Here is a 144,179-nt window from a genome sequence, read left to right on the forward strand (position 1 = left end):
CCCCCCTCGGCCATCTTTTTTCCAAGCTGAGGAGCCCTAACCTGCATAGTCTTTCATCATAGAAGAGATGTTCCATCCCCTTTATCATTTTTGTTCCATCCTCTACACCTTTTCTAGTTAGGTTATATCTTTCTTGAGATGCTAGGAACATGGAGGGATACAGAGGTATTATAATATTCTCCATTTTATTCTCCATTCTTTTCGTAATATTTCTAACATTGTTTGCTCTATTGGCCACCTCACACCAAGCCGAGGATTGCAAAGTACTGTCCACAATGATGCCTAGATCCTAGATCTATTATGGAATCTAACATCATGTAATCAGAGCTTGGATTACCTTTCCCTATGTGCATCACTGTGCACTTGTTCACATTAAATTTCATCTGCCATTTGAATGCCCACTCTCCCCGTCTTGAAGGTCCACCTGCAATTTCTTGCAATCCATTTGTTATTTAAGAACTCAGAATAATTTTGTGTCATCTGTAAATTTGATCACCTCACAGGTCATTCCCTTTTCCAGGTCCTTTATAAACTATATTAAAAAGCTCCAGTCCCAGTAAAGATGCATGGGGCTCTCCACTATTCACTTTCCTCCACTGAAAAAATTGTCCATTTAGTTTTATTCCATTTCCTGTCCTTTAACAGTTCACAATATAGGACATTACCTCCTATCCCATGACTTTATTTAGTTTCTCAGAAGTGTCTCATGAGAGACTTTGTCAAATTCCTTCTGAAAATTCAAATACACTATATCTAAAAGCTCACCATTATCTATGTTTATTAACCCCTTCAAAAATGTAGCATATTGATGTGATAAGACTTCCCTTGGGTAAATCCATGTTGGTAGTGTCTCACTAAATCATGTTTGTCTATATTTTCTGCAATTTTATTCTTTAGAGTAGTTTCTATGATTTTTCCAAGCACAGATATCAGGCTCACTGATCTACAGTTTCCCGGATCACCCCTGGAGCCCTTTTTAAAGATTGGGGTTACATTTGCTGTCCTCCAGTCTTCAGGTACAATGGATGATTTTAATGATAAGTTACAAATTTTTACTAATAGGTCTGAAATTTCATTTTTTAGTTCCATCAGAACTCTGGGGTGCATACCATCCGGTCCAGGTGATTTACTACTCTTCAGTTTGTCAATCAGGCCTACCACATCTTCTAGGTTCACCGTGATTTGATTCAGTCCATCTGAATCATTACCCATGAAAACCTTCTCCATTACGGGTACCTCCCCAACATCCTCTTCAGTAAACACTGAAGCAAAGAAATTATTTAATCTTTCCGCGATGGCCTTATCTTCTCTAAGTGCCCCTTTAACCCCTCGATCATCTAATGATCCAACTGACTCCCTCACAGGCTTTCTGCTTCGGATATATTTAAAAAAGTTCTTACTGTGAGTTTTTGCCTCTACAGCCAATTTCTTTTCAAATTCTCTCTTAGCCTGTCTTATCAATGTCTTACATTTAACTTGCCAATGTTTATGCTTTATCCTATTTTCTTCTGTTGGATCCTTCTTCCAATTTTTGAATGAAGATCTTTTGGCCAAAATAGCTTCTTTCACCTCCCCTTTTAACCATGCCGGTAATCGTTTTGCCTTCTTTCCACCTTTCTTAACGTGTGGAATACATCTGGACTGTGCTTCTAGAATGGTATTTTTTAACAATGACCACGCCTCTTGGACATTTTTTACTTTTGTAGCTGCTCCTTTCAGTTTTTTTCTAACAATTTTTCTCATTTTATCAAAGTTTCCCTTTTGAAAGTTTAGCAAGAGAGCCTTGGATTTGCACACTGTTCCTTTTCCAGTCATTAAATCAAATTTGATCATATTATGATCACTATTGCCAAGCGGCCCCACCACGTTACCTCTCTCACCAAGTCCTGTGCTCCACTGAGAATTAGATCTAAAATTTGCTCCCTCTCTCGTCGGTTCCTGAACCAATTGCTCCATAAAGCTATCATTTATTCCATCCAGGAACGTTATCTCTCTAGCGTGACCCGATGATACATTTACCCAGTCTATAATGGGGTAATTGAAGTCTCCCATTATTACTGCGCTACCAATTTGGTTAGCTTCCCTAATTTCTCTTAGCATTTCACTGTCCATCTCACCATCTTGACCAGGTGGACGGTAGTATACCCCTATCACTGTAGTCTTCCCTGACACACAAGGGATTTCTACCCATAAAGATTCAATTTTGTATTTAGTCTCATGCAGGATGTTTATCCTGTTGGACTCTATGCCATCCCGGACATAAAGCGCCACACCTCCTCCAGACTGCTCCTCTCTGTCATTGCGATATAATTTGTACCCCGGTATAGCACTGTCCCATTGGTTATCCTCTTTCCACCATGTCTCTGAGATGCCAATTAAGTCTATGTCATCATTTACTGCTATACATTCTAATTCTCTCATCTTACTTCTTAGACTTCTGGCATTAGCATACAAACATTTCAAAGTTTGTTTTTTGTTTGTATTTTTATTCTGCTTTTTAATTGATAGGGATAAGTTAGAATTTTTTAGCTCAGGTGAGTATTTAGTTACAGGCACTTGGACTACTTTTCTAATTATTGGAACCTCACTGTTGGGATGCCCTAATTCTAATGCATCATTAGTATCCTTTAAAGATACATCTCTCCGAACCATGCGCTGCTGAGCGACTGTCGGCTTTCCCCTTTGTTCTAGTTTAAAAGCTGCTCTATCTCCTTTTTAAAAGTTAGCGCCAGCAGTCTGGTTCCACCCTGGTTAAGGTGGAGCCCATCCCTTCGGAAGAGACTCCCCCTTCCCCAAAAGGTTCCCCAGTTCCTAACAAAACTGAATCCCTCTTCCTTGCACCATCGTCTCATCCACGCATTGAGACTCCGGAGCTCTGCCTGCCTCTGGTGACCTGCGCGTGGAACAGGGAGCATTTCAGAGAATGCTACCCTGGAGGTTCTGGATTTCAGCTTTCTACCTAAGAGCCTAAATTTGGCTTCCAGAACCTCCCTCCCACATTTTCCTATGTCGTTGGTGCCCACGTGTACCACGACAGCCGGCTCCTCCCCAGCACTGTCTAAAATCCTATCTAGGTGACGCGTGAGGTCCGCCACCTTCGCACCAGGTAGGCATGTTACCAGGCGATCCTCACGCCCACCAGCCACCCAGCTATCTACATTCCTAATAATCGAATCACCAACTATGACGGCCAACCTAACCCTTCCCTCCTGGGCAGTAGGCCTTGGGGAGATATCCTCAGTGCGAAAGGACAATGCATCACCTAGAGAGCAGGTCCTTGCTACAGGATCCTTTCCTGCTACACCTGGTTGGTGCTCTCCCATTATGAGACCTTCTTCCTCCAAGGCAGCACCAGGGCTGCCAGTCTGAAGTTGGGACTTGACTACTATGTCCCTGAAGGTCTCATCTATATACCTCTCTGTCTGCCTCAGCTCCTCCAGGTCTGCCACTCTAGCCTCCAGAGATCGGACTCGTTCTCTGAGAGCTAGGAGCTCTTTGCATCGCATGCACATGTACAACTTCTCACCGGTGGGTAAAAAATCATACATGTGACACCCGATGCAAAAGACTGGGAAGCCCCCCTCTTGCTGCTGGACTGCTGCCTTCATCTCAATTTTGATCAGTTCCTAGTTAAGTTTTAGGTTGCTATGGGAGTAGGAATGTGTCTAACTTCCTTTAAATGTATTAGTGAATTCACTATGTGTCTGGTAGTGGCCTACCGGGGTCTGATCGAATTCTCAATAAAGTTTTTGTTGATTTTTTTTTTTTTTTTTGTGAAAGTGGCACCTGCCTATAAATTAAGGGATGAGCTACCATAGGGTTGGGAAATACAGTCTAACTTCAGTTAGTCAGCCTGAGTGACTCACTGTTCCCTTGATTAACAAATGTTGGTCCCTATTCAAACCCAATCACACTACCTCAACACCTTTCCAAGGTGAGTAACTGAGCTGAACTTAATCTTGTAACTTCTTTCTGCTCTCTCTTCCTCTGTGGTTCTGGAACTAGTAAGGGTCGCGGAGTTCTGCAGCTGCAGGGATGGAATCAGGCTGGAAAGTTTCCTCGTGATCAGAAAGGAACCTTTCTCGGGCTGGGGAAAAGCCGGGTGTTTGCCTCTTGCCGTTTCAGAGGGAGAAGAAAGCTGAATCAGAGGAGAGGGGAGGTGAGGCTGCGGCTCTCTAGCGGTGATTGCTAAGCGATCTAGTGCCGCTGCCACTGCTACAACGCTTCCTCTACTTCCTGGGGTTACAGGAATCCAACCGAGCCTGCACTGCACTGCACTGCTCTGCTCTGCCTCCTGAGCAGGAAGTCAGAGCAACGAGGCTCTGCCAGCTTAGGGGTGGGACTAACCTCAAGGGACGTGGCTCTCCAGTTCCAGCAGCAAGTAAGCCTGCTTGTGTTTAATTTATGTGCAGCGGGCTCCAATTCTGGGATTTTTCAAACAGTAGCTGCATGTGGTAGCAAATATCACTCTCCAATCTGCTGGCGAGGGAACTGATCCGGTGCGGGGCTGAAGGCGGAGCGCCAGGCGAGGTTTTCTGCTTGTCTCGGGGATGGTCTGGAGTATCGCGGCAGCGGCCCGGGTAGTAAAGCAGCTGCGGCTTCCCTGCTCTGCCCTCAGCTACTCCTGCTGCCCTCCAGCGGCACCGGAAGGTCGGTGGCGCACGGATCACCCCCCCCCCCCCCCCCCCTTTCTGGTTTCCCTGTGCCTTGAGCTCGTGGCAGCGGGTAGGCTGCGAGAGTTGGTCCAGCTCCAGCTTTGGAAGGGAAGCATGAATGGTTTTCATGAAATGTGATAGTTTTTTCCTTTGTCTCCTGTCCTGAAAATCTCTTAGGGTCCTCACTTTCCCCTTAGCTAATCTCACTTTGAAAAAGTTTTCACCTGTTGGTAAGTAGTAAAAACCTGTCCTCGGATTTGTTTTAGTTTCACCGTGTTTACAGCAGCTTTAAAACAAAGCCCCCCCCCCCGATGCCTGGCTTTGTGATAAGAGAAAATGTTCTGCCTTTTGGAGTTTCATAGCATTTCTGGGTAAAAAATAGAATGCATTCCTCTGTAAGGAAGGACTAGCAGAATTTATGTACAAAGGTCAATCGAGACTATACTCTTGGCTAATGCTTCATATGTGCCTTTCTGTGGTGATTTGAACTTTGCTCCCTGGCTTCAGAAGTCTGAGAGGTCAAACAATCAGGCGTTTGGTTGCATGTTTTCAACGCGCTAGCTTTACCCCTTATTCATGTAGCCGATGCAATATCAGGCCGATACAGTAAAAATCACAGGAGAGCGGGTGAGCGCAGATTCAGAAAAAAAAATTCAAATTATGGCCTGCGGTAAAAAGAGGCGCTAGGGACACTAGTGCGAACCTAGCGCCTCGTTTTGGACAGGAGTGGTGGCTATCAGCGAGCTTGACAGCCGACGCTCAATTTTGCTGGCGTATGTTCTCAAACCTGCTTACAGCCACTGGTTCGGAAACCGGATGCCGGCAGCACATTTTACTTAGTGAATCATGCGGGACTAACTAACTAGAGCCATCAACATGCATTTGCATGTTGCGGGCGCTATTAGTTTTGGGGGGGTTGGACGCGCGTTTTCAAAGCGCTATCACCCCTTACTGAATAAGGGGTAAAGCTAGCGCGTCAAACACACGTCCAAACTGTACTGTACTGTATCGGCCTGCATGTGCGCAAAAAAAGTTTACACATACCCTCTCTTGGGCACTCGATCTAATATTCTAATGAGCTGGTACACTAAAAGGGATGCAGCATGGATAATTTGCGTGTCCCTAACACGTCCATGACATTGATTACCCAGGAGAAGTGGTTGGGCGCAGGTAAGGAAAATGGACGCTCAATTTTGTGAGCGTCAGTTTTTCTAACCCATGTACCAGCTACGGGTTAGGAAAATGGATGCTCGTAAATTAAACTTCCCTTTTCCTAACCTGATCGCTGTCAAGTTGTTGTTTTTTATTGTAGCTTTCTGTAGTTCCTTCTGCTTAGTGTCGCAGCAATGTTAAGTAGTAGGAACCACAAAAAAACTGTATTTTTTGCTCTTCTTGGGGGTGCCTCAAAACCTAACGCCAGCTCTGGGCTGGCGTTAATTTTTCAGCGCTAAAATATGCGCGTTGGTGCGTGATTTTTTTATTTTTATAGATTGGAGGTACAAGCTAATAGCGTAATCAACATGGCATTTGCATGTGATGAGAGCTATCAGCTACGCCCCGGTATGGACGCATGTTTTGGACACGCTAATCCCAATATTGCATTGGGCGTATGTCTAGTGCATTCAAAACACACGTTCAACCGCATGTTTAGCAGCGTGCTGAGCTAAGCACCCGATATTGCATCCGCCCTAATGTCAAATAGACAGAGTGACTGAAAGTTTTCTGGAGTTGCAAAGAAAATTTGATTACATCATAGATATTAGCTGTTTGTATTAACCCAGAATTTGAATGCTTACCTAAAAGGAGAATGTTGATCCAGAAACCCATCGATGACTTTGTAAACCATTGTGATCTTATCTTGGAACAACGGTATATAAAACACCTAAATAAATAAATAAATCATAAGGATGCCTATGTTTATCTTCAGACAAGGCATTATGCAGTTAGTGCATTGTTTAAAAGAGAAATCAGTTTTGGATAACCAGTCTTGAACAAACTATCTTTAGATGGTTCTGACATGGAAGGAACTTGTTCTCTATTTAAAGCAGCAGTTTTCAAACTTTTTTTTCCTCCACCGTAGCAGTTTTGCCAGATTGCGAACGGAGTTAGTAGCTCAAAGTAGGACAAACTTGCACATGAAACCCTGAGAAGGGGAGGGTAAGCCCAAGCCTGAAAGTAGCCCAGTCTTCTAAATACCAAATAAAAGCTAATATTAATGGTATATTCAATAATTATTTTATTTCCGATGGTGTATTTAGAGTAAAGCTGCAAATCCAAATAAACAGATATATAAAACTGCATCAAGCACAAAACATAATTGAATTTTGTAATTTTAAAAAATTCTTAGGAAGGGTAACTTTGAAAACCTTTTCTGTGGGTAAAATAGCGCTTAAGTTGCAGAAAATAGGCTTTTACAGGATTGCCTGTGCAATATGTGAGTAAAAGTACACGCATAGTGCCTGTATGTGCACACCTTTACCAACCATCTGATTATAGGCATTTCTGGAGATGGAGCTGGGGATATTAGCTGGTGTAATTGTATGTGGGTGGTTTTGGCAGGATAATTTTCAAAGGGAAAGAATGCATGTACTTTCTCTTTTAAAACTTGTGTAAATTATTTATTTATGGATTTTATATACCGGGAGTTCCTGTATACAATACATATCACTCTGGTTCACAGTTAAACGGTAATAACTACTGCCGTGTGGCAGTTTACATGGAACAAATCAGAACTTGATCTAATAAGAATAAGCGAACCAACTAACTAGTTTCAACTTTTAAACAAATAAAAAATAAATAAAAAAGGCCATATAAATCTTAATTAAAATTATGTGCGGAAATTGATTTTTTATTTATGCAGGTAGTTGCCACATTATCCCAAAGTGTTCACAAAAATGTGTACATTTAGGACTTAATTTTCATATCAACTTGCATACATAAAACCGTGTGTAAAAAAAAAAAAAAAAAAAAAAAAAAAAATCTACAAACAACCCCATTTCACCTGTACTTTTCCCCACACTAGCTAGAGGTGTTCTGGGGCAGGGAAAGCATTCCCAAGCTTACGCACGATTTTTTAAAAGTATACGCATAAATGCACATGCAGGAAGTTACACTTGCTCCAGAACAGGTATAACTTCCTGTGCATATGTGCAGTGTACATACCGGGATAACCTGTGAATTTTCAAAGGGGATTTGTGTACACAAGTCCCCTTTGAAAATTTGGCCTAAAGTCTGCTGGTACTTTGTACCCATGGGCTTTTTAAAAATTACCCCCATACTCCAGCATCAGTATCCCCTAACCAATACCCTCTGTATTTCCCTCCTTCCCATGTGCTCAGTATCCCTCCCCCCCTCTCTCTCTCTCTACCCCATATCTTCCCCTTATCCCCTTCTCCCTCTCTTGTTCCCTCCTCTGCCCCATGGTACTACTGTCTTTTTCTTTCTTCTCTGCCCGCAGTTTTGAACAGGTGAAAAAAAAAAGAAAGAAAATCTTTCCCTAGTTCATCTATTTGCATCAGTTTCCAAACCTCCCTCTCTGTTGGGAACTGTGGGCTAGAGAGCTGCAGCAAGTTCAGGGCGGTGGCAGAGGCTCCCAGGATGGGAGGAAGCGGCTGTGACTCTAACACATGTGGAGACGGAAGCAATAGAACAGCTTCCCTCCTGCCTCTGCCTCCCACGGTCCTGCAGCAGGTGCGTTTTCTGTGCCTTCTCTGCCACAGGCAGCTCCTGCCTCTTTTGATTAGCTGCTCATTGCAGACTATTATGGCTGAGCCCATAATTTTAAAAGAAAAGGCACCAACCACAGGGGAAGAGGAATCTTGGGGTATCCCATGAGCTGTGTAGCCATAGCCCAGCCTGCGCCCCACAATTTTATTTTTCAAAGCCAGCAGGAAATAAAGTAGCCCAGTTGGGTCTGAAATAGCCAAATCTAGCAACACTGTCCTCCAGACCAAGTAGAAGCTCTGATGCTCACTAGACCAGTCATTGAATTTTGGCACCTTAAAAACCCATTTTAAATGCTTTTATAGGTCTGGTGGTACATTACTCTATAACCATGCAAGGGCCTTTAAGATTTTCCTTGCATTCTGTATTCTCCATAGGAAGGGTAATTTTCAAACAGCTTGCATAGCAGGTAAAGTCTGCATGCACATGCCAAGGTTTTTGAAAGCAAACTTATGCAGATAAGTTCACTCTGAAAATTCATGGGTAATTAGCCAGGTAGAAGCAGAGATTCTTTCACATAAAGTTGCACCTCCTCTTCGGAGGGCATACTTTGTGCACATGCACTTGTGTGCATAATTTTATAAAATTAAAAAGTATGAGTGGAAGTACCAACTTTAACCCAGGAATGCCCCTGCTCAGTTTGCTTTCAAATACATGAAAAACCAGATTTTGCATGTACTTTTACACTGACAGAGCTCTGGCCAGTTTTGTAACAGCCATCTACGTGCATAATACCAGGTTTTATATGCGTAAAATTGGTTTGAAATTATCCCCAATATGGCAGAAGCGACAGGGAATATCTGCACCTGAGGGGCAGTGCACTGAATCAAATCTGAGGAAGGTTTGGGTAGAATACAGTAGTATATACACAGTTTGTAGAAATGTCTATCATTGTTAGCTGGAGGACTTGTATGTGTTGTGTTTGAAGTCAGTTGTTAAGTTTATTGCTAATGCCCAGAGCCTATATAGGATGGATGACATATATATTTAAGTAAATAACCAGATTGGTAAATTGATCTCCTCACTCTGAATAAAAGTATGTGCAGACTTTCTCAGTGAGTGTACTTTTAGTTGGGTTAAAAAGATGTTTCCAGGTTGTGTTTAGGTTGGGGGAGAAAAACAGCAAATGTGTTTGGCATTTTCAAAAGTACGTGCACTATTTTATTCCTCAGCTGCCAATGGTGAATATCAAGAGCCGAGAAAAGTCATGTTTTGCCTATTAGGTTTTTAAATTTATATTCCACTTTTTTACACTTCAAAGCAGAGAGAGACTCTGCTTTGAAGTGTAAAAAAGTGTAGTAAAGTTGCATATTGGTCTCTCTTCTCTCTCATGGTATTTGTGATAAGAACAAGCCATACTGGGTCAGACCAAGGGTCCATCAAGCCCAGCATCCTGTTTCCAATCCAGGCTACAAGTACCTGGCAGGATCCCAAGGGGTAGACATTGCTCATTGTTCCCATCTCTAGGTCATTTATGAATGTTAAAAGTAGCAGTCCTAGTACAGATCCCTGGGGCATAAAAATATTTTTGGTCGGAAATGCATCGCTATTTTCGCTATATTTAAAGCTTTTTGATGAATCTAGGTCTAATTTTGTATCTGAGTGACTTGCCCCAGGTCACAGGAAGCAGCAGAGGGATTTGAACCCTGGTTTGTGGCCCGCTGCTTTGACCTCTAGGTCAGCGGTTCTCAACCGGTGTGTCGCAACACATCAATGTGTCGCCAAGCACCAGCTGGTGTGTCGCAGCTCCCGGCGTCCCAAAGCCCCAGTTATACTTCCCTTTTCCTGCCCCTGCGGGCCAATTGGAAGCCTCCTCCCTTCTTCCTGCCCCTGCGGGCCAATCGGAAGCCTCCTCCCTTCCTGCCGGTGGGAGGAGGAAGCCGCTGATTGGCCAGTGGGGCAGGAAGAAGGGGGGCATCTCACAGCCCAGGGGTGGGGTGGTTTATGGGGGGCTGGGAGGAGTGGCAGTGTCCAGGCCCATGGCGGTGAAGAAGCCCGACCCTGTGACCGCCACGTGGAAGTTCTGAAATTAAACAGCGGCGAGCCACAAAGAAAAGAGGCCAGCCGTGCCAGGAACTGTGATAGAGTAGGAATTCCCCAAAGCCACGTGAATTGCAAGCACGAAGAGGCCGGTTGCTCCAGGGATTCCCCCCTGATGCAACTGTGAGCGCGGAAAAGCTGCAATTAAAGTAAAAATGGCACTCAGCCATGCTGATTACAGATGGGCAATTGGAGCTCCCAGCGGCTGTAAAAGCAGGCAGATGGGGGCCGCGGGAGCCTAGGGATATCCCGACAGCCATAAGAAAGGCTTGGCATATTTTTCTAAAATAAATGTTTGCTGCTTCAGTACGGCTGAGAAGCAGTGGCAGCCCTGGGAAATCTGCCACTGCGAAATTAAAGGGGAACACAGCATTGGGGCTCTAAGCAAAGTGTGCGTGAGAGACAGAGACTGGGCAGGGAGGTGACTGGGGTGTGCGTGAGAGACAGACTCGGAAGGGAGGTGACTGGGGTGTGCGTGAGAGACAGAGACTGGGCAGGGAGGTGACTGCGCAGGGAGGTAACTGGGGTGTGTGTGAGAGAGAGAGAGACTGGGCAGGGAGGTGACGGGTGTGTGAGAGAGACTGGGCAGGGAGGTGACTGGGGTGTGAGAGAGAGAGTGACTAGGCAGGGAGGTGACTGGGGTGTGTGTGAGAGACTGGGCAGGGAGGTGACTGGGGTGTGTGTGTGAGAGAGAGAGAGACTGGGCAGGGAGGTGACTGGGGTGTGCGTGAGAGAGAGAGAGCGACTGGGCAGGGAGGTGACTGGGGTGTGCGTGAGAGAGAGAGACTGGGCAGGGAGGTGACTGGGGTGTGTGTGTGTGAGAGAGAGAGAGACTGGGCAGGGAGGTGACTGGGGGGTGTGTGTGAGAGAGAGACTTGCCAGGGAGGTGACTGGGGTGTGCATGAGAGACACACTGGGCAGGGAGGTAACTGGGGTGTGTGTGAGAGAGACTGGGCAGGGAGGTGACTGGGGTGTGTGTGAGAGAGACTGGGCAGGGAGGTGACTGGGGGGTGTGTGTGAGAGAGAGAGAGACTGGGCAGGGAGGTGACTGGGGTGTGAGAGAGAGTGACTAGGCAGGGAGGTGATTGGGGTGTGTGTGTGAGAGAGAGTGACTAGGCAGGGAGGTGATTGGGGTGTGTGTGAGAGAGACTGGGCAGGGAGGTGACTGGGGTGTGTGTGAGAGAGAGAGAGACTGGGCAGGGAGGTGACTGGGGTGTGTGTGAGAGAGAGAGAGACTGGGCAGGGAGGTGACTGGGGTGTGTGTGTGTGCGAGAGAGAGAGAGACTGGGCAGGGAGGTGACTGGGGTGTGTGTGTGTGAGAGAGAGAGAGAGACTGGGCAGGGAGGTGACTGGGGTGTGTGTGTGTGAGAGAGAGAGAGAGACTGGGCAGGGAGGTGACTGGGGTGTGTGTGTGTGAGAGAGAGAGAGAGAGACTGGGCAGGGAGGTGACTGGGGTGTGTGTGTGTGAGAGAGAGAGAGAGACTGGGCAGGGAGGTGACTGGGGTGTGTGTGTGTGAGAGAGAGAGAGAGACTGGGCAGGGAGGTGACTGGGGTGTGTGTGTGAGAGGGAGGTGACTGGGTGTGTGTGTGTGTGAGAGAGAGAGACTGGGTACGGAGGTGACTGGGGTGTGTGTGAGAGAGAGAGACTGGGCAGGGAGGTGACTGGGGTGTGTGTGTGTGAGAGAGACTGGGCAGGGAGGTGACTGGGGTGTGTGAGAGAGAGAGAGAGACTGGGCAGGGAGGTGACTGGGGTGTGTGTGTGAGAGAGAGAGATTGGGCAGGGAGGTGACTGGGGTGTGTGTGTGAGAGAGAGAGAGAGACTGGGCAGGGAGGTGACTGGGGTGTGTGTGTGTGAGAGAGAGAGAGAGACTGGGCAGGGAGGTGACTGGGGTGTGTGTGTGTGAGAGAGAGAGAGACTGGGCAGGGAGGTGACTGGGGTGTGTGTGTGTGAGAGAGAGAGAGACTGGGCAGGGAGGTGACTGGGGTGTGTGTGTGAGAGGGAGGTGACTGGGGTGTGTGTGTGTGTGAGAGAGAGAGACTGGGCAGGGAGGTGACTGGGTGTGTGTGAGAGAGAGAGAGACTGGGCAGGGAGGTGACTGGGTGTGTGTGTGTGAGAGAGAGACTGGGCAGGGAGGTGACTGGGGTGTGTGTGTGAGAGAGAGAGAGACTGGGCAGGGAGGTGACTGGGGTGTGTGTGTGAGAGAGAGACTGGGTACGGAGGTGACTGGGGTGTGTGTGAGAGAGAGAGACTGGGCAGGGAGGTGACTGGGGTGTGTGTGTGTGAGAGAGACTGGGCAGGGAGGTGACTGGGGTGTGTGTGTGAGAGAGAGAGAGAGAGAGACTGGGCAGGGAGGTGACTGGGGTGTGTGTGTGAGAGAGAGAGATTGGGCAGGGAGGTGACTGGGTGTGTGTGTGAGAGAGAGAGAGAGACTGGGCAGGGAGGTGACTGAGGTGTGTGTGTGAGAGAGAGAGAGAGAGACTGGGCAGGGAGGTGACTGGGGTGTGTGTGTGAGAGAGAGAGAGAGAGACTGGGCAGGGAGGTGACTGGGGGTGTGTGTGTGTGAGAGAGAGAGACTGGGCAGGGAGGTGACTGGGGTGTGTGTGTGAGAGAGACTGGTCGTAGGGTTTAATTGGGGAGGGGGGGGGGTGAGTGACTTGTGGGTCCTAAAGAAGAGGACCATGAGGACAGAGCTTTAGCAGCCGCTGCTTCTCCTGGTGTGTGCTTTCAAGGGAAAGGAGTAGAAGAGTTGCTGGAGAGGGTAAGTAAAGGTGGCATTTTAAGTTTATTTTTCTTGATTGACTACCATTTTAATTATTGAGTATTTATTTATTTATTTAATTCTTTTATATACCGACCTTCATGACAGGTGTCATATCAAATCGGTTTACATGTAACAAGGGGGTAAACATTCTTATCAACCATTTAACAGTAAAATTATCAGAGGAGGTAATAAAGTTACATATAACAAGGAGATCGAACTTGGGAGAAGAAGAAAGAGAAGGACAGAGGAATAACCATTGTGATAAAAGGTATCACTAAGTAAGTTGTCCAGTAGGCTTGAGATGTGGAGTTCTGAAATTGAATAGATTAAGGGAAAGCTTGGCTAAATAGCCAGGTTTTAAGTCTTTTTCGAAATGTTTGTAGGCAGGGTTCCTGTCTGAGGTCTGGCGGTAAATTGTTCCAAATAGTGGGTCCCGCTATAGAGAATGCTCTTTCTTTGGTTGCGGTGTGGCGTGAAGTTTTGTTAGGAGGTACATGGAGAGATCCTTTATATGATTCTCTGATGGGCCTGGATGAGGAATGAAGTTTGAGGGGGAATTGGAGGTCCAACGGTAGTTGCTTGTGGATCGTTTTGTGGATTATGGTAAGGGATTTGTGTAAGATTCGATAATTTATTGGCAGCCAATGTAGGTTCTTTAAGATGGGGGAGATGTGATCTCTGCGGTTTGTATTGGACAAGACTCTAGCTGCTGCATTCTGGAGCATCTGCAATGGTTTTGTGGATGAGAGTGGAAGCCCCAGAAGAAGAGTGTTGCAGTAGTCAATCTTGGCAAAGAGCGTGGCTTGGAGGACAGTCCTGAAGTCATGGAAAAACAGTAGGGGTTTAAGCCTTTTTAGGACTTGCAGTTTGTAGAAGCCATCCTTTGTTGTGTTGTTAATGTATTATGTGATGTCTGCTGTTTTGAAATATTTTATTGATATTTGGACAATTTTTAATAATTTTTTAGTTTTATTTTGACCTTATTCTGTTCATCAGCTGTTTTGAAACATTTATTAATATAGTTTTACTTTTATTTCTGTGTGGGGATCTATAGCAGTTTGGCTTGTTCTGTTTTCCTAATAGGAGGTGTATTAATGTTTAGGACCTGATTTAATATTTGTCGTGTTGCCTTTTCATACATAGGATTGTTATGTGTTCCATAATACAGGTGTAACTTTGTGCAGGTTAGTTTGTGTGCATTATTGCAGATCCTGGGACTGTATTAGGTGCTATATTTCTCTTTCCATTTCTCCAGGTTTGCACTGCATGCAGAGTGGCTTTTTTTGGTTTTCCATTCCAGTTTCTATCTCCATATTTATAATTTGTGGTTTTTCTGTACTTGGAGAAGGTCAGTTCTGATGTGTGACCGAGGTGAGGTATTTTACTAGCATGTAGGCATTTGTATCAATCTTATTTGTTGTGTTTTCTCAATAGGATATGCATTAGTGGTAAATTACTGTCTTTTCATAAGGAAGGCTATTGTGCCTGGTAGTAAAGGGAGTTTGTTTTGCTTTTACTGAGATGTCATGAGAACCACAATATCTTTTTTGTATGGCGAGTTGTACAGGGTAATGCCCTAGATCTGCTCTGCGCCCATTTTTGGGGGTCGAGGGGGTTCCTGAGGATGCAGAATGTATATTTACATTTAGCCCCATGATGGTCACATGTTCAGTGTGTCACGCATGTGAGAACCATCTGTCAGGTTTGTCCCGGCCGAAAAAAGGTTGAGAACCACTGCTCTAGGTTACTCCTCCACTTCACTTAATTTAAATCTTATGGGATTCCTGGAAGGATCCTGCACCTTGAAGGAACCAGAGCTACACTGTTAGTTCCTTTTGCTTAGAATCAGATCACAATTGGACATTGAAGCATTATTTTCAATTACAAAAAATATGATCATTCAAAATTGTGAAATTCTGAAGCAGTTAGAGGTGAGAAATGGTACCCAGATTGGAATAAGGGTAGAGCTATCCCACATAGCCAGTGCCCTGGGAATCTCTTGGTCAAGCCTGACCCAGATGCCTGCTCCCCCCTCTGCCAGCTTGTTTACCAGATCAGCGGTTGTTATTCTGCCCATTGCTCACTGTCACCTCTTTCACCAGCCCCATTTGTTGTTTGCCTGTAGTTTTAATTTCCACTAATTTAGAAGAGGGGAGAAAATGTAAAACTTTCTGTACTGTATCTATATTGTTTGTACTCTTAACTCTATTATTTTGTTTATTTTAAATCTAAAAACAAGAGTCCCAAGCAAGAATATAGCTGTCTACCTTCAAATCTGGTTTTAAAATGTCAAAACTCTCCCATTTTAAATTGGCTTTCATGTAATTTAACTCGGTCATTTATGAAGCATTTCAGTCTGGTGCAGCACTGGCCGTGCCTCCACTATTTCTTGGTCGGGGGCGTTTCCTGCGCTGCCATTTTAAGTTCCGCAAGGTGCTCTGCAGTCTGAGAAGCTTGCGGAACGTAAGCAGCAGTGATAGCAAACACCCCTGGACCAAGAAAGGGTCAAAATGCGTCCCGCGTTGGGGTCTGCGACATTAGTTGATGCGATTGACAACATTTCAGATAAGGTCCTCTGATATAGCAGTGTTGTAAAGTGTAAGATGCAGACGGTGGTCTTTTGAACATAAGAGACAGGCTTTTTAAAGCAACGGACGTGTGCTGCATTTCCCTCAAGTGATTTTAAATGCATGAAGATTCATTTTTTTAAGGCAGAGGAAAATGATTACAAAGAAGCACCATAATTGATGTGCATTAGCAGTCGGACATTCTCCCCAAATATATATTTAATTTAAAAGCTTAGAAAGTGTTGCGCCAGGTTGAAGTGATTCATAACAATTGCATTTAATTGGGTATTTCCCTTTGGGCAGTGGTTGTACATATTGGTTGCATGTAATTTTATCCTCGCCTTGCTTGAATCATTGTTCATATTGGGGACAATTTTCAAATAGCCTGCATAGTTGCAAGCTACACAGATGGTTTTAATGCATATACTTTAGGAAAGTTTTCAACGAGAAACTACTACAACTACTTATTTTTAAACTGCTACTAGACATGCACAGGACTGTACAGAAAAAAAAGATAGTCCCTGCTCCATGGTACTTAGAATCTAGTCAAGAAAAACATACATGACGACAAACAAATCTCTGGAAAGTCTGTTTATTGTAGAGAAGCGTTTAGGATTTAAAAGCAGCCTCAAAAATGAGTTTATAGACTGAGTATAGCCAGAGAGAAAATATGATGCCCCAGATTAAAGAAGTGTATTCCATGCATAGGATGCAGGGAGGTGGAAAGCATGGCATCAGGAGATGATGGAAAAGGATACAGACAAGGTACAAACTTAGGCCTGGATTTATCAAAATATGATAAGTATCGCATGCGATAGCAAAAAGGGTGAGTTTTATGCTAATACACTAATTACCTATGCGAAGAGCTACGTTAGCGCAAATTGCGATGAGAGAGAGCAAGCGAGCCTAGCCATCATGTCCTCTCCCTAGATAGGTATTTGTATCCCTATGGGAGGCCCACCTAGTAACTCGAGGTGAGGTTTAGGTATTAGTGTAGGGGGTTAGGGGCCACTTTGACATTCAACGTGAGACGTACGAACAGAACAGTGGTCTCTTGTGAAGATTTGATGACCTATGGAGAGATGAAATTCACCCAAAGATGAGATTTGTGCAGTGTTCTCTCCACCTAGCTTGATGTTACCCAGGTAGAGTGTCCATCAAGCTAGGTTGAGAGAACCTTGCACAAATATCATCTTGGAGTGAGTTTCCTCGTCATCAAATCTTCACAAGAGACCACTGTTCTGTTCATACGTCTCACATTGAATGTCAAAGTGGCCCCTAACCCCCTAAACAGATACTAAACCTCACCTCCAGTTACTAGGTGGGCCTCCCATAGGGATACAAATAATATCTAGGGAGAGGACATTATGGCTAGGCTCTCTCTCCCCCCTAGATGGCTAGGCTGGTGCTCCGGGAGCTTCAAATCTAATACAGGCCTGTCAGGAGACATCGCGAAATGCGCTAAAACCTTACTGCCCCGTAACACAAGCTATCGCACAGCTTAACGCTACTGAAAAAGGTGTAGTTAAAATCGGTGTTAAGTCTGTGCGATAGCTCTTCGCAGACAGGCAAACCCAGCCCACTCCCCGCCCCTAACTCCTCCTCTTTTTCAAATTTGCAATGCAACGATATGGTGCTATCGCATGCGTTAACAGGGCTTTTCACGTGCGATAAGTCCTTAACGCATGCGAAAACACCTTGGCCCATTTTGATAAATGACCCCCTTAGATTGTAAGCCCTTTGGGGATAGGGAAATACCTACAGTAGCTGAATGTAATCCGCTTTGAAATGCTGGAAAAAAAAAAAGTGCGAAAAGCAGAATACAGAATTCCATGTTATCTGTCCTGGAATTAAATTCTAATGAGTTTGTGGAGTACTTGTAAATGCCCTATTTGTTAAGTCCAACTCACAAAATAAGAGCAGCACCCTTAAAGCATAGCTGGCTATAGGAATCCCTTTTCTTTAGAAAAATTGGATGGAGGCCCAGGGATTGCTGGTGGGGGGACCCTTTCAAGAAAATGTTCAGTTTCCAGTGGTGCTCTGGGTAGGAATATGAAGTCCAGAATCATTCTCTTTGTACTAAAAGGCAAAATTATTTCAGCAAATCTCAAACTTTTTTTTTCCTTTTTAACAAGAAAAATATTAAAAATAAAAATATCAAGTCACTGAAGACCTCCTCCTCCCTCTCTCTCTCTCTCTGTATATATATATATATATATTTCAGTGATTTACTTACATTTTTGTTTTCATTAAATTTAGTGTGGTTTTTTTTTCTCAACAGGCAAAATGAGTGTAGTGACTGAACAACATGGAACCATCCTGACAATTGGGATTAACAGACCTGAGGCCAGGAACGCTGTGAATTTTGAAACTGCTTCCCTGCTAGTGGAGGCATTTACTACTTTTGAGAAGAATGCCTCATTGACTGCTGCAGTACTTCATGGGATAGGTGAGGAATGCTCCATGCTTCCAGCTGTTCCTGTCTCTGTATAGGTCAACTTGTGTTGTGTAGTGACTTTTATATGATTCACCCAGCTCTTCTGCACTAGAGATCAAAAGAATAATTGAAAATATTCCAATACAGGAAAGGTGACCGCAGGTTTTGATAAACGTCAGTGCATGCAGATTCTGCTGAGACTGTTGCAATCACTCCTTTGCCCTCCTGAAAAGAAACCCTGGTGGCTGTCTAGAGTTATTACATGGATAATGACCACAAGGTTCCTGTCCGTACGTACTGAAATAATGCAGAACCTACTTGAGCTTCCATTTAACCCTTGTTGTCCCATCACAGAGCATACCCTGTGCTTAACTTGAGGTTTTTTTTTTAATCCTGATACTGTTTTTGCTGCTATCACCACCTCCTATGAGAATCTGTTTCATTCAGCCATTACATTGCTCAGCTTAGTTATAGGCTAAGTCTATGAAGTATAAACAGCAGCAGCATGAGAAGTATTTTGATGTCCAGTTGTTTAAGGAAGCATTGACTGATTTTGAATATTGAAGATATTTCGGTTATGGTAATTTCTGAAGATTTGTTTTTATGCTTTTTTTTTTTTTCCCCCTTCTGTGGTCTTTTTGCTAGGCACAGTGAAGCCTGATAAATTATTTATACTTTTGGACTTCAACATTGTTCAGAAAGACTGTTCCATCGTATTTATTTTATTAAAAAATATCTATATTTTGCCTATATCTAGCCCCCCAAGTTCGATCTCCTTGTTATATGTAACTTTGCTTTTGCCTTTTTGTTATATGGTTATTTAGTTAGCCCCTAAGTTCCATGTAAACCTATTTGATATGAATCTTTTTCATGAAGGTCGGTATAGAAAAATGTTAAATAAATAAAGCAAAAAGTGCTAAATGAGTCACAGAATAGAATTTTCCAAAAACAAACAGTAAATTCAAGCAACAAAAACACTATCAACAATAAACAAATATCATACTTAAACAAATGACTGTCAAGACTCTGCCTTCTATTTCCTACTGCCACGGAGTGTCAGACTAATTGGGATATGCATCAAGCCGCGATTAAACAGCATATATCATGTGATCAAGCACTATTGTGGTGATATCTTGCAATATACATGTTGTTTTGTATGTTCCTGCCCTTCTAACCTTCCCAATTACACTCACCTTCTTATGTGATTTGCATGCATGAATAATGTAAATGCGTGCAAAGAAGGTCATGAATAGGCAGTTCAATGCAAATATTTTATCACGTCCAACCAAGAAGATTGGTCAGCTGCGATAAAATGACATTACCTATTTGAAATGCAGTAAATGTGAGGCGGGAGCCCCAGGACCCTAATATTCCCTTCACAGGAATGTGCAGCTGGATGCTGTCAACATAGATTCAAAATAGGGGAATACAGAATTCCAGAAGAAAATCGAGATCTCAAGTAAATTTTAAAAAGAACCACTGCCAAAACAGATCCTGTGGAACTTCTTTTTTTTAATTCTTTATTTATAGATTTTAAATTTACAAAGTAAATCAATACATATATATAATATTCAGTCTACATTGAAAACTGTTTTTAGGAAAACAGGTTCTTATTCACATACTTCAATATTTATACGTTTAGTAAATCAAGCCCATAATTTCCATCACCTGGTTTCCAATTACTAAACAAATTATTTGGGGAGCCTTATATAAGCAAGAATCTTAACAAAAAGGGAAAAAAATTCCTTATACTTAATAATACAGAAGTATTACAGAATTTTTAAATTAATTACTTCCAACTTATTCTTGGTTTGGGGCTCTAACCTCTTCTCTTTGGGCTCTCCGCTCTTCCAAGAACTTTTGTAAATGTTCAGGATCATAATATATATACTTTACACCTTCTACTCGCATAATGCATTTGCATGGAAATCTTATAACAACTTGGATTCCGAAAGTTCTAGCTAGGTTTTCCAATGTTATAAACTTTTTCCTTCTAAGTTGAGTTTCTTTGGCTACATTGGGATAAATCCAAATCTTTTGGCCCAGATAGAGAGAGGTTCTATGTTACGTAAAAAGTTTTAAGGCTTTATCCCTATCAGAAGAGAGGGAAAATGTTACCATAAGAGTACCCCTACTCTCTATCTGGGTACTATAAGATGTTTCTATTAATTCTGTAACATTTAATGTTTCCTGTAGTTCTCGATCTACATTCATACTTTGATTTCTCTCAATTAAAAAATAGGCATTTGTAGTTAAAGGGAGATTTTCTGGTGCTAGTGACAATATTTCAATAAAATAATTTTTAACTGTTCTCTAGGAGATACTAATTTGCATCTAGGGAAGTTGACAAATCTAAGGTTAGAATACCGAACAGAGTTTTCTAAATTTTCAACCTTCCTAGATAACATAGTTTCCCCCTTTATTATACTAGTCTGATCATTTTTTATCAAAGTTAAATCTTCCTCTACTTTCACCAGAGTTGCTCCATTATTAGTGACCAAAGGGTTTATACTCAGCAGGGCATTCTGCATTTCTTTTATATTCACATTTAAATTAGCAATGTTATTTTGCAATGATATTATAGCTTGCCACAACATTTCCAAAGAAATTTGTTTTGGATTTCCAGTCCTAGCAATAGGCGTAGAAGATAAAGTCAATAATTCTTCTAGTTCTTGTTTGGTGTTATTCCCTGAGAAAGAGGAAGACACCTTTCCTCCAAGTGCTTTTGCTCTTCCATCGGTTTCCTCCCACTTCTCTCCGACTCTTAGTTCCCCCAAGTGGGATGTAGAATCATGTCCACCAACCCTTTTTTGGCAATGCATCCCTCATACCATGATCCTCCTCAAACGGGCTCACCTCAAGAAACGTAGTCCGTATGTTGGGTGAGCCAGGTTCATTGGTGGTCGCATTGCTTTTGGGTGGAGCAGGTGTTGTTGGGGCCCCGAGACTAAGACTAACATTGCCCAACAGTAGAGATGCTTGCTCCTCATCTACTACTGTAATGGGACTCTCCGGGATCAAATTATCTGTAAGTGGGTAAAACCCTGTTAACATTGTTTGAATAGGGCTTGATCTCGCAGGGGTCGAGGCTTCCTGCCTGACTTTACCCTTTTGTTTTGTATGTGGCATTAGTAAGTCAATCAATTAGAACCAAAACAAGTTAAGGGCTTTACTCACACTTCTGTAGACAAACCAATATTTATAAATGGAAGTTGAGAAATTCTGTGAAGATTCCAATCCAGGGAGAGAATCGAATTTAGCCTTCCAGCTTTTGCCGGCCTAAGCTGGACCAAGCCGCGCGCGGATTAGGCAGTGCGCCGGCGGCGGTGCACCGTCTGCTGCTTGTTTTAAAGCAGCAGTGCTCCCTGCTGACATCACGAAGTCAACCTCCTTCCAGGACCAGTCCAACCGGATCCCTGCTGTTGTTCCAAGGGTGTCTCTCAAGATGTTTCAAATTGTTCCGATCAGGTGAGAACAGGGCTTGGGTATCCCACTCTTTTTCTCCTTCCACCGACTCCCAAAGCTCTTATGTGTCTGCTGCTCGTTTTAAAGCAACAGACGCTCCCTGCTAACATCACGAAGTCGACCTCCTTCCGGGTCCCTGCTGTTGTTCCAAGGGTCTCTCGCAAGATGTTTCAAATTGTTCCAACCAGGTGAGAACAGGGCTTGGGTATCCCACTCTTTCTCTCCTTCCACTGCCTCCCCTCCTGTGGAACGTTTAGCTTAGGAGCATACCAGTTTGAAGAGGAATATTTTAAGACATCTGTTTTCTAGCATAAAGAGTTTTCTCTGAAGAGGGGGTTGTTACTAATGATGTGCCTCAAGGTGCAGTCATTGGACTGGTTCTTTTCAATATTTTTGGGAGTGATATCAGGAATGGTTTGTCTTTTTGCCAATGATACAACAATCTGTAACAGGGTGGACAGCCAGGAAAGAATGGAAAATATAAAGACCAATGTAGTGAAGCTCAAGAAATGGTCTAAGGTCTGCAGCTAAGATTAAATTCTAAAAAATGCAAAGTAATGCATTTAGGATGCAAAGGCCCAAGGGAAAGATCCAGTATTGAAGGTGAAATTCTTCTAAGCACAAAGGAAGAGCGGGATCTGGGGGTAATTTTATCTGATGGTCTTAAGGTGGCCAAACAGGTGGATAAAGTGACGATAAAAGCCAGAAAGATGCTTAGCTGCATAGGGAGAGGACTACTGTGTACAATTCTGAAGACCGCAACTTCAAAACGATATAAACAGGATGTAGTCAGTCCAGAAGGAGGCTAGTAAAATGGTCAGTGGTCTTAAAGATCTAAACATGTATATCCTAGAAGAAAAGTAAGATGGGGAGATATGATAGAGACATTCAAATATCTCAAAGGTTTCCATGCACAGGAAGTGAGCCTTTTTGGATGGGATCTAGAACAAGAGGGTCATGAGATAAGAGTGAAAGGGGGTAGATTGAGGAGAAATGTTAGGAAATATTTCTTTATAGAGAAGGTGGTGGATATGTAGAGACAAAAACAGTATCTGAATTCAAGAAAGCATGGGATACATATAGGGAATCTTTGCAGAAGAGATGAGAATTATAATGCTAAATTGGATAAATGGGCAGACTGAATGCGCCATACGGTCTTCTTTGTGCTGTCATGTTTCTAAGATTGGGACCACACAAAAACACTTTCTCGGACACCTATTTCCCACAAGCGCTCCAAAAGATCACCATGAGAGACAGTCTCAAAGGCAGTGGACACATGAAGAAAAATTGCTATCACATCCTTACCACCATCCAATTCTCACAAAATAAAGTTGGAAACTGACAGAAGTAAGCTCTCAAACTGTTCTGTTCCTGAATCCACATTGACATAAATGTAAATTTGATGCTTTTATAGATAATCAAGTTGAGAATATACCACCTCCAATAATTTACCTAATGCGGACAGGTTGGATATGGGCCAGTAACTTGTGGGGCCATCTAAAGGCAATGACCCCCCCTCGTATACACAGGTAGTACCTGAGCTTTTTTTTATTTCTTCTGGAACTCCTGTGGTGGTAAATTAATAAAGGGCACAACCACTTCCAAGAATTAAAGCAGATACAACATGGAAAAAGGGTAGGGATATGAGGAATAAAAGGAATTCCTTAAATTTCCCATAATGGTTTCAACTTCTGTTTTCCCAACAGATTCCCAAAGTCCTTCCAGGCCAAACCGACCCCCAAGCTAAACAAATTTTTGGATACTAAACATTCCACATTGACTCTGATGCTGACAAACTAGCCTCATGTGTCTGTGCAAAAGACTGTATAGTTGTGACCAGATGTTCTGCCTTGTCACAAAGTGTTATACACTAAACGGGAACTCAAATCGAGAAGCCTTTAAATTTGTCAAGTAAGGATTTAGTAGTCAAAGACAGTGAGTAAGGGCAATTAAGTGAGGCCTGAAGGTGTTCAGAAAAGTAATTCCATTTCAAGGATTCAAAGAGTGATTTATACTACAGTCTTACAGCAAAATAAACATTATGGAATTCAACAGAAAGGCATTTATGCCAAGACTTTTCAGCTATATGTAGTAGTCTCTTTACGGTAACCAATGTAGCATTAAGCCATGGACCCTAGGGTGAACATATATATATTTTTTTTTTGTACATCTTATTGAAACAACTTCCTGCTTAACAATAGAAAGAAAATGCAAAAAAGTGGTGATCAGTTGATAAACAGATTCAAATTTCAGTTGATGTTTAGCACTTTCCTACTTACTTTTAAAAATATCAGGGTCTATTGCCCTATTCACAGTCTTATCTCTAGTGACTACTGTTGTGTAACTTTTTCTTTGCAGTGAATTTACTCCTGAAAGACAGTACATAATCAGACCAAATAACGGGCTGCAGCAAGTTATCACTCAGTACATTAACATCTGCCAGGGGATCTGAAATGAGTATCTGGTCCAACATATGCCCACCCCTGTGAGCAGATGCATGTACAATTCAGTACAAGGACAAAATCTAAAATTTCCTGATAAATCCCTTTAGGACTACAGTTTGGATGTGTATTCAAGTCACTAACAATCATAATTTTTATGGATTGCAATGACAATGTAGCTAAATCTTCCAAAAATGTAATATCACGGAGGAAATGATGTCATCTGACAACAATGGCCGCATAACCTTGCAGCTCTGGCTGGCTGACGAATAGAAATAATGAATTTGGAAGATTTTGCAGACCTCGCGCCTCAGCAGAGAGATTTGGACTGCGGGAGAATGGCGCACAGGAAAAAGCCAAATAGATCTTAAAGAATTCTGGTGCCGCAGTACTTTTCAAAAGAGACAGGCCTAGAGAGAGGTAGAGAGCACGCAGCAGATTGAGTCGCCCTTGAGCATGTGGCTGAGGTCTTGAGTGTGCAGGAGGGACCAATGAGATCTGATTTCATTACATTGCAGCGGTGAAAATGGAGATACAAGACTCAGTTGGCAAACTATGATGAGAAGCTGACAATCTGGGCAGAGGGTTCTAGATCTAAAACAAAGGGCAGATGAGCATTCTGATGAGATGGAGCATCATGGAAAAGAGCTGCAGCAACTGAAGCAAGTAAACAGCAAGATCACTGATAAAATGGAAGATTTTGGGAACAGATAGCGTAGAAACAATATACAGGTCCAGGGAGTATTGGAGAATGAAGAGTATACTGACTATGTCCAAATTGTATAAGATATGTGGGCTTGTATTAAACTATGATTCTCCTGGGAAAGAAATCCCAGCAGTGATGGTGGATCCGGCGCTGGATAGAAATAAACTGTAACAACTCCAGAGATATAATAGTATGCTTGCATAAATTTTGTCATTAAAGATAAGATAAGGCAAGAAGCATGGGTACAATTCCCTGGAAGAATAAACATCTCCAGGGATTTAATGATATCTCTGTAATTAACCTTCAGTGCCGTAAAGGCTTAAAACTGGTCACAGACACATTGAGAGCTGAAAATATAAGATAGAAGTGACTCTATCCATTTGGAATAGTATTCACCGTTAAGAGGCGCACATCACAAGCAAAATCACTGGAAGAAGCAGTGAATATTTTGCAAAAAGTAGGCTTCGTGATCAAGGAGCAAAAAGAAGAGGAGAAAGCAGTACCCAGATGGGAAACGTCACAATGGTAGAGAGTGGGCAAAGGTGGAAAGAGGCTGCAGAGAAATTTTGATGGTGATTTGCCTTCCCGTGACTCTCTAACATGAACCAGAGAATCTAAGGGCCTGGTGGATCCTGGAGAATTATATACTTGTTTCAGAGAAACATAAAATATTAGCAGTTGGGTTGACTTGCTTGATACATTGTTTATACCTTTTCCAATATTAGCAAATGTGATTTGGAACGTTCTCATAGTGTGAGTTCATATCTTTGTTATTACTGTGTGTATACTGCTGATCGTGCTATATTGTTGAATTGAGATAAAAGGGGCTAATCGGAGGGAGGGGGGAACATCCTTCCTCAAGACCCTCTGATCCTCAGATAATTTAGGAAGTTGAATATTCTGAAAAAAATTGATTGTGCCTTTAAATCCGCTAAGTCCCTTCTATATAGCTTTACTAGCCGTTAAGCCCGTAACAACGGGCTCGGTCCGTTTCCTTCCCACTCCCTCCCCCTCATTCTCCCTCCTCCTTCACTCTCACCTCCCTCTCTCTCACCTCCCTCCCCCTCTCTCACACCTCCCTCTCTCTCACCTTCCCTCCCTCTCACCTCCCTCCCTCTCTCTCACCTTTCCCTCCCTCTCCTCAGTCACTCCCCCTCTCTCAATCCCCTCCCCTCTCTGATCATCCACAACCGGCAGATCTCGGGGGGGGGGGGGGGTGTGTCCCTCCCACGCGCGCGGCGCCGCTACTTCTCCTCCCGCTCCTGCCGGCAGATATCGGGGGGGGGGGGCTGTCACTCCCGCGCGTGCGGCGCCGCTGCTTCTCCTCCCGCTCCTGCTCGTCTTCGCTACTGCTCCTCCCACTCCTGCTTTGCGGCCGCCGCCGCTCCAGCTTTTCCCCTTCGCCGCCGCTCCTGCGGCCACACCGCCATTTTTTTTTTCGGGCACGCACGGCTCTGACCGACGTGCTCGCCCGCACATGCGCGGTAGAGCTGCTCTCTACTGCGCATTTGCGAGCCGTCGGTCAGAGCCCATTTATAAGGTAGATTTTTTTGTGTCCAGCGCAATATGAAATATGTCCTCCTTAGCACTAGTTAAGCATCATTCCTAGTTAAGCATCATTAGCACTAGTTAAGCATCATCCTAGTTAAGCATCATTCCTAGTTAAGTTATGTCCTCCTTAGCACTAGTTAAGCATCACTAGTTAAGCATCATTACTTTCAATTCAAGCAACTCAACTCCGTCAGAGTAATCAACAACCTTGGACAACTCCTTAATGTATTTTTCTTTTTCTAATTTGGCAGGTTTTATTACCTGGGCTATTTCTTTTTTAGCTCATTGTTAATTTCGCTTTCACCTTCTCTTCAATCCAAGTTGCATTATGTCCCTGTTTTATTGTAACTGCTATTTTCCTATTCTATCACATGTTAATGTTAAGTGTTTTAAGTATTTATCCTTCTGTCACACCCTGTTTATTGTAAACCGGCATGATGCGACTCCCATCGCGAATGCCGGTATATAAGAAATGCAAATAAATAAAATAAATTCCAGTATGTTAGCAAATTTACCTCTGGAATTACAGGGGTAGATTTTCAAACACGGCGCGTTCGTGTACTTTTGCTGGCGCATCAGGCGCAAGCAAAAGTACGCGGGATTTTAGTAGATACGCGCGTAGCCGCTAAAATCCGGGATCGGCGCGCGCAAGGCTATCAATTCCGTATAGCCGGCGCGCGCCGAGCCGCGCAGCCTACCCCCGTTCCCTCCGAGGCCGCTCCACATTGTCTAAGCAATATTCCTAGAAAACAAAGAGGTAGGCGATCTATGATACCGTCAGGTGAACACAAAAGGAATAGATGCCGTTATCTTTTCCAAATACTTTATTGATGCAGAGACGTTCCAGATAAATTGCCCGACTCTGGCCGAGTTTCGCAGCCTTCTAGCCGCTGCCTCAGGGGCTCCAAAATTCAAATCATTAATAATGTTTGATCCACTCAAATCAGATAATGTGCCAACGATGATAAAACAACTTCACAACGATGGGTCCAAACACAGATTTGTGTGTAAACCGCAGTCTCTGCTATGCAGAGACTGCGGTTTACACACAAAGTATTTGGAAAAGATAACGGCATCTAAGCAATATTCCTTCCATTTGTCTGTTAAGAATTGTTTAAAAGTTTGTCCAGCCTGATTTTACCAATTTGTGTGTCCATAAATTCCAAGGTAAGGAACATCCCATATCATACTTGGTTCAATCTTATCAAACCATCATTCTGTGACTAAAAAATCGTCCAACCTGGAATACCCATGGTGTACATTGGAGAAAAAAGTAAAGTCTTGTTCTTCTCTGTGCAGTAGACACCAATCCCTATAACTTTTTATTTTTCCTAGGCTGTCTAGCAGGTTCTCAGTCCACCAAGGGATTATCAGTAATATTGAAATCACCCCCCATTATATAAATATAATCCTCCCAGCAGGACAATTTAACTACTAAATTAGAAAAGAAATTGCATATTTATTAGGGGCATATACATTTACCAAAAGAACCTTAATGTCGAGTAGTGTACCAAGAACAATAGTGTAGAGTCCATTCACATCTGTAAATTGATGATAAAGATTGAATGGTAGACTTTTATTGATTGATATAGCAACTCCTCCTCTGCCTAGATGAAAAGGATGACTAGAAAGTGACCTAGCCATTCTCTGCGTAACTTTGTATTCAGAGTCAGACAAGTGTGTTTCTTGGAAAAATGCTATGTCTGTTTTTCAATTTTTTTAAGTTTAACACTTTTTTACATTTTATGGGTGAGTGCAGTCCATCCACGTTAAGTGATCTGAAATGGATTAGGACCATGAATCTTTTGTCAAATTTTTTTTTGTCTTCTCTTGCCCTTTAGGGAACCAAATCAGTTGTAGTGGCCTGATCCCCCAGCTAGGTCCCCCACCATCTGACGTTCTACACTCTCAAAATCTGCAAACAATATGATAAGTATAGCGTATCGACACCTTACCTTCATCACTATTACCATTCACCAACATACACTCACAAACACACCCATTCACACCATGAAAATTCGTGTTTCATGGTCCTCAACAGAAGAATCCATCTCCCCTAGAAGATCTTGTAGCGCCGAAGTGGTTCCTTGTTCAGCGCCCATCGCTCTCTCCTGCAATGATCCTGGAAACCTCCCGGATCCCTTGAAGAGCAGTCAAAGATTATTTTGTCAAATGATATTTCTTCAGAGTAAACCAAACCTTTCTAAACCATAAGGGCAGGGAGTTACTCAATAACTGAATCAATAAATTGTCACGCTTCCTGGATTAATGACACAGTTATAAAAGCTTGGTTCCTCCAAACATTGCAAGTGTAGCGGCTATACAAAAAAAGAGCTCAGTACTTCAGGTATCAACGACAAACATAATAAAAGATTCTGCAAATGCCAGCTCAAATTTCAGCTGATTTCAACTCAAAAGATGTCTGGTGTTCCCTTGATCTTGGTCAAGTCATAGCTTGCTTTAATAAATATTCTTAGCCTGAGAAACAAAACAAATAGTGGAAGGATGTGATAGGGGTTGGCCAACTTGGCTGTTTCTTGTACACTAGGGATGTGAAGTTAAAAAAAAAATGTCTTCATTTTGTTTTGGCCAGTCTCATTCTTAAGAACATGCCATACTGGATCAGACCAAGGGTCCATCAAGCCCAGCATCCTGTTTCCAACAGTGGCCAGTTCAGGCCATAAGAACCTGGCAAGTACCCAAAAACTAAGTCTCTTCCATGTTACCGTTGCTAGTAATAGCAGTGGCTATTTTCTAAGTCAACTTAATTAATAGCAGGTAATGGACTTCTCCTCCAAGAACTTATCCAATCCTTTTTTAAACACAGCCTCTATCTGAGGCTGAAAAACAAAATTATTGTTTGATCAGTCAGTTATATAAGGTGGGATAGATGTATGTTATGTTATATATTTATATAATTTATTTATTTATTTATTTTTGGTTTTTATATACCAGAAGTTCCTGTATACAATACATATCACTCCGGTTCACATTTAACAGAGATAACTATCGCCGGGGAGGCGGTTTACATGGAATATGTAATAATATTATATCTAATTATCTAGAATGATATCCCTCGAATCTAGAAGTTGTTCTTGTAAATGCAGTGTTATGCACACCAATTTCCAAAACTGAATTGAAAAAATGCACATCCTTATTGGAAGCGTTTTCTGCTCATTGCACTCGGACAGGATTCCAGACTGGATGGATCTTTGGTCCCATCCATTTTTGGTGGCTCTTATGTTCTTTTGTTAGGTGGGTCTTCCTGTCTGAGACCATCGCTGCGTACGTTTGGCTTACCTTCCTCTGCTCATCTGCTTGGCTTCCCACACTCACCAGAAGGGTGGTGATATGCAGGTGGGTGTGTCTTCCTGGCAGAATTTTGGTCTAATTTTTCTTTCTAGGTTCCCACAGCACAGGCTGTGCTGGGGATTACTGCTCTTCTGGTGGACTGCAAGCTAACTACCAGCATGAAATCTATTTAATGTTTGGGTTCTTGCAAGGTACTTGTGACTTGGATTGGCTAGAAAGAGGGATACTGGGCTTGATGGGCCCTTGGTCTGACCCAGTATGGCATATCTTATGTTCTTATGTAACTGATCTGGAAAAATTAGGGAAACCTTAAATCAAAAGTTTTTAATCCCAGGATGGGACTGCCTGCATGTTTCTTTGCCCATTCTTCCGAAGGGAAAGTTGAGGGTGTAAGACAAGTTAGATCAGAGGACACTTTGAAACAAAATACAGAGCCTTGGAAAAGTATTAGATGCAGCTGTGTAATGTGCCCAAGCTGAGACTTCATTTTCTGGCACCCATTATTTCATACCATAGATTAGAAATTCATACCCACACTCTTGGCACTTTTATGATGTTCAAATTAGTGTGACATGCTAAATCCTTAAGAGGTAATTTTAAAAAGGTTTTATGCGAGTAAATGGGCTTTTGAAAATTGCTATGATACACACACAGCTCCTTTGAAAATTACTTCCTTACAGTTTTTTAAGAAAAGCACCAAGATGGAAGGAAAGGAAAAAAAGTTAATTTCTGTTTGCAATAGAGGCAGCAGCAGCAGCAAATCAAACAAAGTGCCTTGTAGATTAGTTCTGTAACCTAGGTGTAGTCAAGCATGGAGCCTGTCCTGCTGGGGGTTAGTAGGTGAATACTGTTCTCCATGGAAAATCTGTCAAGTTTTGTTGATGATTTTCAGTGGGACAAGTGCAGGTTTCATCAATTTTGAGGTCTTAAGCACCCCTAATCCCCTTCCCCTATCCACCCCTGTCTTTCAATTGAAAGAATGGTAGTGTTAAAGTTTGCAGTATAATATGGTTATAAACATCTTTAAGATGTCTACTGCCTGGAGAGGAGAGAGAAGTCAATCGCATTGCTCCATTGCCTGACACGCCTCCAGCTTGTGTTTCTGGTACGAGGTTGGTGTGGAACAGTAGCTTGAAAGTTTAACTGCAGGTACCGGGGGAAGGTTTGGGCAGGGGAGGGAGGGCTTTAATTTTTAAATGTATTTAAATTTTGTTTCATTCTGCCTTTCATGACACTTCAAAACGATGCATATTTAGATACTGTGTGTGTTATCTTATCCCAAGAGGGCTTTCCCTTTTCCTGCTGCAATTTAAAAAAAAAAAAAAAAAAGGTATTTATTGTAAAACACCTAGAATTATAAAACTTGTAAGTGCTTTATAATAAATGGTGGTCTGTGTTTGGGTTTGAAATTGGTTTAGAAAAGATGGATCCTTTGTAGCCTGTTTTATAACAGTCAGATCTATCACCTCAGGCTCAGTGCATCCCTAAACCTTGACTGCTGGAAACAGAAAGGGCCTGATGGTGAATGGACAACTCTGCACATACTCTGATTTTTTTAATACTCTTAACCTTAGTGCTGCTGCTGCTTACTGAACTTGATGGATCTTTAGTGCATGGCTAATTGTCTAACCCAGTTATTGCGTACTGGTTTGCCTTTCTCTGCTCCTCTTGCTCCTGCATTCAGTGGCAGCCTGGAAGCATAATGCACATTGGCATCCACAGCTATTAGTTTGAGCATTACTCATTTACAGATGGGGAAAGTGAGACACATGGCGTTACAGTAACTTGTCCAGGGTTGCCCTGGATGTCAATAGGTGAGCAGAATCTGAGTGTGCAAGCTCTTAGTACTTACTATTCCTAGCACTAGGTCACACCTTCTGCTTGTCAAGGTATCAAGATTAGCACTGAATTCTGAATTTTTTTCTTAGGCATTCTTATACAAAGTATAGCAAAGAATGCCTTGTGGGGAGATCATGCCTATATCTGTCTATCAGCAAGCAAATCAACAAACGGATTAAGCTAAACTTTGAGATATAACCGTTATGGATTTTGAATAGTTGAATGTGAAACTAGAAATTTTTGGGAGAGGTTATTGGCTTGCTTGTTGGTTTGTTTCGTTTTAAATGAGCTAGCACACAATCTACTATAGCGCGCAAAAACAGATTTTACCTGGATTACTTGTGTGGTAACCCCACATCTCCCTGCAAGAGAGATATCTTTGGTTGGAAGTGATTGGAAATTGTTGTACAGCTTCTTTGTTCCCTCATCTAAGATTCCTAATGTTCATGACTACATCATCTGTTTTTAACATGTTTCTTCAGGAGGTAATTTTTGTGCTGGTTATGACTTAAAAGAGCTGGCCCACAACACAGCCTCAATCAAACTGGAACAAGATGTCACCAAAGGCCCAGGCCCCATGGTACGTATTTAGAAATAACCGAAGAATACTTAAAGCAGCGTGAGTGAAACCGAGCTCCGTGCCATGTAAATCATACCTGAAACAGATTAGGTGTATGCCAGACAGCAACAACACTTACACAAAATTTTAAAAAGGGATAAGCCTTTTAGAGATTCCTCATCTCACCTGCTAGAATTAGGCTAAAATGAGAGAGAGGTGCTTAATTATGTACACTTTTTGTAATATCTCAAGAAAGCAATGAAGGAAAACAGACAAGACATAGATGCCATGTTGGTAGTTAAACAAATGTAATCTGTTTCATTCACTTTTGATCAGCCTGTATCAGTGCTACATGAAGATTTGAAATGCTGCTCAGATATGTCAAAAATTGCTTTGGTCAAATATCTGCAAGCAATCTAAAGTTCATCTTATGTTGTCTGCCGTGAAAGACTGCTAAAGCGACCGATACCCTGAGACTCACAGGAGCTTAAAGCTCTCTGCTTTCAACTGCTTCAACAATGTTGGAAACCATTGGACCAAAGCAATAATCAGCAATAAAGTGAGGCCCCCAAAATCTTTGTGCTTCCGGTATATAAAGCCAACCAAATAGCATTTGTGACTTTTTATCCTAAGCAGCATTTCTATTTTTATGCAGTGGTTGTTATAGGACCCAGTGGATTGTGTCCCAGGATACCAAAAGAACTCAAGGAAAGGGCTGACCGCACCATTCACGGCTCTTTTTTTTTCTTTTGAAATTGTTGTTTCAGTTATCAGGTACATCCAAAAATTGAATTTGAGAGTAAATTTTCACATGTACCAGTCATAACATCCAACAGAAAAACAAAGTCATCATCGGGAGGATCAAAAATATAGAAATTAGAATGGGGAAGGAAATAAAACCAAATTGCTATCAGCACAAAATCAACGCCCAACAAACATAGTTACAAAACACCAGGTATTTTGAAGCTCCATATCAATAAGCTAAGGACAGAGCTGGTCCTCTTATGAGGAACAATTACTGTACTAACTACTTTATCCACACGGGGGTAGATTCTCAAATAGCGCGATTTGGCGTACTTTTGTTGGCGCATCAGGCGCCAACAAAAGTACGCTGGATTTTAGTAGATACGCGCATAGCCGCTAAAATCCAGGATCGGCGCGAGCAAGGCTATCGATTCCGTATAGCCGGCGCGCGCCGAGCCGCGCAGCCTACCCCCGGAGGGAACTTTCTTTTGCCCTCCCCTCACCTTCCCCTCCCTTCCCCTACCTAACCCACCCGCCCGGCCCTGTCTAAACCCCCCCCTTACCTTTGTCGGGGGATTTACGCCTCCCGGAGGGAGACGTAAATCCCCGCACGCCAGCGGGCCTCTAGCGCGCCGGGACGCAACCTGGGGCGGGTCCAGAGGGCGCGGCCACGCCCCCGGACCGCCCCGGGCCGTAACCACGCCCCCGAAACGCTACGTCCCGCCCCGAAAACGCCGCGCGGATCGGGCCCGCCCCCTCGACATGCCCCCCTCGGAAAACCCCGGGACTTACGCGAGTCCCGGGGTCTGCGCGCGCCGGTAGGCCTATTGAACATAGGCGCACCGGTGCGCAGGGCCCTGCTCGCCTAAATCCACCCGGATTTAGGCGAGCAGGGCTCTTAAAATCCGCCCCACGGAGTTTAGATGGTCAAGAATCAAAAATACAAACTTACTCCCGTGATAGTTACCTTAGATTTCCATGTAAATATATATTTAATTCACTGCCCCAACGGGACATGTTGTTGCAATTCCATAGATGAACGAGAAAACACCTTTTTATCTTATTTACCAAGAAGCAAATCTCTATCACTGCTGAAATGTGCATTTCCCCAAGTGGGGTGAGTCTATCCATCACTCTATCTCTGGATTAACTTGATCCTTCTGCTCTAGAATATAATCTACTCTAACACTGTTAATAGTGTGTGTGGGACTTTCAGAATTTCCAAACAATACTTGAACATGCCATATGGAGAAAGTATTAGCAGAAGAAAAATTTGTATATATGTATATATATATATATATATATACACTGTGTATATAAAATGTATTTGTATGTTTCAGTAATTATAGTGGGAATATTTAAAAAAATTAATATAAGACCTTAAGAGTTACTATGCTGGGTCAGATCAAGGTCCATCAAGCTCAGCATCCTGTCTCCGGTAGCAAATCCAGGTCACAAATACCTGGCAAATCCCATAAGATAGATCTGATTCTTATTACTCATTCCCAGAGATAGCAATATCTTTCTTTAGTCTACCTGGCTTAATAATGTTTAATGGACTTTTTTCCTCCAGGAGTTTGTCCAAAAACTCTTGTAAACTCCACTATACTAGTCTCCTTGATCATGCTATCTGGCAAAAGATTCCACAGCTTGAAAGTGCACTGAGTGGGAAAAGTACTTTCTACAATACGTTTTGAATCTGCTGGTTGCAAGTTTCTGTCATGCTCTGGGGTATGTGAGCCCTTGGCTAATGCAGCCTGGCAAATGGCAGCCAACACACCACAAGGCATGGTCTAACGCCTGACCAGCCCCCTCCCCCATGGGTTGAGCCCACAGCTTCTGGTGGCCAGCAGGACTTCTCTGGTGGGGTGCAAGGACCAAGGCATCGGACCAAGGCATCAGACCAGGCCAAGGCAGGTTTGGGTCAGGGCTGACAGAGAACTAGCAAAGTCAGAGATCACGCACAGTCAGAAGATAGTCCTTATCAGAAACAGAACAACAGTCTGAGGGAAGGCAGGGCAGAAGAACAAGTCAGGATGTAGAGGCTAGGTAGGAACAGTAGCAATGGAGCACTGACGACTAGCACAGGAGGACCTGTTGCTGAGGTGTTGGCTGCTTGCAAAGGGCTTCCATTTATTTATTTATTTATTTATTTATTTATGGATTTTAATTTACAATCAAGTAAATAACAATTCAGTATTACATTATTCAATTTTACATTGAATATTCTTATAGGAAACAGGTTTGGTTTTTTTTCATTAATGTTTTAAACACATATGTCCCAAAGAAAAACAAAAACCTCTTATTATTTAACTTAGTTTCCTTATTACCAAACTAAATTGGGAGCACCTTTGAGCAATTAACAAAAAAGAAAAAATGTATACCAATTATATTACAGAAGTCTGCAGATATAATATTTATTTCCCCACCCTGGAGAACCTGTTATCACAGACAAGCTCTCTCTGCTGAAAACAATGTGCATGTTATAAAATCAGATGGCTGCGTGCATGTGCGCACACGGGAGTGCGGAATTTTAGCAAAATACATGCGGCGACGCAATCGGGCCTCCACCAGTTCCCTCCCAGTCTGCTCCAATTAAGGAGCAGATTGGAAGGGAACTTTCCTATCCCTAACCCTACCTATCCCTAATTTTTTTAATTTTAATACTCCCCGGGAGCAGAAGTAATCTCCTAATGGTGCTGTCCCAGCCCAGCACTTCAGCACGTAACAGGGGTTTCGTGCATGGCTGGGCCCGTTCTAAAATGCGTGTAGTGGGGCCAATTTTAAAATGTAAGCGCGCGGGGTACATTTGTGCGCGCTACCCGGTGCGCACAAATGTACACCCAATTTTATAACATGTTTTGATAATTATATTTTTTTAGTGTGGTTTTACTATTCTGATTGATTTATATTTCTTAATGTTATTGTTTTTGAGGAATACTGATGTTCTGTTTTTCCATTATTGCACTTCATACAGAATCTGGCTTGTTGTGGTTTCCAGTTCAGTTTTTGTCTGCATTTGTGTGTGTGTTAGTGTATGAAGGAGAAAAGAGGAAGCGTATCTCTCTCTCTCTCCCCCCATCTGTCTGTCACCATTTAGGATGACAAATATGGAGCGCAGGAAATGTTTAAAATCCTTATTAGTTTTAATTGAGTCATATTTGATGTGTCTGCTGTTTTTTGAAATATTTTATCAGTTTAGGAAATTTTAAAATTGTATTTTTGGGTTGTGGATTTTGTCAAAGGAAGTATTTGCCCCAGGTGTAAATACTTTAGGTGCGCCACTGCTCCCAAGTCTCATCCACATCCCCTTGATGGTCTTCTAATACCAGATTTAATGTAAGAATTGTGTGAAAAAGATAATATAAGCATCTAATTAACATTTTATGGCCTGGAGTCAATGCTGTGATTTTAACCCTGCTAGAGGGTTAGATATAATTGTGTTGGAGGATCTCAAAAGTCTTGTTTTTCGGTCACATCGGCAGCAAATTTTCTGGTGCACCACCAAATTCAGTAGTCACCCTGTGCCCCTGTTTGTGTCCCATTAGTTATCCTCCTTCCATCCTGTCTTTGAAATGGCTATAACGTCTATCCCCTTAGAATCACAACCACAGAACGTTGGGGCGCCATTATGAGAATCACACATCGCAAGAAGGATGTGGGTTTGTGAAGATACAATGGCGTTTTTGTGGTGATTGATTTAAAATCTATCCCCTGATAAAGGCTTGATGGCCGAAACATGGTCCATGTTGGGAAAATTTTGAACGCCGGATGATTCGAGCTAAGTATTTGGAGGTTTTATAGTGGGTTTAGGGTAGGTAGATAGATGATTTAAGTAAGAGATATAAAAAAATTTTTGTAATTGGTGAATGAATAATAAAAGTATAAATATTAGTAATAAAATAGCCTATGAGGGAGACTGTAGATGATTATAATCATAGTTTCAGTGAGGTTGATACTGCCTGAGGCCCTTTGTGGGCGAGAGACAGTGGATTAAAACAGAGGCACTTTGTCCTGATACCGTTTCTCCTCATATGGTTAGTTGGGTTGTTTTTTTTTTTTGGGGGGGGGGGTTAATTTTTTGAAAAATTTTTTATTCACTTTTGGGATAATTATAATTTCCCTCTCCATTCTTTCTAACTTTTGTTATCCCCTTATAATGCCATACGTTCCAACTCTCCAATCTTACTGTGATTTCTGGCATTTGCGTACAGATGTTTTAAAGTATGTTTTTTTAAGTGTACTTTAATATCTTTTTGTATTCATAATCTGCTTATTAACAAATGTATTTATTTTTAATTTTTATATACCGACATTCTTGTATAATATACAAAAATCATACTGTTTTACATTAAAACAGGAGATGCAGGAAAAAAGTTACCTTTGTCAAATACATTTAACATTAATAACAATGAAAATTGTTAACAAGGGATAACAACTATGAAAAAAGAGAAAGGTAAACAAAAATGGAAGAAACATAGAAGTTAAAAAGGTAGTCCATCTGGGCTATTTCAGCCTTAATCACAACTTCTCTACTGGGATATTTTAACTTCCCTGTTTTGTAAGTATCTTTGGAAGATACATCCCTCTGAACCATGTGCTTCTGAATGACTGTCTGCTTTCCCCCGTGGTCTAGTTTAAAAACTGTTCTATTTAGCCTGGTTCTACTCTGGTGAAGATGGAGACCATCCTTTCGGAATAGGCTTTTCCTTCCCTAGAATGTTCCCCAGTTCCTAACAAATCTAATACCCTCTTCCCTGCACCATTGTCTAATTCGCATATTGAGACTCTGGAGCTCAGCTTGCTTCTAGGGTGGACCGGAGAGCCTTTATGAGAATGCAACCCCATTAGAAATGGAATAGAAGTAAATTTTTATGGGGCTGGCCTAGATGATCTGGATTGAATTCCCAGGCTGTCCTGGGATGTTGTGGAGGTAGCGCTCACAGCCCCTGAAAGTAAATGAATCTCAATCATTGAACATGGCTCCTGGCCAAGGACTGTCATTACAATGACCAGACTAAGTGAGTTAGAAGAGAACATAAAAGAGGGGAAAAAAAATCTCTGAATAGTTGCGAATGAAGGCTTATGGCTTCAAATCCAAATTCTGGTTCTGACTTACCTAGAAATCCAAAGGGATCAGGAGGAAAATGCAGGCTCCCGCTCCCCTGAAAAAAAAAAAAAATACTATATTTTTGGTATGTTAAGTTATAATGCTGAGCGTTACCTGCTGTGAGTGGAGTGCCCCTATCCTGTTCCACTTATGAATTAGTTGCACTTTTTTTGTTGGTTTATGCAGGGTCCTTCCAGAATGCAGTTTTCCAAGCCAGTGATTGCTGCCGTGAGTGGATACGCCGTGGCTGGAGGACTGGAACTCTCTCTGCTGGCTGACCTGCGAGTCGTGGAGCAGAGTGCAGTTTTTGGTGTGTTTTGCAGGCGCTTTGGTATGTCATGGTAATCATCTTTTGCTCTCCTGCAGTTTGTCATTACCGCCTCCAGCTGTGGTGGCCATACAGATGTCTTGAAAGAGAAGAAAAAAATTTCAGTGTGCAGCAAGTGATCTAAAAATAAGAGTATCCAGTACTAGGTGCGTCAGATTAAGAGTCAACAAGACTTTACAAAAGGGAACTGCATATATCCAAAAATACACTTGGAAAATCCAAAAGCAGATCAAATAATATTTGTTATAGCCATAACTTTTTCGTTTCCCCAGTCCTCTGGAAAGTTCTGTGTTTGTATACTTGTACATGCTGTGTGCAAATATTTTAAATTGCTTGTGCAAAAGGTTACAGTCTTGTTAAGTGGACTAAGCTCAAAACTTACTAGTTCTACATCATAAAAAGGATGAAAATTGTAAAGCCAAAACCTCTTATTTCTCAGTTGTTTTATCACTGCAGGTGTTCCACTTATCGACGGTGGCACGGTGAGGCTGCCCAGGCTTATTGGCCTCTCAAGGGCATTGGATCTCATTTTAACGGGACGCCCCGTCAGTGCGCAGGAGGCCTTCGAGTTTGGATTAGCCAATCGTGTTGTCCCAGATGGCCAAGGTCAGTACCCCCTAACAGACCTAAGGAAAAACAGTGACCCATAAGTTCAACCTTTTCCTGCCTGCATTACTCGCATAATTAGTGGTTTGAGAGCTAAGAGAAAAATAAAATAGTAATGAGGATAAAAGAAATGGTAGCTGTCTTACTGCATGACACATCCAGTACTTGTTTATTTTCTGCACTTCAAAGTGGATTACATTTAGGTATTGTAGGTATTTTCCTATTCCTAGAGGGCTTACAATCTAAGGCCTAGATTCATCATTTTGCTATAAAATTGCGAAAAACAGCACCTGTGATTTAAAAAAAAAAAAAAAAGGGGTGGGGGGGTGTTGCCGAGAGAGACTGTGGCTCTTTATAAGGCTCTGATATAAGTAATCTATTTATACCACTGTAAGAGGGGCAACTAGTAACTCGAGGTGAGGTTTTGGTGGTAGGCTCGGTTTTGGGGGGGAAGGGCAGTTTTACATGCACAGTCAGAGGTACGAACAGCACAGTAGACATCAATGAAGATTTTATGTGATTTTGGGGTGATGAAAGGTACACAAAGATGGGATTTAGACATTGTACTCTCGATCTAGCTTGATAGCAGCTAGGAAGAGAGAGCATCAAACTAGGACGAGAGTACATTGTAAAAAAACTCATCTTTCCTAGCATGTAGCAGATGGACTCAAAACAAGTGGGTATAGTGTGCTCGTGCTAGCAGTTGGAGACGGATCTGACGTCAGCACGGGTACATATACCCCCACAGGAAGTGAAGCAATTCAGTAATTTCCGTCTCCAAAGCAGTTTGGAGCTCCTTCACGCTCGCTGAGCGTTCTTCCAAATTCTAACGACTAAATTCCTAGACGATATTTACTAACGACGAGCCCCGCACTCCTGCGGTGATACCAGTCTGTCCCTCCCCCAGTTGAGTTTCCCGAGGGGATTTCCGTGGTCCCTCGGAGGTCAGTGCCTCGGTCCAGTGGCCGACTCGCGGCAGGGACCTGCCCCCGAGTGAGAAGGGCTCGGGCGCGGCCTAGAGGCAGCCTCGGTCCTGGCGTGGACTTGGCCCCCGAGTGAGATGAGTTCGGGCGTGGCCTAGAGGCAGCGGGTGCGCCTCCTCGAGCGCGGCGGTGAAGGTACTCACCCTCTCCCCCCGCAGCCGGAGACCGCCCGGGTTGCAGCCGGGAAGCGCCGAAGACAAGGTAAGGCGTATATGTTTACTTGTTGGTCTCCGAGGATCCGAGGAGAAGCAGAGTGTGCCTCTGGGGCGGCCAGTTGAGCAGGCCGCCATTTCGACTGCCTGCTCGCCATCATCTTCTACCTGAAGTGTCCCGCCTATTGCTATGCGCACGGCGATAGGCGTCTGTGGCTACGCGCACAACCGACTAGAGGCACGGGCAGTCAGGCTAGCGTGCCTGCGATTTGCCCACAGACTGTGACACAGAGCAGTCAGAGTGATGTCAGACAACGCCACCACGGTGGCATACATCAACCGACACGGCGGAACCAGAAGCCAACAGGTATCACTGGAAATAGCTCCTCTGATGACTTGGGCAGAAGCAAATCTCCAGGACATCTCCGCCGCCCGCATTGCCGGGAAGGACAACACCGCGGCGGACTTCCTCAGCAGAGAAAGTCTACATCCCGGGGATTGGCAACTGTCACCCACGGCGTTCCAGATGATTGTGAATCGTGGGGGACCCCGGGCATGGACCTACTAGCGGACAGGTCCAATGCTCAAGTACCCAGATACTTCAGTCGCAGACAAGATCCTCTCTCCCACGGGATCGATGCTCTAGTACAGCCCTGGCCTCAGGGGATCCTGCTATATGCTTTTCCTCCATGGCCCCTGCTGGGCGCCATTATACACAAGATTCAGCGGCACAGAGGCCTAGTTCTTCTAGTGGCCCCGGACTGGCCAAGAAGATCCTGGTACGCAGACATGAGAAGACTGCTGGCAGGGAATCCACTACCCCTGCCTCCACACAGGGACCTGCTGAGACAAGGTCCCATCCTCCACGAGAATCCAGCTCAATTCTCTCTTACGGTCTGGCCATTGAAAGGGCTCGACTGAAGAAAAGGGGATACTCGGGGCCGGTAATAGACACACTCCTCCGAGCACGCAAGTTCTCCACATCACTAACTTATATAAGGATCTGGAGAGTATTTGAAGCCTGGTGCGAAACTCACAGCACCAGTCCGCATGCCGCTAAAATCCCTATCATTCTGGATTTCCTGCAAGATGGTCTTCAGAAGGGTCTGTCCCTCAATTCCATCAAGGTCCAAGTGGCAGCACTTTCCTGCTACGGTCCACGGAGTGACGGCAATAGTATCGCCACACACCCAGACGTTTCACGTTTCCTGAAAGGAGTCAAACACATTCGTCCGCCACTGAAGTGGCCCATACCTCTGTGGAACCTCAACCTAGTTTTGGACTTTCTAGTGGGACACGCCTTCCGTACACTTCGAGGCCTGTCCCTCCGTTTGTTAACCTTGAAGATGGTGTTCCTGCTGGCTGTTTGCTCCGCACGCCTTGTCTCCGAGCTACAAGCACTGTCTTGCCGTGATCCGTTTCTCCGAATCACGCCAGACGCCATCCATCTTCGCACAGTCCCTTCCTTCTTACCCAAAGTTGTCTCGCACTTCCACCTCAACCAAACCATCTCTTTACCTACCACAGAAGGTTTGAAGAAGTCAGAAGACGGTCGAATTCTACGCCATCTCGACATAGGCAGGCTACTGTCCAGATACCTGGAAGTGTCCGAAGCAATACAAAAGACGGACCATCTGTTCGTTCTACACAGCGGGAAGAAGCAAGGGGAAGCGGCCTCAAAGGCAACTATCGCCCGCTGGGTCAAAGAAGTTATCAGGGCAGCCTACGTAGACGCAGGTAAACCACCGCCTCTACAGGTCAAGGCTCACTCTACCAGAGTTCAAGCGGCCTCTTGGGCAGAAACGCGGATGCTGTCGCCTGCTGAGATCTGTAAGGCGGCGACGTGGACCTCCCTCCATACCTTCTCCAGATTCTACCGTCTGGATGTCCAGGCCAGGGAGGACACCGCATTTGCGAGGGCAATCCTGCATGGACCTCGGGCAGCCTCCCGCCCAGTCCAGGAGTAGCTTTTGTACATCCCACTTGTTTTGAGTCCATCTGCTACACGCTAGGAAATGTAGAGATTACTTACCTGATAATCTCGTTTTCCTTAGTGTATGCAGATGGACTCAGCATCCCTCCCGGCTGCCGGTATACATGGGATTTCACAGGCTCAAGGTAAGCCATGTTTTACTACGTAGGGCATCCACCCTGCCGGGTGTCGACGCCTTCCGGTTGAGAATCCTGGCGGTCTCCAGCTACTATCAACCGGTCAGGGTAATCCTGTTTCATTAATCGATCAGTCAGTACTCATATAGCTATAATAGCTTTGCAAGGAAGTGTATGTTATATTATGCACTGACTTTCTGAAGTACCTCATCTCTGCTGTATTCAAGAATGCTAGTTTGAAATTAAAGGAAACAAAGGACTCCGCTACGTGCTGGAATGCAGCCAACACTCCAGACCCATTAGCTGATTGGCCTGATACATTCTCAAATGAAATGAACTATAGTTATCTAGAAACAACATCCTGAATGTACTTTGATTGGTCAGTTAAGGAATATATAAAGTGTGGGCATATTGCTGGACGACTGAGTACCAAGGTATTCACACGATTGCTGTAAGCCTGATACTCCAGGAACAAAATAATTTGTTCCTCCCCTTCTCTTGTCTTTGTTTCTGTCTTTCTTTAAATAAAAGTCTCAAGTTACTAACTGTTGCTGTGCTTCTTTAGAATCAACAGAAGATTACTGAATTGCTTCACTTCCTGTGGGGGTATATGTACCCGTGCTGACGTCAGATCCATCTCCAACTGCTAGCACGAGCACACTATACCCACTTGTTTTGAGTCCATCTGCATACACTAAGGAAAACGAGATTATCAGGTAAGTAATCTCTACATTTTTTGACCTTTTATCACTCCAAATCACACAAAATCTTTACTGAGGGTAACTTTGCCGTTCGTACCTCTGACTGTGCATATAAAACTGCTCCTCTAAACTGAGCCCACCACCAAGAGTTAAGAATGCCCCTTTTAGAATAGTATAAAAAGTTGACTTCTCTCTCTCTCTGCTATTGCAGGCATAACGCCAGGAAAATTTTTAAAAATTTGCATATACATCCATATTTACTCTCTCTCAGGGCCATAATTACAGTTGAGCAAGAGGGGGGAAGCTGTTCAGGGTGCGAAGCCCTTATGGGGACTGAAATGCAAGCATATGCAGACTGCAAATGAAACATAGGAAGAGTGCTGCTCTCCTCCTACCATCCAGATTGGAGGGGGATGGGGAGAGTGGAAAAAAAGGATGAGAGGACTGGGGATCAAAGTAGAGTAGGAGGGGCACAAATATACTTGCCTAACTGGGGCTCTAAAATTCCTAGTTACAGCTCTACTGTGTCCTAAGCCAGTAATGGCAGAGGCTGCTGATACCAGCACATGTTATGAAAAGCCATATTCATGAAAGCCTTTCCAGATACCAGCTAAACCTACTCCCAACTCAAGCAATTAAGATCTCCCGTCAGGGTAATCAACAACCTTTGACAACTCCGTAATGTTCTTCTCATTTAAATTGGCAGGTTTTTATTTACCTTGGTTATTATCTTTTATCTCATTGTTAATCTTTCTCTCGCCTTCTCTACATTCCAAGTTTACATTTTATCCCTGTTTTATTGTAACTGCTACTTTATTCTTCTATCACATGTTAATGTTCTAAGTTTTTTAAAGTATTTATCCTTTTATCACACCCTGTTATTTGTAAACCGGCATGATGCGACTCCCATCGCGAATGCCGGTATATAAGAAATTCAAATAAATTAATAAATAATAAATGAAGAGAATCCTTTAATGCAGCGTTTCTCAACCGGTGTGTCGCGTCTCCAGGTGTCCTACTGCCCCGTTGTACTTTCCTTCTCCCTTTTTCCAACCCCTGGGGGCCAATTGGAAACCTTGTTTCTTCTTACCCCCACTACCCAGTGGGAAGCCTCCTTCATTCTTCTTGTCCCCATGCAGGCCAATGGGAAGCCTTCTCTCTTCTACCTGCCAATGGGAGTAGGAAGAAGGGAGGAAGCCATTGATTGGCCGGTGTGGCAGGCATCGCATAGCCCTGGGGTGGGGTGGGAGGAATGGCAGTGTTGAAGCCCATCGAAGCAAGGCCGCCACGGAGCCCATCCCAGTGGCAGTGAAGAGGAAAACCCGACCCTGACCAAGCAAGGCCGCTACGGGAGCCCACCCCCGTGGTGGAAAAAAAAGAAGGCCTGCCGGTGTCTGGGTGTGAATGGGTGCCTGGGTGAGAGCTTGTGGGTGTGAATCGGTGCCTGGGTGAGAGCTGGTGTGAATGGGTGCAAGAGTATTTGTGTGTGATTGAGAGCTTATATATAAGAGAGCTTGAGTATGATGGAGAGAGAGACTGGTCAGAGAGGTGATGTGTTTCTGTGTGTGAGAGAGAGAGAGACTGGTCAGGAAGATGACTGGTGTGAAAGAGACTGAGACTGGTCATGGGGTCTAATTTGAGGGTATGTGTGTGAGTGACTGGTTGTGGGCGCTAAGGAAGAGGACTGTGAGGACAGAGCTTCAGCAGCCCTTGTTGATTCTGGTGAGTGCTATTGGCCTGGAAGGGAAAGGAGTAGGAGAGTTGCTGGAGAGGGTAAGTAAAGGTGGCTTTTAAAATGTATTTTTCTTGATTGACTGCCATTTTAATTATTGGGTATTATGCGATGTCTGTTGTTTTGAAATATTTTATTGATATTTGGACATGTTTTAATAATTTTTATGAGTTTTTAATTGTTGGATATTATTCTGTTCAGCAGCTGTTTTGTAACATTTTTAGTATAGCTTTACAATTATTTCTATTTGGGCTCTATAGCAGCTTGGCTTATTCTGTTTTCCCAATAGGAAATGTATTAGTGTTTAGGGCCTGGTTTAATAGTTGTATTTCTTAGATAGGGTTGTTACTGTTGAGTGTGTTCCATAATACAGGTGTTAGTTTGTGTGCATTATTGTAAATCCTGAGAGTTTGTTAGGTGCTGTATTTCTCTTTCCATTTCTCCAGGTTCGCACTGCATGCAGAGTGGCTTTTTTGGTTTTCTATTCCAGTTTCTGTCTCCATATTTATAATTTGTGGTTTTTCTGTACTTGGTGAAGGTCAGTTCTGTGGGTGTGACCGAGGTGAGATATTTTACTAGCATGTAGGCATTTGTATCAATCTTATTTGTTGTGTTTTCTCAATAGGATATACATTAGTGGTAAATTACTGTCTTTTCATAAGGAAGGCTATTTTGGCTGGTAGTAAAAGGAGCTTGTTTTGCTTTTACTGAGATGGCATCAGAGCCAGAATATCTTTTTTGTATGGCGAGTTGTAGAGGGTAATGCCCTAGATCTGCTCTGCACTCATTGCTGGGGGTTGAGGGGATTCCTGAGGATGCACATGTGATGGTCACATGTTCAGTGTGTCACGCATGTGAGAACCATCTGTCAGGTGTTTCCCGGACAAAAAAATGTTACCACTGCTTTAATGCACATCAGTTTAGCCAAGAAGAACCTGTCAAACATCAGCGAACAAAATCCTAAATTTCATGTTAGAATACTTGGAAAAATTTCAGGTATGCAAGCATTTTTCCATATAGTTAGGCAAAGGAAAATAGTGGCAACATTGTTTTGTAAGAATTGGCATGGTATAAGAAAAGAAAAAGGAAATGGAAAGATTTACTTGTCATAGAAACAGATGTAAATGTCTTGGAAATTTTGAATTGAGGAAAATAACGAGAAGAAATTTGGAAACAATTATACTCAAGTAGCATTATACAGTGGCTATACAAAGTCTACACTCCCTTCCAAAATGTTCACCTTCTGTGGCTATAAAGACTAGAAATAAAATACATGAAAACAGTGTTTGTTGTATGTATCTGCACATCATAACGCACAAGTACCAAGCGAAAAATATTTCGGAATTTCTTAGAAAATTAAGTAGAAATAAAAACATGGAATAGCTTGGTTGGTTAAATCTTTCCTCTCTCCCCCCCCTCCCCCCCGTACTTCTGTAGCAATCCTAAATACTTAAAGCTCTGGTGTAACCAATCACCTTCAAAAGGAAACACCAAATGTGTTAAATTGTACCAATTCAAATCATCACAGGATACATTTAACAGTTCTTGTTGGTTCTTTCTGCTGGGTAGTGCATTTCAAAGCAATAACCCAACTATGAGGACCAAAGAGCTGTCCAAGAACTCTGGGATGAAGTTGTGGAAAGGCACAGATCTGGGGATGGTTGCAGAAGAATTGCAAAGTCCTTGGACTATGGTCAAAATGATTGCTAAAAAGTGGAAAGTGTATGTTGCCACCCAAAACCCTCCCTAGAGCAGGATCTCTCCAAACTGTATGACTGAGCAAGGTGACTGATCAAGGAAGCAACCAAGAGGCCAGTGGAAACTTTGAAAGAGCTGCAGGCTTCCCTAGCAAGTGAACATGTGACAATATCCCAAGCATTCCACAAATCTGTTCTGTATAGTAGGGGGGGTAGCAAGAAGAAAGCAATTACTCAACAAGGCTCACCCTGAATCCTGTTTGAAGTATGCAAAGGAACACTTGTGGATACTGTAGACATGCGGCAAAACGTTCTATGGTCTGAAGAAATTAAAATAGAACTTTTTAGCCTGAATGCAAACTATTAGGTTATGCACAAACCCAACACAGTACATCTCTCAGAGACCACCATCTTTGTTGTGAAGCATGGTAGTGACAGCCTCATGTTATGGGGATGGATTTTATCGACAGGAACGGAGTCACTTGTCAGACAATAAATGGAGAAATGTACAGAAACATACTTGAGGAAAACCTGCTCTCTGCAAAAAAACTGAAATTGAGTTAGTCTCTCAGAAATGCATGGTTCGGAATGATGTATCTTTGAAGGATACTAACAGAACAGAGAAGTTAGGGCATCCCAATAGGTTGCAGTGAATGCCAAAGTAACCTTGGTGCCTTTAAATACACAGCAGACAGAGCAAAAAGATTCCAAATTACCCCATCAACTGATAAGCAGGTTGTTAATAAAAATAAAATACTTTGAAATGTCTATATACAAATGCTAGATGTCTAAAAATAAATAAATAAATAAAATGGGAGAATTAGAATGTATAGCACTGAATGAAGAGGTAGGTTTAATTGGCATCTCAGAGACCAGATGAAAGGATAATCAGTGGGACACTGTAATTCCAAGGTACAAATTATATTGCAATAAGGTGGATCAAATTGGTAGAGGGGTAGTCTATATGGTAGAGAAAGCATAGAGTCAAACAGAATAAAAGTTCTTCAGGAAACAAAATGCACTGTAGAATCTTTATGGATAAACATTTCATGTAAGAAGGGGAATAGAACAGCAGTAGGGGTGTACTACTGTCTACCTGCCCAGAATGAACAGGCAGACAAAATGCTAAGAGAAATTAGGAAAGCAGAGAAAAAATTAACAGCATAGTTTATTTCAATTACCCTAATAATGAATGGGTAAATGTCACATCAGGACATGCCGAGGAGGCAAAGTTTCTAGAAGAAATACATGACTGCTTCATGGATCAGCTGGCACAAGAACAGACGAGTGGGGGAGCTATTTTAGACCTAATCCTTAGTTCAGGGGTTCTCAACCCATTAGTTGGGACACATCTAGCCTGTCAGGTTTCAGGATATCCACAAGGAATACGCATGAGAGAGATTTGCAAGTACTACCTCCATTATATGCAAATCTTTCATGCGTATTCATTGTTGATATCCTGAAAATCTGTCAAGTTAGGTATGCCCCAAGGATTTGGGTGAGAATCCCTACCTTAGTGGAACACGTTTTTAGTGCAAGGGGTAACTGTGTTGGAGCCACTTGGCAATAGTAAACATAACATGATCAGATTTGACTAGATAATTGGAGGGAGGACACTAAGATAATCTACTGCAATAGCATTTAACTATCAAAAGGGAAACTATGATAAAATGAGGAAAATGGTTAGGAAAAACTGAAAGAAGCAAAGATTAAGAGTTTACATCAAGCATGGACAGAGTTTAAAAACTTATCTTAGAAGCCTAGACCAGATGTATTCCATGCATTAAAAAAGGTGCAAGGCAGGCCAAATGACTGCCAGAATAGTTAAAAGATGAGATAAGAGATGCTATATAAGCCAAAAGAACATCTTTCAAAAAATAGAAAAGGGATCCAAATAAAGGAAAAGGCATAAGCACTGGCAAGTTAGATGCAAAACAAGACAGATATTGAACTTTACTATGGAAGCAAAAAACTCAAATTTTTTTTCAGGTACATTTGAAGCAAAAAGCCTGTGAGAGTCAGCTGGACCATTAGATGATCAAGGGGCACTAAGGGAGGACAAGGCCATAGCAGAGAGATTAAATTAATTTTTTGCTTCGGTCTTTACTGAAACTCAAGATATAAATCAAAATGAATAAAAAATATAAGATGTAAAGTAGATACTTCTTCCAGAAGTGATATTTAAAGGTAACAATTCAGAGGAACTGAAACAAATCTCAGTGAACCAGGAAGATGTAAAAAGGCAAACTGACAAACTAAAGGAGTAGCAAATCATCTGAACCAAATGACATACATCCTAGAGTGCAGAAAAGAACTGAAAAATGAAATTGCAGATTACTATTAGTAATATGTAAACTATCATTAAAATTACCTAAGGTATCTGAAGATTGTAGGATGGCCAACATAATACCAGTTTTTAAAATGTGTTCCGGGGTATTTCGGGAAACTATAGACTGGTGAGCCTGATGTCAATGCTAGCAAAAAATGGTTGAAACTATTATAAAGAACAAAATTACTGAAAATATAGATAATCATAGTTAATGGAACAAAGCCAATATGGATTTAGCCAAGGGAGGTCTTGCCTCAACAGTCTGCTACATTTGTTTTTGAAGACATGAATAAACATGTGAATAAAGGTGAGCCACTTGATTTAATGTATCTGGATTTTCAGAAAGTGTTTGACAAAGAACTCATAAGAGAGACTTAAGGAAATTAAAAAGTCATGGAATAGGAAGCAATGTTCTTTTGTGAATTGAGAACTGGTTAAAAGATAGAAAACAGAGAGTAGAATTAAATGGTCACATTTCTTAATGGAGAAAGATAAATAGTGTAGTACCCTAGTAATCTGTACTGGAATCACTACATTTTAACATAAATGACCTAGAGATGGGAAAGAGTGAGGTGATCAAATTTGCTGATTTGACACTAAATTATTCAATTGTTAAATCACAAGGGGATTGTGAGAAAATTGCAAGAGGACCCTGGGAGACTGGGCATCCAGATGGCAGATGACATTTAATGTGGACAAGTGCAAAAAGATTCATGTAGAGAATAGCAACCCAAATTATAAGCTACACAATGCAAGGTTCCATATTGGGAGTCACCATCCAGGAAAAGGATCTAGGCGTCATCGTGGATATGTTGATATCCTCTACTCAATGTGTGGCAATGGCCAGAAAAGCATATAGAATGCTACAAATTATTAGAAAATAAATGAAGAATAAAACAGACTATCATAATGCCTCTGTATCGCTCCATGGTGAGACCTCACCTTAATATTGTGTGCAATTCTAGTCACTGCATCTCAAAAAAAGATATAGCAGTTTTAGAAAAGGTACAGAGAAGGTTGACCAAAATGATAAAGGGGAAGGAATGACTCCCCTATGAGGAAAGGCTAAAGAGATTAGTGATCTTTAGCTTGGAGAAGAGATGGCTAATTGGAGATATGATTGAGGTCTATAAGATAATGAGTGCAGTGGAACAGATAAATGCGAATCGGTAGTCTTTCAAAAAGTACAAAGACTAGAGAACATGCAATTAAGTTTCTATGTAATAAATTTAAGACAAATAGTAGAAAATATCTTTTTACTCAATGCATAATTAAACTCTGGAAATCATTGCCGGAGGATACGGTAAAAGAGGTTAGTGTACTGGGTTTAAAAAGGTTTGCACAAGTTCCTGGAAGAAGAGACCATAAACCATTATTGAAATGGATTTGGGGAAATCCACTCCTTATCCCTGGGATAAGCAGCATGGAATCTACCTTTTGGGATCCTTCCAGGTACTTGTGACCTGGATTGTTGACTGTTGGAAACAGGATACTGGGCTTCATGAGCCTTTGGTCTATCCCAGTATGACAAATCTTATGTTAAGTTCATCTTTCAGCATGACAATGACCTGAAGCACACAAAGTTACACTGGAGTGCCTAAGGAACAAAAAAGTAAATGTTCTGGAGTGGCTTAGGTTGAACTCTGACCTCAATCCAATTGCAAATCTGTGGCATTACTTGAAAATTGCTGACCATGAATGCTCACCAAGGAACCTAACAAAGCTTGAACAGTGTTTTAAAGAAGAATGGCCTATGTGCTGTCCTCATAAACACATCCTTTCTTCATTGTGCTGATCTATTTTCAGATAACCAGATAAATTCAGTTCTTAACATCACAGCCATTTATTAGAACATTGAGTAAGCATAACACTCGATGACATGGAGTCAAGAGTAACTGCGCAGATTCTCTGGAATTGTCACAGCTGAATGAGTTTTCTCTGAATGCTTTAGCTAAATGTAACTGACAAGAAGCAATGCTTTTCCTCAGGTTTTTGTGACAGAGACAAACAGAAGGTGCTACTGGCTTAGCTGAGAGTCTTTTTCAAATTGAAGTCATCCCTCCAAAGGAACAAACTGTCCCAGGATGCTTTGGGTCAAAGGGACCAATTGGGAAGGGAGAAACATTATGTAAGGAAAGGCAAAACTGGTAATGTCCACTCAGGAAGTTCAGAACGATCAAAGAGCAATTTTAATGATCTGTTAGCACAAACGGGTCCAGCACCGGGTGTGCAAACTGTGCAATTGCACAGGGCTGTATACCCGGGGGGGGGAGGCGTCGGGAGTAGGGAGAGGTCCGTGCGGCCACCGGTGGACCTGATCTTACCGGCGATAGAAGAAGCAGTAAGCCCGTGCGGCTGCCACTGGTGGCGGAAGAAACTGGAGGCCAGAGCAGAAGACGAAGCCCTCACAATCAAAGATGCAGGAGATGAGAATACAGGAAGCCCAGCACCGCGAGTGTTGAATACTGCAGTGCCAGCATGCAAGAGGAACCACAGAATGGCAGCTCTCACCAAAGAAGAAGATGCAGGTTGGCAGCAGCAGTGGAGGAAGAATGACCGTGGACTCTGACTGCCTGGGTTGCTTCTCTGTGTATGTGTGAATGGGAGCCTGCCTGGGGTGGGTGAGTGCATGAATGGGAGCCTGTCTGGGTTCCATGTGTGTGTTTGTGAATGGGTGTCTACCTGGGTTGCACGAGTGTGTGTGTGTGTGTGTGTGTGTGTGTGTGTGTGAATGGGAGCCTGCCTAGGATTTGGGTGGGTGTGAATGGGAGTCTTCCTGGGATTTTAGTGTGTGTGTGTGATTGAGAGCTGCCTGAGTGGTGTGTGTGTGTGTGTGTGTGTGTGAGAGAGAGAGAGAGAAAATGGGGCTGCAGGGGAATCCCAACCTGCCAGCAGCAAATGAAGAGAGGGCCTGGGGCTGCTGGCAGATCCCAACAAAAGAAGAACTGGAAATGCCTGGGGATGTGTCTGAGAGGGAGCATGTGTATGTGTAAGCATATATTTGTGTGTCAGAGGAAGCATATGAGTGTATGAGCTCGAGTGTATATACATTTAAGAAAGAGAGGAGAAAGTTTGTGCATCCCATTCCCACTAATCCATAACAATCTCAGGGTGACTGGAAATCAAACGTTCCCAGGTTTGGAGAGCATGAATTTTTAAAATCCTTTTTAATTTAATTTTTCGGGTGTTATTTGATGTCTGCTGTTTTGAAATACTCGATTGGTGTTTGAGACATTTTAAAAAAAAATTATATAAGAGTGTTTAATTATTTGATATTTTATTCATCAGCTGTTTTTGAAATAATACTATAAGTATGGTTTACTGTTAAGATGATGTATTTTATTTTTTGGTGGTGTTTGATGGTAATGGTTCTCTTTCATTGCTGCGCTGTATAGAGAGTCTGGCTTTGTCTGCATGTTTGTATTTCTACTTTATGGTTGCTCTATTCTGTATTTGGTGAGGGTCTGTTTATATTCTGCATGTGTGACTGAGCTGAGGCATTCTCCTAATAGGAAGTGTATTTGGGCTTTCAGAGGGTCAAGCCCACACCCAACACACATCACAATAGGCCTAATACCATATGGGTTCCAAATGTCTTTTTTGCAGGGATTTCTGGTTGGCATCACAGCAGTGCATGTAAATACAATGTAAGTGATACTTTTACTTCAGAATACTGTACTTTGATATTTTTCAAGTAAAATGTTAAAAATGCATAACATGTAACACTGTGTGTGTGGAGCGGGCCGGGGGAGTGGGAGAGGTGGGGGATGGGGATGCATTGTGCAAGACTATAAGGATCACCTAGGGCACCTAATACCCTTGCACCAGCCATGGGTTCCGAGGTAGGTGCTGAAGAGCCGGGGATTGGGGGAGATATCTGTTTTTAAAATTTGTATCACTGGAGGGAGCGGGGCATTTTTTTGGTGGGCCTGGAACAGACAGTGATTGAACAAGGCAGGGGGGGCAGCACAATATTTGTTTGCATTGGGCAGAAAAAAAGCTAGTACTGGCCCTGAGTCAAAGGTTATATGCCTGCAGGGAAATTGAGTTAAACATTTCAACCATAGTGCACAGGCTGGCAATGTAACAAGGACAACATACAAGATAGACTGTGAATACAGAGCACTCTAATATTGACCAATCTAGGTCTGCAAAGTTGGTGGAGAGCTACCCAGCAGACTTGAAGCTATAATTGCTACCAAAGGTGCTTCCACCTACTATTGACTTAGGGAGGTGCAGACTTATCCATTTGTCGGATTTTGGATGTGCAGGGTGACAGGAGGGTGTTATATGTATATGCTTTGTCCCACAGTAAAACATTTTTTGCCATGGGAAGGTGTTGAAAAAACTAATTTAAGTGCATGGAAGTCCGTTGTACTAACACAAAAAAATGAAAAATGTTCAAGGGGGTGTTGAATTTCTATAGCCACTATACATGTATTAAATATTTTTCTTGAACTTAGCCAGATAAGTTAGGGCAGCTGAATATCAAGCCCAATGAATGACTACCACTTAACCAGCTAAATAGTTAGCCAGCTAAGTGGCGGGCGGTGTGAGGGCTTTCCAGTGAGGATCTGACTTATCCGAATAACTTTAAGATAGCCGTGCCGCTGAATATATGAGCTAAGTTGGCCGTATAAGTTTGACTAGCTACCTGTACAATTTTATCCATGTGTTCAACATGGTTAAAATTGTTGTCCAAAGTGGTTAAGATATTCCAAGCAGGATTGGGGAACTTTGCTTACCTCCAAGTAAAGGAACAGCTGGATCATTGCTCGCCATCAGTGATCCCTCCAATTTTTTTGTGGAGGTGTGCACACATGCACTGCTATTGAGCACATCATTTTGCATGTGAGCAGCAGGGAGAGTTGGACTTCTTCCTGTTGTTGCTCCCTAATGCAGTGGTTCTCAACCTTTTTTCGGCCGGGACACACCTGACAGATGGTTCTCAAGTGCGTGACACACTGAATATGTGACCGTCACGGGACAAAATGTAAATATACATTCTGCATCCTCAGAAACCACGTCAACCCCCAAAAATGGGTGCAGAGCAGAACTAGGGCATTACCCGTATAGCTCACCATACAAAAAAATATATTCTGGATCTGATGACATCTCAGTAAAAGCAAAACAAACTCTCTTTACTGACAGGCACAATACCCCTCCTTATGAAAAGACAGTAATTTACCACTACAAATATTTAACCAGGCCCTAAACAGTAATACACCTCCTATTAGGAAAACAGAGCAAGCCAAGCTGCTATAGATACCCACTTAGAAATAATTGTAAAACTATACTAATAAATGTTATAAAACAGCTGATGAACAGAATAACATCCAACAACTAAAAACTCATAAAAATTAATAAAAATTGTCTAAATATCAAAATATTTCAAAACAGCAGACACATCACATAATACCCAATAATTAAAATGGCAGTCAATCAAGAAAAATAAACTTAAAAAGCTGCCTTTACTTACCCTCTCCAGCAACTCTCCTACTCCTTTCCCTTGCAGACCAATAGCACTCACCAGAAGCAGCAGTGGCTGCTGAAGCTATGTCCTCACAGTCCTCTTCCTTAAGGCCCACAACCAGTCATAACTAGTCTCTGTCTCACACAGACTAGTAACTTCCCTAACTAGTATCTCTTCCTCACACACACACACACACCGGTCACCTCCCTGACCAGGCTCTGTCTCACACACACACACACCAGTCACCTCCCTGACCAGTCTTTGTCTCACACACAGTCACCTCCCTGACCAGTCTCTCTCAATCACACACATGCTCTGTCACTTATATACAATCTCACACATACTCTGTCACTTACAATCACACACACTGCCACTCATGCACCATTGTACCACACACACACAAGCTCTCACTCATGCACCCAGGCACCCATTCTACCACACACACACACACTGCCACTCACCACCCAGGCACCCATTCTACCACAGGCACACAAGCTCTCACTCATGCAACCAGGCATGCATTCCAACACACACACACACAAAGGTGCCACTCACGCACCCAGGCACCCATTTTAACACACACACAAAGCTGCCACTCACGCACCCAAGCACTCATTCTAACACACACACACACACAAAGCTGCCACTCACACACCCAGGCACCCATTCTACCACAGGCACACAAGCTGTCACTCACGCACCCAGGCACCCATTCTACCACAGGCACACAAGCTCTCACTCATGCACCCAGGTACCCATTCTACCACAGGCACACAAGCTGTCACTCACGCACCCAGGCACCCATTCTACCACAGGCACACAAGCTCTCACTCATGCACCCAGGTACCCATTCTACCACAGGCACACAAGCTCTCACTCACGCACCCAGGCACCCATTCTACCACAGGCACACAAGCTCTCACTCATGCACCCAGGTACCCATTCTACCACAGGCACACAAGCTCTCACTCACGCACCCAGGCACCCATTCTACCACAGGCACACAAGCTCTCACTCATGCACCCATTCTACCACACTCCCACACAAGCTCTCACTCATGCACCCATTCTACCACACAAGCTCACATGGAGCCTCTTCTCATTGTTTGGCCCAATAAGCCTGGCCTCCACTTCTCAGCCGCCTCTGGCCTGACCTCCCGCAGTGCACAACGTCTCTCCAGCCGCCTCCCGCGGTGCGCAGGGTCTCTCTGCTCTTCAGCCGCCAGCGGCACGCAAGTCTCTTCATTCTTCGGCCCCGTTGGCGTCGGCGCGCAGCGTCTCTTCATTCTTCGGCCCCGCTGGCGTCAGCGCGCAGGTCTCTCCTCTCTTCATTCTTCAGCCCTGCTGGCGTCGGCGCGCAGGTCTCTCCGCTCTTCAGCTGCTGCCGGCGGCGCGCAGTGTCTCTTCATTCTTCAGCCCTGCTGGCGTCAACGCGCAGGTCTCTCTGCTCTTCAGCTGCCGCCGGCGGCACGCAGTGTCTCTTCTTTCTTCGGCCCCGCTGGCCTGGCCTCCAGCGGTGGCGCGCAGTGTCTCTCCATTCTTCAGCCCCGCTCCTGGGGAGAAGGGAAGCAGAAGCGGGGCAGTGGAACACCGGGAGCCGCGACACACCTGCCGGTGCTTGGCGACACACTAATGTGTCGCGACACACCGGTTGAGAACCACTGCCCTAATGTGCGCTCTACTCTTTTATGGGAGTGTGTGCATTACTGTTGCACTCATAACTTTCTAACTGTGAGGGTAGGAGTCCCCACTGTGTGTTCTTTCTACTGTAGTGCTTCCACCTCCTGGGATTTGAACGACTCCTCCCTTGTTCTCACCATCGTTACCTTTTCAGCTTTCATCTCTTCCCTTCATGGCCAACTTTTTCTTTTCTTGCTTTTTAGCTCTTCTCGAATCTTTCAGCTCCATTCCAGTTTCCTCAGTCCTAAACTTCTATTCCCTTTCTTTCATCCCACCCCTTCCACCTCTTTCTCCTATTCCTTCATCTTCACATCTTTGCTTATCCCACTGTCTGCGTCTCCATTCTTCCATATTTCTTACACCTTGCCTCCATCGACTCTCCCTTTCTATCCCTTCATACAGTATCACTGCAATTTTGCTAGAGTTTTACCTGGTTACTGTGTTTCTTGGAGCCCCTCTGAGTTCCATTGCTTTCTAAAGGTGAACTTTCAAAAATTGCATGTGCAAAAGTTAGTAGTTATGTGTGCAAAATAGCATATGTGAGAGAATAGGCTATTTTAGAAACCTTATATAAACTATACAAAACATCAGAGGGAATAATACAGTCTATATAATATATGTATATTATTTTTTGTCATTGTACTTTTATTCTTATTTCATCCAAAACCAATCAACTGTTCTAAAATACATATCATGCACCCAGAGAATACATAATTATAAAATGTATTACAAACCCCCAATTATTTTCCTCTTATTACCCATATAGTAAATATTAATACAATATCCAAAATACATTTAAACACACAAAACCCATTAACAATAACATCAACTCATACATATCACTCATACCAATCAAACCCCACTCCATACATATCACACACTCATTACAATTCACCTTTCAAGTCTTTGAGAGAAGATCAATTTAATGGTGGTTAAAGAGGATTGGTAGGTATAGCTTTGGAAATTCTTTGGACTTATAAAAGTTTGGAAAAAGGTGAAATAGTGGGATATATTCTTTAGAGTTTGTGTGTGTCTGAGGTAATAAGCAAGCCAGAGATAGTTAATTCTAGTGTCTGTGTATTTCCCACCCACTCAACCCTTGATTTTTAGGTAAGAGACACTTTCTCATTAAAAATCAATCAGGCTCTTATGTAAATCATACTATTGTACCAGCCCTTATTGAAAATTTAATCATCCCCTTGTAGGACACTAGCTGATTAATTAGTAAATTCACCTGTAAATTTAAAGTACTCTAATTCCAACTCCCTTAGTATCCTAAACTTAACTAGGAACTCAATAAAATGAAGATGAAGGCAACAGTCCAGCAGCAAGGGGGGGCTTCCCAGTCTTTTGCACTGTGTCACATGTATGATTTTTTACCCACCGGTGAGAGATTGTATGTGTGCACTTGGTGCAAAGAGCTCCTGGCTCTCAGGGAATGAGTCCGATCTCTGGAGACTAGAGTAGCAGACTTGGAGGAGCTGAGGCAGACAGAGGGGTACATTGATGAGACCTTCAGGGACATAGTAGCCAAGTCTCAAATCCCGTCTGGCAGCCCCAGTGCTGCCTTGGATCAGAAAGGTCTCCCAGTTGGAGAACATCACTCTGGTGTAGCAAGAAGTGATCCTGTAGCAAGGACATGCTCTCCAGTGATGTATTGTCCTCTCACACTGTGGAGACGTCTCCCAGAGCTACTGCCCAGGGTGCACAGGTTAGGCCGGCCATCATAGTTGGTGATTCAATTATTAGAATAATAGATAGCAGGGTGGCTGGTGGACGTGAGGACCGCCTGGTAACTTGCTTGCCTGGTGCGAAGGTGGCAGACCTCACGCGTCACCTAGATAGGATTATAGACCGTGATAGGAGTATACTACCGTCCACCTGGACAAAATGATCAGATGGATGATGAAATGCTAAGAGAAATCAGGGAAGCAAACCAATTTGGCAGTTCAATAATAATTGGAGATGTCAATTACCTGTAATATCAAAGGGAACCAAAAAATTATTTAATACAAAAAGCCTAAAGGAAGGTGTCAGCAAGCCTGACGTTGTGTAACTCAAAAGAAACCAACCGGTCTTTTAATCATTCACCTTCAAAAAATTATTTCTATTTTTATTTCAATCAACCTTCTTTTTTTTTTTCTTAATTTTTATAAAAATTCAAATGTCCCCAATCCTCAGAGCGTATGACAGACTCTTTTATGTCATTTCAAAGAGTAGCCCAACACGGCCAGTGTTTCGCAAAATGCTTCATCAGGGGCATGCGAACAACATTATCCAGAGAGTCTTAACCTGAGAATAGTAATATGACATTCTTATAATGATGTGAAAATCATAGAAGGTAAAAAGAACTTATCTCAATATCAGAGGCTACCATCTCAAAATGGACACAGCGTCTCAAATGTCTCTTCACTGGAACAGAGGAACTGAAGCCGACGCTTTCGTCTCATTAAATATCTGAATCTCGTCTGATGTCACTGAAATGCAAAAACATCGATGATGCTACATCCTTCATTGTGCAATGGAAAATGTTAGTAAGTCAGAGGAATAAAAAGCAAATTATCCTAAGAACACATGTAAATCAAACTCTGTTTTCAGCCCATATGGAATGACAGTATTCAATCTGTAAATCCATCGTTGCTCAGATCTCAGCAAAAGTGATTCCCGATCGCCTCCACGCCAGTGTTCAGATACGTGGTCAATGGCACAATAGGAGAGATCATTAAGGCCATGTCCAAATTGTAAACAATGTGATACCATGGGTTCATCAATCCGGGTGTGTTTTTTGAGTGGTGTTTGATCATGCGAGTCTTCGGGAGACGTTTTGTTTTCCCGATATAAAGAAGATCACAGGGACATCGAATAAGGTAGATCACCATTGTAGAGTTACATGAAGTGGTATACTTCAAAAAGATGTTATAGCCAGTATTCAGATGGAGGGTATTTTGAACAGACATAGAGGTAACACAAACAGAGCAATTGTTACACGGGTTATGTGATCCTATAGTTGTCTCGTCTGAACTGGGTGGAATAGAACTGTCAGAACGTACCAACATATTCTTCAGATTAGTGGCTTGCAAACAGGGGATTCTTGTTGGTGTTTGAAAAATATCAAGTGTTTGCAGGACATGCCAGTTCTTCAAAATAGATTTACAAATCAAATGAGCATCAGAAGAATAAGGCAAATTGCAAGTGTATCGAGACAAATCTTCTGTAGGACGTGGGAGAAACAACCACTCCCAATGAGCGAATTTGGCATGTAAATAAGCTTTCTGAATGCTTGAACGTGGATAACCTCGAGCTGCAAAATGTTCACAAAGGGATTTCAACTGATTTTCAAATTCTGCCGTAGTGGTGTACAAATGTCTTAGTCGAATGAATTGACTGGAAGATTCAATTTGAAATTATGAGGATGTGCACTAGCAAAATGCAGGTAAGTATTGGAGCTCACTGGTTTGCGAAATAAAGATGCAATAAATCTGCCTTCAGTCATTGTAATTTTAATGTCCAAAAAGGAAATCGTGTACATTGAACATCCGCAGAAAATTTCAAATTGGAATTGCATGAATTCAACCATGCCAAAAAATTCTCATAACTGTCTTTTGTGCCTCTCCATAAGATGAAGACATTGTCGATATAGCATTTCCAGATGACTAATTGGCTCTCAAAGGGATGGTGAGTCGGCCATCGTTCTTCAAAGATGTTCATATATAAATTGGCTAAGTCGGGGGCCATAGTGGCCCTCATGGCTGTCCTGCAATAATACATCATTATAAGAATGTCATATTACTATTCTCAGGTTAAGACTCTCTGGATAATGTTGTTCGCATGCCCCTGATGAAGCATTTTACGAAACACTGGTCATGTTGGGCTACTCTTTGAAATGACATTAAAGAGTCTATCTGTCATACGCTCTGAGGATTGGGGACATTTGCATTTTTATAAAAATTAAGAAAAAAAAAAGAAGGTTGATTGAAATAAAAATAGAAATAATTTTTTGAAGGTGAATGAGTAAAAGACTGGTTGGTAGTGTAGTAAGACTAGCGATTTATGGGCGAAGTGCAAGAAGCAGATAATTATCACCCTGGGACGACGATTTTGCTCCCCGTCCATTTTCCTGCTGATGCGGTGTGCATGCTCTAGCAGGCCTTAAAATGAGAAAAGCTTGTTAAGGTGTTATACTGCTAATTATGTTATGTATGTTTTTTATGGTATCATAGCCTCAATAAAAACTACTTTCAAAAAAAAGACTGGTTGGTTTCTTTTGAGTTGAGTCAGGCTTGCTGACACCTTCATTTAGGCTTTTTGTATTAAAGTAATTTTTTGGTTCCCTTTGATATTACAGTTGACTATTTTGGGTAACTGTTTTTGACTCCTTTTATTATTAAGATTTCAATTACCCCAATATTGACTGAGTAAATGTAACATCAGGACTTGCTAGAGACATAAAGTTCCTGGATGTAATAAATGACTGCTCCATGGAGCAACTGGTTCAGGAACCAACGAGAGAGGGAGCTATTTTAGATTTAATTCTTAGTGGACTGCAGAATTTGCTGAGAGAGGTAACAGTGGTGGGGCCTCTTGGCAGTAGTGATCATAACATGATCAAATTTAAACTAATAACTGGAAGGGGGACAATAAGTAAATCTACAGCTCGAACACTAAATTTTCAAAAGGGAAACTTTGATGAAATGAGGAAAATATGTAGAAAAAATCTGAAAGGTGCAGCTGCAAAGGTTAAGTGTTCAACAGGCATGGACATAGTTTAAAAACAGAATCCTAGACGCACAGTCCAGATGTATTCCATGCATTAAGAATGGTGGAAGGAAGGCAAAACAATTACCGGCATGGTTAAAAGGTGAAGTGAAAGAGGCTATTTTAGCCAAAAAAAATCCTTCAAAAATTGGAAGAAGGATTCAGCTGAAGAAAATAGGATAAAGCATAAGCATTGTCACGTTAAGTGTAAAACATTGATAAGACAGGTGTGCAGAATTTGCACAGAATTCCCCCGCCCCCCCCCCCCCCCCCGGCGCAGAATTGCCATTTTCTACTCAGAAATTCCAAATTTTGCACAGAAAGTAGCAGATGAGACCCTGACATGCCGCGAACGGAGCATGTCCCGCTTGTGTCGTGGGACGCGCTCTGTTCGCAGCAAAGATGAAGGCCCCTGTGTACCGCGAATTGAGTGCCCCGCTCGCGGCGAAGATGGAAGGCCCCGGTGAGAGAGAGAGTGTGTGTGTGTGAGGGGGAGGGGAGGGTGAGAGAGAGCTTGGGAGGTAAGAGCGGGGGGGTGCTTGAGTATGGATTTCAGAGAGAGGGAGCCTATATGAGGGGAGGGGGTGTGGGGGAGGGGACAGAGAGCATGGGAGGTAAGAGGGGGGATGCTTGAGTGTGGGTTTCAGAGAGAGGGAGCCTATATGAGGAGATTGTGAAGGAGTGTGTATGTGTGTGAGAGGTTGGGAGCTCGTGTGTATGAAAAAGGGGTCGTGTGTATGTGAGGATGCTGGCCTGTATGAATGGATTGTGTATGTGTGAGACAGAGCCTGTGTGAAGGGGTGCATGAGCGAGAGACATGGGTAGCCTGTGTGAGGTTGTATGCATGAGAGAGAAAGGGAGCTTGTGTGGGTGTGTATGCAAGAAAGAGAGACCCTGTATGAGGGGATGTGTGTGTGTGTGTGAAAGAGTGAGGGAGCCCTGTATGAGGGTGTGCATATGTGTAATAGAGAGAGGGAGCATGTGTGTGAGAGAGGGAGGGACAGAGGGGAGCCTGTGTGAGGGGCAGTCCTGAGAACGGGGTCAAACTCTGAGACTGGCAATAGCGTGGAAGGCGTTGAGCCTAGAGATGGAGGGGAGAGATACTGGCAGGTGAAGGAGTTGGGGTCTGAGAGGGCGAAGTGGCCAGGGGAGTAGGGGAGTAGGGGAGAGCAAGTGGAAGCGACACTCTTACAGTGTATTGCTAGGGAAATTCTGTTCAAAATATTTAAAATTCTGCATCTTTAAGTAATAACTTTTTTCTGTATTAATTTAAAATGTAATTACTTAAAGACTGTCATGTAAATTATTTTGACCAATATAAAGTTTGCAGAATTTTAAGTTTTTGTGCACAAAATTTTAAATATTTTTGCGCAGAATTCCCCCAGATGTAGGATGTGCCCAGTGCTCTCCAGTCCCCATCTCAGGGTGGCCAAGATGAGCCTGAGGGTGGTATGACCCCTTGGGGGAAGATACCTCTGATGCTTCATCGGAGAATTCAGTGATCCTCCATCAGATCCTTCTTCCTCAGAGGAGCGCCGCCATTTTCTGCCAGAGGACTTAACCGGGTGGTGGCTGAAGCCATTCCTTTTCAACTTATGACGGAGGACATTGCCTCCCATAAGATGCTGGAGATCCTCCAGTTCGTGGATGCTCCGAAGAAGGTTGTAGTGGTGCCTGTTCACGAGATTTTCAGAGAAATGCTGCTTCAGTTCTGGGAACATCCCCTCTTCTGTGGCCCCGGTGCACCAGAAGGCTGATGGGGTGTAACTTGTACAGCAGACCATGGGGTTTGAGAAACGCCAACTCCCCCCACAAATTGGTGGTAGTCGAATTTGTGCTAAAGAAGGCAAAGCGGTCGAAAACCCATGCCTCAGTCCCTCCTGGCAAGGACAACAGGGCATGGGATGTTATGGGGAGGAGAGTGTTTCAAGGCTCTATGTTTGGCCCGTATCGCCTCCTACCTTTTGTATTTGACCCAATATACCGGTAATCTCTGGAAACAACTCCAGGAGGTTGCAGATAGTCTGGTGCAGCAATCTCAGGAGGTGCTTATAGCGCTTGTCCAGCAGGGCCTGGAGTGTGAGAAGTACGAAGTACAAGCTACCTATGACGTCTTTGAAACAGTGGGCCGAGTTGCAGCGGCTGGCATTTCTGTGCAGCTTCTCGCCTGGCTTTGTGCATCAGAATTGCCTTGCACCGGGGATAACCTGTTTTGTGATGAGGGCAAGGAGGAGGTCGCACAGCTGAAAGACCACCATGAGACCCTCCTGCAGTTGTTGGCCGGTGCCTCAGCTTCGCCGGCATCTTCTAAGAGATCGCAGCCCTGGCCTGGAGGGAGTCCTTTCTACAGGCCGCAGAAGTACTATCCTCCTGCCCCTCGCTCTTGGCCACAATAGGCCAGCACCAGGAATAGATCTCGGCAACAGCAAGGCCCTAGGCCTCAGCTAGCGCCCTGGGCTAGTCCCACTATGGTGTTTTGATTGGATGTGAGGGAGTATAAGCCAGTTGCCACATCAGGTACCGGAGGACCCACTGGTCGGGGGCAGACTCCAGTTCTTTCCGAAGTGTTGGCCGGCCGTGACTTCGGATCAGTGGGTTTTGTCCATCATGTCACGGGTACAGGTTGAATTTCATGGCTGTTCCGCTGGATTCTCCCCATGCCCGCAGTGGGGTCCTGTCTCACACCAAGAAGTGCTCTGAGGAGAGCTCTCAGCCCTTCTAGCGGCCAGAACGGTGGAAGCTGTCCCTTGTGAGCAGCAGGGATGGAGGTTTTACTCCCTTCATTTTCTAATTCCAAAGAAAACAGGAGTCCTCTGTCCCATTCTCGATTTGTGAGCCTTGAACAGATTTCTCAAGACAGAGAGGCTCAAGATGGTATCCTTGGGCCCCTTGATTTTCCTCTTACAAAGAGGAGACTGGCTTTGCTCCCTCGACCTAAAAGATGTGTATTCCCACATTGAGATCCTCCCCAGTCACAGGAGCTATCTTCGCTTTGTGGTAGGCCATCAACATTTTCAGTACCGCATGCTCCCATTCAGCCTGGCCTCCACGCCCTGAGTCTTCACGAAGTGTTTAGTCATGGTGGGTGCCTATCTGTGCCAGCTGAGAATCCAGGTCTTTCCATATCTGGACAACTAGCTGATCAAGAGCGGCACGCAAATGGGATTGGCGCGGTCTCTATGCTGGACTATTCGGGTGTTGGAATACCTGGGGTTTCTAATCACTACCCACAATCCAATCTCTGTCCATCATCACGGCTGGATTTCATAGGGGCCGTGTTGGACGCGACACAGGTGAAAGCCTTTTTTGCCCTATGTCCGGGCGCACGCACTGCTAAACATGGTGGAGGAGGTCCAAAATTGCCGGCAGGTCTCTGCGCGGCATACGCTGCAGCTCCTGGGGCACATGGCCGCGACAGTCCATGTCACCCCGTTTGCCCGCCTGCATATGAGTCGAGCCCAGTGGACTTTACACTCCTAATGGTGGGAGGCTACCCAGGGCCTTCAGGGCTGCATCTAGGTTTCCTCCTTTCTCAGGGCCTCCCTGGCTTGGTGGAGGTTCCCATCCAATCTGGAGCGGGGGGTGCCTTTTCAGGTGCCCCCACACCAGGTTGTGCTTACCACGGATGTATCCCACCTGGACTGGGGTGCCCATATAGATAACCTCCACACCCAAGACTGGGGACCGCTCAGGAAGCTCTGTCAGATAAACTTCTTAGAGCTGAGGGTGATCTGGAACATGCTGTGGGCCCTCCGAGATCAGCTGTCCAGCAAGGTGATCCTCATTCAGACAGACAACCAGGTGGTGATGTGGTACATAGACAAGCAGGGGAGCACCAGCTCCTTCTTCCTTTGTCAGGAAGCAGTGCAGATCTGGAGTTGGGCCCTGTCTCGGGGGATGTTACTCCGAGCAGTGTACTTGGTCGGTGCAGAAAACACCCTTGCAGACAAGCTAAGTCACACGTTCCAACCCCACGAGTGGTCCCTAAAGTAGGAGGTGGCGGACCAGGTCTTCCATCTCTGGGGAACCCTGGAAGTGGATCTGTTTGCCTCCCCCTGCAACAGGAAAGTTCCTCGGTACTGTTCCCTATCCAGGTCAGACAGCTGGCCATGGATGCCTTTGCTCTCCATTGGAGAAAGGGCCTCCTGTGTGCATACCCTCCACTTCCATTGGTGATGAATACTCTCTTGATGCGTCACCAGGACCGGAGGACCATGATCCTTGAAGCCCTTCATTGGCCGAGGCAAGTCTGGTTCCCGCTTCTGCGGGATCTCTCCCAGCGGAACCCAATCCATCTGGGAACTGCCTCAGACCTCCTCACACAGGATCAGGGCAGACTGCGCCATCCAAACCTCTGGGCCGTATCCCTCAAGGCCTGGGTGTTGAAAGGTTGATCCTGCAGCTGTTTGACCTCTCAGAGGAAGTGTCTCAGGTCCTGGTAGCCTCAAGAAGGCCTTCCACCAGGAAGTCTTATGCTTTGAAGTGGAGGAAGCTTATAATCCAAGAACTGCTAAATTACATGCTGCACCTTTTGGAGACCGGGCTTAAGACCAACTCCAGGTGCAGCTGAGTGGCATAGGTGCGTACCACCAGGTGGTGGATGGGTCGCCCATCTTGGTGCAGCCCCTTGTAGGGCAGTTCGTGCGTGGTTTGCTTCAACTGAGGCCTCCCCTAAAGGACCTTGCAGTGTCCTGAGACCGAAATGTGGTGTTTGCCAAGGTTGATGAAGCCATCTTTTGAACCACTGCGCTCCTCTGCTCTCAAGTATTTGACCTGGAAGGTCATATTCCTGATAGCGATCACGTCGGCACGCAGGGTCAGTGAACTGCATGCCCTGGTGACTTATCTGCCCTACACAAGGTTCTTCCATGACCGGGTTGTCCTGCGCACGCACCCTGAGTTCTGCCAAAGGTGCTTACTGAATTTCATCTTAACCAGTCCATTGTCCTGCCCACCTTTTGCCCTAGGCCTCATTCCAACCCAGGGGAAAGGGTGCTGCACACCCTGGATTGTAAGAGGGCCTTGGCCTTCTACCTGGACTAGTCAGCAGGCCATAGGAAAGCATCGGTAACAGAAGCAATGTTTTTGATAGCAGTCTCTTTGGCCAGGCAGATTTCAGAATTACAGGCCTTATTATGTAGAGAAACCTTTTTGCAGTTCTTAGAGTAGGCTGTGTCTATTCACATGGTTCCATCCTTTTTTCTATAGTGGTATCACAGTTTTACCTTAATCAGACAGTGTTCCTTCCCTCTTTTAGGAATGATTTGTGCCCAGAGGATAATGATCAACATCAGCGACTAGACGTGGGCAGAATTCTTCATTGGTATCTGAAGGTGACCAATGCATTTAGAAAATCAGATCACTTCTTTGTTCTTGTCAGCATTCCTATAAAAGATGAAGCAGCTTTGAAGGCTAAAATGCTGTTATTCTTAAAGTTTAGATTATCAGGCATACAGAGTGGGTTGGATCTGCAATTCAAAAGAGAATATTATCAGGTAGCTACGGTTGGTCTTGTTCTACATGATGGTTTTCCTTGGTTGGGGAGTTTTGAGTTGCTTGTTCTTGGAAGCCCCAGATTTGGGAGGATATTGGTTGAATTTTTTTTTCTTAGCTTGTTGCATTGAATACTGGCAGGCAGAGATCTGCCCAGGACCCTGTGAGGGGTGACATCAGTAAACCTGTTCTGTTTCCATCCACTAATAGAGGAGGATAAAGCCATGTATCTGGGCTAGTCTGGCCAAACTCAAGGAAATTAGCAGAGAAGGGTAACTTTCTCCTTATACATAAAGAAAATTTGGAAAAGTGGCTTTGTTTTAGTCTGTCCTGTTGCCAATTATGTATTAGAAAGCAGATAATTGACTATTTAGCCATATCACTTTAATGCCCTGCCAGTATGTTTGGGGTTTTCTTTGTTTAATTTGTCCTTTTCCTTTCACTTTCATATGCCATCAACTATAAAGTTGCTTGCAAAATTCAAGCTTTGTCCTTGGTCATGGGTCAACCACACAGCAGCATGTAGTGTCACAACAAGCCCCACTCCCTTTCCTTCCCATGCCACTCCCTAAATTTGCAAACCATTTTAAATGGAAAAAAAATGGGAGGACAATGTACATTAAGAAAGGCGAAAAATATTTTGTTATAGCAAGTAAGACTAGATGAATTCTGCCATCGCAAACAGCACTCACAATCCAGATATTGGCCTATGGGTGAAATTTATTGGGTCCTAATCACAGAATGTAATAGTGAGAACCCAGTAAACCAAAAAATAAATTCAGTCTATGCATCTGGCATTTTGTAAGTTTGGTTATCACTACCTGTGATCACAGTCAACAGACCCCCACCCATAGATAGTTTTCTGCATTATGAGTCGGGTGTGTGATTAATTAAGCTCTGGAATTCATTGCCAGAGGATGTGGATAGGATAGTTAATGTAACTGGGTTTAAAAAAGATTTGGGCAAATTCTTGGGGAAGTCCATAAATTGCTATTAGTGAGGTTGACTTAAGGAATAGCCACTACTATTACTGGCATTAATAGCATGGGATCTATATAATGTTTGGGTATTTGCTAAGTACTTGTAACTTGGATTGGCCACTGTTGGAAACAGGATGCTGGGCTCTCAGTCTGATCCAGTATGGCAACATCTTATGTTCTTATGTAAGTGTTATGGAACTTGATTTTTTTTTTTTGTTTTGTTTTGTTCATCTCTTAAAAAAAAAAAAAAAAAAAAAAGCCATTGGAATGTGCTTTGATCACATTCTCTACATACCTGGCAGGAAAAGGGGGGTTGAGACACTTGCCTGTGCCTTTTCCTTGATTTCCCCTTCTGTCCTAATTGTCTGCACTTTCTTAAAAATGCACACACCCTTTTGTCTAATTACTGGAAGCAATCGCCGCTGCCTTAGGATTCCACTCCATCTGTAAGTCAGCTGCAAAAGTTCTGGTCTAGACTGGAAACAGGTGTCCTCGATTTGGAAGCTAGACTGATTAAAGATTGCGGTCATGCCTTTAAAATAAATGTCTGTTTCCTTCTAGGAATAAGGGCTTGTGACTATTAAAAAAAAAAATGAGGAGAGACAAAAAAGGACTGATAACTTCTTCTGTAGGGTTACCCATGTAAATAGCTTAGTATGGTCCCTGCATATTTCCTGCTGGAGGTAGGGAGGATTCCAGGTGGAATCACCTCCTCTGGCAAGGGAATGCAGCTGCTTCACGGACGTTTTAAGTTGATCGGCCTGCTGCTCACTTTTTAAGTCTGTTTTTGCCCCGACTAGTTCATAATTCTTATAGAAAAGTACACTACAACAAAATAATCAACTAAAGAGATTTAGAGGTAACGTCCAAGGAGCTTCACAAGCTAAGCGACTTGCTCTGAAGAAAAAGAGGCTGGAAACCACCAGAGAAACATTTTTACGAAATGTTCTTCTTAGATGCCTTGATAGATTACTTTGTTTGTGGAGGGAAAAGGTTGGAGGGGAGGGGGAAAAGTCATCATTTAGTACATTATTTGAACTGCCTGAATATATCACCGTTGTTCTCATCCAAGAAGTGACTAATGTCCCTGCTGACTCAGTACTCTACGCAATCTGTTATCTCCATATTTTATTAATATTAGTGTTTTGGATTATGCTAATCAAATTAATGCTAATCAAATCAAGTGCTGTTTATTAAATATTCTGTAAGCAATTGAGAGCGTTAAACACGTGGTGTTTTTTTTTTCTAGTCAGATTAAATTAATTTCTTGGTACCATAGAGAGATAATGTATAAGCAGCAGGCATTTTGAAGGAGAAAGGGAGTGCTAGAAAAAGGGATCATGGCATAAGGCTGAAGAGGGAAAGACTCTGGAGTAACCAGGAAACATATTTTCTCTCTGAAAGGGTGTGTGGGGTGCCTGGAATAGCATCCCAGTGGGAAGTGGTGGAGGCAAAACCAGCATCGGCATTCAAGAAAGCTCGAGACAAATACTGAGGGTTAGTGAGGAAATGAGGGCAAAGCTGGAAGTCAGGTGGGGGTCTGCAGTATTGCAGCAGGAGGAAAATATGAGCAGGGCTGATGGTCCTTGGCAGTCTCAGTCTACCAACGTAATCTGTTTTTCCAAAAGAAAAAGGACAAATTAAACAAAGAAAAACCCCAACATACTGGGAGGACATTTAAGTTATATGGCTAAGTAGTCACTTAACTGCTTTCTAATACATGATTGCCAACAGGATAATACAAGTTAGAAGATTGGTGATCTGTTTAAAAAAGCTTACATTATACCATGGGGCAGCAGAACTTTAATGGATAGCAATGTAAGTTTTCTAAACAGATCTCCAATCTTCTAATGTCAGGAAAATGATGTTCCTGATGTTAGAAGTGGCATGAAGGAGTAGCCTAGTGGTTAGAGCAGTGGGCTATGAACCAGGGATACCAGGATTCAAATTCTACTGCCATCCCTTGTAACCCTGGTCAAGTCACTCTACTCTCCGTTGCCTCAGTTGCAAACATAGGGCCTTATTTATCAAGGTATTTTCCCATAGACACAGAATGAGAGACGAGCTTTAGTGAATCAGGCAGTTCCTCTGTACCCTGGCAGACCAATCCCCATGAGTGGGTTATGCACCTCTACCAGCAGATGGAGACGAAGTAAAAACTGGCATCACGGATATATAGCCCTGCCCTGACATCAGCCCACCAGTATTCTCTGTCTCCAGCAGATGGTGGACATGCATTTCCCTACTGGGGATTGCCTGTGGAAAAAAAAAAAAAGAAAACAATGGATGATTTCTGAAGAGACGAGCAATTGGATAACACCGCTTGCCTCCTGAGGTGATACTGATGGGACCCTCCCTCAATTGAGAGCCTTGAGTCTGGTAGCCTGGTTCTGGTGTGAAATAAAAATTTAAAAAGCGGTTGCAGGCTGAGAGAGGCTCAGCAGTGAAGGCTTTCACCCTCTTCCCCCCCCCCCCATAACCAGAGACGCGTTCCTGCTTGCAGCCAGGGCGGGCTGAGCTCAGGTAAAACGAGAAGATTTTTATTTTCCAGAGAGCAGTTTTAGTGAGTCTCTCCTCATTCTTACCGGGTCTCCTTCTCGGCATTGGTGTTTGGCACCCCCACTCACATCTCTGGGGAGTTTAGTGAGGTATAAGTGACAGCGCAGGCTTTGCAGGTTGAGCAGCCTTTTTGGCTAGACCCCGCTTCCAGGCTTCCTTTCACTGGCCGCATGGTATGCCACAATGGTCCTTCTTGTGCGCATACTTGGGTGGCCTATCGGTGTGCACATTTTGCAGTGTATGCATTGTGTATGTATATTTGCACACAATTAAAGGTGTAGCTGAGTGCGTGTTTTGTGCATGGTCCTGAGTGCGTGTAGTGCAACGTGTAGCTGTGTGTGTAGTTATGTGCGAACCTAGCCGCGTAATTGTCCACTGCATGTGTATTCAGCAAGTATCTTTCTGAGTTCACAACATGCCTTGGGGCCAGCGCCAAAGAAGACTAAGTGCTTGCTATCTGTGCTGCATGTTATATAAGGGTGTTACAGCCAAGGCCTTCTGCGAATCTGTGTCAACGCTACCTATATGCTCAAGGTGACTTGCCTTCTACTGATTTGCCGATGTTAGTCCAACCCTTCAATCTGAGGAGAGGGACTTAAGGTGACTCTCAAGGGTGTCCCCTTCTTCAGTTGTTAATCTTACAGAGATGTCCTCCACAGAGTCTTGCTCCCAGGACATCAGGTTTGGACTTAGGGGGCCTTGTATGGAACCATCTTCCTTTTACCAGGTGGAATTTTTTCCAGGGACTACAGCCTTCTGCAGGGGCATCCTGCAGAGATGGTAATGCTTCCTAAATCGGAGTTGCATGGTCGAACCCTCCTGTTTCTGCCACTGTATGCAAATGCCGTGGTTGCATCAATCACTGACTATGTTCGAGTGGAAATGGATCAGGTCGACACTGATGATGATTTGAATTGCTTCACTTTTGAGGACAGGGAAAATCCCCCAGATTTAGAGCCACATAGAACTCTTCTCTGTTTCTTTTATAGAGATGAGTTGCTGGTTCTGTTTTCAAAGAGCCTGAAGATGCTTGGGGAGGCTGGGAGTGTCCCTTTGGATGTGCAGAAGAAGGATTCCATATTGGTCACCCTCTGCAAGGCTTCATGTTTCTTTCTGCTCCGGGATGGGATTCAAAAGTTAATTAACCTTGAATGGAGTGCGCCAGAGACACATTTTAAAGGAGGACACTCCTCGTCTGGTTTGTATCCCTTGGATATGCAGGCCGGAGAGCAGTTGCATTTCCCAAAGATGGATGCCTTGGTGTGTTCTGTCACTAAACGACCCAACATATCTGTTGCAGGAGGTGCAGCTGTATGGCATGCTAAGGACAGAAGGATCGAAGCTATCCTTAGGCAAGCCTTTGAGGCCATGGCAATGAATTTACAAATCGCTACGGCTTGTTCCTGGTGGCTCAGGTTACTCTGCATCTCTCTCGGGAGTCTGGGGGTACCAATTTCGGATGGAGAAGCAGTAATAGAACCTGAGACGGCCTTTTTAGCTGAGTGGGCTCTGACCTTGTTCGCACTACCGCCAGAGGAGTTGCTTCTGTTATAGTGGCTAGATGTCACCTGTGGCTGTGCAGTTGGTCAGCAGACACTGTTTCTAGGTTTAATCTCACCAAACTGACTTTAAGGGTACTCCTTTGTTCGGCGGTGAGTTGGAAAAGGTGGCAAAAAAAACAAGGGGAAGCTCAAGTCCCCCATTTGCCAGAGGATCCGAAGCCGGCTTCACTGCCTTTTTCCAGCCACTTATCTGCTCTGGAGATTTCAGGCGATTTCAGCCTTATTAGAGAGCTTCCTCTGAGACCCTGTTCCTTCGATAGGTCTCAGTTCTTTCACCCAAAAGGCTCTGGACGGATGTGGGCTCCGAGGGCGCAGCCCCCTCGCTCTTCCCAAAGAAGGTTTGCGAACTCTCCTGCTTGTGCGGGAAATTGGCGACCGCCTCTTTCTCTTTTCTCAGAAGTGGGCCCACATTGCATTGGATCAGTGGGTCCTAAAAGTGGATCGGGATGGCTGTGCTCTGGAGTTTCTTCACATTTCCCCCAGATGCTTTCATGATTTCACCATCCACTGCTACCCTCAGAAGAGGGTAGCAGTGGAATCTACATTGAGAAGACTAGAGGTCTGAAGGATGTAATTCCTATTCCCAAATCACAGCAAGATATGGACCGCTATTCCATCCATTTTGTTGTACTGAAGGAGGAGTCGGTCATTATTTGTGAGGCACCCATTTCCAAACGGAGACAATGTGGTTTGTTATAATGGCGATGTAATCAAGGGGATGTCTCTGGCTCTGACAGAGGCATATCTGCATATTTCTATTCATCTGGAACATCGACCATTTCGTGGGGATTGGTCTGCCCTTCTTAGAGGAAAGAAAATGATCAGATAAGTTGTAATTTTTCCTAAGATTGTAAGCCCTTTGGGAATAGGGAACTACCTGCAATCCCTGAATGTAATCTGCTTTGAAGTGTCAAAACAGAATATAATTTTAAAAAAATTAATTACATTATATATCTGCGGTATTTTAAATGTCTTTATCATATTTCCCCTCTCCCATTGCTCTTGGGCACCAAGATCAGAAAACACACCATTTGTGTAGTGCTCTCATTTGCCTACAGCATATTTGATAAACAGCTCTTGATGTGATTACCATTAATTTCAAAGATTCATGTCCTGCCAAACAAAACACTGGATTATTAGTGGTGTTTGCGATTTGCAGAATTCATATCGTCATCTTGCACCAAAAAATGAAGTTGCTCTTTGGCATCAGTGTTGTGATAAGTACAGTAGTTACATTTTTTTTCTGGTTCTGTTTGAGGTTAAATGCTGAAAGTGCTGGAGTGAATAGAGCAGAACTACAGTAGAAACATTTAAAGGAACCCTGAATACAATATCTGGGAATGTGCTGTCCAGTGGTCTACGAGTTTGTTCAAAAGCTCATCCTATTTCTAGACGTGTCTTTCTGTACTCCTGTAAAAGAAGATCCTTCGCCTAGCCTTTCATGCACAATAACCTACCCTCAGAAGGTATGCATGCCATCAAGAAAGAAGATTAGAGGTAGATTCATTTGGTAGATGGATTGTACTTAGGCTGTAAGCACCTTTGGGATAGGGACCTACAGCCTTCTGTGCTAGTATTTTTTGTTAAGTTACAAACTTCGTCTAACTCTTTCCTGATGTGCTGCAGAACCCTGTGCTTGCACGTCTTGATCATGTGAGTAGCAGTAGGGCAGTTCTTGCCGCTCACCAGCAGAGGTCCTTGTTTGTCCTCTTGGACACTCTGGTTAGTCCTCCCAGCTGTATGGCCTGTACATCCTACTGTGGCCATCTTGTTCTTGTGTGGACCCTGTTATATTCCAGCCTCACAGTATGTATTCTGCCAGAATTTGGTCCTACACTTGGTCTAGAGCACAGTTATAACGTTCAGTTCAAGTCTTGCTCTCTGACTCTGGTCCTTTGGCCCTAGTTTGTGACCTTACTTAGGTCCAACTCTTGGACTTACATATCCTGCATTCCTGTTTTTGTTTTAGCTTGTTCCTGTGTCCCTGTGCTCTGAGTATCCTGAGTTTCTGTGCTGTTTCAGTGGGCATCTTCTTATGCCTGAGGTCCTGCAGCAGTTTGGCCTTGCTTCTGTGGGTACCTTTTATGCTCCAGGTGTGCATTTCTGTGTTCTTGGCTTAATGTGTTTTTTGCTCCTGCTGTCCAAGTTCTGATGGTGACCAGCACCTAAGGACTCAACCTGAGGGAAAGGAGGCCAATACAGGCAGAAGACACCCAGTTCCTGCTCCTATTCAAGCCCGTCTTGCCTGTGTTCAGCCCACTCCTGATTTTGAGGTCATAACGCCAGTCAGCACTATGCCATCACAGATAGTGATTTTTAAAAAGGTTTTATCAAGGTAAAAATATACTATCAGGCATCTTATGAGTATTGTGAGCTGTATGTACTTGCTAAATATTATATCTTACAATTTGGCTCACTAAGAAATATATAAAGTCATTTATTTGAGCAACCGTTAAATATTTCTTTGTCTTCAGAGATTTGAATGCTGCTCTAATACTGGAATTGAATGATGCAATGTATTATCTGTAGCTTTAGTATCATAAACATGCTCTAGCATTACTCAGACTAAAAAAGATAGAATAGAAATTAACATTAACAAGGATAGTCCATGCATTCTTGATGTTTGTATTGGAAAGTAGGAATGTCTGTCAGGCATAAATCATCTCCTGATTTGTGAAATCAGAGGGTAAGATGCTCAGACATCCTTTCTCAGAAGGGTAAAGGTCACTGCTAATAAAATGCAGGTGTTAGTGCTTGTGGCTACAACACCTGTGTCAAATTAACTTGCAGTGGTGTTATTTTATTTAATTTGTGGATAACTCTGCAGAGAATCAGACCATATCTTAGTGCTGCTTACTAAAACTACAATCTGTCTTGTGTCAGCTAGTAAAAGAAAATTCAAATAATGCTTGCATATATATATATATATATATATTTAAATTTTGGTGTCCATTTTTTTTTAAAGAGTTGCTTTCTTGTGTCCTGCATGTTAAGTGCAGACTATTTTCTTCCAAGGAGCAGTAGGCATAGGGTAACTGATTAAGTTGGTGCATCAGAAAATTGACTGGCTTAAAAAAACAAATTAAATGCATGCTAATAATGTAAATGAGAAGTTGATCACCTACTACAAAAATGTGCTGTTTTGCAGCCATGTGGTTATTTATTTATTTATTTATTTATTTATTTATTTAAAGACTTTTATATACCGAAGATCATGTACTGGTACATATCGCTTCGGTTTACATATAACCAGATTGTTAATTACCATGGATATGGTGTACATAGAACAAAGATTAATAATCAGAAATCAATAAACAGTAAACATGATGCATAGAAACAAACAGTAAACATAATGCATATAACAATAAATAATAATAATAAAGAATAAATAAGAGGTAAACAGTAGGTGTAACTGTGTGGAAATAGAGAACTATTTAAACTGGTGGAATTGGATAAAAACTCGAACGTAGGATGTTAGGAGTAATATGTGATTACAAGTATTAGGTGAGAAAAGTACAGTTTCAATGTGGGCCTTTCAGGAAAGCAAAATACTTTAAGTGAAGGTTATGAGAGAGATACCACCGGGGGGGGGGGGGAGGCTATGCTATGACCCTGCATCACATACGGGCTGATTCAGTAAAGTCCGCGGGAGAGCGGGCAAACACTCGCTCTCCCGGCATGCGCACAGGCCACTCGCCTGTGCGCGCGATTCAGTATTTAAATGAGGCCCGGTGGTAGAAGCGTCCCTAGCGCTTCCTTTTGGCCCGGAGCGGCGGCTGTCAGCGGGTTTGAAGGTCGACGCTCAATTTTGCCGGCGTCAGTTCTCGAGCCCGCTGACAGCCACGGGCTCGGAAACCGGACGCCGGCAAAATTGAGCGTCCGGTTATCGAACAGACAGCCGCCGGCCCATTTAAAATTTTTTTTTCTTTTCTTTTTTTTTTTTTTTAAGTCGGAGGTCCTCTCTACACACAATTTCAAATTATGCATTTATAATAAAAGATTTTACATGAAACAGGACACTCAGAGTACAGTCTTTTGAAATAAAAATATCACAACAGCATGTATATTATATTTACATGCAGTGCTGTGGTGTCAACCAGAAACCTTTTATAAAAGCCAAAAAGACCCTTGGAACACATGGTATTAGGACTGTTGTAACGCATGTTGGGTGTGGGCTTGGTCCTCAGAAAGCCATGAGCAAACTAAATTACAATTATAACATAATAAACCTCCCATTCCAAAACAGCACTAACTGCCAGCACTCAAACAGTTACTACCCTATGAAAAGGTGACCCTGTAAAAATTATACCAATCCCTAAAACACCAGTATACCTCCTATAAAGAAAACAGAGCAAACCAAACTTCTACGGATCCTTACATTAAAACAACACATTAGCAGAATATTTAACCTCAATCACAAATGCAGAACCCAGACAAACCCTCGCCAGATATAGAATAAAGTGACCATAGAGTATAAATGGAAACGTACAGACATAAACTGAATTGGAAACCTCAGTATGTAGTGCACATATGGAAAAACTAAAGCATCATCCTTTCTCAGAAATCATCAAACAATAAAATCAAGAAATATAAAGCATCAATCATAATAGTGAAACCATACAAATAAAAAGAAGTAATATTTCAAAACAGCAGATGAACAGAATAACATTCAATAATTAAAATCTCATATATTTTTTAAAATTTCCCAAACATCAATACAATATTTCAAATATTGCACACATCAAATAACACCTGATTAATTAAAATCAAGAATGATGAAAAAAAATCACTCACTCTCCATACCTGGGAACTTTTGACTTTGGTCGTAGAGTAGTGGGAGGTGAAGGGAGGTGCACAAACTTTCTCCAACCTCATATATACACACAAATTCATCCTCATGCTCACACTGACACACATAAACACTCTTTCAAAACTCACACACGTTCAGACATACACAAAGCTGGCTGGGTCCCTCTTTCTCAGTCTCACACACACACACACGCACTGGCTCACTCTCGGGAACACACATGCTGGCTCCACTCCCTCTCTTGCACACAGACATACGCTGGCTCCATTTCCCCTCATCCATACGCACACAGGCTGGTTTCATTTCCTCTCTTTCATATATACACTCGCATGCGGATTCCACTCCCTGTCTTCCACACATGCTGGCTCCACTCCCTCTCCTCCATGCACACACATGCTAGCTCCACTCCCTCTCCTCCATACACTCACACCCTGGCTCCACTCCCTCTCCTCCATACACTCACACGCTGGCTCCACTCCCTCTTCTCCATACACACACACACATACAAGTTGGCTTCATTCCCTCTCCTTCATACATACATGTACACGCTGGTTCCGCTCCCTCTCCTTCACACACTCACATACACACATGCTGGCTCTGTCTCTAGCTCAAGTCCCTCTCCTTCATTTAGGTCGCAGGTCTCCTCCACCTCTGCCATCGCCCGGGATAGGCGCCCCTGATGGCCATGGAACCTTTTCTTCTTTGGGTGGGATGGGATCTCCTGCCCCCTTGGTGCCCCCCTACAACCTGGTGCCTGGGGGCCTTGACCCCCCTCACTATGCCAATGTCCTTGGTGGGTCCAGCAGCAGGAGCCACTAGCAACATGCTCTCCCTCTATTCTGGGAGAGCAACAGGGAGGCGGTAACATTTATTTATTTATTTATTTTTAAAAAGGACTTGCAACACAGTATTTTCCTTAGACTGCTTCCTAGTCACCTATGGTGCTGTGCCAGATTTGGACTCAGGGAGGTCTGATGTGATCACTGTCCCCTCTCCTTCCCTCTGCTTGCTCCCGGTAAGGCTATAAAAAGAGGGTTTCTCATGGTGGTTCAGTGTGTAAGCCGGTGCATTCTGTCTGATTTGTGAGTAGGCGGGTGCCATTCGTGGAGGGTCAGCATCCTGTTGAGTGCAAAACTGGGTAGATTCCCCAGATCGAGCCCTGGCCCCTTATGGTGGAAGGCAGCACTATAGTCGGCATTCCCATTTTGGCCTTATCAGCAGACTTTTATCGCTGCTTCATGCCAAAAATAAATAATAAATTAAGCAGGCCGGGCCCTTTAATTCCATCTTCCCTACGATAGCAAACAGCAAAGTTCTGTGCGGGCTGCATATTTTCCCATTAGGCACAGCAGAGCCTGCGCAGCCCCATTTCTCTATGGACTTATTATTTCAGCAGGTGACCTCACAGGTATGTTGGAGCTCCCCTCTCCTGACCTCTCTGATAGCTGAGCAATGGAAGAAACAGCCTGCAGAAATGGCTCTCATCCCCTCTACACAAATGAAGCTTCCCAGAGGGTTTTCAAGGCTAAATTAGGCTTGTGAAGCTGTAAATTGCTGAAGCTTGTTTTATAAAAGAAAAAAAATCCCAGGGAGATCCTGCTTTTGGATTTCTCTTCAAATCTTTCTTGCCCTTAATCATGTCCCCGTACAGTTATCTTTGGCATCATTTGGGATGCTAGAGCACTTCACTGGCTGGGACAATCCTAGGGAATTGGCTGGATAAGAGAAGGAGGAGATAGCTGATTCAGTGGACAGGAATTGCTTCCTCAGAAGGGGATAATGCTTCACTGGAGACGCTGTTCAGGAGAGAGAAGCTGGTGACCCCTGGCAGCTCTTGGATAAGCAATGAGAAGCAGTAATATGTAGGAGAATCCTTTTATCCTGGGGGCCCTTACGCCCCCCTCTCCAAGGGTTTCCCATTACTTGTGACTGTTGGAGAATAGGATCTTCTCAGTAGGAGACACCTGTTCCAGCTTTAAGGTGGCCAAGACGATGAGGAGCCTATGTTCCCTTCCCAGAGAAGAAAAGGATATGTGGTGGATCACCTAGGGGGTGTTGTCTCATCTTTTGAAGACCACAATCTGTGGATGGAAGTACAACATTCAAGATTCCCCATGATAGAAAGATCGAGTCTCTACTTAAACAATATTTCTTTTTTCAACAGTCTGTCTCCCCAGGCAGCTATGTACAATGGCTTTGTGACTCGAGTCTTCCTGCGTTGGGTCCAGCATCCCTAAGAGGTGGACCATGATAATCTTCCCCACAAATAATAGTATGCTGTAAATCCTAGAAGGATTCACAGCTGATGAGTCTCGCACAGTGGAGATAAGTGATATTAGGAGTGCCTTCGTTCAGATCCTCCAGGCCAGTTTAGGTAGGGGCCACAGTGTTTACAGCTGTGCCTCTCAGGAGCTCCCTCATAGAGTGATGGCCATTGCAGTCTCAAACGTTTGCCCCAGTTTTACCCTCTCTTGAAGTCCGATGTAATGAGCCGCACTGACCCTACTTTGGCTTTTAACTCCTGTTTCAGGACGGGTTTTTTGGGCGCTAATCTAACCTCTGTATGTAGTGAGGTTTTAGCGCCACAAAAACCCACACTAAAATACCCGTTTGCAAGATTTGCACAACTCATGCTAATTGCAGGATAATAAGCCTTAGTAGCTATTACTTTCCAATATAAGGAGGTGCGCTAATTGGGGGGCTGCCTAGCATGCCTCCTTTTACCATGGGAAATTTAACTCCTAGTCAGAGGGAGGGGTTAAACCCTGTGGTAAAGTGGAGGGCACCCAAAGCCCATTCAGGTGAACCAGGTCAGGTGGGGCGGCCAGGTGAGTCCTCCCTCCCCTCCGAAGTATCCCTAATCATCAAACCTTAAAAAAAATAAGTCAGGGAACGATCAGGTCCAGTCCAGTAAATTCTCCTTTGCCTCCCAGCCCCCTCCCTCTTACCTTTAAAAAAAAAAAAAAAAAAAAAAAAATCCATCCCAGCAGAACGCCCACTTCTACAATCCGCACCTACCTATTAACAGAGGGGAGCCCTCCAAATCCCAACACCATCACCCCACCCCCAGGAACCCCAGCCGGAGAAGACCTTACCTCCTCCAGCAGGACTGGTCCCTCCACTGTCACATGTCCGTGAAAAGACCAATCCCCTTTCAGAATTCTGAAAGGACAGCCTTCTGAAAGGGGATTGGTCCTTTCACTGACAGTGGAGGAATCCATCGGCAGACAGAAAAAGAGTGAATAAATTAATATTAGGTGTCAGGCACTTAATTTATTCACTCAGACCACTTACATTGTCTTATTTTTTATTTTAGTCAGCTATGTATGTTTATTGTAACCTGCTATGGAGCAATGGTCATTCCTGCCCGTGCTATTGGGGTGGTTCAAGAGGATGTTTTGCTGACGGAGGAGGTCCAGCTGTCTGGGGCAGTTCAGAGCCGTGCAGTGCTTCTGATTTCTCATTTCTTCTCTACCTAAGAACATAAGAAATTGCCATGCTGGGTCAGACCAAGGGTCCATCAAGCCCAGCATCCTGTTTCCAACAGAGGCCAAACCAGGCCACAAGAACCTGCCAATTACCCAAACACTAAGAAGATCCCATTCCACTGATGCAATTAATAGCAGTGGCTATTCCCTAAGTAAATTTGATTATTAGCCGTTAATGGACTTCTCCTCCAAGAACTTATCCAAACCTTTTTTGAACCCAGCTACACTAACTGCATTAACCACATCCTCTGGCAACAAATTCCAGAGCTTTATTGTGCATTGAGTGAAAAAGAATTTTCTCCGATTAGTCTTAAATGTGCTACTTTCTAACTTCATGGAATGCCCCCTAGTCCTTCTATTATTCGAAAGTGTAAATAACCGATTCACATCTACTCGTTCAAGTCCTCTCATGATCTTAAAGACCTCTATCATATCCCCCCTCAGCCGTCTCTTATCCAAGCTGAACAGCCCTAACCTCTTCAGCCTTTCCTCATAGGGAAGCTGTTCCATCCCCTTTATCATTTTGGTTGCCTTTCTCTATACCTTCTCCATTGCAACTACATCTTTTTTGAGATGCGGCGACCAGAATTGTACACAGTATTATTCCAGGTGCGGTCTCACCATGGAGTGATACAGAGGCATTATGACATTTTCTGTTTTATTAACCATTCCCTTCCTAATAATTCCTAACATTCTGTTTGCTTTTTTGACTGCTGCAGCACACTGAGCCGACAATTTTAAAGTATTATCCACTGCAAAGGGTGCGGCGCCTCTGGAAGCTGGGGCTGTGGACATCAATCCCTGGATCGCTTGCGGTGACTTCTGGACCCCTCTCCTGGGGGATGCTGGGAGCAGTATGCAGATGAGCCTTCCGGTCTTCCTCTGACTGAGCACGCCGAGAAAAAGAGGCAATGCAGGCCTTGGGCCTCTGCACTGCGTGCTCGAGAGGCTGAGAGGGCCGACTGCACTGCGTGCTGAGAGGCTGAGTGTCATCCCCCCACTCCTGTGGTCCCGAACTCAGTCGGTCAGTCCTTGCATGTCTCCAATTTGACAGGGGTGTCTGCGTACCTCTCATTTTCTATTCTATGTCCCACCACATGGAACTCCCAACATTCGCTTCACGCAAGACAGCAAATTGTTTAAAAAACTTTGAAAAACGTATCTGTTCAGCAAAGCATTTCTCATCCCAGGCTGATATTATCTTGCGTGTTTGAGCTGGAGTTGATTTTTGTTTTGTTGACCAATTGACCAGCTACTTCATCCCTGCAAGCCCGATGGTTTCTTTGATAGTTTTGGTTTTTTTACTTTCGTTGTCTAAAATAAAAAATAAATCAGCTGTGTATGTTTTATTGTAACCTGCTCTAAATGTTTTGGAAGGGCGGGTAAGAAAACCTTTCTAAACAAATAAAGGGACAGGTACCTTGTTCCTCAGCATTCCCTGATAGGTAGAGAGGGCCTCAGTGTGGTGTGTGAATAGGGAGGGAGGAATGGAGTAATTGCTAAACAGCTGGGAAGCATGGTCACGTGTTGGCTGTTTGAAAGAATGGTAGATAGAAAGTGCATGTTTAAACTGCATGGACCATTACAAAATATATGACTTACAGGGAGCCTCTAAGCAGCTGGAGAAACCTGCAAGCAGTCACAAAGCTATCCTGCATGTATTGCTGCTCACAGATTCCCACAGGAACTTGCTGTCCGTGCCTAGTCTTCACTGTACAGAACTTAAAGCTGGTAGTGGTCTGTTTTCTCTGTGTATAGTCCCTTTCTAATGTCTGGAATAATACAACTATTTTTTATTATTATTTTAACACTGTGGGCCCCAACTAATAATAAAGGAGTTGAATTTTCTGAAATGGCAGTAAACAGAAAGTTTTGTGTTCTGCAAACCTGTAGGTAGATACAATTGATGCAAGTCCCACTGTCGCTCCTTGTGACCTTGGGCAAGTCACTTTACCCTCCATTGCCTCAGGTGCAAAACTTAGATTGTAAGCCCTCTGGTGATAGGGAAATACCTACAGAACCTGAATGTAAACCGATGTGGTATCTCGGATCGAATGTCGGTATATAAAAATAATAAATAAATAAATATGGCCCACTTGCATTATTAGTTAGCTGTCTATTACATCAAAGTCTGAGCTGAGAGGTTGAGCAGCAATCAGTTTCTTGAGTTTTCATGTCTTGAGTTTTTATATGAAACTGCTGTGCATGCAGATACCTCTGTTATGCTGTATTACTTTTTTTTTTCACTCTGCTCTCATTATCTTTTCTTTCAGCCCTTCAGCATGCCATTGAGTTGGCCAAAGAAATCTCTGCCTTTCCGCAAAAGTGCATGAATGTGGACAGAGCATCTGCCTACCACAGCACCTTTGATGCCTGCTCCTTCACAGAAGCCATGCAGTATGAGACTGAAAACAGCATACCCGTACTTATGGAAGAGTCAGTCCCTGGTGCCAAGAGGTTCTCCTCGGGCGAGGGACGGGGTGCAAAGTTATAAGACAGATTGGATGGCTCCGTGGCTTTGCACATCAAGTGTGCCTTTTGAATCCAGCCAAGATTGATAATGACAAAAAGTGACTGAATTCTGTAAGTTGTTTTTGGTAGCCAGTGTGAAAAGGGGTTCTCAGTGTAGAGATATCCATATCACCAACATCTACCCCAAGTTGGCACTCACCAGCAAAGAGTCCATACGTGAGTTAAGATACATTGGCCAAGGAATCTACACTGCTGCTATCTGTCTTGTCTTGTTCTGAGGATAAAGTGCAGATCAACTTGCCTGTGTCAAGTCAACCAAATTAAAAAGTCTACTCATAGGGGTTTAGTTCTGGCATGTAATAAATAAATGTGTGTCTGTGTGTGTGTGTCTACTATCTATGTATTGCTTAACTGCTTTGCTATTAGGTTTCTTTGTTGTACTGAGAACTTGATTTTCAAAATTAAAAAAAAATATATCTTTAAATCCCACCCCTGCAATGACACACATACATCATCTATGTGTGTCTGTGTGTGTATAAAGGACTTAATTGATAGATAAAAAGGAAGTGGGAGGAGGGGTCCAGGCCAGGTGTAACATGCGATTACGGTGTGGCCAGCACTGGTTGTGAACTCTTATCTCCCACACCCACAATCTTGAACATACTCTTCCTCTTCCTTAGCCTAGTGATCCTCTATCCTCAGCCCCCACCAGTGGTCAACCCCTGGCTGTTCTTCACCCACCTGAAATGATTTCCTTCACTTCCTCAAGTCCTGGAAAAAAAGGTAGCTGAACACCATTTTAGATTCTTTCAGAAATTAAGCCATGGGTAACCAATACAAAAAGGCATTACATGAGCACAAGTGTGAAACTTCTGAGTAGTAGCTTACTAACCAAGGTTGCAACCTTAACAATTGACACTACTGCTCACAAGTTTCAAATTTGCGCTACTTCAACCCTTTTGTATCTGTTCTTTAGGCTCCAGTGTCTGCTGCAGGATCACTCCCTGCCCTCCTGTTCTCTGCATGCCAGCAGGAGAACGGCAGAATTAGGGAGCAGAGGCCTAGTGCTTTGATCTGTTTGCTTCAGGCTCACCTCCCCTCTTCCCTGCAGGCTGCCTGGAGGCGAGGGGGTTGAAACTCCTACTGCTGCTCTGCCTCTTCAGTCTGAAAAGAAGCAGTGGAACTCTGTTCCAGGCAGTTCCCCCACAAATTGGGCGCTGTGTGTGTGTGGGTGGGTGGGTAACTAATGTTCCATGTTGACTGTAAAGCAGGAGGAGGTAGAGTAGCACTTTTCAAGCGACTAATCATCCTTGCTGCTATGATCATGTGGATAATTAAAAGGATACCTTTTTTTTTTTTTTTAAATAAAATGGCAACTTGCCTCTCTAAAGAGCCCAACAATAAAAACAACAAAACTGACCCCCTACTTCATGAATCCATGACAAAAAGTCTGTAAAGAAGATTTGAGTTATCAGACATTGCGATCACATAGGATTATAAAGCGCATGTGCCACCACAGTTCTACCAGTATAAGTCAACATCTTTGATTCTCATTTTGGAGAATCTATGGACCACTTTCTCCAAGACTTTCTTAAATGTTTTGAGGTCCATATTCACTAAGCTGTTCAATGGACAAGATATCTGGGCTAAGGTTAGCCAAATAACTTGTCCCCTCTATTCAACATGTAATAACATTGGAAGCATTACTATATCAGCGTTGGCTGAACATGTACGCTGCTAGAATATGCTTCCAGTATTATTATCTGAGTAACACTGGAAGCATCCAGGATTGCATTGTGCTGCTATTCCAGGTCAGAAAAGGGAGCTGAGATTTAGATAATGGAGGGGGGGGGGGAGGGCGAGAAGGCCATATTTCTGGGATATTGTGAGAGGAGGACTGGGCCTGGCTGGCACCAATATCTATTTAATTTAGACATTTTAAGAGTTTGAGGGGGTCCTGGTAAATGAGTGGGTTTGAACATTTGTGGTGGGTGTGTAGGAATCAGTCCAGGAAGCTCGTGACTAGAGTGGGGGGGTGTAATAAAAAAGGAATGCTACTTAACCAGATATTTTTGAAACTATCTGATTAGCTAGTTATCTGGACACACAAGACCGGATAACTTTAGGCCTGCTCTGAAGCAGGTTTAAAGTTATCTTGCTAACTTAGCTGGATATAATTGAAATTTGACTGAGTTATCTGAATAACCTTGGCATTCCCTGTAATGCCCCTTTTATATCCAGCTAAATTATAGCCGGATATTCACTTATCTGGCTATAATTTAGACGGATGTGGCCAAATATTCAAAAAGTAACCATTTAGCAAGAAAACTTATCTGGTTTTGAGTAGTGACCTCTATATTTTTTTTAGAATTTATTTATTGGGCAAAGCAATACATAATCACCATCAAACAATTTATACAAAACCAAAGAACCAATCAACAGCAGTCAGACACAACAAATAAAGATACAACTGCAGATCCAACGTGATCAATAATACAAAACAACAAATAGCAAATGCAAACTTCCCCAACATTTTCATACACTCCACCTCCCGCACCCACTTCTCATTATCCATATAGACATCCCGGTAAATCTCCACACACTCAAATGGTAAAGCAGAACAAATCACTCATGAAGGAGATGAACTGATGAGAAAAGACAAAACGGGTTCCCAATACTTCAGTGTCATCTGGTATTTCCTTCTAGTTTTGGCAGCAAGGAATTCCAGCTCTATCCATTTACTCATAACATTAATCAGCACCAGTAAGTGGAGTTGTTTTACCCCAGTACTAAAGGCTCACTCTTCTCCCAGTAGCAAATAGTTTCATAATAAGTTCAGTATGTGCTCCTTCCCATAAATCAATGGGCCAAAAATAGAACATAAACATTCTCATGTCATTAGGCATTGTCATCCCAAAAATAGACCCAATAACCTTTTGCACATCTCCAATATTTCTGGAGTTGGGCAAGTATACAAAATATGAGAGAGTGCTCTTCTGTCCAGATGCCATCCAATATGGATCAGACCTAGAGCTAGACATCACCTTCAAATGAGAGGGTACAACGTAGGCACTTATATGAATTATGTACTGTTTCTCTACTATATTCAGGGATCAAGAGCATTTCCACAGATCAGTTATAATGTGTCTCCATGCCTCATCCAGGGCCTCCAACCCTAGTTCCTTCTCCCAAGCCTTAACCATTTGAAGGGTACTACAGTCCTTAGCCTATTGCAAAGTCTTTGAAATTTTACTCAATCTCCCTTTCAGATCCTTATTAAGAAAATTCATCCTTTCCACCATAGATGGCGCTCTAGCCAATACACTACGATCCACGGCTTATAAATAATGCCTCTTAATTGGAGATATGCAAACAAGGGGAAGGAATCAAGATTTAAATTAGGTTGAAAATCTGCCCAAGTGCAAAACACTCCCTTCCTAAATAACTGCGACAAGAGTCTTCAAATTCGATCTGTGGACCATGTCACCCACAGAAGGGACCCAGAGCTGCATATATCTTGATATCCTAAGATAGGAGGGACCCCCAAAAGCTTTCCACCTTCTGGCTTCACAAACACCCACCACTCCCTAGTAGCAACCCCTGAACCAAATACCCTCTTGGGGGCCATCCTATACCCAGGAGCACCATCCATCTCTACTCCCCAATTCCCTCTGCTTAGTTTCTTTCCAATGTTGATTAAACCCCAGGAAATTCTACTGGGCTAGAATATTAAATAAGGCTGCCTTATAGAAATCCAAAAACATCAGGAAAATGAATCCCTCCATCTGCCTTAGCCCTCTGCAATACCTTCTGACTAATAAGAGCAGCCTTACCTGTCCACAAAAAATTCACAAGTTGTCTACTCCGTATCTGAAAAGAATCCTCAAAAGCCAATTCATACGAATAGTATTCACTCTGCCTAACCAACTCATAGGCAATTTTTTCCACCTTAACACATCCTCTCTCAACTTGGTAAGCAAAGGCTGATAATTTAACCTCAAAAGACACCTCCCCCCCCAAAAAAAAAAATCTGCTGAAATATGAACCTCCAGATACCTCAATCCAGCACTGGACTATCTGAAAGGACACCGAAACCCCCTCTGACAATCACCAGATTGACGTACCCCTAAAGCCATGATTTCAGATTTCTGAATATTAACTTTATAACTGAAGACTTTTCCAGAAACTCTTAAAATATAAAGGAGGCATGGATTAGAAACAGCTAAATCTCACCTATACACAAACACATTATCTGCCTAGAACACTGCCTTCTGCTCCTGACTATTGAGCATAATCCTCTTGATAGAATCCGGCCTATTAATCAATTTTGTTAGGGGTTCTAGTACTAGAACAAATAAAAGAAGTGAGAGGAGACACCCCACCCAATGCTTCTATATAGACGAAAACTAGCAGAAGACACTCCATTAAGCTGCACCTCTACATTAGGGGAAAGCATAGAGCTTGGAGCCACTGCTGAAAATTATTCTCAAAGCCTACACCAAATTCCCCTAAGACCTCTTCCAAAAAATTCCATTCAAATGTTTTTTCAGATTCCATCGATAATATGGCAGACCTTCTACCACAGCCTGCTTCAGATTGTATTATGGCCAGAGAGCTCCTCACATTATCACTAGATCGCCTCCCCGGAATGAAATCAGTTAGATCCCTATGGATTAGTGCCCCTATAAGCCTATCTAACTTTCTAGCCAAAATTATAGCAAAAATTGTCATATCTGCATTTAGTAAGGAAATGGGACAATAAGAGGCACAATCATCCTTGGGATTCCTTCCTTATGAATCACTGTAATCGAGGCCTCATGCATAGTTGGAGGCAAGATTCCATCTTCCAGCACATTTTGAAATATCTGAACCAAAATATGGGACAACTGCTCTGCAAACTTCTTGTAGTAAATAATCCCAAACCCATCCTTACCATAAGCCTTCCCACTACTGGTACATTTTACCGCTGCCAGCATCTCTATTTCCGTAATAGGTGCATCCAGTCTTTCACTATCTGCTACACCAAATTTAGGTAGCTGGACCAAGAGCAGAAAATCCTTATTACAACCCCTGATAAAAGAAAAATCTTTATAGCTTCTGCAATTTCGAGAGGGCAGTCAACTAACCACTCATCTTTTTTAATTCCTTTAATCAAATTGCTAACCTTTCTCCCTCTAAGCTAGCTACCATGCTAAAAGCCTACCAGGTTCAAAATATTTGGCTTTAGATATTTCCAATATGATTATGAAGCAAACTATTATACATTGATGAAAGACTGAATAATTTTTAAAAAACTGAATCCTGCATTGTACTTTTATGTTCGGCCTCCTTACGATCAATATCTTTAAGCAGATACTGTAGCTTAGATCCTCTCTCCTTTTTCTTAAATGCCGCGATAGAAATAAACTTCCTCTCATGGTTGTCTTCCCAGCCTCCCAGAGAGTTTTTATATCTGTTCCAGGCAGATCATTAAAGTGCAGATATTCTTCCTTGCTATCATTAATGGCCTGGCAATCAGCAGCATCTTGCAGAAAGATTCATTTAGCTTCCAATGTTCATTGCGTTGACTATACACTGAGTTCCAGATCAAGTCAAGAGTGACAGGAGCATGATTGGACACCACCAGGGTCTCAATTTCGCATTCTCAAACTAGCCATATATCCTCTTTCCCCAGCCATCACATATCAGAGCAGAAAAAAAAAATTAAATCATTACCTATAGGATGAAACTTCCTCCAAACTTCTTTTAACCCAAACTTCTTCAGATTATGCTGCAAGAACTTGAACACCACTTTCCTGGAATTACCAACCAATGATTTATCCCTCCTGTCAAGGTTTACATCTAAAATAACCTTAAAGTCCCTGTCCACCAGAAGTGCACACTTACCCTCAGTGTATACTAATTCAAAGATTGTTTGAAAAAAAAAAGGTTTAGACCATTCATTCCGTGCATACACATTAGATAATGTTACAGGAAGGTTATATAAATGCCTTCTCAAAAAAAGAAACCTCCCTTCAGGATCACGTATAATTTTCTCACGTTGAGAGGAAGAAACAGTATCTCACATTGAGGGGAAGAGACAGCATCTATAGGCCTGGCAATAAACCATCGAGCCTAACAGTCACAACCATAAAACAGAGACTGTCTCATAAGATCAAAAGTCATCCAATATACCAGGCAGACTCCTTCCAGGCAGATTCCTGATGAGATCGGCACTTCTTGTTCATTGCACTGCAGAGCATCACAACCAATGCCTCCAACATCTTGTGCTGTTTTTCTCCTGCTGGGGCTGGAATGTCCAGATGAAGAGGAGGCCTCACATGACCATGTCTCAGCTGAACCCAATCCAGTATGCATCAAATCTGGCCTGGTAAGAAGATAGCCTCTGGCTTCAGTAGGTAATGAGGTTTTCCAGCCCCCATCAAAAAGCACCGATAGCTTGGCAGGATAGTTTAGTCAACAGTGCAGATGTTTCTCGTGTAATTCTCATTTGACCTCAGTAAAGGCAGCTCTCCGATGCATGGTATCCATGCTAGTAGTCAGGAAAAATGAACACCTGCTGATTTTTGTACTGCGCAAGATCCAGTTCTCTGGCCCTACAGATTACCCACTCTTTTGTCTGGAAAGAGTAAAACTAGACTAGCAGAGTGTGAGGTATCTTACTATCACTGGGGGGGTGGGGGGGGGGCAAGGGGGGCAGGGCCAGCAACTCGGTGAGCTCAATCTATAATAAAATTCTGGGCAGATCCGTCCGTGCACATCACTTCTGCCAGAAATTGCTTCATAAATAAGAAAATATTGCTGCCCTCCTCACCTCCTGGAATACCGAGAAAGCATACATTACTCTGGTGGGACTGATCATTGAGGTCCCCCACCTTGCTTTTAAGATCAGTGATTTGTTTGCACATGTCCACAGTAGAGTTAATCGCCTCAGTTTACCAGTCCTCAAGATCAGAAACTTGGTTTTCAAACTCTTCTACCCATGAGGAGAGCTTATCAAGTTTCTCACTCAACTCAGACATTGAGTTTTTTAAAGAATGCAGATTTTTAGAAAGATCATCCCTGAGAGCACGAATCTACAGGAGAACTTAGATTAATTACAGGTCAGAGTCTTTAGAAGTTGGTGGCCTAACTCCCGCCAAGCCATCCACACACCCAGTGCTCTGATCCCTGGAGTCTCCAGATTCTGGATAATAGTCTGTCATTTGCCCTGATTTCTCACCCTTATTTCTTGTTCGGCAGGTTCCCATACTGATGCCCAATTTTGAAAAAACAATAGAATATGAATAGGGCGTAGGATGCCACTAATGAAATCTGATAATGCTGGGTAACCGGCAGAGCTCTAGCATGGATCAGTCACCGCCATTCGCGTTCAACAGTGCACCTGCCCTCTATATTTTTAGATAAGACATTTGCTTGTAATAAAGTATATAGTTCAGAAACCAGACATTTGCTCTGTGGATTAGTAACTAGGAGATGCTCGAAACAAGTCAGTGTTCTACTGCAGTTCTCCCTGTAAAGAGCTTTGGTTATGAAGCTTTTTAATTGTAAATATCTGAAAACAAGAGCATTAGTTGGAACTAGTTTTCTCATTCTTTTCCTGAAAACCTAGGACTAAGTCACCTTGAAACAACTGACCCATTTGTACAATATGTATTCTATACTACATGCCAAAGACCTTACATGAGAACATTGTGGATAGTAGGGATGTGAATCGTTTTTCAACGATTAAAATTATCGTCCGATAATTTTAATATCGTCTTAAATCGTTATAGAACACAATACAATAGAAATTCTAAAGATTTATCGTTAAAAATCGTTAAATCGTGTTAGTGCGCACTCAGTTAGTGTGCACTAACTCCCGTTAGTGCGCACTAACAGAAAATGATACAAATTGACACTTTCCAGGTCAGTAAAGGTCAGTTAGGAATGAATATGTGTTCCTATTGGCTGGCTGCACTCTTATCTATTGATGTTACCAAGGTTTCCACTGAGGTGATGGTTGGGGGGATGGGAAATGGAACTGGAAACTCACGAACACCAACAGAAAATGAAACAAAGTGTTGACACTTCCCAGGTCAGTAAAGGGTCACTTAGGAATGAATATGTATTCCTATTGGCTGGCTGTGCTCTTATCTATTGATGTTACCAAAGTTCCCACTGAGGTAATGGTTGGGGGGATGTGAAATGGAAACAGTTGGAAGCTTGACAAAAAAAGTAATGTGATGATCATCACTCATGTGACTAGAACTTGTTTGTTTATTATTTTTGTTAGCAGGCATGTGAAATGCTAGTGCATGTTGAATTTGCCAATCACTGTGCATTTTAGAAAGGTGGTCCTGGCTGGAACTATTATACACAGTTCAAATATATGTGGTAATTGATTGTTGGTAATTGTATTTTTTAAGTAGCCACACTGGCCACCAGTATGTTTACTTTTCCTCCTACTTAACTCACTAGCTCAACTTTATAAGAAGGGCTTCTCTGCTTGTGTGTTGCTTTTGTTTGGTGTGAGGAGAGCAGAAACATCAGATCTTTATTCAATCTACTACAGTCAGGCAGCTCCCCCCTGTCTGTGAAGCCAGCCTCTCACTAGTAATGCAGGCGGGATAGGGCACTGCATGCAGGAAGATCACAACACCCCTGGTGTCAGGGTTAGGGCACTGTGTGCAGGAAGATCACAACACTCCTGGTATTAATAGGGATAGGGCACTGTGTGTACATGAAGATCACAACACCCCTGGTATCAGGGTTAGGGCACAAGTTCTAGTCACATTGACTGATCACATTACTTTTTTTGTCAAGCTACCAACTGTTTCCATTTCCCATCCCCCATATACTGTCAGTGGGAACCTTGGTAACATGAATAAATAAGAGGGCAGCCAATAGGAATACATATTCATTCCTAAACTGACCTGGCTACCGGTCCATATCGTCTTAACGATTGAAATCGTGTGGCAGGAGAAGAAAATCATGTTTGGCACGATTATTTCGTTGAAAAATCGTTAAAAATCGTTTTTTCCGATTAGTGCGCACTAACTCCCGTTAGTGCGCACTAATCAGAAAAAATGATTTTTAACGATTTTTCAACGAAATAATCGTGCCAAACACGATTTTCTTCTCCTGCCACACGATTTCAATCGTTAAGACGATATGGCACACGATTCACATCCCTAGTGGATAGGTCAGAATTTTCCCATAGTGGAAAAAGGGAAAGATGAAAGATAGAGATTTGCCCCTAATCTTTTCCAAGTCTGTAGACCTGATATAATCAAGGGGTGATCTAGGGACATGAATTTTGAGATTCTCTTAGGGATTCACAATAAGGATATAACTCTCCAGCAGATGCTGTTACCTTTCCCATACTGACCCAGTGTTTATCCTTAGCCTCAGCACAGCAAACTAATATAACTCTCAGGAAGATAACCCAATAGTATAATTTAAAATCAGGAACTGCCAATCCACCCTCCTTTCTGCAACACATTAAAATGTCTCTTGCCACCCTAGGATTTTTACCTCTCCAAAATAAATCTAACACTTTCATTCAGACCCCAAAAGATTCCTAAGGACACTGAGAGAGAAGCATCATGAAAAAAAAGTTTACTGTAGGAAGAATGTTCATTTCAGTAGCTGAGATCCTTCCCAGCCAGGAAATTTGCATGGGTAGCCAAATTCTCAACTCTTGTTTTATCTTTGACAAAAATGGGGTAAAATTTAAAGAAAACAAATTGCTACATTTTGGGTTATAACAATGCTTAAAATACAGAGAACCCTTACACCATTCAAAAGGACAATTGGCTTCTATTTCTCTCTTCAACCAGTATAAAACTGTAGCATTTCAGACTTACAGTATACATGTTAACTTTATAACGGGACTTTTCCAAAATATTTCAGTATATCTAGGAGAATGTTAAATGAGATAGTGGAGTTTGTAAGGTAGAACAGAACATCAACAAATAATGCAATTTTATGTTTAGAACCATCGTTCACCCCCATATACTTCTCTAATGTCCTCATCATTTCTTAATGCATTCTGCTAGGTGAGTCCATTGCTATTGCAAATAGTAGGGGAATTAGTGGGCAGCCCTGTCTTGTGCCTCCATTATGAGGAAAAACCCGTGATAAATCACCATTCCTCTATATCCTGTTTCACCAGTCCAGAGAAGTGGGTTGTTTCCTCCTCCTACCAGCAGATGGAGGCAAAGATCATAGCTTTCTCTGTAACATTATCACAGCTACTTATGTGTGGTGTAGTACAGCAGATAGTAGGACATACTGCTGGTACAACAGGATTTTTCTGCCAAGGCATCCATTACCTTTCAAGTTGTGAAAAGGCAGGGATTTGTCCCCCAGTTTCTGAGGACTAAGATCCTGGACTTGTACCAAGGTAGCATGTCTTGCTGTGAGGATTCCCAGCTCCAGAAGGAGTTTCGTTGAGCCTGAGAGGTTGATTTAGCATCTTATAGATCAGAGTAAAAAAGAATCCTCTGAGTCTGCCTCCCTCCCCAACCTCCCTTCTTAGTTTCTTAAAGTATTTTCTCATAAAGAAAAAAAAAATAGAAGCTGAAGAAATGCTTGTGATTAAGCTTCTTTGGGTAGCTTTGACACTTCAGTTAGGTGAGCAGTGCTGCTAGCATTTGGGGGTAAATAAACCTTTCTGGGGTTGATTTTTGCTTGATGGTTGCTGGCTTTTTGATTTACCATACAGCGCTGCGCTCCATTGAAGAAGGAGCGGAGATAATAGTATGCAACCTGCATCCGCTGAGGCACCTCTTTCACTGTGCTGCTTTATGCACAGCTTGCCTCAAACCAGGGAAGTGTCTGAGGAGTCTTATAAGGCCTCAGCCTCTGTGCTGCTGGTAGGGCTGGCCGCAGTGGGGATGGAGTCCTCTACCTCCTGATTGGAGGGCAGGGTGCTGGAGTCAGGCAGCAGTTTCGCTGGGAACAGCCACCATTTTAGCTGCTGGACTCTCAGGCCAATTAGCCTCTGTGATGCAGCTAGGCCCAGTGCTTTTGGATTGCCCAGTGTTGTCTACAGTTGGAGATGGAAGCAAAGAAGCTTCTTTCGCTTCAGGCAGTGCATCCTTGGGAGACTTTACCCCAGAGTTCTTCAGGTTGCTTCATCAGGACTTTTGTGCCATTTAGAGGCCTCGTGAAGGAGTGAAGGCTTCGGGGTCTACTGGATTGGGAACTTTCACCAGGGTTTCTGCCTCTGGCTTGGAACTCCCTAAATGAGCCAGGGTAGCCTTAAATTTGGAGATACATTTCCTTCTATGCACAAGGAATTATATTTGGAAGATCAAGATCAGTTTATAGATACAGGTTGCGTAGTCTCCTTAGCAGAAGGGGAAGTTTCCTCTTTAAGGGAGGATGATTCTGTTATCCATCTGTTCCATAGGGATGAGGTGGCAGCCCTCATTGAGAAGTTAGTTAACGCCCTGAGAATTTCAGAGGAAAAGACAGAAGAGGATCAGCAGCGCATGGTTCGGAGAGAGTGTAACCCCAATATTTAAAAAGGGCTCCAGGGGCGATCCAGGAAACTACAGACCAGTTAGCCTTACTTCAGTGCCAGGAAAAATAGTGGAAAGTGTTCTAAATATCAAAATCACAGAACATATAGAAAGACATGGTTTAATGGAACAAAGTCAGCATGGCTTTACCTAAGGCAAGTCTTGCCTCACAAATCTGCTTCAATTTTTTGAAGGCGTTAATAAACATGTGGATAAAGGTGAACCGGTAGATGTAGTGTACTTGGATTTTCAGAAGGCGTTTGACAAAGTTCCTCATGAGAGGCTTCTAGGAAAAGTAAAAATCATGGGATAGGTGGCGATGTCCTTTCGTGGATTGCAAACTGGCTAAAAGACAGGAAACAGAGAGTAGGATTAAATGGACAATTTTCTCAGTGGAAGGGAGTGGACAGTGGAGTGCCTCAGGGATCTGTATTGGGACCCTTACTTTTCAATATATTTATAAATGATCTGGAAAGAAATACGACGAGTGAGATAATCAAATTTGCAGATGACACAAAATTGTTCAGAGTAGTTAAATCACAAGCAGATTGTGATAAATTGCAGGAAGACCTTGTGAGACTGGAAAATTGGGCATCCAAAAGGCAGATGAAATTTAATGTGGATAAGTGCAAGGTGATGCATATAGGGAAAAATAACCCATGCTATAATTACACAATTTTGGGTTCCATATTAGGTGCTACAACCCAAGAAAGAGATCTAGGCGTCATAGTGGATAACACATTGAAATCGTTGGTTCAGTGTGCTGCGGCAGTCAAAAAAGCAAACAGAATGTTGGGAATTATTAGAAAGGGAATGGTGAATAAAATGGAAAATATCATAATGCTTCTGTATCGCTCCATGGTGAGACCGCACCTTGAATACTGTGTACAATTCTGGTCGCCACATCTCAAAAAAGATATAATTGCGATGGAGAAGGTTCAGAGAAGGGCTACCAAAATGATAAGGGGAATGGAACAACTCCCCTATGAGGAAAGACTAAAGAGGTTAGGACTTTTCAGCTTGGAGAAGAGACAGCTGAGGGGGGATATGATAGAGATGTTTAAAATCATGAGAACCTCCCTCATAGATTTTAATCACCACAGAAGCGAGTTTGTTAGGCTGGGTAGCACACTGTATGTAATATGTAGCTGACAGACTCTGGCCTTGGGAGGAGGCCTTCTGGTCCATCAACAGCCTGGAGACAAGAATTAAAAGGCTAGCTTTGTTGCAGTGTCTTCCCTTAGTAAAGGCAAAGGTAGTAAGTGCTCTCCAACAATGCAACAGAAGTAGCATACGTGAACAGGCAGGGGGGACTCGGAGCTTGCAGGTGTCTGAGGAGAGAGTCTATGTTATGGCCACTGGCTGCGGCGTTCCGCGACCGGGGCCGGTTCCTCGCCAAAGGCGGCGGAGCGCCTCTGATGCACCCGCTGTCATGGCCGCCGGCCGCAGCGGTCCGCAACCGGGGCCAGGTACCTGCATGCCACGTTGGGCCGCCTCCGGGGCTCCTGCTGGAGCAGGCAGCTCTCTCCAATGTTCCCTGCATGGTCGCTGCCGCTGCTGAGCCCGGCCGCATGGTTCCTGCTCAGCCAGGCTAACTTCTCCTCCTCCGGGTTGTTTAGAGCCGTGCGCGTGGCTGAAGATTTTATTTAAAGGGGCCATGACAGGAAGTTGTCGTGACTCCTTCCTGGGACTCCTCCCTCAGCTCAAGTATTTAAGACAACGTTTGCTCCTCAGACCTTGCCTTGGTATTGAGGCTTCTAGTCTGGGTGGTTTCAGAGCTCCGAGTTCCTGGTTCCTGATCTTGTTCTGGTTCTTCATTCTGCTACTGTTTTCCTCTCTTGTTGGACTGTTTCTTCTGGATCATCTCTTGGACCGGCTTCTGACCATTCTCCTGGCTTGACCCTGGACTGGCTTCCGACCATTCTCCTGGATTGCTCCTGGACCGGCTTGTGACCATTCTCCTGGATCGCTCCTGGACCGGCTTACGACACTTCTTCGGGCTTGGACTGGTTTGTTGACCATTCTTCGGCCTCTTCTCCTGGACTGACATATGACCTGCTGGAGACGCCAGCTGTCTGGAATCCACGACCTGCAGGAGGCGCCTACATCCAGACCTATCTTCAGTCTTCAATGATTTTCCTAAGTCCAAACGGCCCGGGTCCCTACGGGCTCCTCCTGGGGGGAACACGGGCTTCCGGTGGTGAAGTACTCGTTCAACTACTGAAACACCTGGCCTTGCCTTCCGACGGTAGGGACCTAAGAGGGGATTCTCTCTTATGAGGCGCTATCGGGCCCTGTAAAGAGGATTATGCTTTTTGTCACGCTTTATCTTAAAATGTGAAAGCCACCCAAAATACTTATTTTGTGAAGAAGCTATGAGCTGGAAAATATCTGGTAAAGGTATATGGAGAGGGGCCTTTTAACCTGAAAACTTTTGGTGCGTGAAGAAACATTTTTTGGATTGATGAGACAACTTCATTTTTAGTTATGTGGAGCCTGAATTTGTACTCCATTGCTTCTCCTAGTTTTCAAAACACCATAATCAATACTTGCACGCACTTTGATGTCTTCTGTAGACTGTTTTGAAAGACTCACACAGAGCCCTTATTCCTCAGACTCTGATTTGTGTTCCTGTAGTTTGTTGCTTACACACATCCCTTGTTTGCATCAGTGCCATGTGACGATTCATATTGGCCCTTTCCCTTAGTTAATTCTTTCCCTTTTGCAAATCATCAAAAACAATCAAATCTTTTTTTTTTTTTTCTTAACACGCTGATTCTCTGCCATGTTCCCATTTCTCCTTTTTCAGCCTTCATACTATGAAATAAGGGTCAGCAGACAAATTGTGGGCAATTTACATTTTCAGTGGGCTTAGCCAAATTCATTTGTGATTGGCTTTCCAGAAGTACACTCCCTTCATTAATCAGTGCAGAATCTAGTCACAAATGTATTTTGTTAGTAAAAAAAAAAAAAAAAAAAAGTGTGGTCTGCAATTTGTTTGCTGACCTTTATTTCTACATATTTTATGTGGCTGAACACTGTGGCCACATTACTTCATTTCTGCTTTCAAAAACAGTACAACAGAGAAGCTGCTGTTTGTCACCAGTAGTTTAACATTATAAAATCACGTTACACCAAGCATCATTTATTTATTCTTAATGGCAACACTTTAAGCATGTAATTATGGTTACTGTTGAATTAATTTGTAGGTTATGATATCAATCACAGCTCTAGTTTTCATGCCTTGAGAAGACATAACACATCTTTAATGACTCACAGCCTTACCAGTATAAATAAAATATAGTTAGTTAAAAACCTCTATTTCTATGAGGAGAATTTCATCCAGGAAACAATTTCTCAATGGAGGAATCTACAAAGCTCTAGGCCTTGGAATTATTGATGTTCCATCCTCTTTTGTACACTGGTTTACTAGATTTACATTATATATCTTTCTATGTAATTACTGATCTCAGAGGGCTCCATGATTTCTGCACAGGGGTATAAAATGGAAAGTGGCCATTTGGCATCATTTTTACTTAGACGGTGCAGGGCCTGGATCCCCAGGGCATGGTGGGCTCCACTAGCCCATAAGGGGATAGAAAGGTAGTAGTGGGAAAGGTTAGGGGTGGACATGAGGTCTGAAAGGGGGGGGGGGAGGATTTGAAGTGCTGGGAGCTCAAAAGCTAGGGGGCAAATTAGACAAAGGGATAGGGTTGGGAGGGGAGATGTCGACACTACTAAAATTTTACTTTTTGGCATTCAGGCTGCCTCTAGCGGGAGGGGAAGTGACTCACGAAACCCCAAGGCTTTTCTTTATACTTGGGGAGGAGGTTTCATTTGGGTCACTCTGACCCTTTAATAAGATGGTGGCCCCAGGCTGAAAGGGCTACAGAACCAAGCTACGGAAACTGAAAGGAGACCCATGAAGTCTTGAATCTAGAATTAATTGTGTTTGTACCTGTAAAAGGTAAAGTATAGAAAAACTGTGTAACTAGATAACTTGACCTGGACCGGACTTGGACTGTGGTAGTTGTATTTTAATGTGCTTAACGCACAATAAAGCTCTGGAATCTGTTGCCAGAGGATGTGGTTAGTGCAGTTAGAGTAGCTGGGTTCAAAAAAGGTTTGGATAAGTTCTTGGAGGAGAAGTCCATTAATGGCTATTAATCAATTTTACTTAGGGAATAGCCACTGCTATTAATTGCATCAGTAGCATGGGATCTTCTTAGTGTTTGGGTAATTGCCAGGTTCTTGTGGCCTGGTTTTGGCCTCTGTTGGAAACAGGATGCTGGGCTTGATGGACCCTTGGTCTGACCCAGCATGGCAATTTCTTATGTTCTTATGTTTGAACCTAAACCCCCGTTTGACCCTGAAGGAAAAGAACCTGTGTCTTCTATTTGAATCTTTATTTTAATTATGTAATAATTTATACAAATTTATATTCTACTAAATTCCAATAAAGTGACCAAAGCAGAGTGCAATAAAAACATTCATTATTCAATAAAACAAAGCAGAACAAAAACATGTAAACATAAGATCAACAATAAAATTTGCAAAGTGTAAGCCAGAACATTTTTATATTTCTGTTAAGTGCATATGTGAATAAAACCAGCTTGGAATTCTGAACAGACTGTTGCTTATGCTTGCAAGAACCCCCAACCTGACAGTAGGACTGGGGGGAGAATCCTTCCCCAACCACCCCCTTCATTATTTGATGCTAGGCTTGTAATGTATTGGGACACTATTGTGTGATTGTATATTACATTTTTAATTTTTTGCCAATAGGAATCATTCTTCCTGGTGCAGATTACAGGAGATAAAACTAGGTTCACCTGAAGGAAAATAGAATTAGAGAAAGGTAATCATATTCCAAGAATATGTAATGAAATATATCCCAAGGTTATTCTTTATATCGATTAGCTGCTTGGCTTGAAAGGGATACATTACAATAATTTTCTAGCATTGGGAATCCAAAGCCCCTTCACTGTAATTGGTACACATTTTCAGAAATAATCAAGCATTTTTATTGGTTCCCCATAGAAACATTTTCAAAAACTTTGTAATTTGATCAAAATATTTTTTAGGAATATTGAATGACATTAACACTGTGTGAGAACCATACACTTTACTCACACAATGATAGGGAAAAAAGACATAGATGCTTACCGGAACTGGTGGGAACATGTAGGAGCAGGCACTAGTGTCCAATACTGGTGTGAGAAGGATCGCAGAGAGTGGCTGATGGTGATGACCGTGGCTATGACTGTTCTCAATCAGGTAATAAACAAAAATGCATAATGGTTGTCATTTTATAGTAGCCGGTATCACTGCCAGAAAGGTGTCTGAACCACTTAAAGGGGCCATGTTTTCTTGTTCTCCCTTTTGAAGATGTGCAGTGCTGTGTTCTGACCAAAAAAATCAGCCTTTTTAAAAGGGGCAGGAAGAGTGAGGGGCAGCAGTGTTACTTTCTCAAGCAAGGCAATGGGAGAAATATATTCGAGAAGCAAGCGATAGACAAATTAGAGTGGGCATCTCCATGAAGGCAACAATACTCAGGTCCTCCTCCTCCTCTATGAGGGCTTGAAGATCAGGAATTTTATTGCTTAGACTACAAGCACTTGAGTTCATGGCTTTACATTTATATCTTCTTGGATTATCTATATTCTATAGCCTCATACCTGCTCACCTCGCTTTCCTGTGAGTTTTTTATTCTTGTGATTTCCCCCCAGTCTTCATTTGTTTCTTGGGGATGACAGCCTAAATCTGTTGGCTTCCATTCACCACTCCCCTGCTCTAGATTAAATGCCTGGCAACATATGATCTGAATTTTTCACTTAGAATTTTTGGTTCTTCTAACAAAAAGATGTAGACCATCATTACAGTAAATCTATTTATTCCATGTACAATCCCAGCCCCCAATATAGCTAAAACAATCTTCCCTGCACTAAGTTTTTGAGCCACTCAGTCAGCGATACAACCAGCGATATAACCAAGCCTTCACATACAAGGATTTCCCAGGAAATAGTCTCCAAGATCTCTTCAGCAGTTATAGGCCCATACTTTTGTATTCATTTACCTATATATTGATTCTGAATGCCAACATTTTAGACTGATTTCAGGCCCCACTATATCAGATTTGAAATGAAGAGAAGACAATAATGGAATAATGTATAAGAAACATTGCACATTCATTGCTTACCTTGTGAAACTGGTTAGATAACCATCTAAAATTTATATCACCTGAGGTTTAGTTGCTTCAGAAATCTTTGGCCAATTGAAGAAAACTTTAGCAGGGTGTGCATCTGTGCTGCCAGGACTCTCTTTGGTTCTCAGTACTTCCTATTGCAATCTTCCTGATCTTCCTGGTTTGAGCTTCTGTGCTGGTGGTTCTACATGAGGTCATTGTAAAGCTCTAGTTCATGAGTGGCTATTTTTTTTGGTTGATAGCTAGCTCTGGCCAGGTCATGCTATCTTTATGGCCACATCTTCCAGATATGTGATTTGTTTGTCTGATTCCATGGGATGCCTGGCTATATCAAAATGCATTGCCAAGCTCTCATTAGCTCAGCTGAATACCAGTCCTTATTTGGTCATTATTCAGAAAAAAAATCCAAGTCATCTGTGGTTAGGTGCTAAGATGTTTTCCTGTAATGAGCTGAGCTCTGTCTGTTCTCAAGTCCTTTTTCAGCACCTCCTTCTGTTAACTCACATGCTGCTTTCTTGAGTATGATATTCTAAAACAACTAAACAGATCTATCTCCACTGCTCATGTGTTTTTCCTCCACACATCTGTCATTTTTGTAAGTTTGCTGTGCAGTGACACAGGAAGCTTGTGGTCACATAGAAACAGCATGAAGCAAAAAGAGAAAAACCTGTTTTTAAATCCTATATAAAAATCTATTCTATTTCTATATAAAATATCTAAAAGTGACACCTACTGGCTATTTATAATACAATTGTTGGTCAGCATCTGAAAACATCTTCACAATCTGAAGAGAGGCAATCAGGGAATAATTGTTGCTATCAATGATTCTAGATATAAAGCACCTCTCTTGTTTTTTTGAGTTGAGCTTCTAGGAATCTATCTGCCATTTTCATTTATTAAATTTATTAATTGTTTAACACAAAAAAGGCCTAAGCAATTTACAAATTGAATAATCTATATAAATAAAAATGTAAATGTTCGTTTGTTCAAAATCTTAAATCTCCGAAAGTTCTTCACCGATTGCTTTGAAATTTTGACACAATGTTGCATTCAATTTTGCGCGTGTTTTTATATACCTATATTATATAGATGTTACACCTGTGACAGGTACAAACATGCTTTTTGGGAAAAACAGCACCATCTGTTAGACGTAAAAGCAACACACGCTATCTACAATATAAATGGGCTCTGACCGACGGACCGCAAATGCACAGTAGAGAGCAACTCTACCGTGCATGTGCGGACAATACAGCTCTGCGCTATGTGCTGGGTGTCACAGAGGGGAGGAGAAAAGGGCAGATGAGTCGCCGCTCCGAGAAACAGCTCAGCCCGTTCCTCCACTGATGGGGAAGGGGGGACGGAGTAGTAACTGCCGGACACTTACACACTGGAGGAGAAATGGGTAAAAGAGTCGCCGAGCCAGTCCGTCCACTGCCGGGGAAGTGGGGGAGGGAGTTGGGAAGGCCGGAGCAGAGCTAATGCGCAATGTGAAATTAAACTAGACTGAGCCACGGCAACGCGTGGCCGGGTACAGCTAGTATTCATAATAAAATCATAAATATCAAGATATAAAACATAAGACAGATAAAAAAAAGTAAATAATCAAACAACATAAATGATCACAAGCTGCAAAACCTAATAAAAGAAGTCTGGAAACCATTATTAAAAAAATGCCTTCTTCAATAAAAAGCTTTTTAAAAGAAGTCTACATTTTTTGATGCTGTCTTGTAACCAAAGAACCATCAGTAAAGATTTCCAAAAAATGGGTGCTGCAACCGAGAAAGCGGAGTCTCTTGTTACCAAGAGCCAGGTGTGACGAACAGATGGAATATCTGCCTTTTCCCTCTGCTCATAGTGAGGCTGATGTAATTAGCTCAGGTTTTAACTTGTATTTTTCTCTGCAAACTTAGGCCTGGATTTATCAAAATGCACTAAATATCACCTGTGATAGAAGAAGGGGGCATGTTTTATGGTAATAGGCAGTTTATTGCAATTTGTGCTAATACCTATGCAAAAAGCTAAGTTACCACAAATTGTGATAATGTTTTTGCACTTTGAGATAAGTGGTATTTCCTACATACAACCAGTGGGGGGGGGGGGGGGGGGGGGACCATGTTTACTGAGAGAGAGAGAGAGAGAGAGAGAGAGAGAGAGAGAGAGAGAGAGAGAGCACCTAGCCATAATACCCTAACCCTAGATAGGTATTTATATCTCTATGGGAGGCCCATCTAGTAACTTGAGGTGAGGTTTAGGTATTAGTGTAGGGGTTAGGGGCCACTTTGACATTCAAAGTGAGATGTACGAACAGAACAGTGCTTTCTTGTGAAGATTTGATGACCCTCGGAGTGAGGAAACTCACTCAAAGATGAGTCCATCAAGCTAGGTTGAGAGAACATTGAACAAATATCATCTTTGAGTGAGTTTCCTCATTCCGAGGGTCATCAAATCTTCACAAGAAAGCACTGTTCTGTTCACTTCATTGATGTGTGCGAACCAATTACCCTGCTCTATTATCCCAGTAATCCAGGCCAGGTGCCCTTCATATTTTGGGGAATTTCATCAACAGAGGTTTCAGCCAATGTTATCCAGAGAAGTTCACTTGTGCGTCCATCAGTATGCCCTTGTTACTTCTTTTATAGCTCCAATTTGATATTTAAATGGCATGCAAATCATTAGCATCCCATGGTACTTCCTGCATTTTGCGTGTGATTAAACTAAAACCCAGTTTAAAGTTCAGCCTGGATTTTAGTGTGGATTTTATTACATAGACCCCCATTGTTTTGTTTTTATCCTGAACAGAGCATATTCTGAATTTTTTTGTTTGGAACGGAGTTAAGTGCAAGAGCCCTCATCAATTGTGTATTGTGCTTTGTTGTTGGATTGCTACTCTGCAGTCAATCTTTCAATTTCCTCTACAGATGTCAACCCCTGGATTCAAGTCAGACTTGCCAACACTAATAGTACTGATCTGAGAAGAGAAAATAAAAAATAACTCATATTGTTTATTTAAAGCACCCTGAGCAAACACAGCCTGTTAGAGAGGTTTGTAAATAAGTAATGTGTATTTGTCTGGTTCCAGTTTCTGTTTCTTATCCTGGTGTACTGAGGAGAAAATGTGTTCAGTTTCATTCCAGGCTAAAGCATTCTGCAGTGAGAACATTTGAACATTGAATCATAATTTAAATAATGAAGCCAGCTAAGGAACGATCCTGATTGGTGAGAGCACAGCATGCAGTGTCTCAGGGGAATACTGCTACTACAAAATGAAGTGCCAAAAAACGTAAGCCACTCACACAATATACAACGATTACAACATCAAAGCAAGGGTACCAGACAATTCGTTAGTATAATGTAATGGTGACTAGTAAATATGGTATCACATAGATTTCCAAGTTTTAGTCAAAGAACAGCATAACCCACTAAGCACGTATCGTGAGTTGCCATGTAGACCACCTCTGGCACCAATTAAAAAATGTACCAGTACCAACTTAATATCCTTATTGAGGAGTTTTTGTATCTATCATTTTTTCTTTTTCTTATGCACTTAAAAGTAGTAAACAACCAAAAATGGAATCATGAAAAAATACCAAGACATTTGTGCAATGTTTTGCTGGATGGTGCAAACTTCTGCCCAGGTCTGACTGTCTGAACACCATGTAGCCTCAAAATGTATGGAAGGCATTAGTCCATACCTATGGTTAGCCAAGCACAAATAGGAACTGGAGACAGGTATCAAAACTGGGGAAGCCAGGGTTCAAATCCCACTGCAGCTCTTTGTGACTTTGGGCAAATCACTCTCCACTGCCTCAGGTACAAGCTTAGGGTCTGATTCCATAAGGCATTTCTCCCATTCTGTGTCTATGGGAAAATGCTAGGGATGTGCATTCATTTTGAACGAATGCGCAATCCGCAACGTATAGGTCCCTATTTGTTGCATTCGTGGGGTCCCGAAACATATGGCGAACCCCCACGAATGCAACGTATCATTAACTAATAAAACCCCCACCCTCCTGACCCCCCCAAGACTTACCAAAAGTCCCTGGTGGTCCAGCGGGGGTCCTGGCGCGATCTCCTGCACTCGGGCCATCGGCTGCCGGTATTCAAAATGGCGCCGATAGTTTTGCCCTTTACTATGTCACAGGGGCTACCGGTGCCATTGGTCGGCCCCTGTCACATGGTAGGAGCAATGGATGGCCGGCACCATCTTGTGCTCCTACCATGTGACAGGGGCCGACCAATGGCACCGGTAACCCCTGTGACATAGTAAGGGCAAAGGCTATCGGTGCCATTTTGAATACCAGCAGCTGACGGCCCGAGTGCAGGAGATCACTCCATGATCCCTGCTGGACCACCAGGGACTTTTGGCAAGTCTTGGAGGGTCAGGAGGGTGGGGGGTTATAGTTAATTAAATTTAAAGGGTTGGGATAGGGTTTTTTTCAACTTTAATGGGAAACGAATACCATATGTAACTAATGGACGAATCGGGGTCCCCCAAAAAGGATGCAACGGATTTAGGTCCCAACAAATACGAATACCGAATTGGACGAATCCGTCCCTGCTGCACATCCCTAGAAAATGCCTTGATGAATCAGGTTCTTAGATTGTAAACCCTCTCAGGACAGGGAAAATGCTTATGATACCTGAATGTAACTCACCTTAGGCAACCAAGAAAAAGGCATGATCTAAATTCACAACATAAACATAAATAAAATAGTTACAGAGGGACATGGAAGCTTCTTTCCACTTCTTCGCCATTCTGCAAATGAAGCACACAGCTATATAAAGTATAGGGTAGATTTTAAAAGAATGCGCACGCTACCCGGCGCGCACACATGGACACCCAATTTTATAACATGTGAGCGCAGGTCCGTGCATGTTATAAAATCGGGGGTCGGCGCGTGCAAGAAGATGCACCCTTGTGCATCCTGTGTGTGCCGACACTCGTGTCCTTCCTTAATTCCCTCCCAGTCCGCTCCAATTTGAGAGTGGATTGGGAGGGAACTTCCCAACCCCCTACACTAACCTCCCTTCCCGTTCCCCTAATCTACACGCCTCCTAGCCCTAACCTAGGCCACCCCCCCTAATCTTTATTTTACCTTTTGCGCCTGCCTTGGGACAGCTTGCCAGCACGCGATTCCCCAGCACAGTGACAAATGGCCACTGTGCCAGGAGCCTCTGGCCCCACCCTGCACCGGGACCGCCCCACCCCCACCCCACCCCTTTCCCAAGGCCCCGGGACTTAAGCGTGTCCCAGGGATTTACGCGCGTGACCGGGCCTTTGAAAATTGGCCCAGCATGTGTAAGGCTGGTCACGCACGTAAATCTTTGAAAATCTACTCCTATATTTGTTTTTAGTATACACTCATAGTGGACTGGTAGATGAGATCCAATGATTTATATGTCTTCTTTGGATATTATGGCTGTAGTCTTCCAATTGAAACTAAGGCTTGAAACCTTGGTATAATCCTCAACACTAAACTGGCTGTACAATCACAAATCAAAGCAGTGGCAAAATCTGCCTTTTTAAATTGAAGAATGTAGAATGATGCAAATTTTAGAACAGTTGTACAGGTACTAGTAATGTGTAACATTATTGTAACACCCTTTATTTAGGGCTGCCAAAGAAAATGATGTTGGTAATGCAATTAGTGCAGCATGAAGCTGCTAGGGTTATTACAGGAATTAAATATCATGAGCATATTACTCCAGTTTTATACACTTTACATTGGCTGCTTGTACAGAAAAGAGTATAGTTTAAGGTGCTGACTTTTATATATAAAGTTTTATATGATGAATCCTCTTGTTTAACTGGGTTGATTAAGCCTTACATAACTACTCGTGCCCTATGCTCTACAGATTACAAATGGTTAGAGATGCCATCTACATAAACTTCAGGAAACTAGGAATAAGGCACTTTCCATATTAGGTCCAAGCTGGAAAGAGATGTTAGGGAAGATAATGATTACCTACATTTTAAAAAAAGATTCAAGCCTAAGTTGTTTAGACAGGTGTACAATAGAGTTTTTGATTTTATGAATGCATGTATCTTGTGTTGTTGATATTTTTTAACATGTACTTATGTATCTATGTATTATTTATTTATTTAGCATGCTTTATAATCTGCAATCTCCAAAACATGGTTGACGCGGAACACAATATAACATTCATAATAGCATAAAACACAATAAAACAAATAAAGACATCAGTTACACATTAAAAAAGGTATTAAAATAAAACGCCTTAACTTGCTTCCTGAAAATCTTAATGCACTTAACACAACCCAACTCCTTGGGTAATGCATTCCATAATATAGGTGCGGCGTATGAAAAAGCTCTAGTCGTGTAGTTTGTAATTTACAATCATACAAAGGCGGTACCTGCAAAAGATTAGCATCTTGAGACCTCAGAACACATTTTTTTTTAAAATATTTTGGCCAATGTGCAGGAATGTCCTTCATATAGCATCTTATGTACAAGGACCACTGTCTTAAAGTGAGATCTTTGGGCTATGGGTAGCCAATGTAATTCTAAAAGCCCAGGATGATAGGGTGTCTATGACTTGCAGCACTTAAAATACATGCAGCGACATGCTGTAACAGCTGTACTGCACTTAAATGCTTCTTGGGAAGCCCAAAGTACAAGCTGTTACAATAACCAAGCTGACCAAAGAGAAAGGCCTGCAACACAGTGAGATAACTTGGGTAAGAATAGTAACATTGAAGGCATCCACATTGTAAGTTTATAAAATGTTTATATAATCACCTATTTAAGAGAGGAGCTAAAGGTTAATTTAGAATCAATAGTAATCCCTAGATTACAAGCTTCTGTACTCAGGTTTAGTGTCACACTAGCATAATCAGTTCCCTAAAGTCTGGAGATAACCATTTCCCTACCCACAACAGGGAGGTCCTTACAGCTTTCAATGTGAGATGACTGGATCTTAACCACTGGTCAACTTCTTTCATGAAATATTGGAAATCTGACCTAGAACATTTTTCCATTTATTTATTTATTTAGATTTTTTGTATACCGACATTCTTGAAAGAAGATATCAAATCATGTCGTTTTCCATTAAAACTGAACAATCGCCTCTGTGGCGTTACATTTGAACAAATTCTTCCGATAACAAATAACATTATAAGTGGAATACGTCTTATACATGGAAATATCGCTGTAGTGGCGTTACATTTAGAACAAGAAGTAAGATGGTAGGTAACCAAATAACAACAGAACCAATAAGCAATAACCCTTAACTATTGACCATTGAGTATTAACAATTAACAAATGAGCATTATAAGTAGAGTACATCTTCATCGACTGTCCAAACAAAATGGGTAGGGGAGGAAAAGGTAGGTGATAATTGGCATAGGCTCATGCTAAAGGAGGCATGTTGAGGACGTCAGTCCGAGAATGTGCCTCTCTCAAGTCTAGTTATGGCTGTTGACCAGTGTCTGAGTGTTCTTTCGACTCTGGGAACGCTTTCCGGTAAAGCCATGTTTTGAGGTGTTTCTTAAATGTTTGAGGACAGGGTTCTAGGCGGAGCTCTGGAGGTAGTGAGTTCCAAATGTTAGGCCCAGCTGTAGACATGGCGCGTTTCCTTAGAGTGGTTTTGACCGGAGGTGCGTATAGAGTTCCTTTGTAGGCGTTTCTGATTGGTCTGTCAGATGTGTGTATGCGGAGTTGAGAGCTTAGATTGAGATGTGCGATGCCGTGAATGTCCTTGTGAATCATAGTCAGAAGTTTGAAGGTGATTCTGGATTTTATGGGGAGCCAGTGGAGGCCTTGTAGTATAGGAGTGATGTGAGCTCTTTTATTTGAGTTAGTGAGTAACCTGGCCGCAGCATTCTGGACCATCTGTAAAGGTTTAATGGTTATCGCTGGGAGGCCTATGAGAAGTGAATTGCAGTAATCTAACTTGGTGAGGATGATAGACTGAACTACAAGCCGGAAGTCGTTGAAATGCAGGAGAGGTTTCAGATTTTTGAGGACCTGGAGTTTAAAGAAGCAATCTTTGGTGGTGTTTAGTACGAAAGATTTAAAGTTGAAAAGGTTGTCAAGCTGAACCCCTAGGTCTCTGACCGTGTCGGAGTGTTTGATGAATGTTTTCGCAAATCGTGATGCGCTTTGTGAGTTATGCAGGGAATATAAAATTGAATATCATCTGCATACATATAAGAACACCACACCCAAACACCTAAGGAGGGTGCACAATGGTGCCAAATAATATATGTTGAAGAGCACCGAGAATAAACTTTACCCCTGAGGTACACCTATTGACTCCCGTTTCCAAGCAGAGTAAGAGTTTCCTAAGTGGACCCGATGCTGTCTATCCTGCAGCTATGAATGAAACCACAAGAATGCCATACCATCAAGGCCAATGGTAAACAGTTTAACAATATACCATGATGTATGGTGTTGAAAACTGCGGTGAGGTCCAGCTGAATCAAAATTCCCGTCCTCCCTCGATCTAGCTCTCCATGTAAAAAATCTGTCAAAGACAGTAATGAAGTTTCTGTCCCATAATGTTTTTTCAGTGTAAAACCATATTGCTGAGCATCCAAAATGTTATACATGTCCAAATACTCTTCGGGGACTGTAGTTTTCAAAGTGTCACACAGGTGCACACATGTGCACGCATTTGCCAGCTTGTGCCCAGGGACACTGCTATTTTATAACATGCATGGATGCATGTTATAAAATAGCCTGACCATATGCACGTGTGCTCAATTTTAAGTGCATGCAAATCCCGCTTCTACCGCATAGGTGGGGAATTTTAAAAGACACGTGTGTCAATGTCTATTGTCATAGCTTCTGGTTCTTTACTTACCACCACTCGGGGACTCTGCCAGAAGCCGCTCTATCCACCACTGACACCCGACTCCGCAGGGACCTGCCCCGAATGTGTCTGGAACTGGCTGACAGGCTCGACCCCGACATCAGAGGAGCCCAGCAAAGCAGACACCCGATCGCACAAACATCCGGGACAGCACAGCCCTGATCTCAGCACTGAAAAGGCCCGACAGGCTGAGGCCCAACAGAACCGTCGACAGGACAGCCCCCTGACGTCAGAGGAGGAGCCGGGTGAGTGTTTCAAATCCACACTCACCACAGGTGCCGCACGCTGTGCATTGCGCACTGAAGGAGCACATCCAAAGGAGCAGGCCCCTTTGCGCGCCCCTTTGCGCAACCCATTCAGCGCTCCCTCCATTTCCCTCTACTGAACTCCTTTTTCTCTCACCTTCATCAATGCTGACTAACCACCATCACATTAGATACAACTCTTCTTTCAAATAGCACTAGCAATTACCTTACAAACAAAAAGAATCTCAAACAGAAGATTGGAATATGACTAACAAACTCCCAACTCGAAACAAAAAACCCACGCTCCCAAAAAACCAATCACCACAAATGAAGCACACATCCTCTAATCTTCATAACAAACAAAAACAACCAACAAACAGCAAAAACAACACATACATCCAATACTCAAACTATATGCTACTCTCATTCATACTTGTCAACGCTCGATCAATAATAAAGAAAATTTCTCTATTCAATGACCTACTCATCGACACCAAACCAGATTTCATCGCAATAACGGAAACCTGGCTCAAAAACACGGATTCCATACTAATTAACCAGCTGTTCAACCAAGAATACAATACCTTCTCAATTCCCAGAAAGAAAAAAAAAGGAGGCGGATTAATGCTAATCTCCAAAAAAACCTTTCAATTGACACTTCATCCATCAAACATATCTACACCGTTTGAAATTGCTTTATTTGATTCACCAAAACCACAAATCTGCCTAGTTTACTGCCCTCCAGGATCACTCGACAAAAACTGCTCCCCACTAATTGAATATATCATGAATAACATATCACTCAACAAACCCATCATCATCCTAGGTGACTTCAACATACACTTCAACTCACTCACCCACTCAAAAACCTGCCAAACTATTATTGATGCCCTATCAACGCTACATCTAAAACAAGTAATTGAAACTCCAACTCATAAAGCAGGTCACACCATCGACCTCATATTCATCAACACTGAAGTTTGGCAAACAAATACAATCCACACCACAGATATACCTTGGTCTGATCATCATCTAATACAAGCCAACTTATCTTTCAATTTCACCCTCAAATCACCTCAAAACACTCCAAACAAAATATCTTACCATCCTCCATTCAACGCTGAACTTCTACAGAAAATGCTACAAGCTGAACTAATCAACATAAATCTATCAAACTACGAAGATGCAACAACTTCATGGCTAGACATCACAGAAAAAGTAGCAGACAGCATCAACCCCTATGTTACAAAGACAAAAAAGCAATCAAAACACATCAACCAGTGGTATAATGATAACATCAGAGCAGCCAAATGTATACTCCAGAAAAAAGAAAGAGAATGGAGAAGGAATAAAAGTGCAACCACACTAAATATATATCGGAGCCACCTAGCACAATATAAAAACATCATCAACAAATCAAAAAAGGAATTCTTCTCCAACAAAATCTCCAAATTTCATCACAACCCCAGAATGTTATTCTCAATAGTTCAAAACCTTACTAAAACCACCCAAGAATCTACATGCACCTAACATGGAAGAGATGACTTTGCTGAATTCTTCAACAAGAACATATCAAAACTAATACAAACCAACTTAATTTACAACAACCAAAACATCAGACTGAACAATAAAACAACCTCAACATGGTCAAACTTTGACACCGCCTCCACTCTCGAAATTCAATCTATTATAAAAAAAAAAATGAACCCTGCCAACCACCCATTAGACAACATCCCTATAACAACCCTCAAAACAATTGAACCCACCATATCTAAAGCCATCACCAAGATTGTCAATTTATCCCTGACTGAAGGTAATTACCCCAAATGCCTCAAATCTGCAGTAATCAAACCAATACTAAAAAAGAACAACTTGGATTCTGAAATCCTGGCAAACTACTGCCCTATTTCAAACCTATCTTTCATAGCCAAGATCATTGAAAAAGTCGTACACTCCCAACTTGATGATTATCTTGAAACAAACAACATCCTATCACCATCACAATATGGATTCAGAAAGAACCTAAGCACAGAAACTCTCCTACTCTCTTTAAATGACTCAATACTAAGAGAATTCGACAAAGGCAAAAAATACCTACTCATTTTCCTTGACCTCTCAGCTGCTTTCGACACAGTAAACCACAATATACTATTAGAACGACTGACTGAAATTGGTTTAACTGACACCTCCTTACAATGGTTCTCATCCTATTTATCTGACAGAACCTACCAAGTATCAATTAACAACCCATCCAAAAAGATTAACCTCAACACTGGAGTTCCTCAAGGATCAGCGTTATCTGCCACTCTATTTAACATATACCTTCTTCCCATTTGCCAACTACTGAAAGATAATGGAATCACCCACTTCCTCTACGCTGATGACATTCAACTTCTAATTCCCATCCAAAATTCAATCGAAGACACGTACAAAAAAACATCCGATCTACTTGTCTCAATTAAACATCTCCTAACTTCACTGAAACTCATAATCAACATCGACAAAACTGAAATAATCCTCATGGATAAAAAACCCAATCCAACTCCACCACCCCTTCCTTTACTTGACAATCAAATGAACTCTATTCTCCCTGTTACCCACACCAGAAACCTTGGAATTATTATTGACAAAGAACTTTCATTCAAAAACCATATATCAAACAAAATCAAAGAGGGATATCACAAACTACTAACCCTAAGACGTTTAAAACCGTTTCTTAACCCTTATGACTTCAGAACTGTATTACAGCTACTCAAATTCTATACCATCGACTACTGCAACTCCCTACTGATTGGAATACCATCTTCCATCCTCATACCTCTCCAGATTTTGCAGAATTCTGCAGACAGAATTCTGACAGGAACAAAGAGAAATGATCACATAATGCCCATATTGATTTCACTACACTGGCTTCCAATTAAAGCACAAATTGAACACAAATCCATGACCATCATACATAAAATACTAAACAATGAACATCAGGGACTAACTGGCTTAAACATCACCCCCCAGAATCCTCAAAGAAACCTACGCTCAAACAACTCAGGACGCTTAAATGTCCCCCCCCCCCCCAATAAGAGATGCTCACTTGACAACAACCAGAGAAAGAGCTTTTTCCATTGCCTGCCTTAAAATTTGGAACTCCTTCCCAAAAGATCTGAGAACCCAACCTAACCTCAAAACTTTCAAAAAAGACCAAAAAACATGGCTGTTCCACAAAATCTACATTGACTGTCAAACTTCTCATCATCCTAACACCCAAAGGAACTTCCAACCAAATCCACAAAATAACTTGACTCCAACCAGCTACAAATAAACCCTCCTCAAAAAATAAATGATTATCCTCTGGATTATAATTGATTAATCTTTTGTTTAATATCCATCCTGTTATTCCTTTTTTTCACAATTGTTAAAATAATTACTATTTGAATCTTGTAAATCGTTATGATGGCTTCACCGAATGACGGTATATAAAACTCAACAAACAAATAAATAAATAAAATTGCCCGTTTTCCCAGTTTGTGCCCAGTTAAGGAATAGGACTTCCAAGCCCCACCCCTAGTTTAATAATCTTCCTTTCCCCACTGTAGCCCTGACCCTTAAAACCCCATTGATCTGTTTAGGTTTTTTTTTTTTGTTTTATGACTTGCACACCATCCATAGGAGAACTGAAGCTATGCAGCAGAGGACCCCGTTGCTGGCCTCTGGGCTTAAGTATTTACGCGCTCATCTCTTGGCCAGGCCCTGACGTGCCCACACTCTGCCCAGACCATGCCCTGCCTCTTTTTACAAACTTTTCATTTGTGAGCACAGCAGGAGATACACGCGTTCCCAGGTGGCTTTTAAAATCGACTTGGTGTGCGCCAGCCTGACATATTTGCACATTCCTCGATTGATGCGATCGTCAAGCTTTTAAAATTCACCTATAATTAAATGTGGGTAAATTGGATACCGGATGAAAGTTGGACACATCATCAGAATCAAGGGCCAGATTCTTCTGCACTGGTTTGATACTGGCTCTCTGAAATGATATTGGCATACTCCCTTCGGTCAAGGACTTATTAACTATACTTTGAATAATTCTATATGACACCTCCTTAGAAGTTTTAACAAAGCTGAAAGGGCAGGGATCTAACACTGAATAAGTAGAATTTAGATTGTTAATCATTGATGTCAGTTCCTGCAGAGAAACTTCCTGAAAAATACACCACTTATATTCAGGGACAATCCTAGCTATGGATGATGATGTAGTTATCAAGACATAATTGAGTTGTCTTTGTAACTGTGCTATCTTATCCTCAAAAAACTGTGCTAAAGGTTTACAACTAGGGAGATGCTGGCTTGAGAGATCCAACCTCATAGTTAACTGTCGCGCTACCTGAAAACATTCTGCAGGTCTATTCAGCTATGTTTCAATCCTCAAAAGGAGTGAATCTTTCTTCTTGTCATGACAACACTTATTATAAATATGTATGGTAACTTATTGATATTGTTCCTTTAAATCCTCTTGATTCTTATTTTTCTCCATTTTCTCTCTAGTCTGTGCAATTTGCGCTTTTGTTCTTTTATTCTATAAGAGTTTCTTGCCTTCTCTTACATATACAACAAGAGAGTTTCCTGAGTAGGGGATAACTTGTCATAGATTATGTGTAAAATTCTATTCCAACATTCCAAGGATGTAGATACATCCATATCTTTTGTAAATAAGTCATCACAAATGTTATGTTATTTTACAATTGTTTTATTAGAATCCACAATGATCGGATTTCATGTGGAAAATAAGATGAATACATACATAACGCATAGAAAGAGAAAAGATGAGGCTTTAAGAAAGAGCTTTAAGGAACTCTGATTGATAGTGGGATAGCAGTGGAGAAGGATGCTCCAGGGCATACACTAAAAGTGCGATAGGAAAGCTAAGAAGAGAACCAAGACAAAACAGAGTTCCAAAACCCAAATGAGACCAGAATATCAAGGAGTAGGTGGCAATCAACAGTGTTGAAAACAGCAGATAAGTTAAAGAGGATAAGGAACAATGTAAAGGCCCTTGCATTTGGCCAGGAACAGATCTCTGGAGACTTTAGCAAGGGCTGTTTCTGTGACATGTAGAGGGTGAAAGTCAGACTGGAGTGGATTGAGAATGGTTTGAGATGAAAGAAAATTAAGACAGCAGAGCTGAATAGCATGTTTTAGTAGTATGGATGCAAAATGGAGGAGAGAGATAGCATGCAGGTAGGGTCTAGCGAGGGTTTTTTTTTGAGGAGTGGTGTGATCACAGCTGGTTTGAAAGAAGAGGGGACAGTGCGGTGGAAAATGATAGATTGAGGACAAACGGTGGAATGACAACATGGAAGATGTAGCAGAGTGGGAATGCAGTTTTTCCATATATTATTGCATGCGTGAAGGCAAACACGTTAGTACACTGGCATCTTAGTCTTGGGAGGGTTTGAGGGAGTGGGGATTAGGGTGTAGAGGACTTTCCACTTCTTCTAGTTACAGGAAACTAATTAGTCAGTCGATCCATGCAACAACGCTGTTATAGTGACTGATTCAATCATTAGGAATGTAGGTAGCTGGGTGACTGTTGGGCATGAGGCTCGCTTAGTAACTTGCCTGCTTGGTGTGAAGGTAGTGGTCCTCATGCGCCACCTAGATAAGATTTTAAAGAGTGCTGGGGAGGAGCTGACTATCGTGGTGCATGTGGGTACCAATGACATAGGAAAGTACAGGAAGGAGGTTCTGGAGGTTAAATTTAGGCTCTTAGGTAGGAAAGTGAAATCCAGAACCTCCAGGGTTGCATTCTCAGAAATGCTTACCATGCCACATGCAGGATCCTAGAGAGGCAGGCTAAGCTCGAGTCTCAACATGTGCCTGAGACGATAAGGAAAGGAAAAGGGTTTCAGATGTGTTAGGAACTGGGGAACATTGTGTGAAAAGGGGAGCTTGTTCCAGTGGGACGGGCTCAGGCCAAGATTTAGGAAAAGGGAACAGAGGTAATTGCCCAGGGCACCAAATTTTTAAGGTGCCAAATACCAAGGCCAAAGAGAAATGCAACTGTGCCAAGAAGGAACCTGTTCCAATCATCCACTTCAAGGAGGCACTGCTATAGCATTCTGGGACTTTAGGGGGTGGTGGGGGAGAAAGGGACAACCCCAAATAAATTTCCAGTCTCCAGGATCTCCCATTCCCCACTCTTTAACCCTGCTTATAGGCACCAAGTTCTGGACTCCACCTTAACCCGAGTGGAACCAGGCTGTGGGCACTAGCCTTTCAAAAGGAGACAGAGTGCTTTTAAACTAGGTGATGAAAGAAAGCAGACAGTCGCTCAGAAGCAGAGATACATCTGTATCTCTGAAGGATACTAATGAAACAGGGAAGTCAGGGTATCCTGATAGAGAGGTTGTAATAAGTGTTAAAGTAACCCAGGTGCCTTTAAATAAAGAGCAGATAGAACAGAAATATTCCAAATTGCTCCTGTTGACTGATAAACAGATTGTTAAATACAAACAAAATACATACTTTGAAATGTCTGTATACAAATGCTAGAAGTCTAAAAAATAAGATGGGAGAATTAGAATGCATAGCACTGAATGAAGAGGTAGAAACGAATGGCATTTCAGAGGATAACCAATGGGACACTGTGATACCAGGGTACACATTATAGCACAATAAGAGGATGGATCAAACTGGTGGAGGGGTGGCGCTATGTGTTAAAAATGGCACAGAGTCAAACAGGATAATAGTTCTGCAGAAAACACATGCACTGTAGAATCTTTATAGATAGACATTTTATGTGAGAAGGGGAATAGAATTACAGTAGGGGTGTATTAGCATCCACCTGGCCTAAATGAACAGACAAGACAATGAAATGCTAACAGAAATTAGGGAAGTTAACAAAATTAGCAACACAGTATATATAGAAACATAGAAACATAGAAATGACGGCAGAAGAAGACCAAACAGCCCATCCAGTCTGCCCAGCAAGCTTCACATTTTTTCTCATACTTATCTGTTTCTCTTAGCTCTTTGGTTCTATTTCCCTTCCACCCCCACCATTAATGTAGAGAGCAGTGATGGAGCTGCAACCAAGTGAAATATCAAGCTTGATTAGTTACGGGTAGTAGGGGAAGTAACCGCCGCAATAAGCAAGCTACACCCATGCTTATTTGTTTTACCCAGACTGTGTTATTCAGCCCTTATTGGTTGTTTTTCTTCTCCCCTGCCGTTGAAGCAGGGAGCTATGCTGGATATGCGTGTAGTATCAGTTTTTCTTCTCCCCTGCCGTTGAAGCAGAGAGCTATGCTGGATATGCGTGAAGTATCAGTTTTTCTTCTCCCCTGCCGTTGAAGCAGGATATGCATTGAAAGTGAAGTATCAGGCTTATTTGGTTTGGGGTAGTAACCGCCGTAACAAGCCAGCTACTCCCCGCTTTGTGAGTGCGAATCCTTTTTTCTTCTCCCCTGCTGTTGAAGCAGAGAGCTATGCTGGATATGCGTGAAGTATCAGTTTTTCTTCTCCCCTGCCGTTGAAGCAGAGAGCTATGCTGGATATGCGTGAAGTATCATGTAATAATATAATAAGTAATAATATAATAATAATATAATATAATAATCTAACTAGATAAATGAAGCTTGACCGACGTGCCCACAAATGCGCAGTAGAGAGCAGCTCTACTGCGCATGTGCGGGCGAGCACGTCAATCTTAGGCAGCGTCAAAAAAAAACCAAAAAAACATGGCGGCAGCGGTGGTAGCAGCGGCAGCGGGCAGCGGTAGCGGCGGCGGTAGCGGGCGGCAGCGGCGGCGGTAGCGGCAGCGGTGGCGGGCGGTGGCGGTAGCGGGCGGCGGCGGTAGCGGCAGCGGGGGCGGGCGGCGGCGGCGGTAGCGGGCGGCAGCGGAGGCGGTAGCGGCGGGCGGCAGTGGCGGCGGTAGCGGGCGGCGGTAGCGGGCGGCGGCGGTAGCGGCAGCGGGCAGCGGCAGCGGTAGCGGCAGCGGCCAGTAGCGAGGGAGGGAGGAGAGAGAGAGAGGGAGGGAGGGACGGACTAAGTGGGAGGGACGAAGAGAGAGAGTGGGAGGGAGTGACTGAGTGAGAGGGAGGGATTGAGTGAGGGGGAGGGAGTGAGGGGGAGGGACTGAGTGAGGGGGAGTGAGCGGGACTGAGGGAGAGGGAGGGAGGGAGTGGGACTGAGGGGGAGTGAGTGGGACTGAGGGAGAGGGAGGGAGGGAGTGGGACTGAGGGAGAGTGAGTGGGACTGAGTGTGAGTGAGAGGGAGAGAGGGGGGAGGGAGTGAGTGAGACTGAGTGGGAGGGAGGGACTGAGTGAGAGGAGAGGGAGGCTGGGGAGGAGTGGGTGAGTGGGTGGGAGGGAGGTAGGGGAGAGAGAATGAGGGAGGTAGGGGAGAGAGAATGAGGGGGAGGTGAGAGACAGAGGGATGTAGCCCGTTTTAACGGGCTTAACGGCTTGTAATATAATATAATAATATAATATAATAATAATATAATAAGTATCATGTAATAATAATAATAATAAGTATCAGTAATAATGGGTAATTTCAATTATCCCAGTACTGATTGGGTAAATATCACATCAAAGCATGCTAAGGAGGTAAGGTTTCTAGATGAAATAAATGGTTGCTTCATGGAGCAGCTGGTAAAAGAAAAGAGAATGGGTGGGGGGGGGAAGCTATTTTAGACCTAATCCTTATTGGAACACATGATTTGGTGCAAGAAGTAATGGTGTTAGGGCCACTTAGCAACAGTGATTATAACATGATCAAATTTGGCTTGATAACTGGAGGACACTAAGGAAATCTACTGTGATAGTATTTAACTTTCAAAAGTCAGACTATGTGTTATGTTTAGGACAGCCCTGAGAGTCATCCTACTCACTCCTGACATCACTGCAGTCCTTCAGCAGCTGGGACACTGCTCAGCATCACAATGGCTGCTCCTCATGGTTCCCCTGCTACCCGACTGCCGCACCTTCTGGCTTCTCTTAGGCATGTGCGCTCCCAATGTTCCTGCATTTAAAGAGGCTGCGGTGGGGGAATCACTGCAGCGCCCTCTGATGACATCACAGGCCTCCTCCTATTAAAGACTGGCTCAAGCATTCCATAGACGCCTCATCAACCTTATCTTCAGTGCATGCTAGCTTGTCCTTGTCTTCATTCCTGTGTTCCTGTACCTGTTCTTTCCTCCATTCTTTCTGTGTTCCTGACTTGCTCCTGTTGCCTTGCCTTTTTCTGCTGTTCCTCCTTGCCTAGCCTTGCCTTTGTCCTGCTTTGCCCTTCTCTCCTGGTTCCCTCCTCCCTTGCTGCCGTATCCTCGTTCATGTCTCTGTCCTTGACCCGATTTCCTGGATTCTGACCTCTGCTTTCAACCCTGACCATTCTGGATTGCCACCTGGACCCGACCCCTGCCTTGGGCCTGACCTCACCTTGTCTGCCGCCTGCTCTGACCACGGACTTGTCTTCTCATGTCCATTGTCTGCTGCCCGTCATGACCTTCTCCTGGTTTTGGATTCTTGTTCTTTAGATCGCCCTAGTGACCCACCTAAGTCCTTCTGGCCACCAGAACCCAAGGGCTCAACCTGCAGGGGAGGCGCCTGGTATAAGCGAAGCTCCAGTTGGTCCCGCCAGCTGTTGGTGTGGGCCTAGTGGGCTTGCTTGCTAGGCTGCACCAACCATATCACAGCACCAAGGGTCCACCATTAGTGAGGGCATTACACTATGATAAAATGAGAAAAATGTTTAGGAAAAAACTGAAAGGAGCAGCTGCTAAGGTTAAGAGTTTACATCAGGCATGGATGTTGTTTAAAAATACCATTTTGAAAGCACAGACCAAATGTATTCCATGCATTAAAAAAGAAGAAAGGAAGGCAAAATGACTACTGGCATGTTTAAAATGTGAGGTGAGAGAGACTATTCTAGCCAAAAGAACAAAAAATGGAAAAGGGATCCAAATGAAGAAAACAGGAAATAGCATAAGCACTGGCAAATTAGATGCAAAGCACTGATAAGGAAGACAAAGACAAAATTTGAAAATAAGCTTATTGTGGAAGCAAAAACTCATCATAAAACTTTAACTTTTTCCAGGTACATTCAACGCAAAAAGCCTGTAAGTTAGATAGTTGGACCATTAGATAATCAAGGGTAAAAGGGAGAATAAGGGAGAATAAGGACAGAGTGGAGATAGCAATGGTTACATGGAATAGACTTAGTTTTTGGGTACTTGCCAGGTTCTTATGGCCTGGATTGGCCACTGTTGGAAACAGGATGCTGGGCTTGATGGACCCTTGGTCTGACCCAGTATGGCATTTTCTTATGTTCTTATGTTCTTATTAATACTTTGTTTCAGTTTTTACTGAAGAAGATGACAGCATGCCATGCTAGAAATTATATTTAAAGGTTATTCAGAGGAAATTAAAGAAATGTCAGTGAACATAGAAGATGCACTAGGGCAAATTGACAAACTAAAGAGTGGGAAATCACCTGGACCAGAGGGCTGAAAGAACTGAATAATGTAATTGCAGACCTTACTGTTGGTAATCTGTAAACTATCATTAAAATCCTGAAGATTGGAGGGTGGCCAGTGTCATGCTGTTTTTTTAAAAAAGGGCTTCGAGGTTATTCTTTACATCAGTGCTAGGAAAAATGCTTGAAACTATTCTAAAGAGCAAAATAACTGAACATATAGATAGTCATAAGTTTAATGGGACAAAGCCAACCTGGATTTAGCCAAGGGAAGTCTTGCCTCACCAATTTGTCTCATTATTTTGAAGGCATGAATCAGCCAGTTCATATAGTGTATTTGGATTTTCAGAAAGCATTTGACAAAGTTCCTCATGAGAGACTCTGGAGGAAATTAAAAAGTCATGGGATAGGAGACTGTGTTCTATTGTGGATTGAGAACTGATTAAAATAAAGAAAACAGAGAGTAGGGTTATATGGTCAGTTTTCGCAATGGAGAAATATGAATGGTGGAGTGTCCCAGGGATCTGTACTGGAACTACTGCTTTTTAACATATTTATAAATGACCTAGAGATGGGAATGATGAGAGAGATAATCTAATTTGCTGACAATACATGAAAATTGTGAGAAATAACAAAAGGACATTGCAAGACTGGGAGACTGGGCCTCCAAAAGGCAGATGACATTTAATGTGGACAAGTGCAAAGTGATGCATGTAGGGAAAAGCAACCCACATAGGAGTTGCTATGGTTCACTTAAGCACTGCAACAATGTCACCACTCAGGAAAAGGGTCTAGGCACCATTGTGGATAATATGTTGAAATCTGCTGTTCACTGTGCGGCGGTAGCCAAGAAAGCAAATAGAATGTTAGGAATTCTTAGGAAAGGAATGGTGAATAAAACAGAGGATATCATAATGCCTCTGTATCACTCCATGGTACAACCTCACCTTGAGTATTGTGTGCAGTTCTGGTCACCAAATCTCAAAAAAGATATAGCAGGATTAGAAAAGGTACAGAGAAAAGCGATCAAAATGATAATGGGGATGGAACAATTTCCCTATGAGAAAAGGCTAAAGTGGTTAAGTCTCTTCAGCTTGGAGAAGAGTTGGCTGAGGAGAGATATAATAGAGGTCTATATAATAATGAGTGCAGTGGAATGGATAAACACAAATCAGTCGTTTACTCTTTCAAAAAGTACAAAGACTAGAGAATACACAATGAAGTTACTAGATGGTACATATAAGACAAAAGGAGAAAATATTTTTTTGCTCAACACCTAATTAAACGCTGAAATCCGTTGCTGGAGGATGCGGTGAAAGCTGGGTTTAAAAAAAGGGTTGGACAAGTTCCTGGAAGAAAAGCCCATAAACCATTATTAAGATGGACTTATGAAAATCCATTGCTTATCCCTGGGATAAATAAAATGGAATCTATTGAACTTAGGAATTCTGTCAGATATTTGTGACCTGTATTGGCCACTTTTGGAAATAGGATCCTGGGCTTGATGGACCTTATGTTCTTATGACCTAAGTTTGGAAATAGGTGCCTCAACCTGAATTTTGGCAATGTCAGATTGAAGCTATTGCCACAATTGCAAACTTTTGCATTTTGGTATTGGTGCAGTGAGTGTGTTATTTTGGACTAGTCTATATGTTCTGACTACCATTTATAGGGATGTGCAGTCTTTTTTTTTTTTGTTTTAGTGCATGCTAATTTTGAGTTAGTACACACAATGAAGGTAATTTTCAAAGGAATTACACATGTAAATGTAACATACTGTTGTAGCAATTTTCATAAGTCATTTACTCATGTAAGTAAATCTTATGGACAATTTATTGGCCTATATTGTAGCAATTTTCAAAAACCCTCTTACTCGAGTAAAGTGCATTTACACACGTAGAGTCCAATATTAAGTCTGTAATTGTTTTTTTTTTAATTAGGTCCTAATTGTGTTAGTGCACACTAACTCAAAATTAGTGCACACTAAAAATGAAACCAAAGAAAAAAAAATCCAAATGGGAAAAACAAACAATATAAAAAGTGTTCTTGTTCAATCCACTACCAGAATATTTGTGTAGAGGCTAATATTGAACTTGTTGAAACTTTGCGTTTGAATAATAATAAAAACATGATTTTATAAAAGGAGTACTGCCACTGATGTGCTGAAGGGGGCTCTCGGGGAACTTTCTGTGGCTCACCTAGAAGAGTTACACAACTGACTATAGCGGCTGATAAAAAAAAAAATGCTAGTGACAAGAGTCACACGCTAAGAAATTGGCAGGAGAGGACTGATTTAACAGTAAACAGGAAATATGATGAAGAAAATCACAATTACAATGAAATGAAGAGGGCAATGTTGAAACACGTGTAAACATGCGCTCCAAGGCCAACGCACGTTATCCTATAGAGATCCAAACTCTTTTGTAAATGCCTGTAATGAAGCTATAGGCTAGGTGGGCAATATCATAATGAATACATCGCTTTTACTGCTACTGGCTTTACACTAGCACTGTTCCGAAGCTGGTGACAGAGAGGTGCAGCCAATTGTGAGGAAGCGGTATATTTACAGCTGGGAAACGGGAATCTCTGAAGGGTTCGGCATCGACTGAACGGACCTGCAATTGCTAAATGGGCAGCAGTATCCAAAATAAGATAAGCTTTAAACGAGTCTCCTGTTCTTTACTTGTGGAGCTGAACCTAGAAGTGAGACCCGGAAAACTTGCAGGTGGGTGAAAAAGCTTCTGCTATGTCTGCAATAATTTGTCCGGCATGCCACGAGCTCGAATATTTTATGAACTTTTTTTTTTACATTTATCAGAAGACCCATTAGCCCAGTTCTTTTGTTTTCTTTAGCAACTGCCACCAGAATGCCTGCCTACACAGACACCATATTCGCAAGGGCAGTGACCCTGCCGTCACTTTTGCCGGGCCACCAGCAGCGAGTGACATCTTTCTATTGGGGGAGGGGAGGGTGAAAGGGGGATTTTCTTGCATTCCACTGAGCCTTTTATTCGCCAGTTCAAGGCTTTTGTTGACTTCAGATTTGGGATTCTTGTAATCTAACGTTGGCAGCTATTGTTTTAAAAATGGATATAATAATACACATAGAGTAAGGTGCTCCAGGCGTAATGATTTGTAGATGAAAAGCAGCCTGCCTAATATCAAACTTCAGGGAACCAATTACGATTTCTTGGAAAAAAAAATCATAAATAAAAAAAAATGAAAATAAAGATTGGGAATTGCCAGACGAGTATATTTGAAAAACATTGTTCTTGGCTCTATGACATCATACAACCTAGCAATTAAAAAAAAAAAAAAACCCCAGCATATCAGCAAGTTGTACATAGTATGCCTAGTTCAGGAATCCGCTGGTTACTTTTGAGGGAAGTAAAGGAACAGATAGACGTGATAAATTACAGGCTGATCAGTAAAAGAAAACTAATGAAAGTACAGCGCCAGGAAATAAGACAATTCCAGGAAAAATAATATGAACACGAATTAAAAAAAAAACAAAAAACAAACAAACCCAAACACCAACCTGAAGCAAATCTAAAAAAAAAAATTGCAAACGAAGTGCATGGGATGCACCCTATGTGCAGCAGGGGGTGCTCATAGTCCCAGACAGAAGCAGCCTGCAATGGCATAAAAGCCCGAGAAAAGAAGTGAGTCAGTGACTGTGCTGGAAAGAAGCGAGTCCAAAAGGAAAAAAAAAAAAAAAAAAGCCCTCTGAAGTTTTCTTTCTCGATCCACCCACGGAGGCTGCGAGACCCTAGAAGAGGGGAGAGGAAACTGCGGCTTTGCTGCTGGGATTGCTTCGGCGAGCGGCCACTGACCGGACGCTGCAGCCTTGGGGGTTGGGGACCCCGGCTGCCGGAGAGGATGATGCAGCCTTTTGCCGCTCCTGGCTGTGAAGGGGAGCCTTGACCTCGCAGAGCAGGTTGCAACTTCGGTGCGCAGGAATAAAGCCGGGGTAGAACACCTGAGCGCTGCAGAGGATTTTTTTGTACTACAGTCTCTTTATTTTTCAGTTTTATTTTTGTTTTTTGTTGGGGTTTTTTTTTTTTTTAAATTGATGTATCCCGTCCCGATCCGCTTAAGAGACATTACACCCACTCTCGCGTCCCCCTTCACCCCACGCTGACCTCTCGCCTGCTCCCCTCCAGCGGAAGGATGACAAGTTCAACCAGGAGGAACAGGTCGCAGCCCTGAAGAGGCTTCCATCCACTTGCCGTGGAAAGCGGGAACGACAAGGAAGCCAAAGACCGGGGGGGAAAGGGGGGGGGGGGGGGAGGGAGCCGGCATGCTGAGCCCCGGCTGGCTGTGCTGGGGGCTGCTCTGGGCCACCGGCCCCCTGGCGCTCTCTCTGCGGGACGGCGGCCACTCGGAGGCTTTCGCCTACCGGCGCCTGCGGAGCCACGAGAAGCGGGAGATGCAGAAGGAGATCCTGTCCGTGCTGGGGCTGTCGCACCGACCTCGGCCGCAGCCGCACCGCTCGCAGCAGCTGCGCCGGCAGCAGCCGCCTGGCGGGGGCGCCCTGCCCTCCGCCCCCCGCTTCATGCTGGAGCTGTACCGCGCCGCGTCCGGCCGGGAGCAGGGGGGGGGAGCCCGCGGGCGGCGGCGGCGCCGGCCCCCTGCCCAGCGCGCAGGACAGCGCCTTCCTCAGCGACGCCGACCTGGTGATGAGCTTCGTCAACCTGGGTGAGCCCGAAAAAAGCAGGGGCGTTCAGTTCGCGCGCCTCTGCCCCTGCGATTCGGTTTCCGAGTGGTGGTGGACGGGGTGGCACAAGTCTGGAGGCGTGGATTTGGAGGGCTTTGCACGGTTTTTTTAAATTTGGAAGTTTAAGACCTCCCCCCCCCCCCCCAATTCGGCAGGCTCTGGCCCCCGGGACACCTGCCCGGTGCGCTTTGCTTCCCTGGTGATTTCCTGCACGCTCTCGCTTCTCTTTTGTCTCCTCCAGCTGACCGGGTAAATAAAAGTCGGACAGGTGCCATCGGGATGTTTCCCCTGGAGGAACTCTCATTCACTCTCCTTCCCCCCCCGCGCCCTTCAGTTCCCCCTGGGTGGTAATCCGGGCCGGATGTAAGATTCATGGGTTGCCCCCCAGAAATCAGAGAGCAGCATGGAGAGAGCTAGTTTTGGGCACTTTCAGAATTTAGCGCCCTAGGCACGTCCTGCCTGTATTCCTATCTCTAAATTTGGCCCTGGGTCGTAATCCAGTAAAAAAAAAAAAAAAAAAAAATCAAAGATCCTAATTATAATATGTTGCCTGGTATTATGGGATTACCACAATGCAGCTCTCCACCTGGAAAATGCCCCATGAGGTCTCACCGTTTTGAAATATGATCATCGCCATCCCAAAAAGATTGGGGGGAGGGGGGGGGGCAGTGTCATCTTTAAAAGAAAAAACACCACACACATATTTAGAAGGCTCGGTTCCCAAGGGAATTCCAGATACCACTTTTCCAGCCAGGGAAATCATTTTCACTCCATTCTCACTGCCAAAGCTAGAGAAACATTGGATGTAATGGGCTCTTCAGGCCAAAGGAATGCCTCTTTTCTGCTTTGCAGTTACATTTTAAAACCTTACATGTTTCTACTTAGCTTGCATTAAACTACCATTGTTTCTTCCATGCATGCAGTTGTGATTATGAAATCATGGGTTATTATGAAAGAGGAAAGATCTTGATGCTGCACTGTAACTCTTGCAATAGCTCTACTTAAGAAAATATTGCCAACAGGTGTTTGTGAAAGTGGATGTGTGAGCCTGGGAGAGAGCTGAAGTGTGTATGGTGGTGGTAGGTTGACAGGCCAGAGGTCCATGGAGTTTCTGACTTCCTAAGAGAGGTCCATGTAAATGTAAGACATATTTTTATTCTAGGAATCAGATTGATCCTGGAGTCGGATTCTTTGTATGCTGTGATGCCTTTCATTGGAGCAACAGAAGAATTATTATTATTATTATTATTTTAAATTATGTTGTACATGAGTTTTTGAGAACACACAGGTCCCTTCTTGGATGTGAAGCATCTGAACCTTAGGAAACGCTGAAGGCTGTACATACTGTACTTTGGTTTATTGCCATCTGTCTCTTTTAGAACTGCAGCAAAAAAAAAAAAAAAAGTTCTGACTCTTAATGTGACTTTGTGCTGCTGATTATAAATCGGTTTGTAATCTGGGTAGCAGCAAACTACAGCAGGATTAGTAAACTTGCCCTGGGACTGTGAATGGACCTTTCAGGTTGCAGCTCTGCCAAGTAGTACCTATGATGTTATTGCTGGCTACAGAGGCTCCCTGTAGGTGTTCCTGTGCTTTTGCATGTGTGGCAGACGTGACTTGTAAAGGATAGAGGAAGATAATAACAGGCCTGTAAATGTTTTTAAATGTGGGTGGGAGGATAAAGATGGAAAGGCACAGTTTGCACCCCAAACACCATTGCTGGGCAACAGGCATACTTCTCTCCTCAGGACACAGACATAAGACTCTCCAGCAGAGTTTAAGACCAGGCTGGAACTGAGCTGACAAGCTGACATTGTGCTCTGCCGCTTTCATCTCTGTTTATATGGGGGCTCAAGTCTGATTTAACTCACTGCTGATGTGAGTTTGATGGACTTATAATTGTAGTGATTAGGGCACACATTTGTTTACAGAAAAAAAAAAAGCCATCCCTACAGTTTTCTCAGTCTCTCACCAGGAGCAGCCTAAAATTGGAATAACAAGTGTTGGAAAACAGGACTGAAGCATGCTGACAGAACCTGTGTGTGTGTGTTTTATGCCTAGTTCTGGTCAGCCAGCATTCACAGTCTGGCTTTCATGAGCACTAAAATTAGTTTTACCGCTCTAATACAAATACCGTGAAGCATGCACCAGAAGCTGTCTGTCAGTAAAAGGGCACCACAATATTAGGCCAGACGAGACTAGAGTACTAAACAAATGTTTCGTACTTTTAGTAGGTTATGACCTATTTAATAATTCCTTCTGAGAACGAAGGATTTGAATGAATCGTTATTTGGGAAAACCAAGCACAGTCCTTGTAACAACTTCTTGCATGTTGATTGCTGACTTAGACAGATGTGGTACATGCTTCCCTGTTTATAAACTTGTTTCTTTGCCTCAGGTAATATAAAACAGGGACCATTCTCCTTTTCCTCTCCCTGGTCCCCCCCCCCCTCCACTCTCTCTCTCTCTCTCTCTTCCTCACACAGTGGCATCAGGTAGGTCAAGTCTCCTGCAAACCGAGGTCTGGAAAGGGAGGGGGGGGGGGAGGGGGGCTTTCTTGAAATCTGAACACTTGTGATCTTTGGGGGGTTGCAGTGATCATTCTCATGTCCTCTGGTCCCAAGTGCATTCTTTTCACGATGATGTTTGAATTGTGCTGTGCTCTGAAGTTCAGACAGCTGATGACTGAACTGTGGGTACCACAGGAGGGAGAAGGGAGGGGGAGGTGCTGATGGCAGAGGGGCATCTCTCTTGTCTCTCGGTGCACCCTCAGCCTTTCCCACCCCTTCTGATGGTGTTGATTTTGGGGGAAGAGGAGAGAGGAGACTTGGCAGTTTTTTGGGTGGGGGGGGGCAGGTAGACTGGAGCTGGTAATTGGGGCAGGAGAGAGTGGAGGACTTGGGGATGTGAGAGAGCCCAAGTGTCCCGCATTTTCTGGGAGATTCCTGGGTTGTTTGCTCTGCCTCCCAGATTGCCACCTGGATCTCCTTTCATGGTGTCACCAAAGGCCTGCAGTCACAAATAGCTTTTAGCCCCCACAGTTCCTCCTCCTCTCCTCGTCTCTGAAGGGTAGCAGCAGCACTCTGGGGGCAGGAAAATTCACTGTCTCTGCAGGCACCAGCCATCTTCATCCCACTTTTCTCTTCTGGTTCAGAAAGGAAGTGCCATGGAAAGGAGGAGATGGGTGCCTGCAGAGACATTAAGCATGGGTGTGCTCTCTACTCCCGACCCTACAGTGCTGCAACTAGTAAATCTGTCTGCTTAAAGAACAGGGTGAGAGATTGCAGTAGGAGACTGCAGGGCATGATCAGGGATGCGAGATAAGGGACTGAAGGTTTGAGGCTGGGAAAGTGAGAATGGGGGTGTCTAAATACAGGGGGATGAGATTGGGAGTGAGTGGGGGGGGGGGGGTGAGGCTAGCAGGTGTGAGACTGGGAGCTGGGGAGTAGGAGTAGGAGTGTGTGAGATGGGCTGGGGATATTAGTGAGGGATGTGAGTCTGGGGCTGGAAGTAACGGAATTAAAGGGAGAGCAGGAGGTGAGAGAAGGAGCATGGGAGAGGGGGCGAGAAACTGAGGTAAGGGTGGAAATGGAAGGACTGGGGAGGGGATGAAAGAGAAGGGGAGTGAGACTCTGGGTAGGAGACAGAAGAAAGGGACTGGCAACAGGAGCGAGGATGGGCAGCAGGAAGGGAGCTGGGATTGGTGTGGAGATGGGAAACAGAGGTAAATAGACGAGGGCTGAGGAAGAGGTGAATGCAAAGAGAGGAAATGGGGGACTAGGGAGTGAGTGAAAAACAGGGAGATGGAAAATTGGTAGCTAGGCAGGAGGTAACATGAGAGAGGTTAAGGACTGGGAAGGAAGGATGGTGGGAGGAAGAGATGTAGAGGTGAGCTGGGGAGGAGATGGAGTAAAACCGGTGTTGGAAATGGGTGGAGGAGAGTAAGGACAGTGCGACCAAAACAGAAGCAAAACACCACAGGATGCTACATATTAAATAATCTGCTAGATAAATGAAGCTTGACAGACGTGCCGCAAATGCGCAGTAGTGCTCTACCGCGCATGTGCGGGTGAGCACATCGGTCAGAGCTTGCCTGTAACAAAAATGGCGCTGGGAAGAGCAGTAGCGGAGGCGAAGAGCGGTAGCGGTGCTGGCGAGGAGCAGTAGCGGCAGCGGCGCGTGCGAGGGAGGGAGGGACCTCCCCCGGAGATCTTCCGTTTGCGCCATCCGAAGGGGTTGTGAATGAGCTGAGAGAAGGGGAGTGACTGAGGGGTGGGGGGGAGTGACTGGGGAGGGGAGGAGGGAGAGACGGGAGGGGGAGGGAGGAGGGAGTGACTGAGGGGAGGGGGGGAGGGAGGAGGGAGAGAGGGGAGGGGGAAGGTGAGAGGGAGGGAGGGAGACTAGAGGGGGGAGGTGGGAGGGAGAATAGAGGGGGAGGGGAAATGGACCGAAAATCTTTTTTTAATGTAGCGTGTTGTTACGGGCTTAACGGCTAGTAAATCAATAAATCATGAAGGATAGCACAGCTCACTGGAATAAATTTAATATAAAATCAGTGCATATGTTCAAGTACCATCAAACAAAGGAAATGCATGAAGATAATAATACTACATGTTTACTGAGAGCCCTAAAGTGCTCATTCCATTAAAATCCATACACATGCATGGTGTAGGGAAAGAAGGAACAGAAAAAATGGGGAGCACTGCATGAGCAGACCTAGAGGGAGAAGAAGACCGCAGGTAGAGACATTAAACGGAGTCAGCAAGGCCCAAAAATATATAGTGTAGAATATCATGATTGGATTTTCCATTATTGATTATTCATTTTCATGCCTTATAGGTGCTTTGCTGCCTTTTTTACTCTGCACTTTCTCTGCTTTAATGACCGACTCTCTGATACAGGCAGATATGCCAAAACACGACCATGCTGGCTTTTAATTTTGTGTGTGTGGGTTTTAATTCTAATGCCATAGGGCAGTGGTTCCCAAACCTATTCTGGAGGATCCCCAGGTTTTCAGGATCTGCGCAATGAATATGCATGAGATAAATGTGCATGCACTGCCTCCACCGTATACAAATTCTATCTCATGCATATTCACTGCGGAGATCCTGAAACCTGACTGGCCGAGGGTCCCCAAGGACAGTTTTGGGAACCTCTGTCATAGGGGTTTCAAACAGACTGGATTTTTGCAAGTAGGGTGAAAGTTTTGAATTGTTTTTGTTTTTAGATGGTGAATAGCAATTGGAACTGGTTCTGGCCTCCTTTAGGCTCTCTTGCCGTACTTGCTGGGGCTATGCCAGAAAAATATAGAGTGCTCTGGAGATGAATGAGACCCATTCTATAGGTTGCACATTCAGCCACTTCTCAGGCCTTTAAGCTGCTTTACTATGTCTTACATTTTATTTTCTACCATACAACTATTACTACTACTACTATTACTTAATGTTTCTATAGCGCTGCACGACATACACAGTGCTGTACAAACATACAGAAAGACAGTTCCTTTTCAGTAGAGCTTACAATCTAATAATACTAACATACAAGATAAGAGAGTTGGGGTATTTCGTAAAGTATGACAATGGTTAAAAAGAAAAGTTAGTTAACAAGACTAAAAGCAGACAATCAGGCATAAGATTTAAAAGTGGTTTCAAAAAGTTGGGTCTTTAGATGGGATTTAAATACGGCAAGAGAGGGAGCGTGCTGCATTAGTTCAGGAAGACTAATCCAAGCACACGGCGCAGCCAGGTGGAAAGCACGGAGTCAGGAATTGGCAGTAGAGGAGAAAGGCACGGATTGGAGTGACTTATCCGACGAGCGGCGTGCACAGGGGGGGGGGGGGGGGGGGTGTAGGGAGAGATAAGAGAGGAGAGGTAGTGAGGTGCTGCAGAGTGAAGGCTCTTGTAGGTGAGTAAGAGGAGTTTGAACTGTATGTGGGAACAGATAGGGAGCCAATGCAGTGACTTCAGAAGAGGGGTCATGTGAGCGTAGTGTCTTTGGTGAAGGATAAGTCATGCAGCTGAATTTAGGACAGATTGCAGTGGAGAGAGATGGCTTGCCAGGAGACCTGTGAGGAGCAGGTTGCAATCATCCTAAGCGGGAGCATATGAAAGAGTGGATAAGGGTTCTGCTAGTGTGTTCAGAAAGGTAAAGATGGGTTTTGGCAATGTTATAAAAGAAATAACACATTTTAGCAGTCTTTTGGATATGAAGATGGAAGAGGACTCCAGGGTTACAGGTTAATGGGCCCGGGATGATGACCGTGTTATCCACAGAAACAGAGAAAAGAGGAAGAGGGGAGGTGGGCTTGGGGGAAAGATAAGGAGCTCCATTTGGCCATGTTGAGTTTAAGGTGGTGGCAACGGGACATCCAGGCAGCAATGTCAGAGAGGCTGAGCGAGATCCGGGACTGGATTTCAGGTGAAATTTCTGGTGTAAAAAAGGTAGATCTGGGAGTCGCTGGCATAAAAATGATATTTAAAGCCATAAGAGGAAATCAGAGCACCAAGGGAATTAGTATATAGTGAGAAGAGAAGAGGGCCCAGGATGGAGCCCTGAGGCACACTGACAGTAGAATGGCAGTAGAAGAGGAGCCACCAGAGGAAACGCTAAAAGTGCTATGGGAGAGGTAAAAGGAGAACAAGAGAGGACAGAGCCCTGAAATCCAAGCGAGGACAGCGTATCAAAGAGAAGGTGGTGATAGACTGTCAAAAGCAGCAGACAGGTCAAGGAGGATAAGGACAGAGTAAAGATTTAGCTATAAGCAGGTCCTTGGAAACTTTGGCAAGGGCTGTTTCAGTTGAATGTAGAGGGCGAAAACCAGACTGGAGTGGATCAGGAATGGCTTGAGATGTGAACAGCATGTTCAAGTGGTTTGGAGGCAAAAGGGAATGGGATGATAGTTGGCAGGACAGGTAGGATCCAGTGAATGTTTTTTTTTAAGGAGTGGAGTGATTGCAGCAGGAACAGTAATAGTGGAGAGTGATACCTGTAGGTGCTCTGATAATGGTCATGCAGTTTACCTGTGTCATAGCGTAGATGTTATGGAAATTGTTTTACTTTGTCAGCATTCTCATGTATATTGATGTTCACATATGTACAGCACCTTGAGCTGCTTTTGAATGAAACAGAAATGTAAGAAAGAGAAAGAAATCGATATTAGAGACAGATATGGAGCAGGAAATGAAAAAGGCAGGAGGAGAGAGAAGAAACAGAAAGTGGCAACAAAACTGACAAGAGGAAATCAGAAAAAAGAGACCGGGATCAATGTGGTTAGAAAATTAAAATGTCCAGATGACAAAGGTAGAACAAAGCATTTTATTTTCACTTTAGTGACTGGAATATGCCAACTTTGGGAATGTGCACGCTCTGACATCTTTATGTTTTTAATATTGGAGGAATTGCATTTCTTTTTCTCTGGTGTTCACTGCATGCACAATCTGGTTTCTTGAGTTTCTGTTTCAGTTTTTGTCTTTGCATTTCAAATCTGTGGTCGCATTTTCTGTATTTGTCCTCTCCTTGTTCTGCATATGTGACAGAGGCGAGAGATTCTGCTACTGTGTAGTTTCTGTACAAGTCAAGCTTGGTTTATTTTTTTCCAGTAGGAAGTGTACTGGTGTTACATGCATAGCAACATAGTAATGACAGCAGAAAAGGATCAAATGGTCCATCCAGTATGCCCAGCACGTTTCTTACGGTAGTACTGCCGCTCCTTGCTGTTATCCCCAACCCATAAAAAAAGTTCTGCTAGCAGCATTTTTACTGCGTAATGAACCTTCTTGAAAATTCAGGCAGTGCTGCTTGACATGCTTTGCTGATGGACTTGGCTGTAGAAGCAGTCCTGTGCTTTTTCCCTTATGTCTGCGTATCAGTACCCCACACCATAAAAGTCAGGGCCTGTGATAGTTGTTGTCTGAATCCAATTCCTCTTTCTCCCTTTTTCATGGGAAGGATTGTTGCTATTTGAGTCCTGGAAGTTGGTACTGTTAGTGTGTGTGTGTGTGCGCGTGTGGGTTTTTGTGTTTGTTTTTTTGCATAGTTTTGTATTTCACAATGTGCCTGGCAATGGAGGGAGTTTGTGTTGCTATTACTGAAGTGCTGCCAGAATTTGAATACATATATTTTTTGTATAGTGAGTTGTAAGGGGAAACATCCTAGTTCTGCACTGCACCCATTTTGTTGGGTATAGAGTTTTTGTGGATACAGACTGATTATTTACAGGGTTCGCATTAACTCCAGACTTTATTCCCATTTAGGAGAATTGGTTGAATGATGCTGTTGGATATTTTAAAGGTAGTCTTACCTGGGTGGTGGAAACTGGCTTGAGGCTTTTTTTATTGTATAAAAGAACCTTAGGATTTTTCTCTTTATAGCCAATTCAGGGGTGAAAAAATTCTGGGCATCTGATCGTCAACCAGGCAGATGCTGCTGGTAATAGTGGGGAAAAGGTGCTGCTAGTTCCCAAGGAGGAAGCAATTCTCCTGTACTGCCAGAGACAGACATGCAAGCTGATTAGCTGGAGAAGGAGAGCCTGAGAATTGGGGAGCAGTTGGTATGGGGTATTTTCTGATATTGTAATGTTGTAGTGTGTATGCATTTTCCAGTGAATAAGCCATGCTACATTATATTATGCCTTCTGGCATCAGCGCATTGCATCCAGCCATAAGATGGGAAAACAATCATTGATGTATATGCGAGAGAGAGAGGGTAGGACTGAGGTTACATCCCTGTTGCATTCTGTGTCCTTCTTTGAAGCTGTTTGAATGTTTATCGTTACCTTACGGCTTACCTAGATGATAATGGAGACCAGTAAAATAGGATAAGCTGTCAATGTTCAAAAATCCCTTGTGGTGGGCCCTGGCAACCTGTGTAGAAATGCCCTTGGTACCAAGATGCGCCATTGGGTGTAATGTGATCATTTCAGTCATATTGGAGTTGTTTTTACTCACTACTGGATACATTTTTTAATGGTATTGTGCTACATTTCTCTGCACAATTTAAAAAAAAAAAAAGCAGATTTGAACTCGGGGTATGAATTTATCATCCTGCCCAATTAGGTTTGTGAGGTTGCACACTCTCTTGTATTGGTAACGCATGAGGCGAACTGTTCTTCTCAGGGGTTAGAGGCAGCGAGACCTGTAAGGCACAGTCAGCCTGCTTTCATGGATTTAAGCCTTGTGCATCAGGATTTGTTTTCTCATCAAGAGCTAGCTAAAGCCATTGCAGTGTGTGATTTATTTATTCCAGATTCAAGGGTTTGTTGGGGTGCTTGACATTCCTCTGGCATGGTTTGAAATGTTAAGCCATTCAGCATCACTGCAAACTTTTTTTTTTTTTTTTTAATTCTGGCATTAACCTTCCTCTCAACTCACCCACAGAGGAAGATAATCACCTCTCCCTGACTCCCCCACGCTAAACACATCACTTGCCTCCATATACGCCAACGGCACCAACCCATTAAATATCAGAACGTCTCAAAATGCTCACCCATTGATACCTCGATAATTGATAGGAGATTCAAAGCACTGTAAGCATGTGAGGTGGTCTCACTAGCACGGGAAAATTATTCCTTGTTTCACACAGAGGAAGTCAAATACATAGTTTGCTTCTCATAAACTCAGGTTTCTGCACATTGGCATATGTTTTGTTAGGTTTGCAGACCATAGCAAGCAGTGATGCACAAGGTTCACTTTCTCACTTCTAAGTCCTAGTCCTGGCCCCACACCCACACTGACAGCTGCAATCAGAGAAATTCTGCGCTGAGTGTCCTACAGCCTTCATGCTCTGATAGGTGCTGGGCATCCTGCCTCCTCTTGTCTTGCATGGGCTTCCTGTTACCATGGAAACCCATGTGCAGGGCCTGTCAACACTCAACGGCTGCAGCAGGCCCCCATGCTGATTTTTTCTAGTTGCTGGTGTGGGCCGGCAGTGCAGTGGCAGGCCTAGAGACTGCTAGTATGGCAGCAGTGGCAAGGCTCCTGCGCCCATATACATTTGGTGCCAGAAGCAGTTGCCTATGCCTTAGGCCTAAATCCAGGCCTGCCTGCCGCTATTGCTTGCCTCCTCCTATAAAAGATAGACAGGAGTTCTGGAGGTGGTGTTCCTGCCTGTTTCTTCCTGCAGTTACACCACTGTGGCTTCTGCCTATGCTGTCTGCCTCCCTCTCTGAACCCAGCCTGTTGTCTTCCCAGGTCCGGGCCAGAGACCACTATTGCTTTTCTGCTGTTGCCAGCCAGGCAACCAAGGAGTATTCTGTGGAGTTAAAATACTAAGGTTTCACCTCACTTCCCTCGCTGGTAGTGGTAGTGGTGGTGGTGGTGAGGGGAGTATAATAATTTCTCACAAGTAGCATATGGGCTTTTGCTTATTTATCTATCATGATTTGAATATATTTCTGGGATTGTTTTCATTTGTATTTATTATATTTTTTGATGTTCATTGTTTTCTTTGAAATGAATGAAAAAGCGATTCATACATTTAATATAATGCTTCAGAAAAATTGTAAAAATCAAGAGTTCTTATGTAAAACTACAATGATAAATGGGAGCAGAGAAAAATTGTATTTAGCTGCTGCGTGTCCATTTGTCCCATAAAAAAAAAATCAATCCCTGTGACTGTTTCATGTATGAGGGAAATGAGGCAAACTTTGGCATTCTGTTTTCAAATGTGACCTTGGTATGGTTAAATCGTAATGTATGTGTTCAGTATTGAGATGTGAGCAGAAGATTAATCGGCAAAGAAAACCATTTGTTTTCTAGTGCCCCCGCTGCATGCAGATGTTGCAGAAGAAATGCATATATTCCCAGGGAATGTTAACGAGTTCTTGCATTTCAGGTAGAACATCTGCATGCAGCAGGGGCACCAGAAAACTAAGGGTTTTCTCCGTTGATAATGCAGGCTGGAAAATGCTGAGATTTTACGCAGCTTTTGGAATTTCACAATTTTTCAGCCCGGTTTGACACTCCCATTGGCAGTAAGAAGGGTCAAGGGATGACTAGGGGCTGTTTATGAGCCTGACGGCGAGGACTGCACAGTAGCAGCAGGATGTCTGTGAGCACAGAAAGTATAGACTCTACCAGTTGATGTTAAGGGCAGTTCAGTAATTTAATGATTAAATATAACAGTTTATAGATGACACCTCCCCTCCCCTCCCATCCCTCCAGTCCTCAGGCACAGTCCAGATATGGCCTGTCAAAATGTTGACAGCCCTAAATCTGAACAGGACAAATCCTCTTTTTTTTTTTTCCCCTTTCCTTTAGGATTGCATCTTGCTGCACCATCCCACACCATTTGCAGGAAAGGGATACCCCTCCTCCCACGGATCATTTGGGAATCCTGAGGCAGGGAGCATCTCCTACCCTGCCTCTCCTTAGTCGCCATCCAAAACGTCTCTCCCTCTCTCCAATCTTCCAGACAGCTGAACTCCCTTTGTCTGCTCCCCCGGACTCCCGGAGTCACTCTTTATAGTCCTGCTCCACTGGGCCACCCTGTGAGACTGCCCCCCAGGATCCTCCCAATGCTGGAACATTCCCCATTTTAATACATAGTGAAGCCAAGAGGGAGTCACACCATAATGAAACAGGTAAGGCATTTTTACAGACCTTTAGCTAGGGAGTGCAGACGGTGCGGTGGCATGGAGAGGGTCGGAAGAGGCAGAGCTTCTTCCTGTTATTGCCATGATTTGTATGCAGCACTGCACAGAAACACATAATAGTCCCTGCTCCTTGGAGCTTACAATCTAGTCAAGACAGACAGACAAGGCACTCAGTAAAAGAAAGTGTGAGCCTTTGAGCTGAAACAGCAAGGCCATGACACTGAGAAGAATTAAAGCAGGTGGTTCTAGGTAGCATTAAACTGAGGATATTAATTGTCATCAAATATGATGTAATTCTATAGAAAAATAAAGAGAAGAGGGGAGAAAATTTAACGTCTGACAGGTTTGAGTTGTTAGGGAGGGTAGGTGGTGGCTGAACTGTTAGTGCTAATGCTTTCCACTTGTTCAGCCTTCCTTTCCTACAGGGAAACTGGCTTTGTGAGGTCATCACGTCTACGCGTCTGTCCCCCGTAAATATCTCTCTCCTCTAATGACATTTGAGCCATTCATCCAACTTCATTCAAATTTGGGCCACAGATAGTAGAGCATCCCATGACTCCCGGCTCATACTTTTCAGGTGTCCTCAAATTTCCCCAACAATTAGAATCAATCCTTTTTTTGTTTTCTGTAGGCTAAGAGACACTTCAGTTCAGTTGAAATCTCTGGGCACATTTGCGATATCATCGAGCATTTTGAAAGCTGCCTTGCCACTGGTTAGTGCCAGTGCTCAAGAAGGATATTAGGCACCACGAAACGTTCAGACTTCTTGTTAAAGATAAAATGGTAAAATAATAAGACATACCATACTAGTGAATGTTGTACATGGTCATTACAACACTGGGCAATGATTGAACAGCTTGGCCTGTGATTTCAGAATGTATCATTTGCCCAATCACCACCTCATGTCGCATTTCAGCTCTGGCACGCTTCCTGTACTCAGGATGGGAACTTTGCTATTCATTTCCACATTTTTTTCTCTCAGTCATTCCAATCAGATCTAACAACCCCCTTCCCCGTGCCTCCTCCCCCCCTCAAGTTAATAGCCAGATGATGGTTAGGACTTTGGATAGTGAGCCCTGATTGCACTTTTGAGGGCCATCTCTATATAAAAGAATTCCTAAGCATAAGAGCTGAAAGGAGAAATGGAACACAGTGGGCACATCTGTCTTAATTTACAAAAAATGAAATGCTTTATTGATTTGAAGCAGCACTTATGGAAAATGTATATTACTTACAGTGTACTGTTCCAGAAAGAAAATGGATACTAACTCAACCCCCCTCCATGGAAAGGGGACACCTAATTTGCAGTGTGCACTGACAGACGGTTTAATAGAGTGCAGAGTATTTGGCTGCCCTCTGGCATGCCTGAACTCTGTTCTTGCTTTGCATTGTGCCATTGGAATGATTGTGTGCAGGTTCCTGCTGGCATTGTGGGAGGTTTAAAGGTCTTAGAGCTTAGCGGAGGAAGTAGGAAGCATGACTGCTATGCAAAGGGAGAGATTTCTCTGCGATTGTGTTATGAAAATAAAGACCGTTGGAGTGTTCCACGTTTCCGAAGCTTGAGCCAGGGTATGCTAACTGTGGCAGTTGTGTGATTCAGCTGTCAGATGCTGCTTCGCAGACTGCAAAACAATTATCATGTAAAGATGAGTAACATCCCAGAGGGGAATATTTCCATCCAACTGAACTACAGGCAATGAGTGAGAAATGTACAATTTTTGTTTTGTGTGTGTGTGCTGTCTAGATCATATTTATAAGAGGACAGTTGAGGGAAACCAGTAAAGTGCAGAACCAAACACAACCAGAATCCAGACAGGTAGGAATATTTTCATTCCCAAAATTGATTGGAATATAATGAAATCCTTTCATGTAAATGCTGGTCACAGGTGCTAGGAAGTATATTGAACAGAGAAGTGTCCTAGTAACACTGCTGAGAAACTAAAGCCATTTTAACACTTAAGCAGGCAGGAGAACTCATATATCTTGTGCATTTGTAAGAGCTGCTTCCATTCAGGAGTGGGAGTGCGAACATAAGAAATGCCAGACCAGGTCAGACCAAAGGTCCATCAAGCCCAGCATCCTGTCTCCGACAGTGACCAATCCAGCTTGCAAGTATCTGGCGGGATCCCAAAGAATAAATCAAATCCTTCTTACTCACAACCAGGATGCAGTGGCTTCCCCAAGTCTGCATGGCTAATAGTGGTTTGTGGACTTTTCCTTGGAACTTGTCCAAACCCTTTTTAAACCCAGCTATGCTAACTACTTTTACCACATCCTCTGCCAACAAATTCCACAGTTTAGCTGTAAGTTCTCTGATTTGTTTTAAAAGTACTACCCATTAGTTTCATGGAGTGTCCCTGAGTCTTAGTCCTATTGGAAAGGGTAAATAACTATTCCCTATTTATCCCTTTCACACCACTCATGATTTTAGAGATCTCTCTCTATCACAGCTCCTTTCAGCTGCCTCTTCTCCAGGCTGAAGAGCCCTAACCTGTTTATAGTCTTTCCTCACAGGGGAGCCGTTCCATCCCCTTTATCGTTTTGGTCGCTCTTCTCTGCACTTTTTCAAGTTTTAGCTCTATGGGGCGACCAGAACTACACACAATATTGAAGGTGCAGTCACAGCATGGATGGATACAGAAGAATTATGACATTTTCCATTCTATTTTCCATTCCTTTCCTTATAATACCTACCATTCTTTTTGATCACTGCTGAGGATTTCAAAACATTGTTCACTATGACTCCAAGATCCTTTTCCTAGTATACAAAACCCAGCAGCAGTATGTATCTATAGTTTGGGTTATTCTTCCCTATATGCATCACTTTGCACTTGTTCATATTACATTTTTTCTGCCATTTAGACACCCAGCCCCACAGTTTCACAAGGTTCTCTTCCAATTCCTCATAATCGGCTTGTGATTTAACTACTTTGAACAGTTTTATATCATTTGCAGATTTGATAACCTCACTCATCACTGTCTTTCCGATCATTTATAAATATTAAAAAGCACCAGTCCCAATACAGATCCCTGGGGCTGGTGCATTTTAATAGGGATGTGAATCGTGTTTCTGATGATTGAAAATATCGTACGATATTTTCAAAGTCGTCAGAAATCAGGGGCTCCTCGAAACCGATAGGAAAACCCCACAAAATTGTTCATGGGGTTCTCTTATCGTTTTGGGAGGAGGGCGGGAAAAACAGCACACTAAAACAACCACTAAACCCACCCCGACTCTTTAAAACCGCCCCCTTATCTTCCCCCACCCTCCCGATCCCCCCCAAAATGTTTTAAAATTACCTGGTGGTCCAGTGGGGGCGCTGGGAGCAATCTCCCGCTCTCGGGCCATCGGCTGCCACTAATAAAAATGACGCCGATGGCCCTTTGCCCTTACCATGTGACAGGGTATCCGTGCCATTGGCCGGCCCCTGTCACATGGTAGGAGCACTGGATGGCCTGCGCCATTTTTAAAGATGGTGCCGGCCGTAATGGATGGCCGGCACCACTGGACCACCACTGGACCACCAGGTAATTTTATTGCATCTAAAAACTTTACCTGCCTTGCATATTTGTTTTTTGTTCTCTGTTCATTTTTATGTATGTTTTAGATTGTAAACTGCCTCAATCATTGAAGTATATGGTCTAGAAATAATTTTAAATAAACAAATGTCCAGATGAGATATTTATTTCATCAATATTGGGATCATTGAAATCTCCCATTATTATAGTGGTGTTAGCTTCCCTAATTTCTGTTAGCATTTCACTCTCTGTCTCTTTATCTTGGCCAAGTTAATGGTAGTACATCCCCATAGCTATATTTTTTCCCTATCACACAGGTAATTTCTTTCTATGTAAATTCCATATTGCATTTTGCTTCCTGTGGGACTTCTATCCTGTTTGACTTTGTCATCCTTAACATATAGAACTACCACTCTACTAATATGACCTGGCCTATCATTTCACACTCCGTGTATTTTTTGTGCCTTTTTTCTTTTCTTTCTAGCTCTATCCCCTTGGTGACATTCCATGTGAATCTCCCATGATATGTGTGAACTAAATGCAATGATTACTGATTTGTTTTCCTTTGGCATGATATAGATAATGTTTCTTCTCCTTATTAATTACTGATATTTGACTCAAGTAATTATTGTATTATGTTAAAACTTAATAAATATTACATTTAAAACTTTAATAAAAGTATGTACATCAAAAAATGTGCTTGGAGTGGGTAGGAGGGGAAAAAAGGACACTGAAAATGAACCTAGCTTTCATTTAAATCAGGCACACATACTAAAAATTAAGCTAGCTTTCTTTAAATCAGGCACACACACAATGTCCCAGCAAAGCAATACCTAAAAATCCTTTTCAATTACACCAAATTCATTTTCTGCTTTCAGTATTCTTTCAGGAATAGGGATAAGATTAGCCCCCCCAAATATGTTTTATGCTCCATCATCACCAGGAGGCCTAGCTGGCATTGCACTTACTAAAGCTGGAATCTGGTGATTTGCCATCTCCCCTTTCTGCTCATAAGAGGAAACTTTGCCACCCATACTTGCCTTCCACAGTTCACAAAACTAGGAGATTCCACTCTTAGTCTACGTCTCCTTGGGGTGGGAGAGAGAGAGTTGGGCAGACGGGATAGACCATTTTAGTTTTTATTTGCCGTCATTTACTGTTTTGCTATGAATTAGTGGCATATGATCATATAGCAAAGCTCAAACAAAGAGGAACTAAAAAAAAACCCAAAAAAAAACCCCATGGGTCTGCAGATACTATTGAAGAAAGTTATTCTTTGACTGATCACAAAATGTGATCATTCCAAAGCCTGGATATGTTAATCTCAGACTGGATCAGAGAATATAAGAGTTTGAACAGGAAGTTAAAATGGGTTGTAATACAACTGCTTTCACTTCCTTTTCCCAATGGAAGCAAAGGAAGGTGATATGGTAACAGTGAGCCCTAGAAGCAAGATCAAAAATCAGTGATGGCCACTGGACCCACACCCTATTGACTGGGAAGAGGAATAAGGGAGTGAAGCCTAGGAGGCAGTGGCAAGGATTAGAGAAAAGAGGGGAGAGAATGAATACAATTATGGGAAAGAGCTAACATGAAGGTAGAATGAACAAGAGTGAGGGTGGGATCATAAAAGTGAGCCATTAAAAAAGGAGATGGTAAATAGAAATAAAGAACAAACTAAAGAATGAAATCATATTTAGTGTTTTGTTTGCTTAAAGTATGTAATTATTTGCTGATTTTGTTCAAATTATATAGGAAAGAGTTGTATATATATCTTCTGTAAAGATACTTTTATGACCATAACTATGTCCTTATATGTATGTCCAATGCAGTCATATATTGTATAGTATAATCAATACTGTGGTGACCAGTTATTTAATACAAGTTCTTTGAAAGTGTATATATTTCCTTTTTTGCAGTCTCTAATATATCAATTCTGAATTCACTAGTATTTTTTTTTTTTTTTTTTTTAGAATAAAGTCCATCATGGATTCCTAGTCAGGCCTTGTATATGTGTACTTCTCCTTCAGTCATTTTTTTAGAGCTATTGGTGAATTATTTTTTCTAAGACTGTGTTATGATGCCAAGGTGTAAGAGGTAGATGTAAGCAGAAGGTGTTGCGCTCGGGGGTGGACCCTTGTCCTGGGGCAAGGATGGAAGGGCTCCTGAAAGGGAACAGGAGGTAACTGGCCCCAGGGGGCGGAGCACTGAAGGAAACAGAGGCTAGGTAGAGCTTCACCATTGGAAGCCCAAGGTCCTCCCGGAAGGAGCCCGTAGGGACCTGGGCCGCTTGGACTTAGGTGGGACTCTCAGGGTCTCCTGGGAGAGTGGAAGTCCGGCGTGCCCCCAGACACAGAAGGAGCGCGGTCAGGTTCGAGCTGGAGCAGGGAGAACCAGAACAGAGTTGGTGATGACAAGGCGAGGAACAGAGCCAGAAGGCAAAGAACAGAGCCAGAAGGGGAGGTCAGGCAGGCGAAAGGTCAATGTCCATAGGTCAGTCCGAGGAGTGGTCACCGAAGCAAGGGTCAGATACCGGAGATCAGATGTAGTCAGGGACAAGCAGAGGTCTAGAGGCGGGTGGTGAGCAGGTCTGGAACAGGCTGAGGTCTTTGAGGCAGGTGGAAGACAGACGAGTCAGGAACTAACTGGGGTCGTTGACAGGCGGCAGACAGGCAGGCAGGTCAGGAACAAGCCGAGGTCAGTACCAGAAGTCAGTCTGAGGGTATTACCTGGGAAGGCAGATGGACGAACACAGGAACAGGCAGGATGCAGGAACAAGACAGGAACAGAACTGTAACAGAAGGATCCTGGAACAAGACTAGGAACAAGGTACAAAGTCTAGCAGTATAGCAGTGGTGCTGAATGGAAGAAAGACCCCTAATGTGTAGAATAGGGGGTATAGCAGCAAGACAGAGTGGCATGGGAGTAGCCTTTTTCTTGTTGAAGCACTTGCCACTTGTCAGATTTAATACAAGAAAATGATGTGTCATCAGTATCACTTTTGTGACATAAACTTTTATTTCGTTCCCTACTTGAAATCTTTCTGCTGGGCGGAATTTTGAGTTTCCTGCTTTCCAGTTGAAACTTATGTCATAATCAGAACATGTAATGGCTTTTCCTGAATGTGGCTTTCCTAGTAATTTGTGAGGTTTGCTTTATTAAAAAAAACCAAAAACCTTTTCCCATATTCTGTAACTGAAAACTCCTTCCCCTTTGTTGATTTTTCTGGTGTTGCATTAGTTCTCTCTTCCTAGTGAAACCTTTATGACATTCAGAGCATGTGGCTCTTTTCTCCTGTGCCTGCATTTCTTCCTTCTGACTGAGGGTTTTTTGGGACCCCCTGTATAACCAAGAAAGAAAGAAGAAGGGAGGGGGGGAGAACTTGGCAGGGATCCTAAAGATGTGCAACAAAACAGTAAGGCAGAGAACCAGAAAAGAGTGGGGTGGGGGAAGAAACTTGTATTTTTTTTTTTCTTCTTAAATTTTTTTTCTAGGGACAATACACCCCAAATATAATCAACAAAGAAAAAGAGTGGGAGAGTTAGGCTGGGATTATAGAGGGGTGCAACAATTATTTTTCTAGGGCCAAAACACCCCAGTATAGCCAGCCAACAAATAGGATGTGAGAACTAGGCTGATATCCAAACAGCAAACACGGAGGAGCCAAAACTCCCAGGCTGGTACATAATAAGCATGGCAGGGAGACATATTAACAGCATGGCCCCTAAGGTGGTATATCAGGGGCATGGCAGGCTGGTAAGTGGCAGCAAAATGCTTAAGGCGATATATAAAGGGCATGGAAGGTAAGATCTCTAAGGTGGCATATAATTGGGGCATAGTAGGCAGGCTGAGTGACAGCAAGGTTTCAAGGTGCTTTCAGTCATCTTGCCACTTACATGGAAATTCTGGAAACCCAAGCAAAGGCAGATTGATTTTCAAAAAGACCAGATTTTCCGTCAACTCTGGCACCAGCCTCTGTTGCACTTGCAGTTTCTGGACTTCTTGCAACAGCAACACCTCGGCTTCCATTCCCTTTTGTTCACAGAAGCCGCCTATCTTTTCCGCCAGAATATTTACTATTGGGATGACCCCACCCAGGGTGGTGCTTCTAGAATTCAGATCCTCACCCAACTAATTTAGCTTTACAATTCCCATCACTCCTTTAAAGATCCCCTGTGTTTATCGGACATACCACACATCGAACCCAATCTTACAACATCCTTCACCACATTCGTTCCAAAAAAATAAAACCTTTCAATAGACAGTATCTCTTACAGGGTTTTGGACAATGTATATATTTTTTGATATTGTAAACATTTTTGTGCAAAATTCTAGAGATAAGATGTTAAAAAATTTAAGTTGAGATATATAATAAGTGTTGATTGTTCAGACAGATTGATTCCCTTTGATATTTGGTTGGTTTCTCAATTGTTAGGGAACTGTGTTCTCCAGTACCTTCATTTTTCTTTTGCCTTTATGGTATGGAATCCAACAGGATAAAAATTCCGCAAAGACTAAAGGGCAAATTTTTAAAGGGCCGCACACATAGAAATCGGGACTTACACATGTGGCCGGGCCCTGTGTGCGCCGCGCACAATTTCAAAAGGGTCCGGCTGCACGCCTAAGTTCCGATACGTGAATAAGTGCTGGGCCCTGAAAAAGGGGTGGGCCAGAGGGCATGGTCTGGGTGGAGAGGGTGGGCAGGATGGAGGCCGGCCGGGACAGCAGCCATTAGCTGCTGTTCTGGGTAGGTGCGCTCCAGCCAGCTGCCGGCACACAGAAGTTGCTTCTGCTCCGACGGAGCAGTAAGTAAAACAAACAAAAAAAAATGGGGACGGTTAGGTTAGGGTCGGGGTGGAGTGGGGAAGATGTAGGAAGAGTAGGGTTAGGGTAGGAAAGTTCCCTCCCAGTCTGCTCCTTAATTGGCATTGCATATGGCCAATGGATTTTATAACATACACATTCCAGTGTGCGCAAGTTATGAAATTGGCGCATCCATGTGCGCGTGCCAGGAACCGTACACACATGGACGTGTGCACGCTTTTTAAAAAATCTATCCCTGACTAAACAGCAGAATCTTTCTGGGTAGAAATCCCATGTGTGTTGGGAAAAAGTTTAGCGATAGGAGTATATTGCCATCCACCTGGTCAAAATGATAAGACGAATGATGAAAAGCTAAGAGAAATTAAGGAAGCTAACCAGTTTGGCAGTACAGTAATAATGGGAGAATTCAATTACCCCAATATAGACTGGATAAATGTAACATCAGGAC

At 43.2% G+C, this 144,179-nt stretch overlaps 2 protein-coding genes across 7 annotated transcripts in view; both read left to right on the plus strand.

The window, feature by feature from the left end:
- Positions 1 to 3,914: 3,914 nt before the first annotated feature.
- On the plus strand, positions 3,915 to 82,305 carry LOC115085060 (mevalonyl-coenzyme A hydratase sidH-like). Of its 6 annotated transcripts, none has more exons than XM_029590625.1 (6): positions 3,915 to 3,934; positions 18,029 to 18,196; positions 31,981 to 32,078; positions 38,098 to 38,242; positions 38,696 to 38,845; positions 81,618 to 82,305. In XM_029590625.1, the coding sequence occupies exons 2-6, from the start codon at positions 18,034 to 18,036 to the stop codon at positions 81,836 to 81,838; spliced, it is 777 nt and encodes a 258-aa protein (XP_029446485.1). In that variant the 5' UTR covers positions 3,915 to 3,934; positions 18,029 to 18,033; the 3' UTR covers positions 81,839 to 82,305. The 6 variants fall into 6 exon arrangements, with proteins under 6 accessions (XP_029446485.1, XP_029446484.1, XP_029446483.1 ...); XM_029590624.1 differs by lacking the exon at positions 3,915 to 3,934 and adding an exon at positions 4,048 to 4,159; XM_029590623.1 differs by lacking the exon at positions 3,915 to 3,934 and adding an exon at positions 4,230 to 4,381.
- Positions 82,306 to 122,770: 40,465 nt separating this feature from the next.
- BMP6 (bone morphogenetic protein 6) overlaps positions 122,771 to 144,179 on the plus strand; it is a 384,691-nt gene continuing 363,282 nt past the window's right edge. The window contains 2 exon segments of the mRNA XM_029590627.1: positions 122,771 to 123,672; positions 123,674 to 123,779. Of these exon segments, the coding sequence (XP_029446487.1) occupies positions 123,382 to 123,672; positions 123,674 to 123,779 (397 nt within the window). The 5' untranslated portion in view covers positions 122,771 to 123,381.

The sequence above is a fragment of the Rhinatrema bivittatum genome, chromosome 2, assembly GCF_901001135.1.
Source record: "Rhinatrema bivittatum chromosome 2, aRhiBiv1.1, whole genome shotgun sequence".
NCBI lineage: Eukaryota > Metazoa > Chordata > Amphibia > Gymnophiona > Rhinatrematidae > Rhinatrema > Rhinatrema bivittatum.

Excerpts from the sequence above, each read along its gene's own strand:
- LOC115085060 (XM_029590620.1), top strand. The coding sequence starts at position 4,551 with ATGGTCTGGAGTATCGCGGCAGCGGCCCGGGTAGTAAAGCAGCTGCGG. Across the intron at positions 18,197-31,980 it reads TGCAGTACTTCATGGGATAG|GAGGTAATTTTTGTGCTGGT; the intron begins GTGAGGAATGCT and ends ATGTTTCTTCAG. Across the intron at positions 32,079-38,097 it reads CCAAAGGCCCAGGCCCCATG|GGTCCTTCCAGAATGCAGTT; the intron begins GTACGTATTTAG and ends TGGTTTATGCAG.